Consider the following 144,179-nt stretch of genomic DNA (forward strand, 5'->3'; position numbering starts at 1 on the left):
AATTTTTCGGCATTTAGCCTTCTTCACAGTCCAACTCTCACATCCATACATGACTACTGGAAAAGCCATAGCCTTGACTAGACAGACCTTTGTTGGCAAAGTAATGTCTCTGCTTTTGAATATGCTATCTAGATTGGTCATAACTTTTCTTCCAACGAGTAAGTGTCTTTTAATTTCATGGCTGCAGTTACCATCTGCAGTGATTTTGGAGCCCCCAAAAAATAAAGTCTGACACTGTTTCCACTGTTTTCCCATCTATTTCCCATGAAGTGATGGACACAATTAATTACATTTGTGAAATCTATGCATAAGCTCCTTACACATAAATTTTCCTCAGTAAAAAATAGAATGATCTATGTTGGTGTATTTTGCTTGCAGTATGAGATAGATAATTTTACACTGGTCATATTTTATTGTTTTTAAGAGAAAGACATAAATCATATACCTATTTTTCTAGCTCAGTCAAATGGACTGGAATGTGTGGCAATTTTGTCACCAAGTAGCAACCCATTACCATTGGAAGAATGAGATTTACAAGTAAAATTGCAATACAAAATTGGAAACAAATGTGCTGAGTTTGATACCAATGTAGAATTTTATCTATGAAGAATATCTAAGATTTGAAATACCTCTCACCACTCTCAACATCCCTAACAAACTGAGAAAAAGATAAAATAGGCCAAAATGTTGGCCTTCCATGACTACCTTGTTGGACACAGCTTAAATAAGAGTCCAGTGGAGTGACTCCCAGGCCAAGCCTGCAAGAGCACAACTGGGGAAGGGTTTAAGTCTGCAGAGCAAAAACTCACTTGTTTTCTGTCTTACACTAGATTGAAATGGAAATGGAAGAAGAGACAAAATCCCATTGTTTATATCTTTTGGTAGATTAGCTCAGTTGGATGGGAAAAATGCATAACAATGGCTTTTACTCATCAACCAAATTGGCTACCCTTGTGAGAGTAACAGCAAGGGGTGAAGGAAGAGGAAAGTAGTGTTTAGGGAATATTAAAATCAGAAGTGTGAAGGAGGGTCATTACCTATTTAACAGAGTCTGAAGACATATACAGAAAATAAGAGAAATCAGAACATGAACTGTAGGCATCATAGGCCTCAGTCCTGGATCCAATGTAACATAGATCACTCTTATCAGAATTTGGTGGTTCATAAATTCATCAAAACAATTCTTTGCAGATGTAGACAGATTTTTTAATGTTGTTACAATATGAAAACATCAACATGAAAAATAAAATTATAAAGCACATCCATCAGGTATTGTTTATTACAAGGGTATTTGTCAACCCCTATATATTATTTCCCAAACAATGTTAAAATAACACAAGTGGCTACCTCTGGCTGAAAATAAAGGCAAATACAAGATCAGGAGACTTTGGTAAGTCTGATAGGATTATTAGTACTTGGAGATAGGGAAGAGTAGAGATAAAAATCAGCCACGGAAAGGAGGACCGGAAAGCCTCCTTGCAGGTATAACATGGGGCTAATGAAACCCCAGGGTTTTCTGGTGTCTGTCTATACTTGCCAATGGCTTCTCATTTCACTCAGGGTAAAACCCAGACCCTGCTAAAGTCCTACACAGTTCTATGTGATAAACCTCCCATAGAACCTCAGTCATCATCTATAACTACCTACACTTTTGCTTAGTCCATTTGAGATGCACTTTTCTCTTTGTTATTCCACAGGCACAACACATAGGATCTCATCTCAGTGTTTTTCAGTTCAGTTCAATTCAGTCACTCAGTCATGTCTGACTCTTTGTGACCCCATGAACCGCAGCACACCAGACCTTCTTGTCCATCACCAACTCCCAGAGTCTACCCAAACCCATGTCCATCAAGTTGGTGATGCCAACTAACCATCTCATCCTCTGTCATCCCCTTCTTCTCCTGCCTTCAATCTTTCCCAGCATCAGGGTCTTTTCAAATGAGTCAGCTCTTCACATCAAGTGGCCAAAGTATTGGAGCTTCAGCTTCAGCATCAGTCCTTTCAAATAATATTCAGGACTGATCTTTAGGATGGACTGGTTGGATCTTCTTGCAGTCCAAGTAACTCTCAAAAGTCTTCTCCAAGACCACAATTCAAAAGCATCAGTTCTTCTTTGCTCAGCTTTCTTTAGAGTCTAACTCTCACATCCATACATGACCATTGGAAAAACCATAGCTTTGACTAGACAGATATTTGTTGACAAGGTAATGTCTCTGCTTTTTAATATGCTGTCTAGTTTGGTCCTAACTTTCCTTCCAAGGAGTAAGCGTCTTTTAATTTCATGGCTGCAGTCACCATCTGCAGTGATTTTGGAGCCCAGAAAAATAAAGTCAGCCACTGTTTCCACTGTTTCCCCATCCATTTGCCATGAAGTGATGGGACTGGATGCCATGATCTTAGTTTTCTGAATATTGAGCTTTAAGCCAATTTTTTTTCACTTTGCTCTTTCACTTTCATCAAGAGTTTCTTTAGTTCTTTACTTTCTGCCAAAAGGGTTGTGTTATCTGCATATCTGAGATTATTGATATTTCTCCTGGCAATCTTGATTCCAGCTTGTGCTTCATCCAGCCCAGCATTTCTAATGATGTACTCTGCATATAAGTTAAAAAAGCACAGTGACAATATACAGCCTTGACATACTCCTTTTCCTATTTGGAACCAGTTTATTGTTCCATGTCCATTTCTAATTTTTGTTTCATGACCTGCATACAGGTTTCTCAAGAGGCAGATCAGTTGGTCTGGTATTCCCATCTCTTGAAGAATTTTCCACAGTTTATTGTGATCCAAACAATCAAAGGCTTTGGCATAGTCAATAAAGCAGAATCAGATTGTTTAGCTTATACTTTTATTTCCTTCAAGAGTTTTAAAAATGCTACTTTGTCTCAGTTATGACTATTCAATAATTAACTCTTCTGGACCCCTCCTTTGCTTTTCGTTTTCCATGGTCCTTTTCACTTACCACTGTATAATATGAATGCTTATTATGTTAAAGTTTGATCCCCCTGACTGGAATATAAGTCTATGAGAGAGGGTATTTTTGTCTCTGTTAGTCCCTGCTGTAGATGATGAATGAATGAGAAGCCTTACAAAAGATGACTAAAGCAAAGAACTTTCAAGATTTCCTGATGTTGCAAGATATCCATCTCTTTCTGCCACAGTCTGCTCTCCTCGTGACACAGGCTCCAGACAGATGAGCAGCAAGGAATTATCCTTAAGTGCAACCTAGCTGTTAGGTGTTTGCCCAGAATAAAATTCCGAAGGTCTTCCTGCTAAGCTGTCTCTCTGATCCTGTCTCTCTGGTCCCTGGCCTTATACCTCAAGCCTCTACCTCAGATTCTGGTCCCTTCATGTTGATGAGTGCTTTGGGCTTTGTTGAACTTCTTGCCTTTTCATCCAAGTCTCTGTATTACATTCTTGCTCACTCTCCATTCAGGATCACTTCTGTCATCCTGGCCAAAGGAGAGGAAATAGCTGCCTGCTTCACTTTTACATTATTAAAATATGCAGCACTCAGGATAGTAACTTGCTGCCTATAATTTGTTTATATAGCTATGGCTGCAATTTAAAAAATTTGAGATATAACATGCAAAGTGTAAGAAAGAGAGGTTTTTTGTTTTCTTGTTTGTTTTTCTTCATTTCAATCATATTATTTCCTCTGTTCTTCAGTCCATTTTCCTCTAGTCTTTATTGAGTTATTTTATTTTCTGCTTGCCTTGGGGTGTGTCTTCTAGACTATATCTTAGGGTCCTATTTCTCCTGCCTGGCCTCTGTGCATGCTAAATTTCAGAAGAGAGTGTGAAGTGCAGGCATCTAAAACACATCATCTTCCAACAAGGGCCATGGTGGATACTAAGGGGTGAATACTGCACAGAGCAAAAAAGAACAGAAAAGGAAAAAAAAGATATAAACATTTCATCATATTGAGGTTTTAATTCTGAGAATAAGAAAGATTTATTTTTAAGTCTTAGCATCGTCATTTTGCTAGTGGTGACTTGAGAGAAAGTTTTGTTTCTGCAGTTTTCATCTGGGGCTGATAAAACCTGTCTATACTGAATAAGGCTGACAGACTCTAAGGTTCCTCTGCTGCTGTGTGGTGATCCCAGCAAATGGAGGTTAACACTTTTGTGTAGGACTCTCCCACGAGTGTGAATAGGACCAGTGACTGGCTTCTAATCAATAGAATTTGGCAAAGGTGATGAATGTCACTCCCCTCGTTCTGTTACATTGAATAAATCTCCATCTTGCTGACAGACCTGCTCTAGAGATGTTGCATGCTTTGCCGCAATGAAGTACAGTGACATGTTGGGAAAGCTAACCCCTACTAGGAGGTGCAACAGCCTCCAGGAACTTAGGCAGCCTCTAAGAACTGAGAATGATCCTGGATTTCAAATCAATCAGAATCTGGGGCACTTGATCCTCCAGCTACAAAGAAATAAATTCTGCCAAAAATCCAAGTGGACTTGAAAGCAGATTGTTTCTCAGTCAAGCCACCAGATAAGAGCCCCAACTCACCTTTACTGTAGCTTTAAGTTCAGTTCAGTTCAGTTGCTCAGTCGAGTTCGACTCTTTGTGACACCATCGACTGCAGCACGCCAGGCTTCCCTGTCTATCACCAACTCCCAGAGCTTGCTCAAATTCTTGTCCAGTGATGCCATCAAGCCATCTCATCCTCTGTCATCCCCTTCTCCTCCTGCCTTCAATCTTTTCCAGGATCAGCGCCTTTTCCAGTGAGTCAGTTCTTCACATCAGGTGGACAAAGTATTGGAGTTTCAGCTTCAGCATCAGTCCTTCCAATTCAGGATTGGTTTCCTTTAGGATGGACTGAAAGACCCCAGTGTTTTTAATTTTTATTGGAATATGGTTGATTTACAACATTGTGCTGCTTTCTGCTGTACAGCAAAGTGTACCAGTCATAAATATACACACACACACACACACATACACACACACATATCTACTCTTTTTTAGAGCTTCCTAGGTAACTCAAGAGGTAAAGAATCTACTTGCCAATGAAGGAGCCACAAGAGACTCAGTTTTAACCCCTGGGTGGGAAAGATCCCCTGGAGGAGAAAATAACAACCCATTCCAGCATTATTGCTGGGATAAACCCATGGGACAGAGGAACCTGGTGTGCTGCAGTCCATGGATTGGCAAAAGAGTCAGACGTGACTAAATGACTAAACAATAATGAAATTTCAAAATAGCAGTTTACAATCAATATAAACTTATTACATTCACTCCTACCAAGATGTGTTATTATTTCTGTGCTCTGTATATTTTAAAAAAATATTGGTGATGAATTTATTTATGTAATACACCATTCTCTCAGTTCAGTTTGGTTCAGTTCAGCCACTGAGTCGTGTCTAACTCTTTGCAGCCACATGGCCTGCAGCACGCCAGGATTCCCTGTCCATCACCAACTAACAGAGCTAACTCAAACTCATGTCCATCAGGTCAGTGATGCCATCCAACCATCTCATCCTCTGTCATCCCTTTCTCCTTCCACCATCAATCTTTCCCAGCAACAATGTCTTTTCCAGTGAGTCAGTTCTTTGCATAAGGTGGCCAAAGTATTGGAGTTTCAGCTTGAGCATCAGTCCTCCCAATGAATATTCAGGACTAATTTCCTTTCGGATGGACTGGTTGGATCTCCTTGCATTCCAAGGGACTCTCAAGAGTCCTTCAACATCACAGTTCAAAAGCAGCAATTAGTCTGCACTCAACTTTCTTTATAGCCCAACTCTCACATCCATTGGAGAAGGTAATGGCACCCCACTCCAGTACTCTTGCCTGGAAAATCCCATGGATAGAGGAGCCTGGTAGGCTGCAGTCCATGGGGTCACTAAGAGTTGGACATGATTGAGCAACTTCACTTTCAATTTTCTCTTCCATGCATTGGAGAAGGAAATGGCAACCCACTCCAGTATTCTTGCCTGGAGAATCCTAGGGACGGGGGAGCCTGGTGGGTGGCCGTCTATGGGGTAGCGCAGAGTCGGACACAACTGAAGTGACTTAGCAGCAGGAGCAGCAGCTCACAACCATACATGACTACTGGGAAAGCCATAGATTTGACTAGATGGACCTTTCTTGGCAAAGTATGTCTCTACTTTTTAGTATACTGTCTAGGTTGGTCATAACTCTCTTCCAAAGGGAATGTGTGTTTTACTTTGATGGCTGCAGTCACCATCTGCAGTGATTTTGGAGCCCCCAAAATAAAGTCTGTCACTGTTTCCATTGTTTCCCCATCTATTTGCCATGAAGTGATGGGACCAGATACCATGATCTTAGTTTTCTGAATGTTGAGTTTTAACCAATTTTTTCACTCTTCTCTTTCACTTTCATCAAGAGGCCCTTTAGTTCTTCTTCGCTTTCTGCTATAAGGGTGGTGTCACGTGCATATCTGAGGTTATTTATATTTCTCCCTGTAATCTTGATTCAAGCTTGTGCTTCATCCAGCCCAGCTTTTCTCATGATGTATACTGCATATAAGCTAAATACACAAGGAGACGATATATAGCCTTGATGTACTCCTTTCCTAATTTGGAACCAGTCTGTTGTTCTATGTCCAGTTCTAACTGTAGCTTATTGAGTTGTATAGAGATTTCTATGGAGGTCAGTCAAGTGGTCTGGTATTCCCACCTCTTTAAGAATTTTCCACAGTTTGTTGTGATCCACACAGTCAAAGGCTTTGGTGTAGTCAATAAAACAGAAGTAGATGTTTTTCTGAAATTCTCTTGTCTTTTGATGATTCAGAGGATGTTGGCAATTTGATCTCTGGTTCCTCTGCCTTTTCTAAATCCACCTTGAACATCTGAAGTTCATGGTTCATGTACTGTTGAAGCCTGGCTTGGAGAATTTTGAGCATTACTTTACTTGCATGTGAGAGGAGTATATTGTGTGGTAGTTTGAACATTATTTGGGATTGTCTTTCTTTGGGATTGGAATGAAAACGGACCTTTTCTAGTCCTGTGGCTGCTGCTGAGTTTTTTAAATTTGCTGGCATATTGAGTGTAACACTTTCACAGCATCATCTTTTAGAACCTGAAATAGCTCAACTGGACTTCCATCACCTCCACTAGTTTTGTTCATAGTGACGGTTCCTAAGGCCCTTTGTTGACTATGATGCCCATTCCATTTCTTCTAAGGGATTCTTGCCCGCAATAATAGATATAACGGTCATCTGAGTTAAATTCACCCATTCCAGTCCATTTTAGTTCACTGATTCCTCAAATGTCCATGTTCACTCTTGCCATTTCTTTTCTGACCACTTCCAATTTACAATATTCTCTAGTGTAAGATATTTTAATCAGAACTGTTTCTAATGGGAAGAAATAAAGACAGCATAAGGTTCCTGAATTTATTGAAGTATAAAAAAATTGTTAATAGCAAATAAATGTTTGCAAACTGTGTTAAAGGCATAGAAAAATAATGTGCAATTTTATGATTATAATTCTAGGTAGAAATCCAAAATCAAGTTTCCATAATATAAGTCACATAGTCATGTTTTTAAAATAAGAAGTATTGGGTAATGCCTCTATTGGATGACATGTACTGCTGATATAGAGGTAAATAAGACACATTAATATCTTTTATCAAACATTTCATAACTGGAGGAAAAGTGTTATATAGCCCAAATGTATTTTAGTCATTCCTGATAAAAATTAATGTTGAACTCAGTAGCTACATCCTTCAACTATTAAAATGAGAAAATTTTAAAAGAACTTTTTACATCACTTCTTAAAACGTAACATTGAGCAGACATAGCTCTTTTTAGTAAAGAAAGAAAATATTGACAAATATAATTGTCATAGTGAAATCTATACTTATTCTCATCAGAAAATTGAATTTCATTTCTTTCAATTAGTGAAATTTTCAACGATTGTCCTAAAGGGTTGAAAGGTTTTCTTTCATAGTTTCAGTTAGAATTCCGGTTAGAATATTTGTTGTAGAAAATAAATATTGATTCACTTAAACTTGCAAATTATGTCACAGGAGATTGACAAGATTGAAATACACATTTTTTTTTTCTGCTCTGAGAATGAGGAAGGAACCACCAGAAAATAATTAGAAGAGCCAGAGATGGTTTTGTTTTGGAGAATAGGCATCAGTTGAAAATCAGAAAAGGGATGGAAGAAATAAAGCCACCTGAATGCAAAAGAGTAGGAGATTTGCATCTCCAAAATCACACAGGCTCAGTTCTTATAATAAATCCCCCCCATTTCTTTCTCCGTATATGTGCATATCTTCTAATGGTCCTATTTCTCTGGAAAACCTTGATGTAACAACTCTCTCTTATCCATGAATATTTATCCATTCTGAATAATAATTTTTCCAGGAACAAAAAAAAGGAACTGGATCAACTGACTTTAAATTCCTTTGTAACCAGAATTTCTGTGAGTTACAATTTAAGGTCATTTTTTCAAAGATATGACAGCTTGAATGAGCTGCATTCTATTTCCATTGTTGATCACTTATGATATAATTTTTAGTAAGTGCTAAGAGGAAATAGTTGTAATTATGTACTAAGTAATAACCATGTAAACACAGTCTGTTTATAAAGAAATAGGTTTTAAGTCCATATTTTACTAGCAAAATTGTTGGAGAGAAAAAAATCTAGAAGTACAGATTTGTCCTCCCAAATGACCACTTTTTTTTTTTAATGAACTGGCTGAAACACCTAATACTTTGTTAACATTTTAGTAGAGCTATTGCTTTGCTTGAAATTATATTTATTTTCAATGGTTAGTCCATCTTTGCAATGTTATTTTGCCTTTAAAAGCTAATGATCTATGCAGAATTCACATACATATATCATCAAAAGCATTTACATAAAGACACAAAATAATTTATTTTCTTGATAATCCAACCATGTTGGCAACTATGTTTTATAAACAGATGGCACTATGATAAATTATCCAGTGCATAGAAATTATGGTATGAATCTGGAAACTGCACAGACGCTTATAATGAGACATTCATGATCACATACCACTTGCACATTCAGAGAATGACAAAGCCTTCTGTTGTAAAGACATTTACACGGTGAGGTTTCCTTTAGTAATGTTTAGGGATGCTGCTTTCCTTTAAGGGTGATGTATTACCTAGGAAATAAATTTACTTATATTTACTTAAGGCAAAATATTTCTAAGAAAAATTTGAATTGGAAAGATCAAGTTAATACAATTTCATATAAAGATTTGAAAATAATCTGGACTTAAAGGTTTTTGCAAAGCTAGGTTTCCAGATCTCAATAAGATTTTAAATTTCAACCTCAAATCTCTCCAAGCTGTCAGGAGAAAATCTTCATCTGAATATATAAAAATAATATAAAGTAAAAAAAAAATGCTGATATCTAGATATAAAAATTGTACTGCTATGTTAATTCTCCTTGAAATACAGGCTACAGAGCAGCAGATAAAATGGACCATTCAGGAAAAATATTTTCTTACAAAAGCACAAAGCTAATCAGCTTGAGTTGCAAAGGAATTTAAGATGATATGAATATGAAACTAGTGATTTGAAATGTTGAGCAATGATTTCCAAGGAAGGCAGATAAATCACTCCCCTTAACTGGAAAATCCCATGGAGAGAGGAGCCTGGTGAGCTACAGTCCATGCATGGGGTCACAAAAGAGTGAGACATGACTGAAGTGACTAAACAACAACAAAAAAGAGAGAGATCAATTTTTCCCTGTATTTTCTTAATTTTACTCTGTGGACTCTTTACTTTTTATTTTAATGTTGAGGTGCTGTGACAGCTATAACAAAACAAGGGAACTATCAAGAAACACCCAAGTCAACAGTTTTCAAAATATGAATTAGGGATCTCTGAATTTCTATGAAATCTTTTAGCGGATCAGTAAAGTCAAGTCTTCATAACACAGATACCTCGTTTGTATTTTTCACACTCATTATCTCATGAGCACGCAGTGGAGTTTTCCAGAGGCTACATTACATGTGATATCACAATGGATTGAATGTGCAAGCAGTTATGAGAATTTAACTGTTTGCTATTGACAGATATTAAATTTTTTTATGTTAATGTCCCTCTTCTGACTAAAATTGTTTTGTGATTTCAAAAATCAAGTTATTTTGCTTAAAAATGTATTTAACTTAACATGTAGTAGATTACTATTTTGGGCTTCCCTGGTGGCTCAGTTGGTAAAGAATCTGCCTGCAGTACAGGAGACCCAGTTTCGATCCTTGGGTCAGGAAGATCCCCTGGAGAAAGAAATGGCAACCCATTCCAGTATTGTTGCTTGGAAAATCCTATGGACAGAGAAGCCTGGTGGGCTACAGTCCATGGGGTCACAAGAGTCGGGCATGGCTTAGTGAGTAAACCACAACCACAGATCACTATTTTAAGTAAATTAAAAAAAAAATTCTGCTCTAAGTTCTAACACTGTAAATATTAATATGTGTAGCTCATTAAAAAGCTATTTGAACCTTCAATAATCTTTAAGTGTATAAAGAATTCAACATTTCTAAACTTTAAGATGTTCTGCCATAAATTCAGGCTTCCCTGGTAGTTCAGATGGTAACCAATAGCTGGGATTATTGCCACTTTCCATATAAATATAAAAACCTAAGCTGATCAGAATGCCCTGATATGTACATCTCCCTCTTCTGTTAACCTATTCAATTAAAATAAAGATTTTTTTTTCATATTAAAATCACTGTGCTAAGTACCAGGGTTGAAATTACCAGTAAACCCCTATGTCTATCACGGAAAGATGCAGTGTTCTAGATTACCATATTCTTACAACTGTGAGGGAGATATTTGCTTGGGAAATTGCACCCTATATCTGATATGGAGCTCTGTTCACTAAATACTGCTTTTGCATTTTATGCTAGTTATTATGCCTTAGTTATTCTTTATCTGCAATTACAGCACTGAATTAAGTTACCTGCTTCCTATACCTAATGTGGTGGTGTCCCTTTTTTACACAAGGCTCAGAGTTTACCTGGGCTATGCACATTGCCTCAAAAGTTTTTCAGTTTACATGATAAGAATATAAAAAATAATATTCTTGCAATGTCCTTACAGTGTTCTGAGAGTCTATTTTAATGTCAAAGCACTTGATTGGTTAAAGTAAGGCTTAGTCAAGAGAATAAAATATCATGGAAAAGCAAATGTTTAAGGCACCTATAGCAAAACATAAGCTTATGTCATAATAAGGATTAGATGATAGAGTCACTTGACCCAAGGAAGATGTAGTTCATCTGACAAAGAATGGGATTTAGAAGAAGATACTGAAAACTGCAGTCAGAAGTGAGATTTATGGAGGCCATGCAAGGAGAAGCAAACACAGCATCACAAGTCTGGCCAGTCTGGGTCATGTTATCACAGAGCTATGTGGGATCCAGACCAATACATGAGTCTCATCAGTTCCCAAGTGAGCATGTGCCTCATCTGTGCTGGGCTAAGGAGTCTTGTAGGTTATGCATCTCATCATTTCTAGTAAGGGTCTTCATCAACAATTTCCTACAGGTTGCTTATGAATAGTCACACAGAAGTGATTCTCGTCAGTGCTACAAGATTTTGCAGATCTCCAATCAAAAGGGTTAATGTGGGTGCTCCAGGTTTTACATCAAAACCTCTTGTAAACCTTTTGAATAACATCAGAGAATTTACAAAATTATAATTATACACAAGACATAGACCATAGCTGCTGGGCTATAAAGGTATAAATCAGACAGACCTATTACTCATGAGGATTTATATCCATACCACAGAGTCAATACCAATCTTTGGGGAAAAAGAAAAAAAGAGAATTCTAGTCATTTGAACCCAAAGTCATAACTGACCCTTTAGGGGAAAAAAATATACCAAGAAAGAAAGCTTTTTCAAGAAAATAAAAAGTGAAAAATACAGAAAATAACCTCTAAAGCTTCCTTCTTGGATTTTAAACTTTCAAAATATGGAAACTCTTTTCAAGTACAGAATATGAATCTCCACAGGAAAATCCTAAATGTTATAGCCAAGAGAATATTTGAAGAGGTTAGAATTTGTAGAAAAAGACTCATCTGTATATCTAGGACAGAAAGAATATGTGTAGCTGGTAATGTGAACACTAAGCCACTTTGAAGATGTTGTGAGCAGGCAGAAAAGAGTCTTGTCATTATTAGGGGGTGAGGATGCCTGCATCCCTCTTGAATTAGATGCAGCTGTGATTCCACTGGAGAATGATGCACAACTGCTCAAAGAAAGCCTTGCCTATGCTAGTGGCAAAGCTACCAATGGAGGACACGAACATTCTTGGACCCACTGCAGACCTTCTGAATTGAAAACTCTGGGTGCAGAGATTTAACAAGCTCCTCTGATGATTCTGATGCAGTTATTTTGAGAATCACTATTCCAGGTTGAAGAAGGAAATGGCAACCCACGCTAGTATTCTTGCCTGGAAAATCCCATGGACAGAGGAGCCTGGTAGGCTACAGTCCATGGGTTCACAAAGACTTGGACACGACTGATCAACTGAGCACTTTCTGGGTTAAGGGGCTTCCTAGGTGGTGCTGAAGAAGTGATGTGTTAGTTGCTCAGTCTCAACCCACCTGCCAATGCAGAAGACATAAGAGACTCGGGTTCTAGCCGAAGGTTGGGAAGATCCATGGGAAGAGAGCGTAGCAATCCACTCCAGTATTCTTGCTTGGAGAATCCCCGCAGAGAGAAGGCCTGGCCACAGGGTCACAAAGAGTTAGACACGACTAAAATGACATAGCACACAAGCATTCTAGCATGCAAACCTTAAGATGTAGTATCCTCTACTATTCAATTTCTGGAGATATGGCACGTCATAGAAAAATCAAGTTTGAGAGTATTTGGCTTTCAACTCTAGGACAAAATGGCATCCTTGCCTAAGAGTAAGTGTCTTTTTCAGGAAACAGTGGTGTACTTGGATAGAATGAAATTAAGGTAATATTTTCCAGATGAAAGTAATGGAATTCTATTTCTAGTAATCTCAGCTGTATGCTGGTTTCCACACCCATTAAAATAATGACATACATTGTATCAGAGGAAGTTCAAATATAGCCTAAATATTTATTGATCAATTTTGAGTTTCAAATTAGATAATCTTTTAATCTAATGAACATAATTGACTTTGGTATTCCTTTTCCTTCACATTTTAGAAGCTTCTTTTCAAATATCAAGATAAAATGAGAAGTCTAAGCACAACTTTTTGCCAAAGCCAAATGTAGGGTGAATATAGTATATAAATGACATACGGACAGTTTTCTGTGACTTAGAAAAGACATAAACATGTGAGTATTGGCTGTAACATAAATATAGAGAATAGAAGACTTGTTAAGATATTGATTAAGGCCTCAATAGGGCTTCCCCATTGGCTCAGCGGTAAAGAATCCATCTGCCATGCAAGAGACACGGGACATGCGATTCAATCCCTGGGTTGGAAAGAACCCCTGGAGGAGGGCATGGCCACCCACTTAGGTATTCTTGCCTGGGAGGATTCCATGGGCTGAGGAGCCTGGCAGGTTATAGTTCACTGGGTCACAAAGAGTCGTACATGACTGAGGTGACTGAGCACACATCCAGGGCTCTGATAACGGACAACAGCCACTCCACCACCACTTAGGATGGGGGAAGAGAAAACAATTGCAAGACAGGACAAAGACCAAACTGAAAGAAAAGACTTGCTCTCTGCGGCACATTATCATCATGGAAGAGGAGAAGTAGCAGTTGGACATTCATAGACATTTCTAGTCAGAAGAAGAGCTGGAGATGGTGCACAGGGATCTAACTGAGAGCTTGCCTGAAACAGGCATGAGCTACAGAGGGTCTTCTTCACTACTAGAGTGTGTGGCCAGGCTGAGGATCTGAGATCTGTAAGGGACCCCAAGTTGGAATAAGGGAACAGAAGAATCCAGGAATCTCATGATCTCAGTCAGTCATCATGAATGACGACCACGCTGATAGTCTAAAACCAGGATGGACCCGGTGTTCCTGACAGGATCCGTTCAGGAGTGACTGCCAGGGCAGTGTTTAGTGAGGACAAGAAGATGCTTATGGGTGATGCCTTCCGCAGAGATTAGAAAACTTCACTTTGAACCAAAAGATCAAACTGGAAAGTCGTGATGAGACCATTTGAAGCACAAAGCAGCTCTGACAATGTGTTCAAACTTTATATTGATAGAATATTTAAGTAAAAGGAACTATTGTCAACCAGAAGAAATCAAATTTAATAAACAAATGCAGAGGCCAGTACTCTATCTCTACCATCAGCAGGTATGTGTGTTCCAAGAGGCAATGAGGTCAGCTATAGATAACCAAGTTATATTGTCAGAGTCAAAATACATATCCATCTTCATTGCAGGAGACCCAGGTTCAATTTCTGGGTTAGGAAGTTCCCTTGGAGAAGGGATCAGCTACCCACTCCAGTATTCTTGGGCTTACCTGGTGGCTTAGATGGTAAAGAAACTGCTTGCAATTAGGGAGACCTGGATTTGATCCCTGGATTGGGAAGATCCCCTAGAAGAGGGCACAACAACCCCCTCCAGCATTCTTGCCTGGAGAATCCCCATGGACAGAGGAGTCTGGGGACAATAGTCCATGGGGTTGCAAGGAATCACACAGGATTGAACAACTAAACACAAAATATATAGCCAAACACAGAAGGAGTCAGAATCCATGGGCTTCTCTTTTCCTGAAATCTCAGATCTTCCAAGCGAAGCTGCCTCTCACAGCAAGTAAGGCACTTTTGCAACATCTTAGATAAGTAGGTCAATTTTGTGTCCAAAGAGACGTTATACTGGCATTTAAGTAAATGCAGACTATCTGAAACAACAGTTACAGGCAATCTATGTGTATATAAAAGCAGCAATAAACTGCATTTGTTGAAGTAAGATTTTCACTATCTGACTAGCATCTCTTCAGATAAATTTGAGAGGAAGGCTACAGCAGTCAAGTAGTTTCCCAGGAAAAATTTTGAAAAATCAGTATGACTTATTTATCAAAACTAAGCTGAGTAACCTGGTTGTGTGTTTTTCAAATAGTGGCATCTACTTCCAAGGCCAATGCAGCATGTAGCCAAGGTCTGAGTGCAAACAGGTCCAGATATGCTACATAAAATTACGCCAAATGAGATAATAAATGCCTTCTATAAAAACAAACTTACTCATAAAAAGCATTCTTTGTTAACAGATAACTCATGCTGACAGCTTGTGAATTCCAGAATTCTTCAGGCAGTTTTTCTATTGGCAATTATTTCGGGCCTGAGTTTAAAATATTCACTGATTATCACAAAAAAGGTGGCTAAGGATGCATTTTAAAAAGAGAGTTTGGATAATTTTGGATTTGCAATGGCAGACAATAGAGAGCCTTAATATGTTATATGTTATCTTTCTAGATGTATAGACCAATGAAAAGGATAAAGCACCAAAGAAAAGATCCCGGCAAACCATGCATGGTTATATAATTAAGATTACAGCCTTAACCAACAAAGACAAACTTCCAAATTGCACACATTTTTAAAATGCAGCCATAAATCTATTTAAAGTGCTTCTTCATTCAGGCCTGCAAACATAGCATTGTCTTTGTCAATTTGTCTGTAGCCTGTTCTGGTAGGTGACATTGTTCTTGAGCACTAATCAATTGATGTCTCCGTGCCATCTGGCATTCTGTTGCTAAGCACAGCAGCAACACTGTAAAGTGAAGTGTGAGTGGCAAGAAGCAGGGTTTGTGTTCATCACAATGTCACCGTCCAGACTATACAGTCAATAAATCCTTCACATACCGGTCTTATCCTAATGGTGAAGAAATGCCTTGGCAATGCATGGGAGAAAATAGGATGAAAAATAATCACTCCAATGAGACTTTGAAGATCTTGCTTTGTTTACAGAGTGACCTCGTAAAAAAAAGGATACTGTTCTTTACTTGGATGGGATATATATGTCATTACATAAAATGACATTACTGAAAACTCTGAGCTCATATTTGTTCTTTCTCACCTAGATATATGTGCAACATTTCTTATGGACTCAATTTCATCTCTCAGCGGAGCCCTCCATAACTTTTCTTCAAATTTCTGAGCATAAAAGGCAGCACTATTAATAATTATGCAGAAAAAGCAAGCTGATACCAAGAGTGTCCCAGGCAAAGTACAAGTCTGCAATTTGAGAAAGCTGTTCCATTAAATATTGTAAGATTCAAGAAAAAAAAAATATGTTCTCAAAATACTGCTAATAGTTTACTTTCAAAATATCACAGATAATTGGCTATAGTTAAGCTTGGATGTGGTGAAATTGTACACAATTTTCCTTGATGCAAGAACAGTAAGGTGTTGATTTCAATTATAATCACTAAAACATATGAACTATAAACATGATGTACAGCCCAGTAAGTCTCTATTACTGTGTTTCATAGTTACCAAACTCAGCATAATCCGATGTGGGAATGTGTGTGATTAGTTCAAGTTACATCTCCCTGAATATGACATTCCAGATTTTCTATTCCTTAGACAAAAGATATATGCCTAACTTTCAAATAAATCACTCCATTGGCTATATCTGGCTGGAAAACAACTGGTTGAGAAAATACCATGGGGAAAGGTACTGGCAAATCCCTGTAGGAGGTAACCATCAATAATCGATGAATGGCTTCAAAGGTTATTCCCAAATATGCAAAACATTTCTTCTTTTTAAAGCAGTGTACTTTCTCATTATAACAATGAAACTTTTAGAGTAACAGGCACACTGTACATTTAAAATTTTTTTTGAGAAAAAACAGTTTAAGTATTTTGTACATTTATACATTTAATTATACATTCAAACAACTACCAAATTTTTATAAAGTATATAATAATAATACTATGTGCCAAGGAATTTACAAAGCACTGGCAATACAAACATATACAAATGACTATGCATTTTAGAAACAAATGTAGGAGGAGAGTGACACAAGAAAATTAACATGGAAAGAACAAGAGTAAGGTATTTACTCTAAAAGCACTCCCTCTCTTTTTTCTATGACCACTTACCTTGGCTTATTCAGATGAGTTTAACTGAAGTAATCACTGAGTAAAATAGTCACTTTAAAATTACTATTTGAGTGATATAGGTCAAAAGAAAGAGGAATAGGAAGAGGACTAATCATCCATCCTTCTATACACATTGTCACTTCAAAAGTAATAGATTCTTGGTGTACGGCCAACCTTCCTCATGACTGTTGTGACTGCCCATAAATGTACTTATGTTTCCTTTTGTAGTTTGATATTGTTTTTGAAAATCCTCTACCGATAGACTATGATAACAGAGGTTGGGGCATTTCTTATTTCTCTAAGACCAAGTAAGAAGATCCAGACTCTGATCACTGTTGGTGATACAATGCTATTGTGCTTTGGGGAACAAAGAATGAGTAAAACAGAAATCAAAATGTTTTCTGGTTATTCATATTTATAAAATATAAAATAGAGCTATGCCATGATATAATTCATTATGTGATTTTTCCATATATTTCTTTGTGATTTTTCCCTAAATTTAATGAAATACACAAAGCAGGAATATATAGTCTCTCTTGAAAGTTCTTACTGTCTTTACTGCATCCACCTGATACAGTACTTACAGTACACTGATATGGCTTACGAAAGCTTATCAGTTCAGTTCAGTTGCTCAGTTGTGTCCAACTCTTTGCAACCCCATGGGCTGCATCATACCAGGCTTCCCTGTCCATCACCAACTCCTGGAGCATGGCCAGACTCATGTCCATTGAGTTGGTGATGCCATCCAACCATCTCATCCTCTGGTATAAAAGATTATACATCCATAATTTTAACAATTATATAAAAATAATTTAGATGTGTGTATATATTTGTAAAAGAATACTCTGTAAAGGCTACAAACATGTCCTTTCAAGTCATGTTTCGACTTGTGTCATGTTGATTGTTTCAACAGAGTCAGAAATTTGACATTAGAATAATTATACAGAGAACTAAAGTGCTGTCTGATGGATTTGAGGAGAATGTCAAAGGTAGAACCATTACTTGGAGGAAACAAATTATTTTAGTAAAAGCTTTCAACTGGCTAGAAAAACAACATTCTCTATACTTAGGCATATACTCTGAATAAAATTCCTTTGTATGATAAAATCATTCTGTGAATGTGATCACCATATATGAACAGACCGAAAAGCAATATTAAGATACAGATTGTACTGATGTAGCAAGATTTATTACTAGTTGCCTGATTATATTTAGTAACTGTCGTAATGCAATGGCAATCCAGTGCTTTGCTAATTAGTCAGACAATTTGGCACTACATTCATTGAAAAACAGAGGTGAATGTCGAAAAACAGAGGTGAATCTTAGCAGTCCAGAGATTTTGCCTTCTGGCTTTTGATTTTATTTCTCTGTAAATACAAGATGAATTTTGGCATTTGCAAAGTCATCCTAGAGAAATAAGTTTCAAATAAAAAGCAGAAAAGGAGGTATCATAGAAGACGGAAGATTTTCAGACAAAATACAAGACTGAGGAGAGATTACCTTGGAGATGAAGGCAAGACCACTCTGAGGAAGATGCCACTCATCTCTCTTTTTTAACTCATGTTGCAGAGGTCTCAGATGGCTCCAAAATGTGCTACTAGAATGATCAAAATTGTTTAATAAAAAGCTTATTTTTATTTAAGCATGTTACCTGCAAATTAGGAAGCTTTTCAAGCTATAGAAATAGAGAAAGAGAGCAAAGTGTCACAATTTCCAATGTCAGAGATACCACACCATAACTATTTTACATACTATATAAATTTCTCTTTTTTTGCCTGTCTAAAGTCCAGCTCTGCATAATCTTGTAGCTAGTGTTTCTCTTATTCTACACACACATACATTTGCTCCAGGATCATTAAAAAAATCAATGTTAGTCTCTACTAACAATTTGAAGATTCTCAGGAGGGATTTACACTTCACAAATATCTGCCTTCCTAAAAGTCTTTCCTATGTGCATAACTCCCCCACTGTTCTACTCTTTAGGGCGACTTCCCAAATCACTCCCTTTTCTTTACCTTTCATCTGCCTCTCATCTTATTTAACCAACCTCAACATAAATCTCTTTGCTCCAGCGTCTTCAAACTACAACTTGTCTTTTTTTTAATTGCCCTTAACTTGTTTTTCATAAAGTTTATATTTTTTCAATATTTCAGTATCACATGGCTGGCTTTGCCTCTTCCCAATATTCTAAAACAATAGCACAAAATAAAGTCTCTTGTTAGATCACCTTAAAATGAAGTGCAAAGTGAAAATTTTGATTGCTATTTATTTAAATTTGACTTTATATATAAATATAAATATGATGATAGGAATAGTACACTTGCACTATTGAAAACTGGAAAATAGAGCAATGAAACGTTTAGAAATATCACATACATTCACTAGGCAGTAATAACCACCATTAATATTCTAACGTTTACCCTTCCAAATCTTTCTCTCTGTGTATATTTGTGTGTACACACACCACAATGGAATCGATTTTTTCATAGTATACTACTACCTACTTCTTTTAATCAAGAACTTTTACCACAGTTATTCTCATCTAATCTAATAGCCAGAATTATTTAGATTTCCAAAACTGACCCCCCAAATATCATTTCTGATATTCAAACCCATTCCTAGCCTGAACTATGCTCTCTGCATCTGATAATGTCCCTTATATGCAGTCCAGTCTTACATAGAAACTTTCTTTATTATTTTGTTGAAATAACCAGGATAGACTGTCCCACTTTCAGAAGTTCCTGGATTATTTAGTACAATATAATTAATTTTGCTCATTTATTTTGTTTATTTCATACAAACTTTGCCAGATCTTCAAGCTTAATGATAAAAAATGCAATCCAATTAAAAAAAAATTTTAGATGGATTAGGTCCTGTTTTGTTCCCAATATTCCTTAAATTTGACCCTCTGCTTAGGTCATGAAATTATAAATGTAGTATATGTGATTTCTAAGTAATATCAAATATGTAGTTCTCCATCAATCATATACTTAATAATTTTAATACCAGTTGTTAATTCTTGGCTGACCCAATTTCACCAGTTTGTTAAATCTTTGTTTCTAACATATTATTTCTTTTACATATATTTGTTGTCCTTCTCTAAATTGGATTCATCCCTCAATAGCGGGGCTATTTAGTTTGTATTATGTTTATCATACTGCTGATTGAATTCACTCGTATCTGCAGCAGGTGAATTTCCATATATCTTAAAGGAGTATTCAAAGATAAAGGAGCATTATGCCTGCAAATAACACAGAAATAACTCAGGAAAAATAATAGTCAATATATACGCATACATATGTATTTCACATAAAGAAAGAGAGCATGATATTGAAAATATGTCAAAATAGTAGCATGCAGTGAATCTGGGGGCTTTCCAGGTGGCTTTAGTGGTAAAGAACCTGCCTGCCAATTCAGCAGATGTAAGAGACAAGGATTAGATCCTACAGTCAGGAAGATCCCCTGGAGGAAAGTGAAAGTGAAGTCGCTCAGTCGTGTCCGACTCTTTGCGACCTGTGGACTGTAGCCCACCAGGCTGCTCTGTCCATGGGATTCTCCAGGCAAGAGTACTGGAGTGGGTTGTCATTTCCTTCTCCAGGGGATCTTCCCGACCCAGGGATCGAACCCAGGTCTCCCTCATTGCAGGCAGACACTTTAACCTCTGAGCCACCAGGGAAGCCCCTAAGGGCATGGCAATTCACTCCAGTATCCTTTCCTGGAGAATCCCAAGGACGCAGGAGCATGGCAGGCTATGGTTCATAAGGTCACAGGGTGTTGGACGTGATTAAACCGACTTAGTACGCATGCATGTGAATCTGGGTAAATGTATATGAGAGTTCTTTACAGTGTTTTGAAATTATGTCTAAATTAAAATAGTATATTTCAGGAAACCGATAAACACATGGCTGATCACAGTAACAGCAAAATAGTTAAATATAAAGTTATAGTTTATCAAGTGAAATGGAGAAACAGGAAAATACATAATCATTTATCTTTTAAGCATAAAGCAGATATATTAGATTGCCAGTGGTAATATAAATTGATAACATTTTTGTAGACATAGTTGGTGATATGTGTCTTAGCTATAAAAGTCCATGTACCTTTTGAAAATTCTGATTTAATTATTCCATGAAAAATAAGAAATGTATAAAAATATCTACATTTGTTATGCCTATTTTTATGTTACTATTCCCATGATAAGTTTAAAGAAATCTAACTTTACAAGAACAAAAAAAAGGAGTTAGGTAAATTATAGTACATTGTAAAAACAGTACACAGGCAATGAAATTAAGGTGAAGAGTATTTATTTGATAGACTTTCAAATAGTATTTCAAATAGATATATTTCAAATAGTATTTATTTGAAAGTAGTATACAATTATTTGAAAGTATTATATGCAATATTGCATTTGATGCTTTTCCAAATTAGCTAAAGTAAACGGTGTAATTACATACAAGTGGATAGTCCATTCTGAAGGAGATCAGCCCTGGGATTTCTTTGGAAGGAATGATGCTAAAGCTGAAACTCCAGTACTCTGGCCACCTCATGCGAAGAGTTGACTCACTGGAAAAGACTGATGCTGGGAGGGACTGGGGGCAGGAGAAGAAGGGGACGACAGAGGATGAGATGGCTGGATGGCATCATTGACTCGATGGACGCGAGTCTGAGTGAACTCCGGGAGTTGGTGATGTACAGGGAGGCCTGGCGTGCTGCGATTCATGGGGTTGCAAAGAGTCGGACACAACTGAGCGACTGAACTAAACTGAACTAAACTGAGATAGAAAAAAGATAAATCATAAATATGAGACGATAACAATTTTCTAAGGAGTCAGGACCCCGGCCTCTGTCACTTGGTGTGGTCTTTGAACTTCCTGAGTCTGTCTCACATAAGAGGCTAGTTTAAAAATCTGAACCCAGGATTTTTAAAGAGCACCAAAATTGATCCAGTGACATGCTAATGTACATTTTTTTTTTTGTCTGAGCATAGAACCAAGATTAATCAAGGGCTTGGTAAGACTAAATTTAGGCCTATACAATAAATAAGATTATAAGCCAAGAAAGGTACTGCTTCTCTCTCTTTTCATGTTAAAAAAAATTAATTTTTCCTTTCTTTGCTCAAGCCCTATGTAATTTAGTTTTAGAGCTTATTCTTTACTTTGATCCTTTTTGTTTGCAAATTCCATGAAATTGGGCTTGGTATTTCCTCAGAAGCTGTGGCTTATTATTGATCTTAATTATCTTCTAAGAGTCTAGCCTTCTAGACTGTAATCAAATTGTTGGGAGCTTATAAGCCTCTTTCCATAACATTTTACACAAACTACCTGTATCCTGGTCTAAATAGCATAGAGCTAGTTCAGACTTCCCATTATTCACGCTCCCTTAATTCCAAGAGATCTTTGCTTTATCATGCAGGATAAAACAGGAATTGCCTGCAGGCACTTCCAATATTAGGTGTCACCAAACTCAAAGAATTATTTTGTTTGTAGGACGGGAAACTTTTAAAATCTGTCAAGAAATTTACCTTTAAATACCTCACCTTATCACATCCAGAGATGAATATCTAGTCTCCTAACTTCAGAGACTTGTTCAGATTTATTCCTATCAAGAATATTTCTCCTTTTGCCAGAATTGTTGAAAGGCTATTCTTAGTCAACAGTCTATTGAGGACCTCAGAAAATTCCAAAAACAAAATGAAACAAAAAACAAACAAAAAAATTCTAACTACATTCTACTAATTATGTTCACTTATTCCGCTTCTGGGAAAATAGATTAAGAAAATGAACAAAAGTTGCAAAAATGCCAACTGTGAGTGTTTACATTTAAAAAAATTAGATAATACTTTCATTACCTGTATGACGTTTGGTAAGTTACTAAAACACTTTCTGACTAAATTTCTTTAACCAAAAAATAGGGATAATAATAGTACTTACTTAAAAGGTGGTTTTGAGTTTTGGATGACTTAATATATTCAAAGTCCTTAGAACAATGTCCGCAAGTAGTCGTGCTTGCAAATTATTTTATCATCATAAAAAAAACAAATGGTGTAAGAAATTGTAGTACAATCATTGATAATGTATCACTAAGCCATTAAAACATTTTAATAAAAATTAATAACATGAAATAAATTTTTAAAATAAGGAAAATTTTAATAACTTAATTGAGTATTGTTTTATATATGTCTGATTATAACTATGTAAATAGTTTTTTTTAAAAAAGTAGAAACACTTCAATTCAGTCGATCAGTGGTGTCCGACTCTGCGATCCCATGAATCACAGCACGCCAGGCCTCCCTGTCTGTCACCAACTCCCGGAGTTCACTCAGACTCATGTCCATCAAGTCAGTGATGCCATCCAGCCATCTCATCCTCTGTCGTCCCCTTCTTCTCCTGCCTCCAATCCCTCCCAGCATCAGAGTCTTTTCCAATGAGTCAACTCGTCGCATGAGGTGGCCAAAGTACTGGAGTTTCAGCTTTAGCATCATTCCTTCCAAAGAAATCCCAGGGCTGATCTCCTTCAGAATGGACTGGTTGGATCTCCTTGCAGTCCAAGGGATTCTCAAGAGTCTTCTCCAACACCACAGTTCAAAAGCATCAATTCTTCGGTGCTCAGCTTTCTTCACAGTCCAGCTCTCACATCCATACATGACCACTGGAAAAATCATAGCCTTGACTAGACAGACCTTTGTTGGCAAAGTAATGTCTTTGCATTTCAATATGCTATCTAGGTTGGTCATAACTTTTCTTCCAGGGAGTAAGCTTCTTTTAATTTCATGGCAGCCATCTGCAGTGATTTTGGAGCCCCCAAAAATCAAGTCTGACATTGTTTCCATTGTTTCCCCATCTATTTCCCAAGAAGTGATGGGACCAGATGCCATAATCTTCATTTTCTGAATGTTGAGCTTTAAGCCAACTTTTTCACTCTCCACTTTCACTTTCATCAAGAGGCTTTTGGTTCCTCTTCACTTTCTGCCATAAGAGTGGTGTCATCTGCATATCTGACGTTATTGAGACTTCTCCCGGCAATCTTAATACCAGCTTGTGCTTCTTCCAGCCCAGTATTTCTCATGATGTACTCTGCATATAAGTTAAATAAGCAGGGTAACAATATACAGCCTTGACGTACTCCTTTTCCTGTTTGGAACCAGTCTGTTGTTCCCTGTCCAGTTCTAACTGTTGCTTCCTGACCTGCATATAGGTTTCTCAAGAGGCAGGTTAGGTGGTCTGGTATTCTCATCTCTTGAGGAATTTTCCACAGTTTATTGTGATCCACACAGTCAAAGGCTTTGGCATAGTCAAGAAAGCAGAAATAGATGGTTGTTTTTTTTTTTTTTCCTAGAACTCTCTTGCTTTTTCAATGATCAAGCAGATGTTGGCAATTTGATCTCTGGTTTCTCTGCCTTTTCTAAAACCAGCTAGAACATCTGGAAGTTCATGGTTCACTTATTGCTGAAGCCTGGCTTGGAGAATTTCGAGCATTACTTTACTAGCATGTGAGATGAGTGCAATTGTGTGGTAGTTTGAACATTTTTTGGCATTGCCTTTCTTTGGGATTGGAATGAAAACAGACCTTTTCCAGTCCTGTGGCCACTGCTGAGTTTTCCAAATTTGCTGGCATATTCCGTGCAGTACTTTCACAGCATCATCTTTCAGGATTTGAAATAGCTCAACTGGAATTCCATCACCTCCACCAGCTTTTTTTGTAGTGATGCTTCCTAAGGCCCACTTGACTTCACAATCCAGGATGTCTGGCTCTAGGTTAGTGATCACACCATCATGATTATCTTGGTCATGAAGATCTTTTTTGTACAGTTCTTCCATGTATTCTTGCCACCTCTTCTTAATATCTTCTGCTTCTGTTAGGTCCATACCATTCCTGTCCTTTATTGTGGCCGTCTTTGCATGAAATGTTCCCTTGGTATCTGTAATTTTCTTGAAGAGATCTCTAGTCTTTCTCTTTCTGTTGTTTTCCTCTATTTCTTTGCACTGATAGCTGAAGAAGACTTTCTTATCTCTTCTTGCTATTCTTTGGAACTCTGCATTCAGATGCTTCTGTCTTTCCTTTTCTCCTTTGCTTTTTGCTTCTCTTCTTTTCACAGCTATTTGTAAGGCCTCCTCAGACAGCCATTTTGCTTTTTTCATTTCTTTTCCATGGGGATGGTCTTGTTCCTAGTCTCCTGTAAAATGTCACGAACCTCATTCCATAGTTCATCAGGAACTCTGTCTATCAGATCTAGTCCCTTAAAACTATTTCTCACTTCCACTGTATAATCATAAGGGATTTGATTTAGGTCATACCTGAATGGTCTAGTGGTTTTCCCTACTTTCTTCAATTTCAGTCTGAATTTGGTAATAAGGCATTCATGATCTCAGCCACAGTCAGGTCCTGGTCTTGTTTTTATTGACTGTATAGAGCTTTTCCATCTTTGGCTGCAAAGAATATAATCAATCTGATTTTGGAGTTGACCATCTGGTGATGTCCATGTGTAGAGTCTTTTCTTGTATTGTTGGAAGGAAAGACTCCACACATGGACATCACCCCATGGACAGTATGGAAAAAAGTAGAATGGAATACATCAAATGACTTTTTCCATCTCTGTGATACATAAACAGTTGGGTATTTTTTGGTAACCCATATTTTTTTAGAGAAGGCATTGTTCTTTTAAAAAAGAAACTATTAATAAAAGATCAGGGCATTTTCATAGCATGAGTATATCTAATGATGGTATAATGTGGTATTACTATTTCCCACACTATGTTAAATCTCCTTCAGAGCTGCTATGTAGAAAACAAGCAGATCAGTGGTAATTAAGTAACAATAAAATCTTAAAAGTAAAAAGTCTGTGTGATAGACTAACTGAAAATGTTCAGTTAAGACCATAATGTTTGCCTTGCCAGACCTTCAGCGTACATGGTTGCAAACTCTGAGTGGTATTAGCACCATTTCAACACTCTGGTGGTATTTGAGCAGCATTACTTAGGAGGCAGTCTCAACATTTAATAGTATGATCATGAACCCTCAAGGGTTCTGTCAGGTAACAGAACAACCCTTGCCAAATAACCTTGAAACAAAATTCATTTTGTGTGACCAAGTCCTCTTGCTGTATAAGTGTGAAAAAATATTGGCATCGCAGAAGTAAAGTAGCTGCTATATGTTGAGCCACAAATGAATAAAACCTCCAATAAGACAGGAAAAAGAAATGCACTGAAATAATGCGTTAAATAGGATGACATGTCTGAGGAATGCTGAGGGTAAATGAAATAAAAAGAGAAAAAATTGCCAGATTTTGTTATCAGTTGACATTGCTAGTCAGCCAGTTTAAACATGTGTTAAAGATATAAGGATAAAAGATTTTTTTTGTTTACTTTCCTGTTTAAAGATGAAAATGAAATACAGTAATATCTGATATATTTTCATTGTGATGTGTTGATATTACATGCAGAATGTTCTCCTTTATTTGCTAACATCAAAAATATCACTCAATAATTGCAGGAAAATAAGATCAACCACATGCTAACCCTGAACAATGCAGTGCAGCTGTGTTGGAGAGAAGAAATTTGGCATTTCAATGAAAAAAAAGGCACATATATTAAACTAATGAACTCTGTTCCACAGGGATTACTAGAATGACTATATTTTAAACAAAAATGCCATCACCGCACTATTCTCTGCGTTGTCAGTGTACTGTTTTTGAAAAAAAATCTTTATTCCTTTAGATAAACCATTTACTCTGTCACTTTTGTGTTACTAGATTGTCATTACATAAACTATATTCTAAATACAATATAAATCATTGTATTTATTGTGACTGTGAAATTCGTTGTCTAAAAAATACCTCCTAAGGAGCAAATTTACCAGAAAAGACTATTTAAAAAGGCCAAATTGGTTAGTAATGGAAACAGTTGACATGGAATGACATCAGAAAAATCTAGGTTAAAATTCTGATGCCAATTCCTACTAGTGGTAAAAAATATATATAGCCAAGTTTCTGATATTTAAAAGCCTTAGTGTCTCATCTGAAATGCAATTAGTAATATTTAACTTGTACATTTGTTGAAATAAAATAAAACAAGTTATGAAAGCTGTCAATTATAATGACTGATACAAGACAATATTAATAACAGATGACAGTTCTTGCATTTGCATATTTGAAATCTTAAACATTATGTTTTAAAAACAAAAAATAGGCTTATCCACAATTACATGCCTACTGGTTAGTCCATGACAAGCCTCATAGCGAGATATTTAAAAGTGAAAGTGCTCTTTTGTGGGAGATAAAGAATATAATTACATTGAGAAGTCAGGCATTAAATGGTTCATAAAAAAATTTTTTTATGTATTTTTTCATTTGCCCGAAAAGCCAAGTCAGGGAAGATAAGGTTGAAAGATGCATATACATCCTTGAGAATTCACACAGTTTCAGCTGACATGTGTGTTTTTCTATAAAGTATAGTGATGAATGTTCACTGTATTTCATTTTCCCTGTTTCAAGCAGAAAATTTGTGGCTTCTTATAACACTTGGGTGCCTGCAGGGTCCCCAATTAGGAAATTATTAAAGCTGAGATCTGTATGATTTACATGGATGTTGGGGTTTAGGGGCTGGAAGGACATACATATTGAAGGAGGAAACAGACAGACTAGGCTCCATCTTGAAAGCAGGAGTCCATCTTGGGCCGGACTGTGGACTTTGAGCTCTATGCCCAGTATCTATGGAAACGACGTACCAACTGAAAAACCAGGCCCCCTGGATGGAACCCCAGGGCTCGTAGCTAGACTCTCTGTTGCCTAAAAGAATAATCTAATTATCTGTGTAACTGAGTAGAATCATAAATTCTATTATGCTTATTGGGGTATGATCACAGGCCTGTTGATAATCGTCCACTGTTAACTACCTAGGCTTAAGGCATATGAATCATGGGTTAACTTTGATTGTATCTTTCTTTTCCTTTGTTCAGACTAGTTTCAGGGAATTTGAGGAGGTGGGTATGGGCACGTACACTTAGGGTATATAAAGTTCAGAAAAACTGGTCAGGGTGCTTGGCTAAGAGGAAACTCTGCTTTGGGCCCGCCGATGTAATAAACTGCACTCCACTATCTGCATTGTCCTTCTGAGTGAATTTGTTTCCCGGAATGTGCGGCTACAACAATATCACATTCATTCACTGATAAAACTAGTCTTTTGATTTTTATAGTTTTATCTATAGAATAATTAGTTTCCTATTTAATTTTTTACACTCCTTTATAACTTATATGTGAAGAAGGAAATGGCAACCAACCCCAGAACTCTTGCCTAGAGTATCCCATAGACAGAGGGGCTTGGCAGCCTACAGTCCATGGGGTGGCAAAAGTGAGTAGGACCCAACTGAGGGACTAAACAACAATAATAACATAGCTACGTTCTTGACACAGATTGAAGGTACAATTTCAACAACATTTCTTTAAAGCAACATATATATATTTAAATCAGAATCAGCATGAGAAAAATGTAGATTCCATAAAGGAGAATAAAACCTTAAAAGTTGTGGTAGTGTTTAAAAAAAAATGAAAACAAACGATTAAAAAAAAAAAAACCCTGTGTATTTTCTGTTCAATTTCAGCATCTGCTCTGTAGCTTTCTTTTTCTTCACTCTAGATGAGTGCCTGCAATCGTAAAACACGACTCCGGTAATACTTTTGTAAATGAATCACTACAGCATTCATACAATTAGCCTCTGAACAGATGTCAGAAAGTAAAGATCGGCCGCTTCTAGATCAAGTTGCCGCTGCCAACTCTCGCGAGCTTTGTCAGTAACTGTTGATTGTAATGTCAGTGCAGTCCAATTTACAGGCTGGAGAAGCAGCTGCATACTGCATTTCCCTGAAGTGTTATATGATTTCCACTCCTTGCAAACTTTATCATCTTTGTTGCAGTGAGTCGGGTAAGTTGCTCTGAATTTACGTCTTCCTATAGAGATGGAAGTTACCCTGAAGCTCATTCTGTAGGAGGAATGCGATCCCTTCACGTGTTTGTTGTGCCCCTTTGGTGCTCTGTGGGAGGCAGTCATTGGAAATGGGACAGATGAAGGGAGCAGCCACATACATCAAATCTTCTGATTATTCAGGGAACACAGACTGAGTTCATTTAACTGCTTACGGAAATAATGAATTTGTTCAACTTTGTATAAAGGACCGTGGCAGTTAATAGTATCACTGTAATGTATGTTCCTAATGCACCCTCTAAGGGAAAACATTTTATGCTGTGTTTTACATTTAAATGCTCTGTTTGGTGAATGTCGCCTTAAAAGAGTAACAGAAGTGTTTCTTGACCAATCTTACTCTATTTTTCTTTTCTTTTCACTATTTTTCTTTCTATTTTTCTGAAATGAATAGTTCTCTTATTGTCTGGTTTTACAGAGTACTTAACATTTTGCTATTTGAAACTTTAACAAAATCAATTTGCAAAGGAAAGGTCTAAGTTTGTTTTGTATAAAAGGAAAGATCTATTTCTTGATTTGATTTACAAACTTTTGTCTAGTTTGCCCTGTTTATTCTTTTTTAATATGTGTATTTATAGAAAAGTCTTTTACATTTGTTATTTTTATTATTATAGAAATAATAGCAAATGCACACTTTCTGCTCATCCTACAATTTTTTAAATCTACCTTTATTTTGATATCAATTCTTATTTCACCAGAGGATTAAGCATTGAGTTTTTATAAAACCATATGAATGATTAAAGGTGAACTGAAATGTGAACAAAATTATTTCACTATTTATGATTTCTATTTGTAATTAAAAAAAAACAAACTTGTCCCTTCCAACTTTTTATGAATATATTGCATGATAATAAACTCAGGAGTTACTGTTACTAGTCTGTATAATGCCTTCCATAATATGAGCTATCTCATAGCTATGATAAATATAATTATATGTCACTTATGTAGTTATTAAGGGTAAGCATGAGGTTTTAAAGAATGATTTTTACTTTAAATGACAACCTTTAGAATTCTCTGTGTGTTTGAAATGGAGTGGTCTTTTGGATGCAAATTATATTTCAAATTGAATTTTCAAAGTTCTGTTTTGTTCTTCTAGACATATTATTGTCCTTAGTTTTTTAATTATAAGAAAATATTTGGTGGAACTCCAAATGAAAATCTAAATATATTTATTTGAAACAAAAATTTGTAATATATAGTGGAACTATACATAACATTGTTCTGTAATTTCCAAGTCTCCTGTTAGCATATTTTCAGATTAAAAAAACAAACAAAAAAGAAAGCTAAAAAAAGAAAATATAGGGATCTACTCTATATTTCAGCTTTTAAAATATAAGCAAATGATATCTTATTTACAGATTTAATTTCTGCTTTGATTTATTCCTTGGTAACAATGAATAATGCATGCTTAAATTATATGTTGTCTTCATTTTAACGCTTTCTTGCCCAAATCTGCTCATTCTTATCAAAATTTAACTGTTCCAAATGAAGAATTATAAATGAATAGATGTCAACCTAAGAACAGATTGAACTTTGCAAGAAGACCCAAGATATCTAATATTAAATGTTTAAATTATTCACACAATAAAAAGTTTGTAAAATTTTTCCCTCATTGAGGAAAGTCATAGATCTGTGTTTCATACCTAATATAGTGTCTTCTATCTATACATCCTTTTAGTGTCTGTTGGGTATCTGAAGGATCCCTGGAAGACAATGGCGTAGTTTATAAACAGACTTCCTCAATTTCCCGCTTCACTTAGCCTACAACAAAACAAGCTTTTTAGGTTTGATATAAAGGCTCAGTTGTTTTAATTGGACTATCTACATTTTAGTGGCCCTTGTTCTAGACCATATTATCTAGATGGCTCTTTTCTTACCATTTTAACAGTCTTTATTTTTATATAGAAGTATATATTCTACTAAAACTTTTTTTAAATGACAAGAAAATTACATTCAGTGGAAACTATTAACAGGTTTTGCTTGACCATCCTTTAATAAGTCCTTGACTGCCCAATTATTTAGAAAATTTGGTTGATATCCAATTATGACAAATATATAGCAAATAAACAGCTTTTTGTACCAATAATTTTATTATACTCATACCTTATACCATTGCATACTTTTAAAACTAGTCAAGGAATTTTGATACTACTTTCAAAATTGAATTAAAAATACAAAAAGAAGAAAATAAATTTTTACATTTTTAATTTTGAAAGTTTTTTTTTTTAATTGAGAATAATTTCCCAAATTGCCAGTAGATTTTGATATCCTGGAGCATTTGATAATCTTGGAACACTATAGTATTCATTATTTTCCAGGTTTGTCTCCTTCCCCACTCCCATCAACTTTCTTTTGCAATTCCAAACAAAACTTCTGCCTTTAATCAAGTATTAAATATTATTACAATAAATTAGTTGATCTAAACTGAGTATTTCTAAATTCATTTACTCAGGTGTCCGTGGTATGAAAATTTACCCCATTCTTTGTGATAAACATGCTATGTATTCTCAGAATTTAAATTGTTTAATGTACCAGTAGTCAATTTGCAACAGAATTTATAGGATGAAATAAATGAAATTTTATTGAATACTTTAATTATTAACAAACACTTAGAGATACAGAGCAATAACATTTTTTAATCTCTTTTGTCTACTTTTTGATTGCTTAATCTTGTGATAATGTATATTAAACACATAAACATCTCTCAATGGTAAAACTACAGTGCAGCATTTAGGCTAGAGAATACTAGATTATGAAAAAAAAATTATTCTTACTTAAATAAAGGACTTCAGTGGCTCAGCAGTAAAGAATCCTCCTGCAATGCAGGAGACCCAGAGTTCAATCCCTGGGTTGGGAAGATCCCCTGGAGGATGGCATGGCAACCCACTCTAGTATTCTTGCCTGGAGAACCCCATGGACTGAGGAGCCTGGCAGGCTACAATTCATAGAGTCACAAAGAGTTCGACATGACTGAAGTGACTTAGCATGCATGTAAATAAATATAAACATATTAGCCTACACTAATAATAAGTATGCAAATAGAAGCATATGTTCATGTTAAAACCTAGATTTAATAATATAGTGTTTAAAATGTACTCCAACAGGTTAACACCAAGGTGAATTAGAATTATATTGCCATTCTTGCTGCAAACACAGACTTATATGATTGAATGTTACTAATTACATTATTTACAATTACAAGGTGTAAGTACTTATATTACTAATACCAAGGTGATGACTCATAGATATCACTGTTGAAAAAGAAAGATTATTATTCATGTAAATCATATTATATAACATTAAGTTCTACTTAGCACAAAATATAAATAAAAGCATACAAGTACTTATATAAATCAATTAAGTGACCTGGAATGTTATAACAACCTTTTAGATGTTATAGCAGCCTTTCATAATACATGCAATGAAAATTATTATATTTATTAATTACATACAAAAACAAAATATGTTGGTAGTAATTTTATATTCACTATGGAATAAAATTAATAAACAACAGAATGAAAGTTTGAAAACTATCAGAAACCAAAAATTATCCGGATTTGTTATATGGTTTATATAAACCAAACAAAAAGAATACAATCTTTATTAGACTCAGTAGAGATTGATTGAGCTAGGCCAAATGCCTACCTCCGATTTAGAAGAAATGTCTTAGGATTTATCAGAAGGGGGAAAAATAAAATTGTAGTATGTGTTAGCAGTATCTCTAAAACTCCTAACTCTCTGAAATATAAAATTTTATTAGAGTCAAATTTGCTACTGCTGCTGATATTTAGTCACTAAGTTGTGTCCAACTCTTTGTGACCCAATGGACTGTAGCCTCCCAGGTTCCTCTGTCCATGGAATTTCACAGGTGAGAATATTGGAGTAGATTGCCATTTCCTGCTACGGGGGATATTCTTGACCCGGGGATCGAACCAGGGCTCCTGAATTGGCAGGCAAATCCTTTACCACTGAGCCATCAGGGAAGCCTCAAGTGTCAAGTTTACAGGCATCTTTATATTACCATGTTGTTGCTGCTGCTGCTGCTAAGTCGCTTCAGTCATATCTGACTCTGTGTGACCCCATAGATGGAGCCCACCAGGCTTCCCCATCCCTAGGATTCTCCAGGCAAAAACACTGGAGTGGGTTGCCATTTCCTTCTCCAATGCATGAAAGTGAAAAGTGAAAGTGAAGTCACTCAGTTGTGTCCAACTCTTAGCGACCCCATGGACCGTAGCCTACCAAGCTCCTCTGTCCATGGGATTTTCCAGGCAAGAGTATATAGCATGACATTATATTTATTATTTTTATTTTAAAAATATATTTAATTTGACTATAATATCTAAATTTCATAATAGTATATATACAGTGTTAAAATATTGTATACTTTGATAGTATATTTTATTGGTAATAACACAGAGTCATTTATTTCAAAATTGAGAGCATAAAAAATCTCATGGCTTGATTTCTTAAAGCCTTACTATTATAGCAATCATTATGTATAAATATGTATATATATATGCATAAACATGCAGATATAAGTAGAATTAGAGATAAATATATATAAATATAGACATAGCCATAATCATAGACAGAGACAGAGATAGTAGTAGAAATGGATATACATCTATAAGTACTGTACACTGAACAAAATAGTGTATACAATGGATTAGTTTATTCATATATTTTGGGGGATCAAAAAATACTTGTTGGTTACTAACTGTCCTGTGAGCAGTGGTGAATGAGGCTCATTAACTATGAGGATCATAGATCTAAGACAGTTATCTTAATAGGTAGTGCCTAAATCACTGCCTTCTAAGACATTCTAAAATTTAAGAAAAAAAATAAAAAATCTAATACAAATTCTCAGTGCTCACAGGATTAGTTTCTTGGACACATAGTTTGGATTTATTATTACACTCTCAAAACATAATGAAGAAAACATTTTGTACATGTATAGAACTTTGCTATTGTTTTACGGATGAGAATAAGTGTTTGTATTTGCCAATTTTAATCAGATTTTCTTTTTTTTCTCAGTTGTATAAAGATATTAATTCTTTCAGATGATATCTGCATTACATTTTTCTATCCTTTGTCACTTAGAGTTTCAGAATGTGATTTAAATTTTTTATTGAAAAGAAACTCAACTGTGCATTATGAATTTTTAATAAAACTTTGATTTCTCCGAATGTTCTTTTCATATTATTAAATAAATATTATTTCATGAAATGTCAAATAGTGATGATTTGGTAGGTATTAAAGATTACTGGTGCTTCCCCTGCTTTTCCCAGTAATTCCTCAATTTTAATCCTCTGATTTCACTGTCCACTACCAAAATATAAGCAAATCTGACCATGCTAACACATTTAACCTCCCTAGTTGCATATGCTTTAATAAATTAACAGATTAAGACATGTATTGAGTCATCTCTAAGTGTAAAATTTCTTCTAAATTGATTTCTTCATCCACACAGTACATTATCAGTCAGTCTCTTCACTGACAATATAATTTAGGTTAAAAAATCCTTCATGGTTATTCGGTTCCAGAGGACTGGTATACATACAATCTTCTCTATCTAATTTTTCTGGTAGACCTTTATAGTGGTAGCAGATTTGTCTGTTTTCACAATTTGTAGGATTAATGGCAGCTATTGTATTTATTTTTTTACTTAACATTTTATGAATTGCTTGTCCAAATTATCTTCTGACCTTAAACTATGCTTATAATTGTACAGAGGAAAAAACCACTAAGGCAAAAAGGACCCCAGATGGGACTGTGGAAACAGAAAAAGACAGTAATAGAAGTCTGAAGATCCTTAGAGTTTCTTAACCTACTTCACAGCTCTGTCAAGAGCCAGTCAGCCATGATTAGAACTGTATATATTCCAGAGAATATGTGAGTTTGTATTTCTTCCTCTAACCAAGGTAGAAATTTAATCTACTATATCTGTCATAAATAGACTGCCACTAAATGCCTGGGTAAAGTCATACACACACACACACACACACACACACACACATGCCTTGGACAAATTTTCTCCTTAAAATACTAAATCTCTCTTTCTTACAGAGGTTTGTAAATGAATCTCTTCAAATTGAAATCATTTCTTTTTCCTTTTCCATTTCACTCATTTCTTTCTTAAATTGAAAACTGAAGTATGTCCAACAATTTTCTTTTGTTTGTAGCAGCAAGAGATTAATTAGTTTTCATAATTTACAGGATTAATAAGAACTGCTAAATTTTAGTTAATTATCATCAATAAAATATAACATTAGATGCATGGAGCTGTTGAAACTTCCTGCTTACCTTTCTTGCAGAAACCAATATGCAGAGCCGGAGTACAGTCATATACCTCAGATTTGTCTTATGGTTCCTTCTGCTCTGGGTACTCTTTGAGAAGTCACACACTGAAGAAGACATCATAATTACCACCAAGAATGGAAAAGTCAGGGGGATGCGCTTGCCAGTACTTGGTGGCACAGTAACAGCCTTTCTTGGAATCCCATATGCACAGCCACCTCTTGGTAGACTACGATTCAAAAAGCCACAATCCTTGACCAAATGGCCTGATATTTGGAATGCCACAAAATATGCAAATTCTTGTTATCAGAACACAGATCAAAGTTTTCCAGGCTTCCTTGGATCAGAGATGTGGAACCCAAACACTGACCTCAGTGAAGACTGTTTATATCTGAATGTATGGATTCCAACACCTAAACCAAAAAATGCTACTGTAATGATATGGATCTATGGTGGTAGTTTTCAGACTGGAACATCATCTTTGCATGTTTATGATGGCAAGTTTCTGGCACGGGTTGAAAGAGTTATTGTGGTTTCAATGAACTATAGAGTAGGTGCCCTTGGATTCTTAGCTTTACCAGGAAATCCTGAGGCACCAGGGAATGTGGGTCTATTTGATCAACAGTTGGCTCTTCAGTGGGTCCAAAAAAACATAGCAGCCTTTGGTGGAAATCCTAAAAGTGTAACTCTCTTTGGAGAAAGTGCAGGAGCAGCTTCAGTTAGCCTTCATTTACTTTCTCCTAAAAGCCACCCGTTGTTTACCAGAGCTATTCTGCAAAGTGGATCTTCTAATGCTCCTTGGGCAGTGACATCTCTTTATGAAGCTAGGAACAGAACATTGACTTTAGCTAAATTTATTGGTTGCTCTAGAGAGAATGACACTGAGATAATCAAATGTCTTCGAAATAAAGAGCCCCAGGAGATTCTTCTTCATGAAGTGTTTGTTGTCCCCTATGGTACGCTCTTATCAGTAAATTTTGGTCCCACTGTGGATGGCGATTTTCTCACTGACATGCCAGACACACTACTCCAACTTGGACAGTTCAAAAAAACCCAGATCTTGGTGGGTGTTAATAAAGATGAAGGGACAGCATTTTTAGTATATGGTGCTCCTGGTTTCAGCAAAGATAACAACAGTATTATAACTAGAAAGGAATTTCAAGAAGGTTTAAAAATATTTTTTCCAGGAGTGAGTGAGTTTGGAAAGGAATCGATCCTTTTCCACTACATGGACTGGTTAGATGATCAGAGAGCTGAAAATTACCGAGAGGCCTTGGATGATGTTGTTGGCGATTATAATATCATATGTCCTGCTTTGGAGTTCACCAAAAAGTTCTCAGATATGGGAAACAATGCATTCTTCTACTATTTTGAGCACCGATCCTCCAAACTCCCTTGGCCAGAATGGATGGGAGTGATGCATGGTTATGAGATCGAATTTGTCTTTGGTTTACCGCTGGAAAGAAGAGTTAATTACACAAAAGCTGAGGAAATTTTTAGTAGATCCATTATGAAACGCTGGGCAAATTTTGCAAAATATGGGTAAGTGCCAATTTTTGTAATTGTTCTTGTTTGTTTTGTTTTGCTTAGCTTTGCATGGTTCCCTGTGTAGACTTCATTCAAGGTACAGAAACATTTTGATTATTTGTTCTCTTCACACTTTAAGCTGGTTTTGTTTTTCATTATGTAGTACATTTCAGTTCCTTGCATCTGAGTGCTTAAAAGAAATAATCAAAGAACTTTTATGAAAAATATTTTCTGATTTCATTTCCATAGCAGCATAAAGTACTTTAACAACATTCGCCAAAGTTTGTATGGAACTAGATGTCCACCTTGCGAACAAGATATCCACCTTGTCAAGTATTTTTCAGCGTAAAGGTTCACAGCGTTCACATGTTTAAGAAGGAGCAGGAATATCTCTCTTTTGCTTGTGCTCTTAAGCAGTGGCACACTGTTACCTGATGTACAAAGAAAGACATACCATCACAGGAAAATCAAAGGGCAGGATGGTGTTAGGGTTGGCCCTCACATTATTCAAAATACAGAATTTGACATTTTATCAATTTTTTTTTATTCCTTAATATGTTTGTTCAGAGGTTTTAGGTAACCTTTGTTGAACAAGAGTTGCAAGGCTCATCTTGTTTAGCTAAGCGGTTTTATACTTGAGTAGTCACAAGGGTGACATTACATAATAAGAGATGCTACAAAAGAACATATTTTCCCTCATATGTTACAAATATTGTGATATTATCTCTTCAATAGTCAGAGAAAAATGCTCTTTTAATATCAATATATTTTCTATTTTTAAATACTTCATGTGTATAAAAAATAAGGATTCTGTAATAGTGTGTAACCTCAAATTGAATTTTATACACTGAAACAGTTTGTATCAGTGAGTTTAACCAAAGAAATAAAAATTGGGGCACCTCTTTTTTGAAACATGCTTACAGAAACTCACAAATTGATTGATGCATTAATCCAATCTGTCATCCTATCTTTATAATCAAAAAGAATTTTGGGAGTGATTTTCTTTCTGATTTTCTTTTCCATCCTCCATTTAGAATTCATTATGTTGATGCTTCATGTTATTATTGGTATTTTTCTACAAAGTACCTGTATTTTATAATTCCTCTCAAAATGTTTTGACACTTATTCACTGTATATAAGGCTAAAACTCTTCCATCTGGCATTAAGATGCTTCTGTAACCTTGCTACAACCCGTTCTCCTCAGTAGCTGTTTCCTTGGTAGAGGAGATATCTCATGAATATCAAAGATTTCAAGTTTAACTACACCTTAGAGCCTGTTCTTGCTGTGTGCCCTGTTTAGAAAATTTACCTCTCTCCTTTGTAATGATACAAGTCCTACTATTGGGTTAAGTTTTGACCAATTACATGTTACATACAGAGTATCTTTAATTCTAAAAGTAGTAATTGCTTCAGACCTGTTTTACACTCTCAGAGAAACCATTGACAGTCATGTAAATTAGACTAAGAACTAACTTCTTGAAAGAGAAGTTATGGTTTTATTGTATACTTATTGAAGTACTGACATTGGTGTATGTTCCACTTAAATATTTAGATTCAGTAAGAACAAGTTAAACGTTTTTTTTTTTTTAAGATATGTAAGCTATTATCTGTAGCTGTACAATATGTTACACCTTCTCAACATCAGCCTAAATTTCTGCTTAACAAGGAACATCTTATTTCTAGAGCTGCTTTAGAATTATGTATATTTCATTCTGTTCTCTCCCTCAAGGCTTTAATCCACATTGAATCACTTGAGTATGTTTTTAATTCTGTCTGACAATTCTAGAAATTATAAATATTTTAAGGGGACTATTAAGGGAATTTAAGGGAAACATCAATATTTCTTCAAATTATTGATGCCTATAATTTTTAAAAGACTTTATATCTTACATGTTTAAATCATCAAGAAATATATATTTTCTTATTTCACAATGGAGAACACTGAGAACCAGGTGAAGTAATGGTCATATCTATGGAAAATGAGTGTAACAGGTCAAAGAAGAGAATATTTGATACTTAATAGAATAAAAGATTGTATAATCCTAATTTACTTATATGATTAGCATATTTTAATAGGAAATAAATGAATGTTGACAAATTTTGATTATAATAGTAAATTCATATGAACAAGATTAAAACCATAAAGATTAAAGTAAACTTTTTAATGTAGTTCAGCTGTAGATACCACTCAGCAAGATACCATTTTAACCAGTGAGTTTCTTTATAGTCCATGCTTGCACAGTTAGACAGAGATAATAATATATCATATGTGTTGAGATTTGACTTGATGGCAAACATAATGTTAATCTCCTGGTGTGCACTATATTTTTTCAAAGTATACCTATGTAATAAATACAGAAGCTTAGAATGATTAAATAAACTCCATGATAACAAATTTGGTTTAAGTGTCAGGTTTGGAAATTCACTCACATTCATTTGCCCGCAAACATGATGTTTGATGTTCTCTTCCCAGGGAGATGCTCCCCCTTGGTTTGCCTCCACTCCCAGTACCAAGGACATTTAGCAATATCTGGAATTATTTTTGAGTATCACTTCTGGAACTGGTGTGGGCTGCTAGCTATATAGAGGCCAGGGATGCTGCCAAACTTCTTACAATGCTCAGGATAGTCCCCCAGCAACAAATTATTCATTCCAAGTGTCGGTAATGCCTAGATTGGGAAACATCAGATTTTTACTCCCATATAACCCCAAAATCACACATAAAGAAAGTAAAAGGTAGAAATAAGAATTGTAATTATCATTCAGGAAAGTGAATTTTCAAGTACATGGTTCATAAAATGTTTTAATGAATTTTTCTCCTTAAAGAATGTTTAGTATACATTATATTTCTTATTAGGACTAAGTTCAAAATAATTTTGAAATTTTCTTTGTGATATTTTATTTTCCCAATGGGTTGTTTAGTAGTCTTTTATTTAACTTTTAGCTATTTGGATAATTTCTAGATAGTTTGTTGTGGCTTTTTAATTTAATTCAGTTCTAGTTAGAGACTCTACTCAAGATTTTCCGGTTTGAAATATACTGAGAATTATTTTATGACCCAGAATATGATTCATATGGGTGATTACTTTATGTGCTCTCGAAAAGAATGCATGTTCTTTTGGTATGATATGTTCTGTAAATTAATTAGTCCATGGTTTCTCAGGTGTTCTAATATTTTTGTCTACTTATTTTAAATACTGCGAGAAGGGTATTAACATCTTTCACTATAATTGTGATTCTGTTTATTTCTCCACTTAATTCTACTAATTTTCCTTTTACTATTTTAAATTTGTATTATTAATTCTGTGCACATTTAGGATTATGTATTCCTGATTAGTTGACTTTTATCATTTTGAAATGTCTCTGTCCTGAAATTGTCTTTGCCTAATATTAAGATAGATACATCAAGTTTCTCATAATATGTTTGCACAATATATTTTGTTCCATCCTTTTACTCTAGCTCACCTAATTAAAAAAAAAAAAAAAAAAGAGAAAGAAACCTTTCTTAGATTTAGCATGATTAACCCAATTGGCATTTAGTATAATTATCAATGTGTTTTGTTTAAATCTACCATCTTGCTATTTTTAATCCATCCTTCTTATTGCTCCTTTGCAACTCTTTCTTCTTTAATGTTTACGCTATTGTATTTTTTTTTTTTTATGGATGTTTAGTTTGTCTTTATGGAGAAGGCAATGGCAACCCACTCCAATACTCTTGCCTGGAAAATCCCATGGACGGAGAAGGCTGATGGGCTGCGGTCCATGGGGTCACTACGAGTCGGGCACGACTGAGGTACTTCACTTTCACTTTTCACTTTCCTGCACTGGGGAAGGAAATGGCAATCCACTCCAGTGTTCCTGCCTGGAGAATCCCAGGGACGGAGGAGCCTGGTGGGCTTCCGTCTATGGGGTCGCACAGAGTCGGACATGACTGAAGCAACTTAGCAGCAGCAGCAGCAGCAGCTGTTTGTCTTTAATTTTTTCCCCAGTGTTTGTTTTAACACTAAAATTGTTTCACTTATAACTATCTACTTAAAGTTAATACTGACCTACTTTGCTGACATTTCCCACTTTCTGAACAATTCATGCTTCCTATTTTCCATTTCACTCTTAACTACTTCACAACTGTAAGAAATTAACAATAAAGTTTCATGTACTCTCCTCATTTTTATATTTCCCTATGTTTATGCAACGTATAATATAAAATATCTCTTAAAATTGTATTTGTTTTTTACAAGTTATATTAATGTAAATTCATAAAATAAAAAGCAGAGTCTTTTATGTTTACTTGTGTCTTTAGTGGGGTTTCCCTGGTGGCTTAGATGGTAAAGAATCTACCTGCAGTTTAGAAGACCTTTATTCCATCACTTGGTTGGGGAGATTTGGAGAATGAAATGGCAGTCCACTCCAGGATTCTTGCCTGGAAATTTCCACGGGCATATACCATTTCCAGTATTCTTGATCCTTCCTATGGATTCTAATTGTCATCTGGAATTGTTTTCCTTTGTGCTAAAAAACATCCTTTAGAATTTCTCATTGGCAGTTTGAATAGTTACAGATCCTCTCAGCATTTTTTTTTTAATCTGGAGATACCTTTATTTTCCTTCAATTGAATGATTTTTTTTTTAAAGATAGATTTCTGGTTTAATATTTTTTTTCTTTTTCTTTCATCAGTTTAAAGATATGTTCCATTATCTTCTTGTCTCTTCAGTTCTGATGTAAAGTGAACTTTTATTTGTATGATTGTCTTCTCTATACAATGTAAAAAATTTTTTTCCTCTGGTTGATTTCAAAATTTCCTCTTTATCTTTGGTTTCAATTGTTTATCCATGGTATTTCCAAGAATGATTTCTTTGTCTAGGGATTTTGTCTTATTTTGTTTTTGTCTGATGTTTGCTAAGCTTTTTCTCAGTAATTTTTAATATCACATTTGAGAAAATTTGTATCAGTATTCCATCAAATATTATTTATGCCCCATTCTTACTCTCATCTCCTTCTGGAACTCCAACTATACATGCACTAGATTATAAATTTTGTCCCACAGGTTACTAAGCTTCTGTTGTCTTTTCTGCACATTTCCAAATTAGATACATTTTAAAATTTTCTCTACAAGCTCAATGACTTTTTCTATTATCTCCAATCTGTGATTGAAGGTAACCAATGAATTTTTTATTTCACTTATTTTAGTTTTCAGATTTAATTTTTTCAGTAGTTTCATTATTTTGCTGAGTTCCTTCCTGTTTTCTATTTAGATATTATTCTTTAAGTTCCTGAACATATTTAAAATAGCTGCTTTAAGTTGTTCATTCAATATCTAGTTGATAGGTTCATGTACTGTTTTCCTATTTTTTTGCATGTCTAGAAATTTTTACATTTGTACTAGACTTTGTGGATGATATAACAGAAATTCTATATTATTTTAGCCTTCTCTGAAGAATATATGCTTCCACTGAATGATGGTTGTTTGCTTTTAATTTTACCGAACAGTTCAATTAAGGGATGTGTATATACTTCAATTTGTCTGAAGCATGTGTAGACTTGGTTTTATATTTTGAGTGAATCCATGAAAGGTCCAAAATATTTTATAGACCCTTTAAGTTGACAGAACTTAAACTAATGTTTGTTTTCACTGAGGATGTTACAGTTACCTGTTTTGTGTCTATTAGAGTGGAGATAGTGCTTCCAATGTGGTGCAGTGGTAAAGAATACACCTGCCAGTGCAGGAGATGCGAGATCCGCAAGTTCAATCTCCTGGGTCAGGAAGATCCCCTGGAATAAGAAACGGCAACCCATTCCAGTCTCGTTGCCTGGAGAATCCCATAGACAGAGGAGCCTGGCAGGATGCAGTCCATGGGGTCGCAAAGAGCCAGGCATGGCTGAGTACACACACACACCATGGTAGAGATAGACTGGGTCTCCTTACTCTGAAGTTATGGCCTTCCACTCAGCTGGCCTGCATATTAACGAGATGAAAGCAAAGTGTTGACAACATTATACTAGTTATTCACTCTTCAGCTGTCCCATCTCTTCTGCTCTCAGCCATGCAGTCTTTTCTCTCTATTCCCAGCCTCTCATGTTCTTGCTCTGAATCTATTCAGCCCAGGCCTCAGCCAAAGATGTTTAGGGAGACCTGTCCTAAAAATTCTAGCTACTTCAATACCCCAGCATTCTTATTTCTGTTTTTTCGCCTCAGTGAGGCTACTGTACTTTGCTTAGGTTCAAGCTCCCTACATCTTGGACAGCCAATTATCTTCATGTGAGTAACCACAGTAAACACGGCCTCACCTTGAAGTTCCTCTTCTCTCAAATAACATAGACTTATGTTGCCTGTTATCCAGTTCCTGAAACTCGTCATTTTATTTTTTTGCCTTTGGTCCAGTATATACTTGTTTATGGTGGGACAGTTAATCCAGTTTCAATTATTCCATCATGGATGACAATGAAAGCCCAACCCCATTTGTATTTCAAGAGAATCTTAACCTTTATGTATTTCATTCAGGTCCATGAAATTCATTTTTCCAGTTACTTTAAAAACACTTGTCAATTTCCAAGATATAGGTTAAGAAAAACTTTTAAAATTTCATTTCTTTGCAAAAATAAAGAAAATGTTATCCTGTGAAAGCACTAAATAGTATTTGAATTTGGTATCTTTAGTTGAATGGTTTGAAATTCCTTATAAAATGTATACAAACTTAAGCCTTAGCTAGTTGGAATTACTGTCTATATGCATTTTGCTTGCTTTTGCTTTTCCCTCAATCCCATCTCTAAAAATGAATTTAAATCTAGATCCAAATAGCAGGCATGTGCATCACACCCAGTATCCTATAATAGGAGACATTAAAATGTCAATATAACATATATATATCCATCAGTTATTCATCTAGTCAATACCTTGATGACCAATAGATTAGATTAACCAGCACTTAATGATGTATCTTCAGCACTACCTCAGTGATACAGGAAATTGGGGAAATCAAACTTGATTTGTCAAACAGACCAGAACAGCTAAAGGAGGAATATAAGCCAAAATACAATTAGTCGTATAATGTCAGATAGAGGATCGTTATTTCTCCTGCTGCTGCTAAGTCGCTTCAGTCGTATTCCTGGACCCCTCCAACTGCCTCCTGCTGCTGCAGAGCAGCATTTGTTTACTGTGTTCTCTCTGGGTGCTATTTTCAGAATTCCTCCAGGGCACAGCCTCAAGTAGAGCTATTCACAGTGCAGTTACATAGCCTTCCCCATCATAAGTGATAGCCCTGATGTGTCCAGTGTTAATCTTACTAGGGATCCTTTGTGTATAACCTAAGTCAAGTTACTTAACATCCCTTACTATGTTTTCCTATCTGAAAAAATGAGGTTATAAATATACCTCCCTTATTGACACGTTGAAATAAACCTTATCATTGACAGGAAACTGCATTCCTCTATTTCATTAAAAAAATTCTGTTTTTCCCCTACCAAGCATAAACTACTTCAATCTATTCTTATCTAAGTTTAAACTTGACTTCCTCCCCTAAATGTACAATTGTTTAACTTCCTGGCTTAGCATTAGTCAAGTTTTCAAACAAATAAAGGTAAACTACAAAATTGAGGCAATTAAGTTTCTTCTGTCTCTTTGGTGAGAATTTGTTTATTCAGGATCCTCTAAATTGGTTAATGTTTCCTAATACTTTTTTTCCAGAAATAAATGGTATGACACAAATACTTTTTGTCCTATTTTGATGTCATGAAACCAAAAAGTTATTTAGCAAAGTATTTTTAGTAATCTCACAGCAGTATACTGATGTTATCCTCATGTGTCTTATTTATTTACTATTTATTCCCTTCAACTTTTTTACATAGGAATGAAAATATATTACTAAACTTTCAGTCCCCTGGTTTACTGATCTGTATAAAATAAATATGAACAGTGCGTGACATTTGTCCTGGAAAGCAGGTGAGATTAAATGAATGCTGAGTCATAATTTCTTAGTGCATAAGATTATTTTGAATAATTGTCAGAATTTAAAATAGGCTTGCCTCTGTGTATTAAATTGTAATTACAACCATCAGAAATTTACAGATTTGCCAAGTTTCTAAAATAATGAACTTTATAGCTATATCCCAGATATATATAAGATGGGTATTACACATGTACTTCCATATCTTCCTTATACTAGTAGGAATATGCTTATTTTCTAATATTTATATAAAGTTGATTTAATAATATTTAGTTTTTAATAGGTGTATTTCTCTTGTTTTTACATATATATGACACAAGAAATAAAGTAATTGAAACAACACTTCAATTCCAGTTAGTTTTTAAACAAATCTGTTTTCTTTGTATGTTCTCTTTCTCATCTCCTGGAATCATTTTATATTTTTATAAAGGTAATAGGAAAACTGAAGAAAAGTTAAAAAGAAAATGTTAGTGGAGAACTGGTGCCCCTTTATTCTAATTCTCTGTATAGAGATTTAGCATATATCTGTTCTCATTTGATAGAGTTCATATCCTGTCACCAAGAAATTAATTTTAAAATTACACTTGAGTTTATTTTTATTATATTTTTCAACTTGAAATAAATATTCTAGAACTTAATTACAATATACCTCTTGTGAAGCGATTTCTTAAATATACTAAAAGGGTAGCAGTTGAAGATAGTTTTAAAGTGGACAGTACAATTAAACTGACAAGGTATGAAATACATTTATGCTATTATTAGAATGAAAATTTGTTGAAATGATGACATTATCTAACATTTTCTGATGAGAAGAATATGGTCCATAGAAGAATAGTGAATTGGAGCTAATAGGTGACAGAACAAAGATTAACTGTGACTCAAGACTATTAACTTTCATTTCCTTCTATTATCCATTCACCAGGCTGCCTTCACCATGAATTATTGAAAGCAGTCATTAAACAGGCTTACAAAATGCATTTGGTTACAAAGTTATAATTTTAACATGTTAGCATGCTGATACTTGCCTGGATAATGTTACAGAGGTAAGGACAGAGAATAAACTAAAATTAAACATCATGACATGCACAGACAAGTTTAAGTTTGTGAAAGACTCATCTGGCCATCTAGTCCAATTATTATCAGGCTTGTAATTAGATTTTTTGACAGATAATAGTTCATGTGGCTTCCAGAGTGAGAGAAAAAGTCCTTGCCCTCCAGTTCTATAATTATTTGTGATGCCTTATCATAATTAACTTAACTGAAACATTTTGAAGACTTTACAAAGAGGTCAGGGTTCAGATCCTTTGGGATTTATTTTATTGTTATCATGAACGCATCAATGTTGTGTCACTTCAAATACTTTTCTCCCCCTTAGGAATTAGTTGAGGAATTAGTTGGGAATAAAACAATAAATGTTGTCTGCAATATTCCTAAAAATACCTTAGTTTAACAAATATATATGTAGGTGAAATATATATACATATATATGCATTAGGTGAAGGTCACTCAGTCATGTCTGACTCTTTGTGACCCATGGACTGTGTATTCCATGTAATTCTCCAAGCCAGAATACTGAAGTGGGTAGCCTTTCCCTTCTCCAGGTGATCTTCCCAATCCAGGGATCAAACCCAGGTCTGCCACATTGCAGGCAAATTCTTTACCAGCTGAGCCACAAGGGAAGCCCATTTTTGCGTTAGTGTAACCTATTTGAAAAGGAAGAATTATGTCGCATGACAACTTAAAATGTACATAAGATGACGTGTAAACTGTTCAGAGTGCAGTCATATTTTGCCATCAGTGACAGTGGAATGAAAAGGAGAAACCAGAATCCCCAAAGAGCTACTACATCTACAAAAATGTTTGACTAAGTGTTTTGAAGTACTGTAGTATTTTAAGGGAGCTCATTAAAACATGGAAAATCATATTTATGTTATAGGATCAATTTACTTAGAAATAGATGAATGTGATTTGTTCTCTGAGTTTGCCCAAAATTTTTGTGTATTTGTAAAAATTATAATATTCAATCTGCCTGTAAATCTTAAATTCAATCTGAAATTAGAATCATTTTTTAAAAGTCAAAATCATATTTTCAGGAATGTACATATAAATGCAGTACTTCAAAGGATGTGTCAGATAGAAAATAACAACTTCAAAAAAAACAAAATGTGGCTTTAAATATTTTGTTGTTTAAAATACTATATTTTTCTGACTGTTCCAAAATCAGAAATTATTAAAATGTGTTTGGTTAGACTGATAAGTTCCAAGAAATTATTCTTGGTGCAGTTTTTCTCCCAAGTCATTAACACTCAAGATCAGAGTTAACAAGCATAACTCCACTCTCTTAAATTTTCAGCATGTTAATAGCTCTCTTGGACACCTTCACATTAACACGATAAATACTATTAACCTGATGAGATAATCTGTAGTTTTTTTATACATGAAATGTTAATATTAACTTTTCCACAGACCTCTGTTATATAAAAGCAATTTAATCTTTATCTTATGCAAATTAAATTTAATTACTTTTGATGTATCATTCTTTATGAATTGATACATAATAATATCTGTCTTATGACTAGATTTAAAAATACTAGTTATGAATTATATTTTTATCTGATAAACCATTATAAAACAATAATACAATTATATCAAAAGTGTTAGAATTTCATATTTTTCTTAAAAACCATAATGCCAAACATGCTTTTGCTGGTTTTGTGTTTATGGAAATAGGAAAAATTACACATTTTATGAAACTCCTTATAATAAAAGTTTGCATCTTTTATAGACCTACTAATCACAAGTTAATATTGTTTGTTTAGATAAGTCATTATGTTGATTGGTTTATTCATTCTTCCGCTTAGTCATTCAACAAATATTAACATATCTGAAAGCTTATATGAACCAAGTATTACTTAGGTAATACGAATACAGTAGTCATCAAAATATACCCAAGGAAAGAAAGAAAGGAAAAGCAAAACATTGGAGAGGAAAAAAAAAAAAATCCCAGAGAAAGTTTCTACCTTCAGGGGCCATACAAATAACTTTAACTAGTTTGGAGACTTTGGTAACTACCAATGCATCCAGGAAAGCCCAGGTGGTGCAGTGGTAAAGAATGCATATGCCAATGCAGGAAATGCAAGAGAAGTGGCCTGGGTCAGAAAGATTCCCTGAAGAGGGAAATGGCAACCCAGTCCAGTATTTTTGCCCAGAAAATCCACGGAGAGGGGAGCCTGATGGGTCCATGGAGTTGCAAAGAGTCAGACATAACTGAGCTCCATTCACACACTTATGTTTGATGACCCCTTTATACCTCTTTGTTATTCATAGAAATCTTTGACTCCTTATAGTTAAAATATGAATCTATTAAACACAGATCATAAAGATGAAAATGATAAAGACATGAAGCTAAAAGAAACTCCATTTTAAAAAGTCAGAATGTGAGAAGGAACTACCTAATTCTACAAATTGATTGTTGGAATCAAAGAATCCCTAAGTTCCCTGAAGGAATAATAAGAAAATAAAATTATCAAGCTTATTTAGAGATATACATTTCATTTTAGATTAAAAAAAAAAGCAAAAACCGTGTACCTTAATGAGCTAGCAAGAATTAAACTGACCATCGTGAAAGCAGAAGAAAAATGGCTTCATTTCTCAAATCTGAACAGCTATCTCAATCTCTCTTTTGAGTGCATCATTGATGATTTCAAATGCACATAGAAAAAAAATAATAGAAGGACAAATATATAATAAAATTTTATATTGACCAGAGTTCTGAAAAAATATTAAGCATAATTAGGGACCTAGAGCCTGACGTGAATGGAATGTGATGATATTTGTAGGATTGCCATGAAAAGTCTCTCACAAAGTTATATTAGAGTGAAATGACAGAGTTAATCATGTGGATTTCCAGGAGGAAAATGTGATGTCAGTATCTTGGGAATAAATTTTCTCCAGAGAAAAAGCAGCAAGGACATGCCCTAAGACTGAAATATTTAGGATGTTGCAATTCCCAGGTGGCTCAGTAATGCATCTACTGGTCCAATGCAGGAGATGCCAGAGACACAGGTTCAGTCTCTGGGTTGGGAAGATTCCCTGGAGCAGGAAATGGCAACCCCTCCATATTCTTGCCTAGAAAATTTCACAGACAAAGGAGCCTGGTGGGCTACAGTCCGTGGGGTCACAAAGAGACATGGCTGAGTGACTGAACACAGACACAAGCTAACATAGAAAAAGCTGGAAAGCAAGTCTATGTGAAGGTAAGTGGTGAAAGGCAAAGTCCTAGAAGTACAGAGGGTCAAGATATATAAGATTTGGTGCTTAGACTGATTTTCTGGAATCTACTCTGAATGAAATGATAAGCCATGGGACATTTGGGGCAATTGAGTGGCATAAGTTGACTGAAACTTTATAAGCATCTCTCTGACTGGTAGATAAATAAGGGTGAAACAGGGAGAGGAGCTAGGGGAGTCCTATTAGAACAACCCAGGTGATGTCTTGAATTGAGTATAACTGGGAAGGACTGTCAGGACATATTTTGAAAGATCTGATAGGATTTGCTGACTGGATGTGCATATGAGAGAACAAGTGGAGAAGAGGATGAACCAAGGTTTTCAATCTGAGTCACTAGAAGAACAGAGCTGCTGTTTTGTGAGATAGGGATGACTGTGTAGGATAGTGGTTGAGATTGTGTGATCAAAAGTGCTGATTTAAACATTTTAAATTTAAGGTGCCTATTCTGTAGACACCTGGAGCAAAAAAAAAAAAAAAAAAAAGCTATTCTGACACTGAAGTCTGAAATTCAAGGGAACAGTAGAAGTTAGAGATCTAAACTTTGTACATAATAGCATTAAAATGATATTTAGAGCTGCCAAATTATATCATTTATGGAGGCAGATATCTGAGCTCTTCAGAGATTTGGAGGAAAAGAGTAACCATCAGAGGGAATGAGTAGCCAATGAGTCAGACAGACAACTAGGAGAACAAGATATCTCCCAAGACCAATAAAGAAAGAATTTCAAGGAGGGTATAGATATCCGCATCAAACATAGGATAAGTATAAGGGAAACTATATGAAACTGTATATATAGGCTTGTGGGTTTGGAATTATGGAGGTTATTGGTGAGTGACAAAGATACCTGATGTTTTGATGAAAACATAGAAACTAAAATCTTAGTGGAAAGCCGAAAAACAATGAGAGGAAAATGATTAGAAATTGAAACTTGATTCATCTTTTTTAAGAACTTTACTCTTAAGGGGAACTGAATCTGGGGATATGAGAATAAGAGCAAACAGGAGGGTTTTTGATTGTTTTTGTTTTTTTTGTGGTAAATATTGCAACATGTTTGTGTGTTGATGGAATGGTATAGTGATTAATGTGACTAATTTTGTTTTATGTCAGCATCATAACCATCTACCTAATTTTACTCTTTTATTTATTTTCTTCTGAGAAAACAATGCAGTTAAATACAATGCATACCCTTTGGATAGAAATCAGGCTGTCAGTAACTTGGATTTTGCAGAACACAAATTAAGGGACTCAAGAGATGGGAAGCAAAGTAAAAATAAAACCACAACCCAAATATTCTGAACATCCAGAAAAAAAGGCTGTCATTAAATACTTCTTTGATATTTATTCCACAGAAAAGATTGGATTTCATTCTTTAGAACCTATGGACTTATAATGTGCCCTAAATTCTGGAAGAATTATTTCTTCATCTTCTAAGATGAGAGACAAATCAAAAGCAGCAGATTTCTGAGAGCTAAGGCAGGAAGCAAGCAACTTTACAACAAAACTAAGAGGTCACAGACTAAGTCAGACCAACAGCTGTAAGGGTGGGGAGCCTATAACCTCTGGTATGTAAGTGCCTGTAACTAGTGACAAAATATTAGCCTTTAGACCAAAAAAAAAAAAAATGTGTAATGCTTTCATTAATGTGTCCTTTAACATTCAGGGAAGAATTATACAATATCTATTAGGAAAATTTTCTTTGTCAAAATTAATGTGGTTACAATAAAAGTAACTGAGCCCCTAAGGAATATGCCTCATATAGGACCTATACATAATAATAACTTAGCCTACTGTTATAGTCTGGATATTCTTAAGAAGGTACTGACCAAGTAGTTATTTGGATTAATAAATTTAAGTATATTGTAATATTCATGTTAATAACATTAGTTAATTTATTAACTGCTAATGATAAGGACAGAGACAAGGGATGAAGAAAGTTATTAAATAGTTAATATCACTAGGGTACTATAAATAGAAAATATATGAGACCCCTAAAATTTAATGATTACTCAAGAAAGTGCATTTGCTTAACCACAAAACCAAGCAAGCATGCTTAGCAAAAAAAGCCATTCAACAAAAGCATGAGACATGCCCCCAGACAATAAAACAAGGTGGCATGAGACCCACATTCTGCCCAGGGAGCTCAGTTCAGTTCAGTTTAGTCACTCAGTTGTGTCCGACGCTTTGAGACCCCATGGACTGCAGCACGCCAGGATTCCCTGTCCATCACCAACTCCCGGAGTTTACTTAAACTTATGTCCATTGAGTTGGTGATGCCATCCAACATCTCTGTCATGCCCTTCTCCTCCCACCTTCAATTTTTCCCAGCATCAGGGCCTTTTCAAATGAGTCAGTTCTTTGCATCAGGGCACCAAAGTATTAAGTTTCAGCTTCAGCATCAGTTCTTCCAATAAATATTCAGGATTAATTTTCTTTAGGATGGACTGGTTGGATCTCCTTGCAGTCCAAGGGACTCTCAAGAGTCTTCTCCAACACCACAGTTCAAAAGCATCAATTCTTCAGCACACAATTTTCTTTGAGTCCAACTCTCACATCCATACATGACCACTGGAAAAACCATAGCCTTGACTAGATGGACCTTTGTAGGCAAAGTAATGTTTCTGCTATTTAATATGCCATCTAGGTAGGTCATAACTTTTCTTCCAAGGAGCAAATGTCTTTTAATTTCATGGCTGCAGTCACTATCTGCAGTGATTTTGAAGACACCAAAAATAAAGTCTGTCACTGTTTCCATTGTTTCCCCATCTATTTGCCATGAACTGATGGGACCAGATGCCATGATCTTAGTTTTCTGAACATTGAGTTTTAAGCAAACTTTTTCACTCTCCTCTTTCACTTTCATCAAGAGGCTTTTTAGTTCTTCTTTGCTTTCTGCCATAAGGGTGGTGTCATCTGCATATCTGAGGTTATTGATATTTCTCCTGGCAATCTTGATTCCAGCTTGTGCTTCATCCAGTCTGGCATTTCTCATGATGTACTCTGCATATAAGTAAAATAAGCAGGGTGACAATATACAGCCTTGACATACTCCTTTCCCTATTTGGAACCAGTCTGTTGTTCTAACTCCAGTCTAAGTGTTGCTTCCTGAACTGCATACAGATTGCTCAAGAGGAAGGTCAGGTGGTCTGGTATTCTCATCTCTTGAAGAATTTTCCAGTTTGTTGTGATTCACACAGTCAAAGGCTTTGGCATAGTCATAAACCAGAAATAGACGTTTTTCTGGAATGCTCTTTTTTTGTTGTTGATCTGACAGATGTTGGCAGTTTGATCTCTGGTTCCTCTGCCTTTTCTAAATCCAGCTTGAACATCTGGAAATTTCTGTTTCATATATTGCTGAAGCCTGGCTTGGAGAATTTTGAGCATTACTTTACTAGCATGTGAGATGAATGCAATTATGCAGTAGGTTTAGCATTCTTTGGCATTACCTTTCTTTGGGATTGAAATGAAAACTGGCCTTTTCCAATCCTGTGGCCACTGCTGAGTTTTCCAGATTTGCTGACAAATTGAGTGCAGCACTTTCACAGCATGATCTTTTAGATATTGAAATAGTCCAACTGCAATTCCATCACCTCCTCTAGCTTTGTTCGTAGTGATGCTTCGTAAGGCCCACTCGCATTCACCTATGCTCTAGGTGAGTGATTATATCATCGTGGTTATCTAGGTCATGAAGATTTTTTGTGTACTTCTTCTGTGTTCTTGCCACCTCTTCTTGATATCTTCTTTCTGTTAGGTCCTACTGTTTCTGTCCTTTATTGTGCCTATCTTTGCATGAAATGTTCTCTTGGTATCTCTAATTTTCTTGAAGAGATCTCTAGTCCTTCCATTCTATTGTTTTCCACTATTTCTTTGCATTGATCACTGAGGAAGGCTTTCTTATCTTTCCTTGATATTCTTTGGAACTCTGCATTCAAATGGGTATATCTTTCCTTTTCTCCTTTGCCTTTTGCTTCTGTTCTTTTCTTAGCTATTTGTAAGGCCTTGTCAGGCAACCATTTTGCCTTTTTCCATTTCTCTTTCTTGGGAATGGTCTTGATCCCTCCCTCCTGTACAATGTCACGAACCTCTGTCCATAGTTCTTCAGGCGCTCTGTCTATCAGATATAATTCCTTGAATTTATTTCTCACTTCCACTGTATAATCATAAGGGATTTGATTTAGGTCATACCTGGATGGTCTAGTGGTTTTCCCTACTTTCTCAATTTAAGTCTGAATTTGGCAGTAAGGAGTTCATGATCTGAGCCATAGTCAGCTCACATCCTTGTTTTTGCTGACTGTGTAGTGTTTCTCCATCTTTGACTGCAATGAATATAATCAATCTGATTTCAGTGTTGAGCATCTGGTGATGTCCATGTGTAGCATCTTATAGTGTGTTGTTGGAAGAGGGTGTTGGCTATGACCAATGTATTCTCTTGGCAAATCTCTATTAGCTTTTGTCCTGCTTTTTGTTGTACTCCAAGGGCAAATTTGCCTGTTACTCCAGGTTTCTCTTGGCTTCCTACTTTTGCATTTCAGTCCCCTATAATGAAAAGGACATCTTCTTTGGGTGTTAGTTCTAGAAGGTCTTGTAGATCTTCATAGAACTATTAAACTTCCTCTTCTTCAGCATTACTTATCAGGGCATAGACTTGGATTACTGTGTTATTGAATGGTTTGCCTTGGAAATGAACAGAGACCATTCTGTTGTTTTTGAGATTGCATCCAAGTACTGCATTTTGGACTCTTTTATTTACTATGTTGGCTACTCCATTTCTTCTAAGGGATTCTTGCCCACAATAGCAGATATAACGGTTATCTGAGTTAAATTCACCCATTCCAGTCCATTTTAGTTTGCTGATTCCTAAAATTACCTCAGTGAACTCAGTAAGTTAATAATCCACAAAAAAAAAGCACAAGAAATCCATAATTTATAAACTTAGCTTGACCATGCAGAAACAGGAAAACTCTCCTGCTCATCCCGGAGAAGTAACTGATGATGGAAACATGACATCTACTTAAGAAAGACAAACAAGTTCTTCTCCCCCCACCTTTCTTTTCCTTTGATTTTTTAAAACTTTTGCCCTCTAATTTCCGTGATATGGCATTTCTTGTCCACTTACTTATAAGCTTCACAAACATCCTATTCTAATAAATCACTTCTTATCTATCACTAGGCTCTTACTGAATTCTTCTCTGCGTTGAGACCTAAAGGACTATGGTGCTGGAGCTCTTCAGAACCCCCGAAATGACAAACTGTTTCACTGATTCCTGTCTGTTCTCTGCATGGGACTTCACTTTCAGTGGGACAGACAGCTTCCTAAGAAAGTATGATCATCATCAACAGGTGGTGACAAGGATACTGAGAGTATTTAAAGAACTTAAGCTGCTCAAAATTCCACAGGTATTAGTTAAAACCAGAGCTCTAGTTTGAGCCCTGTGGTCTGATGGAAGAACCCAGGTCTATCTTTTCCACAGTTTGCTTCTTTTGTATTCGAATTTTTATGGATCAGTGGGAAAGGGAAAGAGCAAATAACTGAATCTTTTCTGCCCTTAGTTTCCTTATCTTTGATATGGGAGTGCTGATAACTATCTCCTAGTTGTCATGGAAATCTGAGACACTATACGTAAAAAGTCTAACATATTTCTAGATACACAGTGCAAGTAGGGAAATGGCAACCCACTCCAGTACTCTTGCCTGGAAAATCCCATGGACGGAGAAGCCTGATATGCTACAGTCCATGGGGTCGCAAAGAGTTGCACACAACTGAGTGACTTCACTTCACTTTAGTGCAAGTAGGATTAATGGATAAGAAACAGGATACTCAGTTAAGTTAGTACATATTGTTTAGGTCAGCTAAACAAGAAATTTTTTTTTTAATATAAGATTTCTCATAAATCCACATGGGGCATACTTATACTAAAATAAAGTGATTACTTGTTTAACTAAAATTCACAATTAATTTGGTGTTCTGTTTTGTTTAGTTTTGTTTGTGCTGAATCTGGTAATCCTAACAAGAAGTCAGATAGCTTACAAAGAATGTGAAGTAACCCTAAGGAGCAAAGTTTGGTAAAGCTAAGAAAGGTGTCAGAAATTCAGTGAAAGTTCTGAAGCCAAATCTAGCCTCTGTTTCCTGACACCAAATTGATTCTCAGAGACAGAGTTTTGGGTCAAGCAGAAAAGAATAGCTTTATTGCTTTGTCAGGCAAAGGGGGACACAGTAGGCTTTAGCCCTCAAAACTGTGTATTCTAACCTGGAGGGGTAGTGAGACGTTTTATAGTAATGGTTCAAAGAGGGTATTATCTGTTTGTGGACATTCTTCTAGTTGGTTGGTGGTGAGGCAAGTGGAGGTTAGCATCATCAACTTCCTGGTTCTGACAGGTCTGGGGACTACATCCTAGTGGGCAACATCCTTTAACTTCTCCCAGCTAGGGGGATTTCAGCATCTGCAAAACAACTCAAGGATATTACTATGTGTATCCCTTGTAGGGGAACCAGGACCCTGCCCCAAGACTGCTATATTGTTTCTTTGACTGTTCCTATTTTGTTTCCACATCCCCTCCCTTCAGTTCAGTTCAGTTCAGTCCCTCAGTCTGTCCAACTCTTTGCGACCCCATGAATGGCAGCATGCCAGGGCTCCCTGTCCATTACCAACTCCCGGAGTTCACTCAGACTCATGTCCATTGAGTCAGTGATGCCATCCAGCCATCTCATCCTCTGTCCCCTTCTCCTGCTGCCCCCAATCCCTCCCAGCATCAGAGTCTTTTCTAATGAGTCAACTCTTCACATGAGGTGGGCAAAGTACTGGAGCTTCAGCTTTAGCATCATTCCTTCCAAAGAAACCCCAGGGTTGATCTCCTTCAGAATGGACTGGTTGGATCTCCTTGCAGTCCAAGGGACTCTCAAGAGTCTTCTCCAACACCACAGTTCAAAAGTATCAATTCTTTGGCACTCAGCCTTCTTCACAGTGCAACTCTCACATCCATACATGACCACAGGAAAAACCATAGCCTTGACTAGACGGACCTTTGTTGGCAAAGTAATGTCTCTGCTTTTCAATATGCTATCTAGGTTAGTCAAAACTTTTCTTCCAAGGAGTAAGCATCTTTTAATTTCATGGCTGCAGTCACCATCTGCAGTGATTTTGGAGCCCCCCAAAATAAAGTCTGACACTGTTTCCACTGTTTCCCCATCTATTTCCCATGAAGTGATGGGACCAGATGCCATGATCTTCGTTTTCTGAATGTTGAGCTTTAAGCCAACTTTTTCACTCTCCACTTTCACTTTCATCAAGAGGCTTGTTAGTTCCTCTTCACTTTCTGCCATAAGGGTGGTGTCATCTGTATATCTGAGGTGATTGATATTTCTCCCGGCAGGCAATCTTGATTCCAGCTTGTGTTTCTTCCAGCCCAGTGTTTCTCCTTTCAATAGTTAGCAACTGTTTCAACCTGCTCATTGGAACTCAGGGAAGGCCATGGAGGAGGCTGAATGAAGTTTATTTCCTATAACCAAGAAATGGCAGGAAACAAAAAGGCTTTTGTGCCCAGCAGCCCCACAGGGCATTTTACTTGGTATCAGGGCCACAGGTTGGTAAAAAGATGAACAGAATAAAAAAACAGATACTGAATTCTGTTGTGAAAATTCATTCTCACAACTGGATCAGACCAGCAGGATTAGGGAATTTGGGCTCTGAAGCGACTCACTTTCTGTCCTGGTTGTATTTCTCAAGGTTGGCTCTGAGGTAAGAGAGGCCTCAGTCTGCATGTTTAGAGTTTACATTATAAGTGAGCTGAGGAAAGTAAAGATCAACATCAGAAAGGAAAAATTTGGTCTAAATATTAACTTTATAATAGAAGCAAGACTTTTTTTCCCCCCTTAACCTAAATCTCTAAAGCTCTGAATATGCATTTACTTGTGTTTATTTCATTGTTTATTTTTGGAGTTTTGTTTTGTTTTCTTTTCTACGTGAAGAAAAGATAAACTCTGGGAAATGAATGTTTTGTAAATATATTCATAAAGACTTTTGAATAGTATTGATGAACCCTGTAATATAGAATGAGGGGGAAATGGCATAAACTAGAAAATATGTTATCTGTAGGTTCTTCAAACTAATTCTATTTATAACACTAGATTGCAATCTCAAATTTCATTTTTATTACCTCCAGGAATTATTTACAGTGCTCTATATACTCATAAATTTGTGTTATCAGAAAATAAACTACTCAGACCTTGTAATATAAGAGTTTTTCTTACAAAGTAGTCATTGTGGAAGTTAAAGAAACCTAATAATTATAAAAAATAATTAAAATTCAAGGGTGTAGAAGTCCAAATCTTATTTCCTCCATCAAGTTGGGAGTAAAGATAGTCTACTAGTTATTCAGGCTTCTACTATGTATAATGTAAGTAGATTTTTTTGATCTCTACCTAAATTATAGAGCCATACTGGATGATTTATCCCTTTCCCTTATTACATTCTTTTTCTACCATTAGTACAATGGAGATGATTATTTATATGTGCCTGCATGCTCAGTAACTCAGTTGTGTCTGACTCTTTGTGACACCATAGACAGTAGCCCACCAGGTTACTTGGTCCATGGGATTTTTCTGGGCAGGAATACAGGAGTGGGTTGCCATTTCCTCCTCCAGGGGTTCCTCCAAACCCAGAAATTGAGCCTGTGTCTCCTGCATTGGTAGGCGGATTCTTTACCACTGAGCCAACTGGGAAGCCTTATTTATATGCAATGGCTAAGCAACTTTAAAATGAGAAAAGTTGACTTCTAAATATGAAGTTGAACCTCATCTTTGCAGTTGCCTTTTCTTATGTGGAAACTTTTACAGAAATTTTGCTTAAAAGATGTTTATATTCATTTTTTGTCAAATGACAAAAATAAAACAATTACTAATGAGTTTGGTGTTCAAGGGGAAATAATATATAGACTATATGTAGATTCAAGGGAAAATAATCTATAGACTGGGGGAGTACAGTGCCTTACAAGCAGTGAAGCCTTCTTTCCAAGGGATGTTTAGACAAGAGCAAGTTTTATAGACTCTAGAAGCGGTAAGGAGGGGACAGAACATGGCTGACTGAGGTTACATATGAACTTACTTAGAAAGATCAAGGATCAAGAAAATAAATATGGAGCCCAGAACTGACTTGATGTTTGGGGATTACCTAGCTGGATGTACAGTTGACACTTGAACAATGCTGGGCTTACTGGGATTCAACTTCCTGTGAAATTGAAAATCCAGTATAATTTATAGGTATCCTCTGTATACATGGTCTACAGCCTTGGGTTCAAATAATGGAGGATCTTATAGTATTATAGTATTCATCATTAGGAAAAATTATTCCTATAAGTGGAGCTGTGCATTTCAAACCCATGTTGTTTAAAGGTCTAAGAAATCTTTGAACAAGTATATTACAGTATATTTTTGTCTCTTCAAACAGATTATTGATGAAATTGTGTATTCCAGAGTTAGTACCAAAGTATTAAGAATGTATAAAGACTAAAAATATTTACTCATATATATTTGTTTGTTCCTGATAGAATGATGTGGTCCTTTATCTGTTCTTGAAAGTCTCTTTTCATAGAATCTTCAGGATCCACCTTGCAGATATTTTGATCTCTTGAACTGAGCTTCAATTAAAAAAAATCTCTAGAGGATAACAGTTGAGAATAAGGGAAAAGAAAGAAAGAAAGAAAAATAGGAAACTTAAATTTATCCAGTTTCTATCTTTGGACTAATGTGTTCACATATATTAACACATTTAATTTAATTCTCGTAACAAATTCATTTAGAAGGTATTATCTCGCTTAGTTAGATGAAGAGAGAGGGTGAATTAAAGTAGGCAAAATCAAATGCTAGATATGGTATGAAGTGGGCTTCTGACAAAAATTATTTCTGAAACCAAAGCCATTTTTTCCCACCTGGTCACATGGCCAACTTGCCACTCTATATTTTACTATGTTTACTATTATTTTTTAATCCCTACTGCCTATAGTGTCCAGTACTTATAGTTTTGTGTTTAAGCTGAAATTTCATGCACTAGGAAGATAACAATGGTTATTCATGTATCCTACTATATTGTTGAGGGAATAAGAAATCTAAGTTACCAGATTAAATTGTCTTTATTTCAAATTTAGAAATTAAATTTTTAATACTGAAAAGAGTAACAGAATTTTTGAAGAGCAAATCAAAATGATTTCTTTTGTGATTTGAGTTTTGTGTTTCTTGGCAGATGCAGATAATTTATTTAACCCCAGAAATTACCATTGGTTTTTCATTTTATTTTAAACCTCTCTTGTTTTTAAAATAATTTTATTACTTTTCAGTTTATCCTTTATTCATGAATTCCCTCTCCACATTTACACTCCTCTATTTACACACACATGGGGCATTTGTTCATGAATATATAGGTGTTGTTGCTGGCCAAAAACGTGGCTTTCTCTGCTCACTGAAATCGAATAAAAATTATGGAGACAGAGTATGGAGGAAATAGAAACGTGGCTTTAATTCTCAGTCTGCAGAGAGGGGAGTATAGTAGGCTCATGCCTCAATAACTGTGCCTGCCCTCAATCCCCCATGAGGAGTCTAGGGATTTATATAAGATAAGGGCTCACAGTCAGGAGTCTATGAGGAAAAAAGGTGTTAGGATCTTGATTTCTTCCTCCTGATTGTTTCAAAGACAGTTATAGGCTGGCATCAGTAACCCAGTAATTGAGTCTGGCAGTCCAATGGCTCTGAGGCCTTCTTTCTGATATGTAAAAAGAAGAACTATAAGGGGAAGAGTGTTGTAAGGATAAACACCAGGTAAAGGATATATTTTGCATAGAGTCAAAGGAAAATAGATGCAAAGTGTAGTTCCTATAGAGTTAGGGGGCAGAAAAAGCAAACTTAGTTACAGACCCTTTAAAAAAAAAAAGAAAGCTAGGAATGTTCAGGTCTGCTCACTCTTCTCGGGCGGGGGGAGGGGGGGAGGGGGGAAACAACTTTTTTTTCTCCCTATCAATGCAACAGTGTGTCTTCACTTTTCTCTCAGACTCATGTCCTTTGATATTAAAAAAGAAGAAGAATTAAACCTCCACTGGCATGAGCAGAATAATTTTTGATGTCAGTTCTTCTGTGAGGTTTGTAACTGCCTCTTAAATGGAGAGATCTAAATCCCTCCTCTTTAGATTCTTTAGAATTTGAGTCTTTGAGCCAGATTGTTTCATTTCTCAGTGGTTATATTATACTAGTTAAATTCAACATTGCTGCTGTTTTCATGTTTGTGCTAAGTTGCTTCAGTCCTGTCTGGCTCTTTGCAACCCCATGGATGGTAGCCCAACAGGCGCCTCTGTCTGTGGGATTCTCCAGGCATGAATACTGACGTGAGTTGCCATTTTCTTACTCCAGGGGATCTTCCCGACACAGGGATTGAACCTGTGTCTCTTATGTCTCCTGCACTGGGAGGCGAGTTCTTTACCACTATTGCCACTTTGGAAGCTTTATTGGCCCACACTGGGCTTAAATTCAAAGTGTTTTCAAGGCTGCATCCCTTCTGGAGGCCCCAAGGAAGAATCAGTTTCTTGCCTTTTCCAGATTCCAAAAGCCACACTCATTTCTTGGCCTGTGGGCCTCAGTCTATCTTCAAAGCCAGCAACATTGGGTTGAGTCTTTTTTAAAATGCCATCTCTGCAGTTCCCCACAGCCAGGATTTTGTTGTGGTTCAGTCACTAAGTCCCGCCTAACTCTTTGTGACCTCATGGACTGTACCCAGTTAGGTTCCTCTCTGTCCATGGAATTCTCTAGGAAACAATACTGGAGTGGGTTGCCATGCCCTCCTCCAGGGCATCTTCCCAACCCAGCGACTGAACCTGTTTCCTTCAATAGCAGGCAGGTTCTTTGCCACTAGTATCATTCATGGATGATATCAAAAATTAAACATTTATTGTAATTACTTTGGCTATCTATCAGTTGTGTTCAGTTCAGGTCACTCAGCTGTGTCCAACTCTTTGCTGCCCCCTGGACTGCAGCACACCAGGCCTCCCTGTCCATCACTAACTCCCTGAATTTTTTCAAACTCATGTGCATTGAGTCTGTGAAGCCACGCAACTATCTCATCCTCTGTCATCCCCTTCCCCTCCCGCCTTCAATCTTTCCCAGCATCAGGGTCTTTTCAAATTAGTCAGTTCTTTGCATCAGGGTGCCAAAGTATTAGAGTTTCAGCTTCAGCATCAGTCCTCCAAATGAATATTTAGAACTGATTTCCTTTAGAATGGACTGGTTGGATCTCCTTGCAGTCCAAGGGACTCTCAAGAGTTTTCTCCAACACCACAGTTCAAAAGTGTCAATTCGTCAGCACTCAGTTTTCTTTATAGTCCAACTCTCACATCCATACATGACATTGAAAATCCATAAATTTGATTAGAGGGCTTTTGTTGGCAAAGTAATGTCTCTGCTTTTTAATATGCTCTTTAGGTTGGTCATAAATTTTCTTCAAGGGGCAAATGTCTTTTAATTTCATGGCTGCAGTCACCATCTGCAGTGATTTTGGAGACACCAAAAATAAAGTCTGTCACAGTTTCCATTGTTTTCCCATCTATTTGCCATGAAGTGATGGGACCAGATGCCATGATCTTAGTTTTCTGAATGTTGAGCTTTAAGCCACTTTTTTCACTCTCTTCTTTCACTTTCATCAAGAGGCTCTTTAGTTCTTCTTTGCTTTCTGCCATAAGGGTGATGTCATCTGCATATCTGAGGTTATTGATATTTCTCCTGGCAGTCTTGATTCCAGCTTGTGCTTCTTCCAGTCCAGTGTTTCTCATGATGTACTCTGCCTATAAATTAAATAAGCAGGGTGACAATATACAGCCTTGACTTACTTCTTTCCCTATTTGGAACCAGTCAGTTGTTCCATGTCCAGTTCTTACTGTTGCTTCCTGACCTGCATTCAGATTTCTCAAGAGACAGGTGAGGTGGTCTGGTATTTCCATCTCTTAAAGAATTTTCCATGGTTTGTTGTGATTCACACAGTTAAAAGCTTTGGCGTACCCATAAAGCAGAAGTAGATATTTTTCTGGAGCTCTCTTGTTTTTTTTTGATGATCCAGCAGATGTTGGCAGGTTGAGCTTTGGTTCCTCGGCCTTTTCTAAATCCAGCTTGATCATCTGGAAATTCATGGTTCATGTACTCTTGAAGGCTGGCTTGGAGAATTTTGAGCATTACTTTATTAGCATGTGAGATGAGTACAATTATGCAGTAGTTTGAACATTGTTTGGCATTGCCTTTCTTAGGAATTGGAATGAAAAATGACCTTTTCCAGTACTACAGCTTATTTTTATCATTGCTTTGAAATAAATTTCAGTCAATTTATCTTATAATTCTTGAGTAAAATGTAAAACAAAAAATGCAGGTAATTCAACTGGTGTTTTAGTCAGAGGTTTAATATTAATCATGAATCAGTTGTCTGCTTGTCCAGAAGTTTCCCTCAGTCTTACGTTGATCTTGCCACAGGTTGCCCTTTGAGATGAAAGCACCACACAAGTTCTTCATTTAATGTTATACTGAAGAACAAAAAATTTGAAAGAGATAACAGCTTACATCAAAATCTGCTAAGAAAGCCAATGTCTAATAACTTGTTATTAATTTCAAGTGGAGAAACTTGATTCTCCTAATGGCCACCAAAACAGAGCTGATGAACATAATGCATTATTATTCCCAATGGCATTGTGACTAGTCCTGTTTGTCCTAGAATCACAGCCCAGCTTCTAAGCCATAAACTGGTAATAAAGTAATACCCCAAGGGCAAAATGGGAACAAATGTTATGAAGTGATAAAGCTATGCAAATATTCAGTGAATCCCTTAAAATACAACATTAGCCCACAAACGAAGAAGTATATATCCTGGAAAACCCACACTCTTCCACGAAAAACTATAGTGTATATCAAGATATTTTGATATGATTTTTCCAGTAATCAAGTACAGATATGAGAACTGGACCATAATGAAGGCTGAGCACTGAAGAATTGATGCTTTTGAATTGTGGGGCTGGAGAAGGCTCTTGAGAATCTCTTGGACTTCAAGGAGATCAAATCAGTCAATCCTAAAGAAAATTAACCCTGAATATTCATTGAAAGGACTGATTCCGAAGCTGAATCTTCAGTACTCTGGCCACCTGATGCAAACAATTGACTCATTTGAAAAGACCCTGATGCTGGGAAAGATTGAGGGCAGGATTAGAAGCTAGTGATAGAGGATAAGATGGTTTGAGGCATCACCAACTCAATAGGCATGAGTTTGCACAAACTCTGGGAGATAGTGAAGGACAGGGAAGCCTGGCATACTGAAGTCTATGGGGTTGCAAAGAGTTGGATATGAGTGACTGAACAAACAACAGCAAAGATATCTGGCATGGGCATAATCTTCCTAGTAGAGACAATATGGAAAAATTTCATAAACATTTTGCCTATGAATTTGAACTTGCTGCTAGAAAATCACAAATTGAACATAAAAAAATTATCTATAGCTCATATTGATTATAAGAATAAATAAAAAACCTAATTCTTTCCTCTGAGTTTTATTGAGGAAAAATTGACATATATCACTATATAAATTTAAGATGTACAGATTGATGGTTTTATTTATATATTTTGTGAAATTTTTACCACAATAGATTTAGTCAACTTCCATCATCTCACATAGATGCAATAAAAAGAAAAGAAAATATCTCCTTGTAATGAGAAATCTTGGGATCTATTCCCTTAACTTTCCTATGTATAATATCATACAGCAGTTGTAATGTTTTACTAATATATCTTATAACTAGAAATTTGTTCCTTTTAACCACTTTGCTCCAATTCTCCCTCCCCATTCTTTGCCTCTGATAACCACAAATCTGATCTCTTTTTATCTGAGTTCGGTATGTTTTTGTTTTTGGATTCCAAGTATAAGTGACCTCATACAGCATTTTTCTTTCTCTAACTTATTTTGCATAATGCCTTCAAGGTCCATCCATATCATTGCGTATAGTAAGATTTTCTCTTATTTTATGACTGACTGATATCTTATTGTGTATATATATATATATGTGTGTGTGTGTGTGTGTATGTGTGTGTGTGTGTGTGTCTGTATATACATATACATATACATATACATATACATATACATATATGTGATGGTGGTGGTTTAGTTGCTAAACCATGTTTGACTCATAACCCCATGGCAAAGTAGCCCACAGGCTCCTCTGTCAGTGAGATTTCCCAGGCAAGAATACTGGAGTGGGTTGCCATTTCCTTCTCCAGGGGATCTTCCTGACCCAGGGATCTAACCTGTGTCTCCTGCATTGCAGGCAGATTCTTCTACCTACTGAGTTGCCAGTGAAGCCCGTGTGTGTGTGTGTGTGTGTGTGTGTGTGTGTATGTGTGTATATATGCATACACACATATGTATATATACTTCTTTATCCATATATCCATTAATGGATATATGTTTTTAAAAATTTAGTTAGCAAGAATACAGCCTACCTAAAACTCATTATTGTTGTATCCAAAATAAATCTCAATTTCTACAGTTAGTGTGAAAGTACAGAATGAATTTAAATCACCTAATACAATGTCTATCATAGAGTAAGCATGACTAATAATGGACGTTTATAATATTACTAATAATCATAAACATTAAAAATCGTCTTAAGAATGTCCAGTACTATTGACCATTATAAAATGCTAAACAAATGGGAGTATTTCCAATAAATGATGTTAACACAATTCTTATCTAGACAACACCTTTTTTTTTTTTAAAGTTTGACAGTGAAGAAATTTAATTAAGGTCCATGCTCTACTAAACATGCTAAAGTCAGATTTTCCTGTAATAAGTTTAATCATAAAAGCCATACCAGTTCTCTCAGGTAATTTATGTATATTTTTAATTATGTGCTTTACATTGGCAGATACTGCAAATATGAAAATATGTTACTCTTAGATTATAAAAATGCAGTTATATACATGAAATTAGTTAGAGGGTAATTTATTTAACACATAATTGTCTTAAGGTATCACTGATAAACTTATGCTAAATGTGAGCAATGGATTTAAACAGTTATGCATTTGCAATTGTATAGATATATACAAAATGACAAGTGACATATTTTAATATACCTTGAATGTCAAAAAAAAGTTTAAAATCTATTCATTCATCCTCATTTCTTATTGAAGAAGTGAAAGTTTAATCACTCAGTCATGTCCAACTCTTTTCAACTCCGTGAACTGTAGCCCACCAGGCTCCTCTTGTCCATGGAATTCTCCAGGCAAGAATACTGGAGCAGGTTACCATTCCCTTCTCCAAGGTATCTTCCCAACCCAGAGGTCAAAACCAGGCCTTCTGAATTGCAGATAGACTTTTTACTGCCTGAGCCACCAGGGAAGCCCAAATTCTTATTATATAACAATAAACTAAAAGTACCATGTATCTAAGTTGTTATGTCATGCAAGAGTCCTACAAACCTTCAAATTTGATGATAGTTTGATATCTTGACATAAAAGTTGAAAAATTCTCATGAAAATTTTAAATTGAAACCACATGGTAATTGGTTAAGGAATTTTTAACCTGGGCTTCAATACTTTAATTGATTGACAATTTTATCCATCCAACCTCCAGAATAGTCCACAGAAAAATAAAGGATAAACATTTTTATAATACAGAAAAATGAAAGTTCTTAACAGATTTGTCTTCTAAAAGCTAAATACTAAATAATATTATGGACACCCATGTATCATAATAACAAATGATTTCATATCAACTTGAGAAAACTTGTAAATTATCTATTATTTAATATTAAAGGTAAAAATAGTCTTTAACTTTCTTGGTGATGAAATAATAAATAATACATGTAAAGTCAAGAGGAATAAATAACTTTAATTCACCTCTCCATAATTGATGATAATTTTCTTTTTTTCCTACATTTTACTTTCTTAAGCACAGATAAGTTTACAGTCAAGATTTTTCTGTAGTATACATGTCTGTTTTGTAGATATAAATGGTATTTTGGAAGAATATTCATAGCAGTCTAAGTGCTTTCAAAATGGCCTTCTTGAGTTGTAGCAGAAATAAACTACAATATTGTCATAGTCTTTGAAATTAATTATTATGTTTATAAAATAAGAAAAAAGGATATTTGTTTAAAATAGAATATATTTCCTAATGACAATCTTGTCATAATGGATTGATTACATAGCATTTGTTCACCAAATATCACTGGTCTATTAGAAATTCAACATACCAAAAATTACTTTAAAAATTACAAATATCTTTCATTGTTTCCTTATACTGTGTGTGACTAGAATAGAGAGATTAGGTATATATTTGATAGTCTAAAATTTTTCTTGAAATCGATTTTTTGTCAGCGTTTATGACTTCTTAAAGGACACCTGACATATCTATCATTCCTTTTCCAATAGTTGGTGTCAGAATACTTAATGTTGTTTAAAATAAGCGGACTATACTACTCGGTAGTCAGTTTTTCTTAATGAAATACAACTCAAAAAAAAAACCCTTAAATCATAAAAATTTTTCTGTGAGTAACATACTTTTAAAAATCTAATCAAATTTCATTTTGATAGAAGTCATTTTTAAAATGAATATCTCAGTGTCTTCTGCAGTGATAACTGATTATTGAAAACAATTTTAGCTATTTTATGAAAATATTATAATGTTTCAGTCAGGGAGAATTTCAACTCTATTTCCTAAGGAAACTTATTGGGCAAATAAGCTTCTAAAAAATATTACTTTGCTTTAAAGGTGGCCTTTATCATGAGAAATTAGAGCAAAAAAATTTTTAAAGGTCTTATATGATGTCAGAAAAGTAGACAAACACTGTAATGCAACTATAATTTACCTTAATCCATAGTATTTTAATTCTGAATTTATTGTTAAAAATTGCTGGAAATTTTTAATAAATTAATGTGAGGAACCTAAAGAAACATTTTAGTTTTACTGTAGTATGTACCTCAAAAAATAAGTAGAAATGAAATTTATATGCTATTTGAGTTTCTGTATCCATTCCACCAACCAAAAATATAGTAATACTTTCTTCAGGAAAATATGATAGATCATAGTTGCTTAAATTTCTGATAATATCTATTCAGAGACATAGGATCATTCTTTATTTATAGTTGTTTCCCAAAGATTATAGTATTCTATCAAGCTATTTTTTCCAACATCTGAATTTTTCAGAATCAACCAACACAACCATGGAAAGCACCCAGTTTGGTCATTAAAATAATCAGTACAATATTTCATGCACTTTGACTACTATTTAGGCAGATTAAAATAAATTACATAAGCATTATGCTAAAGATATGATTATAGCATTATTTCAGCATCTGGTTCTGGTCCCTTTTTGTTGTATCCAATGTTATGAACGTAAGTGATGATTATAAAAAAATCAAATGCTTTATGTTAAATTTTATCTCTTTTCTCTTTTAATATTTTATACTCTCATTCATTGAACAAATATTTATTGAGCAACAGTTACAAACCAGGCAATATGCTAAATACTGTGGAGTCAGTAGGAATATAGTGTAAAAGAAATTGCAGACCTACTAGCAGGAGGTTACCACCTTCTGCTGGAAGACAGCAGCAAATAAGTAATGTACCATAAGGACTATACCATGCTTAACTACAGACTTCTCAGACCAATCCTAGAAACCTTCCTGAAGGAGACAAACAAGCCTTTGGGACAGATAGTGGGTTTTGTTTGTTTGTTTTCCCTTTAAGGCCGTGCTGTATATGATATGTGGACTATCACCAACCAGGGATTGAACTTGTGCCCCTTGCATTGGGAGCACAGAGCCTTAACCACTGGGCTTCCAGGGAAGTCCCTGGGAATGTTAGTTTGTATTTGCAAAGACCCAGAGGTGATAGGGGGCTTCCTTAGTGGCTCAGTGGTAAAGGATCACCTTCAATGCAGGAGACACAGGTTTGATCCTGGGTGAAGAAGATACCCTGGAGAAGGAATGGCAGCCCACTCCAGTATTCTTGTCTGGGAAATCACATAGACAGAGGAGTCTAGCAGGCTACAGAGTCCATGGGCTCGCAAACTGTCAGACGCGACTGAGCGACTAAACAAGTGACAGAGTGAGAGAAAATAAGAAAGTGAGAGGGTAACAGGCAGGAAGGCCAGGCGTCTCCAAGTGGAGGAAATAGGCTGCAAGTGTCAGGCGTTGTTTTGTCTCTCCCTTAAGGGGCAGGAGGAAACAAACTCTCTATGGAAATGTTTTTTTCTGAAGCTATGTTCATGAAACTATATATTTGCTTTGGAATTGGCCTTTCTTTGAAATGGTTCCACTTAACTTTTTTTTTTTTTTTTCTTTTTCTCAAACCTTGGGCTGATAATAACTCAACAAACCCGTATTCATATCAATTGTTTCATGGGTGGGGGATGACACACCTCATGCCATCCTATCTCAAAAATGCTTATTGTGGGAGAAGGGCCTGGTGAAATGCCTTCAGCCTTGAGGTGTCTCTCTTATCTGATTAATAGCTTTCTAACAGACATAAAACAGCTTGCTATAACTAGGAAAACCAGGGAGCACTCTCTGTCCCCCTTCTGATGTCTCTGTCAGAAGCATCTCTGTCACTGTTCTTACTTAAATAAGACTGCTACACAAAAGCTCTTCAGTGATCAAGCCTGGTCCCTGATTCTGAAGCTAAATCTTCTTTGGAGATCATGAATTCAACATCATTCACAGTAAGCTATCAAAAGGAGGTACAGAAAGATATGACTTTAGAGAGGTATGGAGGAACCAGGTTATACTTTTGCAAATTCCACCAGTTATGGATTATATTCTAAAATTACCATGTAGAAATATTTTGTTTGTTTAAATCAGGAAATAATGCTTATCGACTTTGAATTTTAGTAAGATCATTTTGTCTGCAGAGGAGAGAATGACCTAATAAGCCAGAAAGGTGAAAGGGAGAATAATTTGGAAACATGTCACAATCACTTGGAGCAGAGGCAGCATAATAATGGTCTCAATTACCAGGGTTTCATTGGAAATGAAAGACTAGGTAGAAGATGTCTTTGAGGGCTTCAGTGGACATCAGTCAAATTGTCTGGTGATTACTTAGGTATGGAGAGAGAAGTAAAGTAAATCAAGGAATGTTACCTGGTTTTCTGACTTGACTAACCAGGGTCTTTTACTGAATTTGATGCATGTGGAGGACAGGGTTAGATTGATAAGTTCAGTCATTTGTATGCTGAATTAGTGCTCAGGACACATCTATGGGGATATGTTGAGCAGGTACTTGGATATAAACGATAATTTAATTAATCAAACTGGATGTGATCACTAAGATATTTTATGTAGGATGAGAAGCCTATTAGGTGTAGGACCTGACAATCTCCAATGTTAGGAAGAAAAGGTAAAGTGAAGTGAAGTGAAGTGAAGTCGCTCAGTCGTGTCCAACTCTTTGCGACCCCAGGGACTGTAGCCTACTAGGCTCCTCCATCCATGGGATTCTCCAGGCAAGAGTACTGGAGTGGGTTGCCATTTCCTTCTCCAGGGGATCTTCCTGACCCAGGGATTGAACCTGGGTCTCCAGCATTCCAGGCAGATGCTTTAACCTCTGAGCCACCAGGGAAGCCCAAAAAGGTAAAGATGCCTACAATTCAGAGTAAGAAGGAATGACTAGAAAATTAGAAGGAAAAAATAAGAAATTTGTGATGTTTATAAAGGCAATGAAAATTAGTTTTCTAAGAGAAATGTGAACAATTGTTAAGCAGGGGCTAAAAATATGATCTTTATAGTTAATAATTTAGGTCATTGAGGTCATCTGTGCTGTATCTTAGATCTTCCAGAATCATATGAAGATAGAATATCTCCCATCTGCCTATATACATATGACTGTGCAAGCATTGAGTTAAATATTCAAAACACATGACAAGCCATATTATGTCACTAAGAAATGTAACCCTGTGTTTAATAATCTCTTTGAAAATATATTTTTGTTCCTTTAGTAATCTATACTGACAAATATACTATTCATATTACTGTTTTACCCAAACCTTCAAACCCCATCAACTGTTCTTTTTGGGATTCCAAAAGTCACTACCGTTTCAACTTCTTGAATGAATATTTCCTTAACTCTGGCTTTGAATGATGTCTGGCTGATTCTAAAGATTCTATTTCACATTCAGTCTGTTCAACCGATGTCAGTTTTTATTTCACTGTTCTTGTACCAAAGTTGTATTTATATCCACCTGACTAGAGGTTACCATTTTTAAAACTTTACTTCTCCCTCCTCTCTCACAATATTTCAATTTACTTGAAGCAGATTCTGTCAGACTATATTGCACTATGCTCTTCACTCCCCGTTTTTGCTTTCTCATCCTGTTAAATTCTGGTGAATTCTATTCATTCACTGGAGATTTTTAGCATCTAGCTTAATTTCCTTCTGTCCACCGTAAATCATACAGGCATATTTAATCATTTTAGTGTTCATATTAATAACCTATCTGACATTTTGACTCCTTTATCTCAATGTTTCTCATTATCAAGAATTAAAACTTTATGTCTAAATCTATAATTGTGGGCTTCTCTGGTGGCTCAGTGGTAAAGAATCTGCCTGCAATGCAGGAGACATGGGTTTGATCCCTTGGTCAGGAAGATCCCCTGGAGAAGGGAATGACAACTCACTCCGATATTCTTGACTGGGAAATATCATGTACAGAGGAGTCTTGTGGGCTACAGTTCATGGGGTCTCAAAGAGTAGAACACGACCAAGCAACTAACACTTTCACTTTCATCTCATCTCTAAACGTTAATGTTTCAAAACTCAGCTCTTGGACATGTCTTTTCTCTACATATTCATTCCATAGATGATACCACCCAGTTTCGTACCCCCCATCTACATGTGGATGGCTTTAAAAGTTATATCTGCAGCCCAGGTCTTTGCCTGAACCCCTGGACATAATGTACCTATCCACTTAAATATATAGTATCACAAAATTTTTATAGCCATAGTTTTCTTTTAATATTTCCTTCCAAGGTTTTCCCATTTCAGCTAAAAAGCACAGCAATGGGAAAACCTTGCGCCTCAAGGAAAAGTAGCCCTCACTCACTCCAACTAGAGAAAGCCTATATATAGCAACAAGGACCCACCACAGTCAAAAAATAAAAATAAAGAAAGAAATCTTTTTTTAAAAAGTGTAGCCAATCAGAATTCTCATCAAGAGTACACACTGCTTACAATTGCTAATGTCCATTACATATCTTTTAATCTAATATAGTCTTAAATAGAGTCTGGCCAGTGTCTGTTGATCACTCCTCATGTCCAATTCTTTGTTACCACCTGGACTGTGGCCCACCAATCTATTCTGTCTATGGGATTTCCCAGGCAAGAATACTGGAGTGGGTTACCATTCCCTTATCCTGGAGATCTTCCCAACCCAGGGATTGAACCCAGGTCTACTTCTTTGCAGGCCGATACTCTAATGTCTGAGCTATGAGGAATAGCAGTCTGGCCATTAGGTGATTTAAAAATCATTATTAAATTTATTAGGTATGACATTGTTTTGGATAAATAGAAACAATGTCTTTCTTGAGAAGAGGAGGTGCATCTTGAATTGATTAGGTAAAGAATGTGATGCCTCTACTATAGCATAAAACAAACAAATAAATAGAAAGAGTTAGAAAATACTCATAAATTAACCAGTCTTGGCTACTTGTTCAAACCAACATCATCCCATAGCTGTGAAAAGAAGGGAAGCGAAAAGCAAAGGAGAAAAGGAAAGATATACCCATTTGAATGCAGAGTTCCAAAGAATAGCAAGGAGACATAAGAAAGACTTCCTCAGCGATCAATGCAAAGAAATAGAGGAAAACAATAGAATGGGAAAGACTAGAGATCTCTTCAAGAAAATTAGAGATACCAAGGGAACATTTTCATGCAAATATGGGCTCAATAAAGGACAGAAATTGTAGAGACCTAACAGAAGCAGAAGATATTAAGAAGAGGTGGCAAGATTACACGAAGAACTGTACAAAAAAAGAGCTTCATGATCCAGATAATCACGATGGAGTGATCACTCACCTAGAGCAAGACATCCTGGAATGTGAAGTCAAGTGGGTCTTAAAAAGCATCACTACGAACAAAGCTAGTGGAGGTGACGGAATTCCAGTTGAGCTATTTCAAATCCTGAAAGATGACACTGTGAAAGTGCTGCACTCAATATGCTAGCAAATTTGGGAAACTCAGCAGTGGCCACAGGACTGGAAAAAGCCAGTTTTCATTACAATTCCAAAGAAAGGCAATGCCAAAGAACGCTCAAAGTACCGCACAATTGCACTCATTTCACATGCTAGTAAAGTAATGCTTAAAATTCTCCAAGCCAGGCTTCAGCAATATGTGAACTGTGCACTTCCAGATGTTCAAGCTGGTTTTAGAGAAGGCAGAGGAACCAGAGATCAAATTGCCAACATCCGCTGGATCATGGAAAAAGCAAGAGGTCCAGAAAAATATTTCTGCTTTATTGACCATGCCAAAGCCTTTGACTCTGTGGATCACAATAAACTGTGGAAAATTCTGAAAGAGATGGGAATACCAGACCACCTGATCTGCCTCTTGAAAAACCCATATGCAGGTCAGGAAGCAACATTTAGAACTGGACATGGAACAACAGACTGATTCCAAATAGGAAAAGGAGTATGTCAAGGCTGTATATTGTCACCCTGCTTATTTAACTTCTATGCAGAGTACATCATGAAAAATGCTGGGCTGGAAGAAGCACAAGCTGGAATCAAGATTGCCGGGAGAAATATCAATAACCTCAGATATGCAGATGACCACCCTTATGGAAGAAAGTGAAGAAGAACTAATGAGCCTGTTAATGAAAGTGAAAGAAGAGAGTGAAAAAGTTGGCTTAAAGCTGAGCATTCAGAAAACTAAGATCATGGCATACGGTCCCATCACTTCATAGGAAATAGATGGGGAAACAGTGGACACAGTGGCTGACTTTATTTTTCTGGGCTCCAAAATCACTGCAGATGGTGACTGAAGACATGAAATTAAAAGATGCTTGCTCCTTGGAAGAAAAGTTATGACCAACCTAGCTGCTGCTGCTGCTGCCTAGTCGAGTCAGTTGTGTCCGACTCTGTGCGATCCCATAGACTGTGGCCCACCAGGCTCCCCTGTCCCTGGGATTATCCGAGACAAGAACACTGGAGTGGGTTGCCATTTCCTTTTGAATGCATGAAAGTGAAAGTGAAGTCATTCATCCGCGTCCGACCCTTCGCAACCCCATGAACTGCAGCCTACCAAGCTCCTCCGTCCTTGGGATTTTCCAGGCAAGAGTACTGGAGTGCGGTGCCATTGCCTTCTCCATGACCAACCTAGACAGCATATTAAAAAGCAGAGACATTACTTTGCCAACAATGGTCCGTCTAGTCAAGGCTATGGTTACCAGTGGTCATGTATGGATGTGAGAGTTGGACTATAAAGAAGACTGAGCGCCAAATAATTGATGCTATTGAACTGTGGTGTTGGAGAAGACTCTTGAGAGTCCCTTGGACTGCAAGAAGATCCAACCAGTCCATCCTAAAGGAGATCAGTCCTGGGTGTTCATTTGTAGGTCTGATATTGAAGCTGAAACCCCAGTCCTTTGGCCACCTGATGTGAAGAGCTGACTCATTTGAAAAGACCCTGATGCTGGGAAAGATTGAGAGCAGGAGGAGAAGGGGACAACAGAGGATGAGATGGTTGGATGGCATCACCAACTCGATGGACGTGGATTTTGGTGGACTCTGGGAGTTGGTGATGGACAGGGAGGCCTGGAGTGCTGCAGTTCATGGGGTTGCAAAGAGTCAGACATGACTGAGCGACTGAAATGAACTGAACTGAACATGTATTTTTGCACTAGTCTCCTGTCTGGTATCTATTTTCTGTGTTTGTTCAACTCCTATCTGTTCTCAATGTAGCAGCCAAAAGAAGCTGTTAAGTTTGTTAGGACATGTTAAGTCTTTTGACCAAAGTCCTTCATTTATTTTCATCTTACTCAGAGTAAAATGAAGTATTTTACAATGGTTTATAGGCCCCTTGATAATCTCTTCTCCGACTTCTTCTCCCCTGCCTTTACCACCTCCATTCCACATCAGCCACACTGGTTTCCCTTCTGTTTTGAACTTCCTGGGCGAACTCCCATGCTAGCTATAGTCAGAACATTTGCATGGAGTTTCCTTTAGTGGTCTATTTGTCTCCTTCTCTAGACAAGCATGTGAATATAGCTTTCATTTTCTTCAGTTCAATCCAAAATCACCTTCTCAATAGAGACTTTGCTGGTCACCTTACCACATTTTCAGCTTTCTGCATACTAAATATCTCCTTCTTGATTTCTTTTGTCCCCCTAGTTTGTCCTATTTAACTGGTTGATCTTATATACCCTTTCTTTCTTTCTCTCACCAAAATACTAGCTCCAGAAGAAAAAGGCGTTTTATTTATTTTGTTCAGAACCATATAATCCAGTACCCAGAACATAACTTACACACATAATAAGCAATAAATAATTGCTCAATAAGTGAATAATTGAGTAATTAAGTGGATTCTTTTTATCTTCCCTATATTTACAGCTTTCCAGAGCTTTAACTCTCTTCCCTCCTCTTTTCCTATGTGCTTCCCTAAGTAAGATTATCTTATTTCTATGATGTTAAACATCATATATACACTCTTGTGACTTTTCTTTATATCTCTGTAAATATCTCCTATATTTACAAAAGTTACTTAAAACCAAAACCTTTGCTTACTAGGAATTCTTACATCTTCCATTCCATATCAGCAAATTCTACAAGCTCAACCTTCAAAATATATCAGAAGCTAACTCAGATAATACTGTTCTCAGTTAAAAACCTAATCTATGTCAGGAGTGTGACTGAGTTTCCTACAATAGCCAGCCTCCCTGGTTCCTCCACTGTCTCTCTGTTGTTTATTCTCCTCAGTGTGGTTGAAGTTATCTTTCTAAGATGTAAGCTAAATTTTATCACCACCTAGACAATAACTCTCCAGTGACTTCTTACTTTGTATAGAATAAGATCCAAATTTCTTATCATTGTCTAAAATAGCCTGTATGACATGTTCTTTGTCTACCTTGGTTAAAATTTTCTCCCTGCTCACTATACTCATCAATGCAGTCTCCTTGATACAATTTATTGAAAATGTATGGATAACCAGTCTCTGAGAAGTTGAAGAATTCCGTATAAGTTTAACCCATTTTAGTAGTAGATTCCGGTCACAAAACATGTGGTTACAAATCAAATATGTGTCCCCTTGGATTGCAATGTGACACTGGGACCAGGTTGAGGACATCCACTGAATTAGATAAAACAATAAGTGTGCACTTTTGTGGAGGTTAAACATAGTGTGGCCTCACTGAGTTGAAAGGAGAGGTAGAATGCTAAATATAGGTTTATACACAGTGGCTGAGATTTCATCATGAGGGTCAAGCAAAGTGCTGTGGACGAAGAATGTGGAGAGAGGCAGGTGAGTTCACTACATACAGGAACAATTAAAACTGAGAGTGGGTAAATTTGTTAAAGAAGTGAATAGAGGCAGAAAGGAAACTTAAGCTTGGGACTATGAACCTTATAAAAGGCTATACCTGGGGAACCCAGAATCTGAATGGCAATTTGATTTTTCACTTATTACAAACCTTTGAGTAGCAAGGTCTTATCTGCCTTTGGAATATTGAGTCACAATGATAGCGCTTTTAATGATAGAGAATAGGACATCCATCTTCATCAAAGTTTCTAGATAGGCACATGCAATTTTTAACAGTCCTGCAAATAGGTCTGGCATGATTCCAGATGGATGTGTCTCCTAATTACCACCATTTCCTTCTACTCTTATTTCACTTTCCATTGAGAATCGCTGATTTATGGTATAAAAAGCAGAAATACATTAAATTATTTTTTAAACTACATCAATAAGGAAAGGTTAAAAATATAACAGAAAATGATGGTAGTAGCTAAAGAGACACAGAGTAAAAAAATAAATATATGCTTAAATTAAAAGCTATATCATGGATAATAGTCATCATTGCACAGATAATGTAAATTAATGGTATGTGAGTGTCTAAAAGAATGTACCTTCCAAAAAAGAGTTGTGATGACAATATTTAAAAGTACAAATACATTTAAAAGATGCAGTGCTTTTATTTTAATTACTTTTCAATTCTGAACATATTGAAATAAATGATGCTGAAAATCTAAACACATACTTTAGTATGAACTTATTTTACTTTCACTAAAAATTTTTATAGAGGCCTTTTTTTTTTTTAGGCCTCTAACAAACAATGATGCATCAGAAATAGCCTGCCCTTTAGACAAACACATAGTTGAATTTTGAAAACTATGTTTACCACAGAGTTGCCAAGGTAATTAATTCTGTGTCTCTGTTTCCTGAATAAAATCTATCTCACATCTTTATTGGCAAATCGTGTCCAATAATTTGGGATCCTACCGTGAGAAGTTGCAAACAGCAGCCAGAATGACTCCAGTGGTTACAGGATAGTGTGGGTTTTGCCTTCGTCACTGCTGGCATCTTCCTCTTCATCATCATAGATTCAATTCATTAAATATTTGATTCAGATTCAAGCATTTCTGTGAAATTATGTATAAATATTTCATATTTAATTTACAACTACTCTATGTAAGATGCATTAATATCCCTATATTACAAATCAACTAACAATTGGAGAATTTAGGCAAATTGCTCAAGATCATGGGCTTCCCAGATAGCGCTTCTAGTAAAGACTCTGCCTGCCGAAGCAGGGGACATAAGAGACCCAGGTTAGATCCCTGGGTCCTAAAGACCCCTAGAGAAAGGAATGGTAACCCATTCCAGCATTCTTGCCTTGTCTTCCATGGACAGAGGAGCCTGGTGGGCTACAGTCCTAGGGTTGCAAAGAGTCAGACAGTGAAGTCACTTATCATTCATGCATGCTCATGAACCACACAACCAGTAACCTTTTAAACAAATATTTTTCCACCTCATTTTATGATATTAAAATTGTCTTTAAATTATGACACCTGCAATAACACTTTAATACTAGTATCAAAGCAAAAACAAAAAACACCTTTGAAACATAAGATTATATTGTTGGCAGAAATATTTATCTTCTTTAAAAATCTGCCATTTTCTATGCAGAAAATAAACATTTATCTCACCTCTCAGATTAAGGATATTTTAATAACTTTAATTTCAAAAATAATATTTATATAATATTATATATATTTCACAATTATATTTCCGGTTTCATTGTTCTATAGTCATGTAAATTGTTGACAATATGTCTCATCATAACAAGATAAAGATATCTGTAGCTCTAATCATAATACAGAATACAATTTAATAGGAAAGGTATTTTTAATCTTTCATTACCTTAATATTTTTGCATAAAATTCATGAAATAGTGTCCAAGGAAACCTGTACTAAATTAACAAATTATTACATCATATTTTCTTAGTAAAATAATTATCTTTGTAGTTTTTGTCCATCTGCCCCGGACATAAGTAGAATCTTGTGACTGACTTAACTGTAATTCTCAAGTCATTCGGAAGTCATATGCATCACTGTCACTGAGAAGAGTCCAGAAGATATTGCCTGGGCTGTATTTAGCATCCATGAGAATTGCACAATCCATTGCTTCTCATGTTTCTCTTTCTAAGTAAAAGCCAGAAAGCTATAGCCAAGAACCAGTGCTGGAAGGAAGGTTCGCTTTCATTACCCTTCCTCAGTTTGTCTCACTTCTCCTTTCCATGGCTCAGTAGCCAGTTCTTAATTATCGTATGCTCTTTAAATTCATTTGGCCATACTGCTTATCTTTTCTTCATAGTAAATATAAGTACCTGAATTTTTATTTTATTTTAGTACCTGAATTTTTAATAATGTTACTTTACTTCTAGTCCATCTTCATTAAATTGATCAATCTCTGTGATCAGGGACTTTATCAGTCTTGTCACTGCTATATCCATTGTCCATGGAGTTCGTGTTGCACACTGGGCAAAAAAATTCAGTAAGTGAATGACAAACAACTTCCTGAAAAAAAATAGGTTTGATATTTTATTGTGGATTAAGGAAAATTCAACAGAATATTGACTATCATATGACACATCTCCAGATAAGAAAACCTTATTTATTGTCTCATGAAGGAAGAGATTTTCTTTAGTCTAGAGGACAAAAAGAAGTGTTTGAGTGAGGAGATGAATGTATCTGGCTTCAAGTAAAACAAAATGTGTCAAATTGTCATAAAGAGAATTTGGATATATTCTTTGTGGACATAAACCTGGGAATCTTTGGGTAAAACTCATAGATATGTCAATTTAGCTTAACATTAAAAAAAAAAAAACAGCAAACTACTCTTTGATAAAAAGTGAAAAATAGCTGCAGTGCCTGGAATTCTGGAAGGGCTTTAATACAAATATGTTTTATCAAGTAGAGTTAATAATGAATAAAGTTGTCAGGATTTAGAATGAACTTGTCCAAAATCTGACACACACCTCATGATGTAAAATGAACAAACAAGCAGAAGACCTTTAAGCAGATATTTTATGCAGAATGAAACACTGAATAGGAGATGAAACAACATTACCTCAAGGAAATTTCAACTTTATATTTAAATATCATAATATTTATCTCTGAGTAAAAAAGTTAAAATTATTTAACTAATAGAAAAGCTAGGAAAAGTATCCAGAAAAGAGCCAAAACAATTTAAGAATAGAAAATCTTTGATTATATAATATGTCCAACTTCATGCCAATAAAATACAAGGCTTTCAAGAGAAATAATTGAGATAAGGATAACATAAAGAGCTTTCCTCATGGCTCAGATGGCTCAGGTTCGATCCTGGGTCAGGAAGATACCCTGGAGAAAGGAATGGCTACCCTCTCCAGTATTCTTGCCTAGAGAATTCCATAATCAGAGGAGCCTGTTGAGCTGCAGTCCATGGTGTCACAAAGAATCAGATACAACTGAAGTGACTTAGTATGCATGCTTGCATGGGACATCCTAAAAGTTTTAAATAATTTAAAATTATGAAAATGATTATTTTAATTTACTAATTATTAGTCAATTAATATGATAGAAGAAATATTAAAATAGCATTTTTATATGGTAGATAGCAAACATATATATTTAATATCAGTTGGATCAAAGGATTTTACCAATTAGTTAGATTATAAAAAATTGATCTTAAATATGATTATTTTATTTATATAACCATGTTAATAATTAGAAATTCAGTATGCTTTGGTGCTCAGTTTGAAAAATTCATTAATCATGATTTGAGTCTATTGTGTATATATGTGTATTGCAATAAAGCTTCCTTAAAATATTTATTTCTTCAAAAATAATGTCACTGCTATCACTGTAGCTTAACTTGGCATATTTTTTCCTTCATCTTACTTTCCTTGGAATCAATGTCCTGTAAATAAAATCAAATATACATGGATATTTTAATTTTAGTTTGCAATGTATTATTCATCATATTACCTAAATTATTTCTGTGTGTTTTTGTGCTTTGTATTCAAAATTACATTGGATTTTGGTACAATCAATCTAATGGTTTACTTACTTAAGCAAGCCCTCTGGTAGGAAAAATCTTCAGCAAGCAGCTTTTATTGAGCACAGACTGTGCTAGGCTACAAGAATGAACAAAACAGGCATGTTTATCTACTCTCATGGAGTTTTCCAGCCTAATGGAGTTGATAATTCAAACAAAGGAAACTCAAGTAAATGGTGATACAATGAAAAATGTTTGAATTCAAGAAGAAGTATTTTATATACTCACACTCTCTCATAAATTAAAAAAAATGCAATTAAGTTTTTATGTAATTTTCTTAGAGCATTTGATTTCCCAAGTCCCTTCTAATGTTCAAGTGTTCCCTTAAAATCAACCTATTTTACGAATTGCATAGCTACTACAAAACTCAGTTTCCAGGACTTTTTCTTGGCATTTCCTAGGCTTATTCTTGAAACTGTGAGCTTGCTGCCATCAACTTTATGGCACAGATTAGAGCAAACCGACATGAAGAACAAAAATGGTAAAATTTGGAATACTCAAAAGAGAAGCCAATGTGTTTCAAGTTTGGGGTTATTTTCTCATCCATGATTAATACTAAGTCTGAACTCATTAAAAGAAATGCTCTGTTGACACTATGTAAAATTGCATTTGAACTTAATACAGACTATTGCCCTATAGCCCTTCTGGGGTTAATATGATTGCTTCCAAATGATAGCAGTTGCTCTGATGTCACTGAAAGACAGATATAGGTACAAACACAGTGCATTTTCACATTAGAAATTAGGCAGATTATCTGAATGCATCTGCAAAGCTAATAAAGAAAAGAAAGAAGGCAGGAGGAAAGGAGGAAGAGAAGGAGAGAGGGAAGAAAGAAGGAAGGAGGGAGGGAAGGAAGGGAGAGAGGAAACAGTTCTGCTTCTCTTTAAATCAGTCTAGTATTCAGTCCAGTTCATTTTTCTAGAGAGCTGGAGGAGGCTAAACATTGGCTGGTGTTTCTCTGTAACTCTCTAGGTAATTAAGTCAACCCTTCTGTCCAAACAATGTAGAGGAAAGAAGAAAGAAGAATCCTCCAAACCATGAAAGCTTTGTTCATCCATCATATCAACCACCTAGTGAGAATCTTAGAGATCTTTTGTCTGGCAACCTTTTTCCCTTTCAACTGATAAACAACCGAAGCTGTGCTGTGCAACCAAATTGCTAAATGCAAACTGTGTTCTGGGAATCAATTTGTTTTCATGATTCTATCCAAGTACTTTCGTCAAGCATTTAGGAGACTGGGTTAAGTACAAAAACCTCTCTTAAATACTAATTACAATCTAAATGTTCCTATAAAATAATAGAAAATGTGCTTTAAAATGGGCAATTGACTTTTAGTTATATATTTAGAGAGGAAAAAAAAAAAAGAAACCATGTCTCAGCAAAGGTGAAAATGAGTTGGAACATACAGATTTGGATTAAGAGGAGTAGCATGTTTATGTGTTTTTAAGATATTTTGAACTCTTTATTTTCTCCTTCAATATGATCAAGTTCAACAACACTGATTGAAAATCTGTGGCAATTTCTTTATTCAGTTCAGTTCAGTCACTCAATTGTGTCTGACTCTTCGCAACCCCATTAATTGCAGTACGCCAGGCCTCCCTGTCCATCACCAACTCCAGGAGTTCACCCAAACTCATGTCCATAGAGTCGGTGATGCCATCCAGCCACCTCATCTTCTGTCGTCCCCTTCTCCTCCTGCTCCCAATCTTTCCCAGCATCAGGGTCTTTTCCAATGAGTCAGCTCTTTGCATGAGGTGGCCAAAGTATTGAAGTTTCAGCTTTAGCATCAGTCCTTCCAAAGAATACCCAGGACTGATCTCCTTTAGAATGGACTGGTTGGATCTCCTTGCAGTCCAAGGGACTCTCAAGAGTCTTCTCCAAGACCACAGTTCAAAAGCATCAGTTCTTCTGTGTTCAGCTTTCTTTAGAGTCCAACTCTCACATCCATACATGACCACAGGAAAAACCATAGCCTTGACTAGATAGACCTTTGTTGGCAAAGTAATGTCTCTGCTTTTGAATATGCTGTCTAGGTTGGTCATAACTTTTCTTCCAAGGAGTAAGTGTCTTTTAATTTCATGGCTGCAATCACCATCTGCAGTGATTTGGGAGCCCCCCAAAATAAAGTCTGACACTGTTTCCACTGTTTCCCCATCTATTTCTTTATTAAGTGCTAGTAAAAAATAAAAATGAAGAGATGAGACAAGGTTCTGACAGTCAAGAAGTCTTACCTTTTATGAAATGTTAAGCTTTTAGACAATGTTTTTTCCTTACTTCCCAGGCATCCATTTCATAGTGCCTATCTATTTATATTATATAATAATTGGCCTCTGCTTATTGCTAGAGCTGAAACCTCATCCCATATTCTGAATGCCTCCAGTTACTACAGTTACTAATTATTTTTAAAGTTAGAAGATGATGTGCAGCTAAATATATCTCATCTTCCTAATGGCATTTATTTAACTGAAATGTAATTTGCTCCTTTTTATTAGTGCTGACTGAAAATAAATCTTCCTCTTTTATTCCTTCCCCAGAAAATTTAGATCATTGGTGTGTTTTGCCTTTTGATCAAATTAGGTAGCAGGATTATTTAATTTATATATTTCTATGGAACTCTTCTCTTTAGTTCCTTCTTTTATCTTGCCTTCTCTTTTCTCTTCTCTTTCTCTCATAAAAATTTTGAATTCTTATTTCTCTGTGAAGTTGAGAATATATCCCAATCCACTAGTTAAGAATAATGAGATAATAAAAATTTAAGAACCAACTTGACCATGGATCCTGTTTACATAGTATATTTAGATGGAAGAAATAATTTTTGGAGAATTTCTGAATTATTGCAAACTTTTACAGTGTACTAGTACAGTTCTGCCACCCTGGGTACCCATATTCCTGCCTTGAAAAACAAACCTGTCGAAGTAAGGAGGAAACTTAAATTCATGAAGCTAGGGAATGGTTCTTCAGTAATTACTTCTTTCATTTCCACAGTTTTCATTGAAAATGTCAGGAGATGGGGGAAACAAGTACCAAAAGTGAACTAGATTAAGACATTTGTGTTAAAATATAATCTAAATTGCAAGTGATCCACTTATAAAAAATTCTGTTTGCCCAAGTAAATTGTTATAAACTCTATATTGCTTTAGTAACATTTTTTTCCCCTTATTACCTCCAGGGAGAGAACAGTACAGTCATAGCAATCTTTCTGATAATGTACAGGGCATCTGGATGGAAGAAATAAGACTTGAAAAAGAGTTGAGATTCAGTCTGTGAACAGGCTTAAGAGTAACTCATACACATTGTGACCTTCCATTAGCTCATGTAGGACTTTGAATTGAAATGTGTTATTGCTTTAGGCACTTGAAGAATCAATGTATATTTTCATGTTTTTATTCTTAAAAGAGTAATGTTTACCATACATTTTTATTCATCTTAACCCAAGAGAATAAAGTGAATTTCTCTTTTCATATAGTACTGTGAAAACTATTTAATAGCTCATATTGAATTAATTCAAAATACATCCAAAGTAATGAAGGTTATTCACTTAGTTCTCATTTCAATAAGCATTTATTGAGCATATACTTTTTGCTCAGAATTATTTCAGGTACTGAGCATACAAAAATAAATAAGATATGATTTATTTCAGAGCTCAATATATCGTTATTATGTAATTTGGCAGTGTTACAGTGAATTGCAATAATATGCTACTATATATATTTTAATCTTGATGTAAATGATATTTGCTCAGTTGTTTTTGGCTTCCTTAATATTTGGGCTTTCCAAGTGGCTCAGCAGTAAAGAATCTGCCTGCAGGACAGGAGACCTGGGTTCCATCCATGGGTCAGGAAGATCCCCTGGAGAAGAACGTGGCAACTTGCCTGGAGAATCCCACGGACAGAGGAGCCTGATGGGCTACAGTCCATAGGGTTGCAAAGAGTCAGACACGACTGAAGAGACTTCGCATACACACACGTACATCCTAAATATTTAAGTTGTGTAACACACACACACACACATATGTATGCTGCTGCTGCTGCTAAGTCGCTTCAGTCGTGTCCGACTCGGTACGACCCCATAGACGGCAGCCCACTAGGCTCCTCTGTCCCTGGGATTCTCCAGACAAGAACACTGGAGTGGGCTGCCATTGCCATCTCCAATATATATATATATATATATATGTATATATACATGTTATATACAGTAATCAGGAGCCAGATTAACCAGAATGTGTATATTTGCATGTATATTTTTGAAGAAAACTTGTTTACATTATTTCATTCATCATTGAAGCTTCGTCACGGAAGCTTGTAGAAAATCATGAGATTCAGGATAAGAAGTTTTATAAAACTAATTAACTTAGGCTCTAACCTTATAAATTAAAATGCAATCAGTATCCTTGAATTACTGGAATGCATTTATGAATTAATAGTTGTTTTAATAGAATTCAGTGGTTATTAGACTAATTTTATTTGGTTATATAAATGTTATAATTTATTTAATTTAAGAAAGCCACCTTTGGGTGAGTTTTAAAATTGTTCAGATTTTCAAACATCTAATTAAACACAATTCGTACTGCAATCTGATCAATTTTACAAATACTACAGTCACAGAAATTCTTCTGGAAGGAATAAAAAAACTACTTCAAAATATATTTGATGCCTATTTTTTATCCTAAGAAGTTTACCATATGCAAAATGATATGGAGAATATGACCTTGCAATAAACAAGATGGTATTTACCCTTTTCTGTTTATTATGCTTTTCTGTTTCACCCGTGTCTCCATATTTACTTAAAATAATAGATTCTATTAGGAATACACATTTCTTTTTATATGCTTAAATATGAAGAGTAAATTTGTTTACTATATGAAAATTGCTTTGTCTGTTCTTTGTATAAATCTGTCAGTATAATAGAAGCAACACGTGAAATGTTTCAAGTACTGCTCCCACTACTAATCATGATACTCACAGAATGTCTCCTTTTTTTGAGCTCAATTTTGCTCAATTGCTTCCTGATTTTTTTTCTAAGGGTACTAAATCTGAACATCTCACTTTTAAAATATGGATCCTTTAGGCACAGGCTATATGCTATATTATCAATTGTTTTTATTAAATGCTGAATTGCTATGGTAAAAAAAAAAGAATAATGTACATGAAAGGGACATGTAAAAACTGTTGTATGGTGTCTTACAGCCATAGTGAAAATTTATTTGATGCAGAGTTTCACATTATTTAGCTTAGCATGTAGGACACTCAGCTGGTGTCAAAGACTTGCTTATTGTTGTGAAAGGGTGGGGCAGTCTTGTAGGACTGAGTCCTTTTCTGTTGGATCTGATGCTCTGTCCAGGTAGTGTCAGAACTGAATTAAATTGTAGAACACTCAGCTGGTGTCAGACTAGCTTATTGTATTGAAAAAAGTGTTCACACAGTTAATGTCTAAAAGGATCAGTGGTGAAGTGTTCTGTGTGATAGAAAAGGAGACTAACAGGAAAGAAATATACAGTAAGGCAAAGCTGTGTTTTTCCCCCTGCATAGGAAGGGAAAAATCTGACATTCTTCCTAAAGACCTGGGAAGAGTTGAACTCATGTTATTTTCCTCCAAGTATGCTCTTCTGGATGAATTATAAGCTGGAATTAAGATAGGCATGAGAAACATCAACTATCTCAGATATGCAGATGATATCACTCTAATGGCAGAAAGCGAAGAGGTACCAAAGACCCTCTTGATAAGGGCGAAGGAGGAGGGTGAAAGGGCCAGCAAAAGACTAAATATTAAAAAACGAAGATCATGGAATCCCAGCCCCATTACTGCATGGCAAATAAAAGGGGAAAAGGTGGAAGTAGTGACAGATTTCTTCTTGGGCTCCCAAATCACTGTGGACGGTGATTGCAGCCATGAAATCAGAAGACAATTCCTTCTTGGCAAGAAAGCGATGACAAACCTGTTTGAAAGCAGAGACGTTACTCTTCTGACAAAGGTCTATATAGTCAAGGCTATGGTCTTCCCAGTGGTCATGTACGGTTGTGAGAGGTGGACTGTAAAGAAGGCAAAATGCCAAAGAATTGATGCCTTTAGACTGTGGTGCTAGAGAAGACTCTTAAAAGTTCCTTGATCAGCAAGGAGATCAAACCAGTCTATCTTAAGGGAGATCAACCCTGAATATTCCCTGGAAGGACTGATGCTGATGCTGAAGCTGAAGCTTAAGCTCAAGTACTTCTGGTCAGCTTATGTGAACAGGCGACTCATTGGTAAAGTCCCTGATGCTGGGAAAGACTGAGAGCAGAAGGAGAAGAGGGTGTCAGAGGATGAGATGGCTGGATGGCATCACCAATGCAATGAACATGAACTTGGGAAAGCTTCAGGAGTTGGTGAGAGGCAGGGAGGCCTGGTGTTCTACAGTCCAAGGGGTCACAGTCTGACACAACTTGGTGACTGAACATCAACAGCAACAACATGCTTTTCTTATAGGATTTCCTATTTGAATGATGGCAGCTCTGTTAATCCTCCCAATTTCTCAGGCCAAAATTCTTGGAGTCATCTTTGACTGTTCTCATTTCTCTCCACTTCTAATTCATGGCCAGTTATAAGGACTCACCCTTCAAAATATTTGCAAGCTCTGAGCACTTCTCTCAATTTCTGCTGCTACTTCTGTGGTTCACACAGCCATCATCTCTCACATAAATTATTCCTGTGGTCTCCTAACTGATCTCCCCGCTTTTACCTGTGGATTCTCTGCAGTCAGTTTTCAGAGATAATCTTTTCTTGTCCTTTATTTGTGCAAACCTTCCAATTGCTTCTTCTCTCTCTCAGAGCAGAGGTAAAAAGTTTATAAGGTTCTACAGGTAAATAAATAATATCACCTTCTACTCCTTCCTCCCTGACTGGCTTCACTTCAGTCACACCCTCCTATATAGGTTCTTGGAAAACTCCAGGCACACACCTGTCTCACTGGCCTTTGCTTTCTGCTTTTGTTAAAATACTCTTCACTCAAATCAATTGCATGGCTCACTCTTCAGTTCAGTTCAGTTCACTTCAGTTCAGTTCATTTCAGTCGCTCAGTCGTGTCCGACTCTTTGTGACCCCATGAATCGCAGCATGCCAGGCCTCCCTGTCCATCACCAGCTCCCGGAGTTCACTCAAACTCAGGTCCATCAAGTCGGTGATGTCATCCAGCCATCTCATCCTCTGTCATCCCCTTCCCCTCCTGCCCCCAATCCCTCCAAGCATCAGAGTCTTTTCCAATGAGTCAACTCTTCGCATGAGGTGGCCAAAGTACTGGAGTTTCAGCTTTAGCATCATTCCTTCCAAAGAAATCCCGGGGTTGATCTCCTTCAGAATGGACTGGTTGGATCTCCTTACAGTCTAAGGGACTCTCAATAGTCTTATCCAACACCACAGTTCAAAAGCATCAGTTCTTCGGTGCTCACATTTCTTCACAGTCCAACTCTCACATCCATACATGACCACTGGAAAAACCATAGCCTTGACTAGATGGACCTTTGTTGGCAAAGTAATGTCTCTTATCTTTTGTCAACTCTTCACTTAAGTTTCTTTTCAAATATTGCAGAGTTTCCCTACCCAGAAACTTCCAAAGTCAAGGTTAAGGCACAGCCCTTCAGACTGTCAACTTGTCCCAAGATTTAGATCTAACTTGAGAGTTCAAAGTCCACATGCATTCCCTCAGATTTGGTAATTCACTAAAATGACTTACTGGACTTAGAAAAATGCCAAAGATCACAATTTTCAGTTTTAATTTAGCAAAGGTCTTCCCTGGTGGCTCAGACGATAAAGAAAATCTGCCTGCAATGTGGAATACCTGGGTTATGAAGATCCCCTATAGAAGGATATGGCAGCTCACTCTAGTATTCTTTTCTGGAGAATTCCATGGACAGAGGAGACTGGTGAGCTATAATCCATGGAGTCAGAGTTAGACACAACTGAGTGACTAACACACACACAATATAGCAAGAACACAGCTCAGAACCAAAGGAAAAGATACAGAGAGCAAGATCTACAACTAACAAGCTTCCAAACAGAAATCTTCAACATCCTCAGAGACGCTTCATCTTCATGGCATCAACTGTGGTAATGCGCACATGGAGAACTGCCAACCCAGAAAGCGCACCTGACCTTGAGGTTTAGTTTTATTTGGGTTGCATTATAAAGTCATGGCACAGTCAATTATTGGCCAAGTGGTTCGACTCAATATTTAGGCCCCTCCTCTTCCTGGAGCTCAAGGTTGATATCAGTTGGCTCAAAGTCCCAACCCTCTAATCACTGAAATGGCAACCCACTCCAGGATTCTTGCCTGGAGAATCCCAGGGACAGAGGAGCCTAGTGGGCTGCCATCTATGGCATCGCACAGAGTCAGACACGACTGAAGGGACTTAGTAGCAGCAGCAGCAGTTTTTCAGGGGTGGTCAGTTCCTTCCCTAAGATTATCAGTGTGTGCAGCCCCACCCTGAGTCATTGCATTAGCAAAAGCCATCATGTGCACAACATGAATCACCCTGTTAGTATAAACTATCAGGTATGGTGCAAAATTCCAAGACTTAGAGGTTATCTCACAAGGAAATTTGGACAGTATCTTTCAAATTCATTGTTATATACTCCCTATTCTCTGCCCTCCACACATACAAACATACTTAACATACTCATGATTTCCTATCATCCCTACTTTCCATTTCTAGGAGCTATTACTATTCAACATACTATATATTTCTCTATTATTGTTATCATTATTGTCTATCTTTCTCAAGAATGAAAACTGTATGAGGTAGGAATTTTTTTCTGTTTTTGTTGTTGTTGAATCTTCTGTGATTCAAACAAGTTTGACAAAGTATGCTCTCAATTGATAATTATTTAATGAAAGAATAGGTTTAATCTCTAAATTCAGGTTCTTTTATAACCCTTCTATTCTTTAAATTAAAATATAGTTTTATTTAAGCATGACATGACAGAATATAAACCCATGAATGTTTGCATATAAGAAATTATCCACTATATACTATATCCTTGTGGCCTGCTTATGATTGTGGAATATTTCAGGTGGCCTTTCAGTTTACAACTAGTAATAATGACTTCATTTTACTAGATTACAAAAAACACTAAAATATATTCATTTTAAGATAACTGTATAGCGCAGGGAACTCTGCTCAGTGTTGTGTGGCAGCCTGGATGGATTTGATGGAGAATGAATACATGAATATATATGGCTGAGTCCATTCAGTGTTCACCTGAAACTATCACAACATTGTTAATTGGTTACGCTTCAATATAAAATAAAATGCTTAAAAAGGAACTATATATCTTAGTTAGAAATAACCATCTCTGAATTCTTAAAGGAATCTCAATTCCTGTGTTAGCACTGGGTAAGCAATATTGGAATTTGTATTCCTAAGAAAATTTGATACATGAAGTTGAGTATATCCTAGTTCTTCATACCAGGCACCCTGAGTCAATTAATTTATTTTTAAAGATTCTATTCATAAAATGAATAGAAAATGTTCAAATACCAATGACAAGCAAGCAGTTTTCTGTAATACAATTGTTCAAACGTATTCTGCATTTTTGGTTAAATAAACCATGTCTTAAAATTTTTCAATCTTACATTAGAGGAAAGGTGCAATGAATGATCTTTAGACTACTTTTGTATAACACAAATTAGAAAAAAAAAAACCAACCTGATAACATAAAGAGAAGAGATTTCTTTATATGATGGAGAGTGTTGCATATTTTCACTTTGAGGTCTTTATTTTGTAACAGGAATATAAAATATTTTTTTAAAAATGGCAAAGTCAGATGTTTACATTTATTTTATAATTTTGAAATTAAAATTAGCTAGTGTTTCAGAGGGTTTCCCAGGTGGCTCAGTGGTAAAAACATCTGCCTGCCAATGCAGGAGATGCAAGAAATATGAATTCAGTCCCTGGGTTGGAAAGATGGAGGAGGAAATGGCAACCCACTTCATTATTCTTGCTGGGAAAATTCCTTGGACAGAGGAGTCTGGTGTGCTACAGGTCATGGGTAGCAAAGTAGCTGAGGGACTGAACATGCACAACACAGTGTTTCAGAATTTTGTGTCTGGAAAATATATTGCATTTTAAAAAGTTTTTAATTTATACAAATAAGAAGAGAATTGTTTATCTCATTAAGTTTTAGTCTTTGGAGGTTTTTTTCAAATTATAGAATAAAATGTTTCATCACTTCAATAGCTATTTCAATCACTTTTTGAAAACAATATCTGCATCCATAGGCAAAGGAATTTTATTATCTCTGAACTACAATTTGGAATGTCATGAGGTATTTCATAGGACAAAGTTTGTTAAATTAACACTGGCAGTGCCATTAGTGCTTCGCTCTTGAACTCAAGTAAAAGTCAGCTCTGTTTAAGTCACCATTTGCAGAAGCCAGAAATGAATGTGCAGTTAAAATGGTGCCATAAGTTAATTAGAATAGAATTAGAAGGAAAGTAGGCTATTTAGGAACATAAGAATTGCTGTACCGAATCAGACCAGTGGTTCTCCTGGTTTAATATCCAGCCTCCAGCAGCTGTACTTGTTAGTTTCTAAAGCTTTAAAATAAAAGAAAAAAACTACATAATTCACCTAGACAAGTGTGCCATCTGTGATCTGGAGAAATTTTCTTCCTGACCTCTTTCAAATAATACCCTAAAGCAAGAGGGTTCAATCCTGTTATGATATTGGTTTAGCTTGAATAGCTCTGGTTTTTAATAATTCTTATTAAATCATCCAGTTCCTACATAAAATCAACCAGTTCATCACGAAACTATTTATCTCTATAGCTCTTGACTCATGGTTGAATATGTCTGCATCTGTGATAAAATAGGAACTTATGGTACTTATTCAACACAAGTTCCTGATGGCAAAATCTGCCTCTGATAACCATGCTGATGAATCCCTGCTTTCCTTTCCAAATTCTAGGGGTTCACAGGCTTTTGGCAAGAAAAAAAATGTATGTTCTATCAGTACTCCCAAGTTTCTGTCAATAATATATAGAAGGTATGTTTTTAATGATGAAGAATTTTGTGTGGTATACTTTCAGAAAAGTTCAGCTGGAGATTTTCTTATATGGTTGTGCTTAAGTTAGAAAGCGATGAATTGCATTTGACTGTCACTTTAATCTTTTTTTTTTTTTATACAAATCTCAGTGACTACTTTCTAGGTTTCTTGGTTATTCTAGATACCACCTCTAGGTTAGTAATTCTAAACTATTATGTTTACAGTAAACCATCTGGCCAAGAATCCTTCAAGGATTGTAAATGCCTACAAACTAAAGTCTAAACCATTTTCCTAGATTGTCAAATCTTATTGCTATAACACTAATATCCTAAAGCTATAATTCTAATAGAATCTCCTCTTAGAGTCCAAGAAAACAACTTTTTTTTTTCATTGCTATTTGAACTAGGAGGAACACAATTTTTTACCTATTTTATTTCAGCTCCCTTTCTTTAGTTTTCCAAAATTTTCTTCCTGGTTTACTTTCTTATTTTTTTTCTCCTTACTTCATGTAAAATTGCATTTCTTCAGGTAATTCCCTCTTCTGACAAGTCATGTTTATGCTTGATTTAGGCTACCATATATTGTTGGTTCTTTGTTTTCATATGGATACATACGTTTTCCATATGTATTTGTATTTCTAAAGCCTAGAGCAGTGTCAGACTCATAAAAGTAGCATACAAATATATTAAAGGGAAATCTTTAGAATTACCAGTAACTATCCAGAGAGTCACTTCCAGAATGTTTATTATTTACTTTTCTGTTTGTGTGACCTAGGCAATAATATATTATTGAATCCTACAAGGTGTAAATGAATCAAAAATTATAAATTTCTGAAAAATTGAGTCAAGCACTATTGATTTAAAAATCACGATTGAAAATATGGGAAGCATCAGCATGAAAACAGTATCTGAAGGTTCTGAATTGGTTTTGACACCTGATATTAGGAAATGAAGCAATTCCAGGCAAAAGTAATAGCTAGGCAAAGACAGGAGGTGAAATAGAGAAAGAAATCACTAAGAAAGGGTCCCTAACTTGTGTTGGCTGGCCTGCAGAGAGAATACCTGAAAGTAAGCTTGGAAATGTGGGTGGCATGTTCACTAATATTTATCTGATCTCACAGGGGGATTATTGAAGGATTTTTAAGCAGTGAACAAATTTATATGAATGAAAGAACAACTTAAAAGTTAGACCTAGAGTAATACGGTTATTACATACTTAGGAAATAAGCAATCAGTCCCAAACTTAGATATACATGTTCAAGTGTAAAAAAAGTATTAACATTTTAAAATAGAATATATTTTTCTTCCTATATGTTAAGCAGAAATATGTGTAAAAGTTTCTTCTTTAAATTTTAATTCCTACAATTTTAACTAACATAGTGCTTCAAGGTACTGAAAACATTCAACTAGTTCTTTAATGCTTGACATTATCAAGCAAATTCACATTTTCTGACTTTTTAGAAGCTCTTATTGATTTCTGAGAACATTATGTATGTGTGTGTATACACACACACACACACACATACACACATATATATTAATCTATCAGTGACTTCAATAGAACTATCTCTATTTTTTTTAGAAATCCGAATGGGACCCAGAACAATAGTACAAGATGGCCTGTCTTCAAAAGCAATGAACAAAAGTATTTCACCTTAAATACGGAGTCACCAAAAGTAAATACCAAACTACGTGCTCAACAATGCCGATTCTGGACACTATTTTTTCCCAAAGTTTTGGAAATTACAGGTATGTGTTACTTTTTTGGTTCTGTTAGTATTTGGTTAAATAATTAGTTGTGGGCTATGTAAAAGAGGAAAAAGTTACACAATCTAGGGCAGAGTGATAATGTTCATCTGCAACTTTACATTAATTGATTCCACTGTGTACATTATTTAAAGAAAGTAAAACCAGACATTTCTCTAGAAGAAAATGAAACCTAATACTGGAACTAAGGGTGATCTTGTTATTCAGCAAATTTTTGTGGAATTATTTAATAGAAATTGATAAAAGTAAATATATAAAATAAACAACTTATAAAGCTGAAAAATTGAACTGATATAAAACTAAATACAATTGATAATCCAAAAAAGGCAAAAACAAATTTAGTGATACATTGACTGATTTTTAAGGGGGGAAAATCTCGAGCATTTATATATTTAAAAACATTATCCAAATATTTCTAAATATTCTGAGCTTGGAAATATTTAAGACCAGAGACATACATTATATAACATAATAAACAAGTAGTAATTTAGTTAGCTATGCTTCAGAAAGTGATTACTTAGATTTATATAAGGAAACATTAGGAAAATGGTTCAGATAATCTAATTATTTCAAAATTCACTAGTAAAATATTTAACTAAGCTCAAACCATCAACTTGAGTGATTGCATATGCTCTGAGAAAAATGACATACATATACAATTCATTGCCTTTTTTTGTTTGTTTGTTTGTTTTGTGTTTTTAATGCCCAGTTCTTTATAACTGATGTGGCTCCTCAAGTCTATTTTCTATATTTTTCAAATAAAAGTAATTTACTTTCGACAACTGGACATACTGCTAACCAGTTCCTTTAGACTTTACCCTTCTGTTTCTCATAATATTCCATAATTTTCAGGCTATATATTAGATATCACTATATAGTAGTTGTTTTAGTTTCTTCTTTAGAGAGGTTAAGGGTTAGTTTCTGGCAAATAGGGACATTTCAGAGTTGTATTTGATTGTTTAATATGCTTTTTTATTTTCTCAGACATTACTCACCAAAATTATAATTACAGACTCCACCTGTTTGGGAAGCACTACTTATAGACCAGTGCTCTGTGTACTCCCAAATGTTCTGTGACACAATATACATCAGAGATAGGCTTCTGCATCCCTTGGCAGAGCTACAGTGCTGCCCTTGTGTCCTCTGGGTGTGAATAGCAATGAGGTAACATGCATAATCTGCCAGGAGACTAGAAGAGGTACCATTTAACATATCACAGATTATATATTCTCAATCTTTACTTAAAATATCAGTATTTTGAAATGGTAGGATCATAATTTGAAGCAAAATAAGCTGAGAGTAAGGGAAATTTTTAAACGACTAATTTATTATAAAATCAACTTAGTCATTCAGGTTCAAGCACATGTGGTGTATTGCAGTGTGCGTGAGTGTGTGCTAAGTCGTTTCAGTTGTGTCCAACTCTTTGCAACCCTATGGACTGTAGCCTGCCAAGTTCCTCTGTCCGTGGGATTCTCCAGGCAAGAATACTGGAGTGGGTTGCCATGTCCTCCTTCAGGGGATCTTCCCAACCTACGTATCAGACCTGTGTCTCTTAAATCTCCAGCTTCCATTGGCTGGTGGGCTCTTTACCACTAGTGCCACCTGGAAAACCCCTACTGTAGTGTATTTGTGGATAAATTAAAATTTTAATATCAGCAAACTTTGAAGATGTACTTCAAAATCTCTATCTCTAAATACCCAACTTCTATAAAGCAGTTGAATAAACCAATTCCTATGTTTTTGGCTAAATGCTGCTCTTTCCTACACAGGGCTGAACGACTTCCTAATGTAAAGAACACTGAGCTGTATGGAAATACATATCTCACTCTGGGATACTTCCAATATGTCTTGAAAACAGATTTTATATTTATTTATTTTTTCATATAATCACCCAAAAGGAGTTTTATGAAATATATTTAATAAATTTTAAAGTAAATGTATGACATAATTCTTATAATGTCAACAATGTAGTAATAATAATATTTATACTTAAATAAACATAATTAGTTTAAAATGTCATGTCTTGAAAAGCTTTAACAAAAAAAAATAAATAAATAAAATGTCATGTCTTTGGGTTTCATAAGCAAATAATGTAGAGGGATTTAAATATTAAGAAGATATGTTCTTATTATACTTTATATTTTTCTAGTCATAAAAATTTAAACATTTTACTTTTCAGTATTCTGAAAATTGGGTTCTTCAGATGACCTGGGCTGAAGATTTTATGGAAATATTCCTTTTGGTTTTTTAAAAGCAAGTAAACTTCACAAGCAAGGGAAAATTTCAAAAAAAAAAATACTGAACAAGACTTCTTTTTTTTTAAATTTATTTATTTTTTTAGTTTTTTATTTTTTAAATTTTAAAATCTTTAATTCTTACATGCGTTCCCAAACATGAACCCCCCTCCCACCTCCCTCCCCGCAACGTCTCTCTGGGTCATCCCCATGCACCAGCCCCAAGCATGCTGCACCCTGCGTCAGACATAGACTGGCGATTCAATTCTTACATGATAGTATACATGTTAGAATTCCCATTCTCCCAAATCATCCCACCCTCTCCCTCTCCCTCTGAGTCCAAAAGTCCGTTATACACATCTGTGTCTTTTTTCCTGTCTTGCATACAGGGTCGTCATTGCCATCTTCCTAAATTCCATATATATGTGTTAGTATACTGTATTGGTGTTTTTCTTTCTGGCTTACTTCACTCTGTATAATCGGCTCCAGTTTCATCCATCTCATCAGAACTGATTCAAATGAATTCTTTTTAACGGCTGAGTAATACTCCATTGTGTATATGTACCACTGCTTTCTTATCCATTCATCTGCTGATGGACATCTAGGTTGTTTCCATGTCCTGGCTATTATAAACAGTGCTGCGATGAACATTGGGGTACATGTGTCTCTTTCAGTTCTGGTTTCCTCTGTGTGTATGCCCAGCAGTGGGATTGCTGGGCCATAAGGTAGTTCTATTTGCAATTTTTTAAGGAATCTCCACACTGTTCTCCATAGAGGCTGTACTAGTTTGCATTCCCACCAACAGTGTAGGAGGGTTCCCTTTTCTCCACACCCTCTCCAGCATTTATTGCTTGTAGATTTTTGGATCGCAGCCATTCTGACTGGTGTGAAGTGGTACCTCATTGTGGTTTTGATTTGCATTTCTCTAATAATGAGTGATGTTGAGCATCTTTTCATGAACAAGACTTCTTAAAAGGAGAAATGTTTATTTCACTCACAATGGAAGTACAATAAGCATAAGTACCTTCTGAGCAGGTATTTATATCTGAGTAGTAAATATGCTCAAAAAATGATCCTTAAGATTTGTTCAACACACAAATTCTAACACTTAACTTCAGACTATATTTCAGCACACACCTATGCTCTTATTGCAAGTACCTACAAGAAATAAAATACACTATTTGTTTCAACTGTTAACAAATTCAGATTATTTTGCTAAGAATATAACTACAATATACCATAATCACAAGAAACGGAAGTAGGGAAATGACCCATTCAATGTTGATGAAATATCAATATTATTCATTAAAATTGAGGAAACAAATTCATATATAGAGAAAAAATTGACCTTCGCATCTTCTCAGATTAAAAAAAAATCAGATTCATTTATTCCTCCTTTTGCCTTTGAATAAATCATGAAATACTGCTTGATACAACTAAAAAAAATTCTAATTGGTAACACTGGAATCTCATATTCTGCTACTGGCTAATTAGCAAGAATGCAAACAAAAATGATATAGTGAAAAGGTAGTTTGAAGGAAAAATATCAAGCATTTTTTCATATTTGACTGTTCCATGCCTTGTTAAAAGCAAAACAAAGTAAGTTCAGTTCAGTCCAGTCTCTGAGTTGTGTCTAACTCTTCGTGACCCTGAGAACCACATCATGCCAGGCCTCCCTGTCCATCACCAACTCCAGAGTCTACCCAAACCCATGCCCATCAAGTTGGTGATGCCATCCAACCAGCTCATCTTCTGTCGTCCCCTTCTGCTCCTGCCCTCAATCTTTGCCAGCATCAGGGTCTTTTCAAATGAGTCAGCTCTTCACATCAAATGGCCAAAAGTTTCGAGTTTCAGCCTCAGCATCAGTCCTTCCAATGAACACTCAGGACTCATCTCCTTTAGGATGGACTGGTTGGATCTCCTTGCAGTCCAAGGGACTCTCAAGAGTCTTCTCCAACACCACAGTTCAAAAGCATCAATTCTTCAGCACTCAGCTTTCTTCACAGTCCAACTCTCACACCCATACACGACCACTGAAAAAAAACATAGCCTTGACTAAATGCACCTTTGCTGGCAAAACAACACCTCTGCTTTTTAATATGCTGTCTAGGTTGGTCAAAACTTCCCTTCCAAGGAGCAAGCGTCTTTTAATTTCATGGCTGCAGTCACCATCTGCAGTGATTTTGGAGCCCAGAAAAATAAAGTCAGCCACTGGTTTCCACTGTTTCCCCATCTATTTGCCATGAAGTGATGGGACCAGATGCCATGATCTTAGTTTTCTGAATGCTCAGCTTTAAGCCAACTTTTTCACTCTCCTCTTTCACTTTCATCAACAGGCTCTTTAGTTCCTCTTCGCTTTCTGCCATAAGGATGGTGTTATCTGCATATCTGAGGTTATTGTTACTTCTCCCGGCAATCTTGATTCCAGTATGTGCTTCCTCCAGCCCAGCATTTCTCATGATGTACTCTGCATATAAGTTAAATAAGCAGGGTGACAATATACAGCCTTGACATACTCCTTTTCCTAATTGGAACTACTCTGTTGTTTCATGTCCAGTTCTAAATGTTGCTTCCTGACCTGCATATAGGTTTCTCAAGAGGTAGGTCAGGTGGTCTGGTATTCCCATCTCTTTCAGAATTTTCCACAGTTTACTGTGATCCACACAGTCAAAAGGCTTTGCATTTTCAATAAAGCAGAAATAGATGTTTTCCTGGAACGCTCTTGCTTTTTTGATGATTCAGCAGATGTTGGCAATTTAATCTCTGGTTTCTCTGCCTTATCTAAAACCAGCTTGAATGTCTGGAAGTTCACAGTTCACGTATTGCTGAAGCCTGGCTTGGAAAATTTTGAGCATTACTTTACTAGCATGTGAAATGAGTGCAATTGAACAGTAGTTTGAGCATTCTTTGGCATTGCCTTTCTTTGGGATTGGAATGAAAACTGCCCTTTTCCAGTCCTGTGGCCACTGCTGAGTTTTCCAAATTTGCTGGCATATTGAGTGCCACACTTTCACAGCGTCATCTTTCAGGATTTAAAATAACTCAACTGGAATTCCATCACCTCCACTAGCTTTGTTCGTAGTGATACTTTCCAAGATCCACTTGACTTCACATTCTAGGATGTCTGATTTTAGATGAGTGATCACACCATAATGATTATCTGGGTCATGAAGATCTTTTTTGTACAGTTCTCTGTGTATTCTTGCCACCTCTTCTTAATATCTTCTGCTTCTGTTAGGTCTCTACCATTTCTGTCCTTTATTGAGCCCATCTTTGCATGAATTGTTCCTTTGGTATCTCTAATTTTCTTGAAGAGATCTCTAGTCTTTCCCATTCTATTGTTTTCCTCTATTTCTTTGCATTGTTTGCTGAGGAAGTCTTTCTTATCTCTCCATGCTATTCTTTGGAACTCTGCATTCAGATGGGTATATCTTTCCTTTTCTCTTTTGCTTTTCACATCTTTTCTTTTCACAGCTATTTGTAAGGCCTCCTCAGACAGTCATTTTGCTTTTTTTGCATTTCTTTTTCTTAAGGATGATCTTGATTCCTGTCTCCTGTATAATTTTACGTACCTCCATCCACAGTTCATCAGGCACTCTGTCTCTCAGATCTAGACCCTTAAATCTATTTCTCACTTCCACTGTGTAATCATAAGGGATTTGATTCATGTCATACCTGAATGGTCTAGTGGGTTTCTTCACTTTCTTCAATTTCACTCTTGAATATGGCAATAAGGAGTTCATGATCCAAGCCACAGTCAACTCCTGGTCTTGTTTTTGCTGTCTGTATAGAGCTTCTCCATCTTTCTGCAAAGAATATAATCAATCTGATTTCTGTGTTGACCATCTGGTGATGTCCATGTGTAGAGTCTCCTCTTAAGACTTCGAGTTATTTGATGATCAAAGTAACTGTTCTATTTATTTCACTGTAAAAGCATAAGAAGTCTTCACACAACCCAGCCTGAGTCATCATGAAACTGAAAATTGCTCAATGTGTCCGACACTTAGCGACTCCATAAACTATAAAATCCACATGGAATTCTCCAGGCCAGAATAGCCTTTCCAACCCATGGATTGAACCCCAGTCTCCCTCATTGCAGATAGATTCTTTACCAGCTGAGCCACCAGGGTGTCCAAGAATACCAAGAGTGGGTACCTATCCCTTCTCCAGTAGATCTTCCTGACGAGTTTATTGTAGTTCACTCTATCTCACCACACACCTCAAACTATAACAGGGAAATTACTAAGTTTATGATTTACTCCATAAAGAATTATGAATTCTTTTGCAATTTTACTAACTTATTGAAAAACTGAAAGATAAGCAAGTAAAGGGAACAGAAAGATATTTTTATGATCTCTTAAAGCACAGGAAATATGTTATTTTTTATTGTAATGTTCAGTATCATTCAGTATCAATATAATTAATGTCTTCTACCTTCATCTGGGTTAAAAATAACAGTAACTTCTCTTATGTTCTGCCCTAACTCCTCAGACTTGGCTAGTTAGACTTAGCTCACCCTTCTTTAACTGACAAGACAAAAAATAGTTTAATTATTATCCTTGTTTCTATAGGGACGACTGCTGACTTTCCCCCAAATGAAACATAATGTGGGCAAAACAAAAATCATAAAAATCCTGAAAAAGTTGTATAAGTGTGTTTTTAAATTACTGGTATTAATCTAGTTCTACACTGATTCAATAAAGAGCAAAGTTAGGAATGAATTTTTGTAACAAAGGCAGTAAGTTCATTTCCAGAGCTCCCCAAAGATGCATATAGTTTAATTTCAAAATGTACACACCATCTCAATTATCCCTCATGGCAACACTGCAAAATAGGGATTACCAACTCCATTTACAGTTGGAAAATTAATTTGAAAAGTTAATTTATTTTATACTAATATCATAATTGGTCAAGTTGGAATTTCAACACATGTCACTCCAAAGCCTATATTGATGTTCTTTTTGTTATTTCACAGTGCAGTACCCTGGTAACTACAAAACAGATAGAACTACATCACAATGATGATGATAAATCTATAGCCACTTAAGTACAAACATTCCAGTTTGGGAGGAAAAATAAGGAGGGGAGGAGAAAAAAGTTCTAATTTTCATTACAATTTATAACATAGGACTAAGGTGTGTGTTTTTTTTTTAATTGTCTTTTCATTAGAGTGTATTCGGTTCCTTTAAATTCTGTTAGAAAATAATTAAATGTTTTGTACTGTATTGTCTCAATCAATATTCAGTAATTCTAAAGGGAAAATGTAATCAGATTTATAGAGCATTTTGACATTAGAAAGTAAACTTTTAGTAAGTAAATTGTATAGATATTTGATTATGACACAAGAAGAAATAAATTTATGTTTATATGAATCAATGGATTTTATATAATTCCCTGAAGAAAATCAGATATAAGACCTTTTCTATAAATATTAAAACTCATCATCTAAATGCTAAATTACCAGTCATTTATTTGTTATACCAAAAGTTTTGTCATTTCTAAACCAGTCATTTATTTGTTATAGAAAAATTTTGTCGTTTCTAACCTTATTTTGTGTAAATAATTTTAAAACAGCATTTAATTATCATAAAAAAGAACAGAAGAGTGAATCATTTGGTAGGATATTTAATATCTTTCTTCCACATTTACTGTTTTTTGATTCTTTAGAAAAGTTCTTTTTAGAAAAGTTCTTTTATTCATGAAAAATTATAGCCATTGACCTTTTCAAAGGCATTTTACATAAAAAATAGGATATTTTTGTCCTATAAACTCAAATATAAACTCACAAATATTTGTCCAATGTCCAAGCACTGTGAACATTTCAAACCTAAATATATCTTAAATTACAGGGGATCTCATAATGGCATTAAATATTTTGATTTTCATTTAACAAAAAGCAAATCACTGAATGTGCACCATTGTTAATAATATGAAGACATTTTTATGTATACATTATAATATAGTATGAAATCACATGAACATTCTTCTCCTAATTAACACCTTACAAAGTTATAATTCATTTCAAAAAATTCCTAACTCAAAAATAAATAAAAATTGTCAGTTTTTATTTTCACAATAGGTGAAATAACTTAAAGCTTTGTTTTTAATTTAATGACTGTAGCTCATCATCCTAAAGACTTAAAAAGTAACAGAACTACACAGATATAAAATACCTATAGATTTAAATAAACCATCTTCTAGCTTTATTCAGTTCAGTTCAGTCGCTCAGTCATGTCCGACTCTTTGTGACCCCATGGACTGCAGTACGCCAGGTTTCTCTGTCCATCACCAACAGCTAGAGCTTGCTCAAACTCATGTCCATCGAGTCAGTGATGCCATCCAACCATCTCATCCTCTGTCATCCCCTTCTCCTCCTGCCTTCAGTCTTTCCAAGTATCAGTGTCTTTTCCAATGAGTCAGTTCTTCATTTCAGGTGCCCAAAGTATTGGAGTTTCAGCTTCAGCATCAGTCCTTCCAATGAACATTCAGGACTGATTTCCTTTAGGATGGACTGGTTGGATATCTTTGCAGTTCAAGGGACTCTCAAGGGTCTTCTAAAACACCACAGTTCAAAAACATCAATTCTTTTGCACTCGGCTTTCTGTATAGTCCAGTTCTCGCATCCATACATGACTATTGGAAAACCATAGCTTTGACTGGATGGACCTATGACAGCAAAATAATATTTTCTGTTTTTAATATGCTGTCTGGGTTGGTCACAGCTTTTTTTCTAAGGAGTAAGCATCTTTTCCTTTCATGGCTACAGTCACCATCTGCAGTGATTTTGGAGCCCAAGAAAATAAAGTCTGTAACTCTTTGCATTGTTTCTCCATCTATTTGCCATAGATCCAGATGCCATGATCTTAGTTTTTTGAATGTTGAGTTTTAAGCCAGCTTCTTTATTCCCCTCTTTCACTTTCATCAAGAGGCTCTTTAGTCACTCTTCACTTCTGCTATAAGGGTAGTGTCATCTGCATATCTGAGGTTATTGATATTTCTCCTGGTAGTCTTGATTCCAGCTAGTGCTTCTTCCAGCCAGGCATTTCTCATGATATGCATATAAATTAAATAAGCAGGTTGACAATATTCAGTCTTGACATACTCCTTTCCCTATTTGGAACCAGTCTGTTGTTCCATGTCCAGTTCTAACTGTTGCCTCTTGATTTGCATACAGATTTCTCAGGAGGCAAATCAGGTGGGCTGGTATTCCCATCTCTTTAAGAATTTTCCGCAGTTTGCTGTGATCCACACAGTCAAAGGCTTTAGTATAGTCAATAAAGCAGAAGCTGATGTTTTTCTGGAACTCTCTTGCTTTTTCAATGATTCAACAGATGTGGGCAATTTGATATTGGTTCCTCTGCCTTTTCTAAATCCAGCTTGAACATCTGGAATATCACAGTTCACATACAGTTGAAGCCTGACTTGGAGAATTTTGAGCATTACTTTGGTAGCGTGTGAGAAGAGTGCAATTGTGCAATAGTTTGAACATTCTTTGGCATTGCCTTTCTTTGGGATTGGAATGAAACCTGACCTTTTCTAGTCCTGTGACTACTGCTGAGCTTTCCAATTTGCTGGCATATTTAGTGCAGCCATTTCATAGCATCATCTTTTAGGATTTGAAATAGCTCAACTGGAATTCCATCACCTTCACTAGCTTTGCTTGTAATGATGCTTCTTCCTAAAGCCCACTTGACTTCACATTCCAGGATGTCTGGCTCTAGGTGAGTGACCACACCATCGTGGTTATCTAGGTCATGAAGATATTTTTTATATAGTTCTGTGTATTCTTGCAATCTTTCTTAATATGTTCTGCTTCTGTTAGGTCCATACTGTTTCTGTCTTTTTTATGTGCCTATCTTTGCATGAGATGTTCTATTGGTATCTCTTATTGTCTTCAAAAGATTTCTAGTCTTTCTCATTCTTTTGTTTTCCTCTATTTCTTTGCATTGATCACTGAGGAAGGCTTTCTTGTCTCTCCTTGCTATTCTTTGGAACTCTGCATTCAAATGGGTGTACCTAACCTTTTCTCTTTTGCTTTTCACTTCTCTTCTTTTCTCACCTATTTATAAGCCCTCCTTAGACAAATATTTTGCCTTTTGCATTTCTTTTTCTTGGGGATGGTCTTGATCACTGCCTCCTATACAATGTCATGAACCTCTGTCCATAGTTCTTCAGGCACTCTGTCTATCAGATCTAATCCCTTGGATCTTTTTGTCACTTCCACTGCATAATCATAAGGTATTTGATTTAAGTCATACTTGAATGGCTTAGTGGTTTCCCCTACTTTCTTCAATTTAAGTCTTAATTTGGTAATAGAAGTTCATAGTCTAAGCCCCAGTCAGCTCACAGTCTTGTTTTTGTAGATTATATGGAGCTTCTCCATTTATGGCTACAAAGAAAATAATCAGTCTGATTTTGGTATTGACTGTCCAGTGATGTCCATTTGTAGAATGTTCTCTTGTGTTATTGGAAGAGATTGTTTGCTATGACCAGTGCTATCTCCTGACAAAACCTCCTAAAAACTTAAAACATGAGAGTACTACAAATATATTAAATACTCATAGATTTGAATAAACTATCTTCTGGCTTTATTACATCTATTTATATTAGGAACTTAAATACTTGATTTTAAAAGCTTGTAATTTAAGAGCTTATATTGTTTACAATCTTTATTCTTTAATATAATACACTTTTCAAATGATTCAAGATTTCAAGTTTTTTGTATTACATAAATCCTTTTTGGTTCATTGTCTCATATTATTTCTGGTAGAAACACTCCTCTCCCCTGACAAATACATACACTTTGCAAACTACTGGAAAACAGAGATTTTCTTGGTCATCTTTCTAATTTTCAAAGCAGTAAATAAACTTCCATATTACACTATTTTTAATAAACTCTTCAATGATTAGGCTTTGTGTGTAATGAAAATATATTGATACAAAAAGAATGTAAAATCTATGTAGAATACCAACTACAAAATTCTCCTAAAGCATTAATAATAAATATTTATATATAAATATTTTCATCAGAAATAATAATCTGCTATATAATTATATATGTAAAATAGATGCATTAAGTGAGATTTTTGCTATGCTTAGGGGAGTCTAGAAAATAATATTTATGTATCTTCTCAGAAACTAAAGAAAAAATATGTAACGTAACTTGACATAATATACAAACTCATGTGTGTTGCATTTTATGTTGAATACATCTTGTAAGTATATATTATTTTCATTTTCATATAGTACATTTACAATTTTATTACAGTTTTTTCATGTAGTGAAGGAAGTTGATAATAAATAATGAATTAAAAGATCACTGTGCAGTGTACTAGGAGAAAATGGTATCTGCAATCAAAATTATTTTTTAATTAACATAAACAGAAATTGAAATGTAGATTAACACAACTCACTTCATGTTTTACAGGAAATATTGATGAAGTAGAACGAGAATGGAAAGCAGGATTCCATCGCTGGAACAATTACATGATGGATTGGAAAAATCAATTTAACGATTACACTAGCAAGAAAGAAAGCTGTGCAGGTCTCTAATCAATAGATTTACCTTTTACAGAACGTTCGTTTTCCTGTAGATCAAGGCAAAACTATCATTGGCTCTCTTACACTCCTGGTAAGAAAGCTATTATGTATAAAACAAAAATGTCAAAAGGATAAAATTGATTCCTCTCTTCTTTCACTTAGTATTGTACCTAGCATTTCAAAACCCAAATGGCTAGAACAAGTTTAATTAAAGTTCACATTATAAAGTATGACAATTAATTATATGCATATTAAAACAATTTGCAGCTTCAAACTCTTTCTTTCCTGAATAACTTTAAGAAATTATTTCCTTAAAACGTATCTCAGTTCTGTTTCCTATCTCCAATTTATTTTTATTACCACTGATAAAAGATATTTTTAAAAAGTGGGTGGGAGGTCTTGAAACATTACATACTGTGATTTACAATATTATTTCCTTTTAACTAATTTATGTGTTTAATGTTAATATGGTATATTAAAACAAACAAAGTAATTGGCTTCTTTGGTTTTTCTTTTATATGAAGGCAAGAGAATTTATTTAAGAGAATCTTAAAATAAGAAGCATGGTCAGTTGGAATCACCTAATTATAGAAACAAAATGTCGCAACCAAAAGACAAAATGTAAAAAAATATAATTACATATATTTCGAATTTTTTAAAGATGTATATGCTTATAGTCCTCAAATTATACTCCTGTTCTTTCAACTTTTTTCTTTCTCACATCCTCACTCCTCAACTCTCCCAAACATGTCCACATGTAAATTCCTGTAATTCAAAAATTATGTACTATCTGAAATATCCCTTGACTGGACCCAGATATATCAGGATTTTAGTAAAGAAATTGTTCAATTTCAAAAAAGAAATGATTATATATTTCAGATAAATCATATTGTTTTAATAATTTTCAAAATTACAAATTTGCACTTACTAACTTTCATGACAAGGGAACACATCTCATGAATAAATTCATTGTCTTTCATTAAAAGGAAGATGTCAGGGGATTTCAAATCCCAGGAAAGAGCAGCACTGTTTTTGTTTTGTTTTGCTGTTTTTGTCTTAAATGGCCATTATCTCTTTTTTTCTTTTTTCTTATCTCTTTTTTTCTTTTTTCTTTACAATTTTATTTTTTTTTTCAGGCTGTTCTGGGTCTTCGTTGTTGTGCAGGCTTTCCTCTAGTTGTGGCATATGGGGGCTACTCTTCTTTGCAGTGCACAGGCCTCTCATTGTCATGGCTTCTCCTGTGGAACACAGGCTCTAGGCCACATGCACTTCAATAGTTGTGGCACATGGGCTCAGTAGTTGTGGTTCCCAGGCTCTGGAGCACAGGCTCAGTAGTCGTGGTACACAGGCTTAGTTGCTCTTAGGCATGTGAGTTATTCCTGGATCAGGCCCGTATCTGCTGGATTGACGGGTGGATTCTTTACCACTGAACTACCAAGGAAGCCCAGGGCAGTATTGTTGATTATGCTAATTAAGAAGTGAAAACTAGTACTCAGTATAAAGTGAGTCTATCAGTCTGTAGACTGTCAGCAGAAGCAAATCTCATTATTCATTGGTCATAAGTATCTCTAGTTAGATCCAATGAATATAGATCTGCAGTCCTGACTCAGTGTGTCACTCAAAGATCATGGTATTTATCAACTTCAGCTGATCAAAAAGAGTTGTTATACATGCCAAGTTAATTCGTTTCAGTGGTGATATAAATGGACATTTTATTTTACATTTCTTCCCTCATCTTGAGATGAATAAAAAAGCCACACATAAGATAGCCAAATATCCTGGTTTTCCATTATATAACCACCATCTTGGTTTCAGGTGCTATTCTCCTAGGATCTATTATGTTTTTCTGAATCAGTTGAGTGTCATTTTGATGTAGAACCCTCTTATTTATGAAATAACTAAATGATGCCTGTTCAACAGCATTGAGGACCTTTAAAAGTTCTCTTGATGAGAGTAATAATGAATAAAACATAACTGATGTTTATAGAATACCTGTAAATTTTCTTATATGACTAGTCACAGTCATAAGAAAAGATACCATGGTCCACTTTGTCCTACCTTGGACAACCAACTGCTTCATTCTTGAATTTTAGCTAGAATATCACTTGACTTATTCAGAAACTTTTATCCATGAGTTTAGTTTGCCTTGCTCTGTCTTTTACCTGATGCAAAATCTCATCATTAGAGTCACCAACTGATGAGATAATAAAGCAGCAGGAGTGAAAGAATGATTTGAGAAGTGAATGTTAACACAAATAACCATGCACACACCACATAAAACTCCGCCCACAAAAGACTGGCTTATTTTCCCGACATAACCCATTTTCTTAGCCTAGTTTAATTCTTTATGGTTACCCTGAAAGGTGAAAAAAATCCAAGTTTCTATGGCAATTAACTGCCAGTGCCTTGATGTTATCAGATCCATCTCTAGATTCCCAGCTGGGAACTGTTTGCCAAGTACCATCACTGGGTGGATGCTTGCTGACTGAGTGAATGGATGGAAGGATGAGACACAGCTGAGCTTAGTTCCATTGTGTAGCAGGAAAATTACATTGTGAGTCCTCTGAGACCCAGGAAGAAACATGACAAAAGTAGAAGAAAATGATTCAGGGAGGTGTGTGTAGGAGGAAACCCTTCACTGAATTTATCCAAATAAACTATCCTATGTATGCAGGTCAAGAAGCATCAGTTAGAACTGGACATGGAACAACAGACAGGTTCCAAATAGGAAAAGGAGTACGTCAAGGCTGTATATTGTCATCCTGCTTATTTAACTTATATGCAGAGTACATCGTGAGAAACGTTGGGCTGGAGGAAGCACAAGCTGAAATCAAGATTGCTGGGAGAAATATCAATAACCTCAGAGATGCGGATGACACCACCCTTATGGCAGAAAATGAAGAGGAACTAAAGAGCCTCTTGATGAAAGTGAAAGAGGAGAGTGAAAAAATTGGCTTAAAGCTCAACATTCAGAAAACGAAGATCATGGTGTCTGGTCCCATCACTTCATGGGAAATAGATGGGGAAACAGTGGAAACAGTGGCTGACTATTTTTCTGGGCTCTAAAATCACTGCAGATGGTGATTGCAGCCATGAAATTAAAAGACGCTTACTCCTTGGAAGAAAAGTTATGACCAACCTAGACAGCATATTAAAAAGCAGAGACACTACTTTGTCAACAAAAGTCCCTCTAGTCAAAGCTATGCTTTATCCAGTGGTTATGTATGGATGTGAAAGTTGGACTGTGAAGAAAGCTGATTGCCGAAGAATTGATGCTTTTGAACTGTGGTGTTGGAGAAGACTCTTGAGAGTCCCTTGGACTGCAAGGAGATCCAACCAGTCCATCCTAAAGGAGATCAGTCCTGGGTGTTCATTGGAAGGACTGATGCTGAGGCTGAAACTCGAATCCTTTGGCCACCTGATGTGAAGAGCTGACTCATTTGAAAAGAGCCTGATGCTGGGAAAGATTGAGGGCAGGAGAAGGGGACGACAGAGGATGAGATAGTTGGTTGGCATCACTGACTCAATGGACATGGGTTTGGGTGGACTCCAGGAGTTGGTGATGGACAGAGAGGCCTGGCGTGCTGTGTGGTTCATGGGGTCGCAAGGAGTCAGACACGACTGAGTGACTGAACAGGACTGATGTACTTGAGTTTTAGCACAGAAGAGGTGATGAGATAGAATTGTGGATATGTATAGTAGGTAATTTCACATTGATATTTGGATATTTAATTAAATGATTCTCAAATTTCAACCTTGACTACATTTGAGAATCTTGGAGTGGAATCTCCTCATCAGTATTTTTAAGTTTCTCAGGTGATTCTGATTTCAGCAAGTTGGGGGGGGGGGGGGCGCGGCAATATTCATACTGTTTTAGTACTCACAAGCAGATAACTATAAAACTTGCAATTTAACATGAGAAAGAAATGTATTTATTATTGATATCTGAGGACCTAATTGTTTTCCTCTGAACAAGGAACTATAGCAGATATTACTGAATGCATAAAATAAATTTGGCACACACAGTTTTTTCAATGACCTCCACACCAGAAAGGTATCCTTTCAAGATGTCTATTTTTATTATAAATATATACTCTGAGAGGATGTCTGAAAAATAAGAAAGAGTACATGAGATACATAGAATATTTTACAGTTCGTTAACTGCAGTTATTACTGAAGATCATCCTTTTGTTTGAGCTAACCCAAAATTTGCTTCCATTTCCCTGGTGGCTCAAATGGGTGAAGAATCTGCCTGCAATGCAGGAGACCCAGGTTCAGTTCCTGGGTTGGGAAGATCCCCTGGAGAAGGGAATGGGGACCCATTCTAGTATTCTTACCTGAAGAATTCCATAGATAGAGGAGTTTGGCAGGATACAGTCTGTGTCATCGCAAAGTCTGACATGACTGAGTGACTAACACGATACACACAATTTGTTACTTGACACTAAGTAATAATAACAATTCAGATGCAAGATGACTAATCAGACTTTTAATTTCTGTTTCCCATCGTACTTTACATTTTAAAAGTATTGACTGTTTTTCGAACTCTCAAAAATATGGACAAGTAGTCATTCTTGCCAGGTTCAGAAAGAGATGCTACTAGGATTAATTACATAATGATTATTAAACTAAGTAGGTGAATATAAAGACTTGCTTTTCTCCTTAGAAGCATTTGTAGAAGTCTTTTGCTTGAGGCAATTACTATATTACCTTGCTTTTCTGAGTTAGACATTCTAGTTAGTTTTGATTTCCTTCAATGGTTAGGGAGAAAAAGCAGGAGCAGAGGGGATTTATCAAAGAAGTCTCTGGATAATAAACTATAAAAATGTATTTAACAGTGTTAAACACCTTTCTAAAATACTTGAAGTAAATATATCAAGAGAATAATCTAAAAATAAGAGAGAGAGAATGATCTATCAATCTATCTATTATCTATCTATCATCTATTAAGGATAACCGCTCCCAATTTTAGTCAAAGAGGGATAAAAGCCAGACGAATGTTACTAGTATACCTAATACAACCTGGAATATAAATTCAAAATCATTGCCTTGACCAAGGATAGCCTTACTGTTCCCCTCAGCTTGACAAAGTTTTAGACAAATTTCCTCCTGGCTGTGGGCCTCTGACTTCCAGTTTCTTAGAGAATTTGCTTCAGAAATCTTGCATTGTAAATTCTTTCTCTCTACCTTTGAAATGTATATGAATCTCTCAGCCTCTTGTCAGTTTTACTACCCATGAAATCTCTTTCTCAAGGACCTGGGAACTATTACTTTGAAACTAAACATTAAGAGAGATAGTGCCTCCATCACTCAGTCTCAATGGGAAGACAGGAGCCTAACTTCTTTGGGAGCCAATTACCAAACACTGATGGCTTAATCCCAGAAGAAAACATTGCAAACTCAAGAATAACTCTATGTGCTCAACATATCCCTTAGGGCAATCCTCCCCCAAAGTCTTCCAGTACTTTTCTACTAGCTCACCTCAACATGAAAAAACCTTCACATCTTTTATTTCAGAGAAGTTGAGTTCAGTCTCTTTCCCCATTTGCAACTATTGTTATTGATGTTCAGTTGCTCAGTCAAGTCTGAGTCTTTGCAACACCATGGACTGCAGCAGGCCAGTCTTCCCTATCCATCACCATATCCTGAAGTTTGCTCAACTCATATCCATTGAGTGGATGATACCATCCAACCATTTCATCCTCTGTTGCCCCCTTTTCCTACCTTCAATCATTCCCAGCATCAGGGTCTTTCCAATGGTTCATCTTTTTGCATCAGGTAGCCAAAGTGTTGATGCTTCAGCTTCAGCATCAGTCCTTCCAATGAACATTCAGGACTGATTTCCTTTAGGATGGACTGGTTGGATCTCCTTGCAGTTCAAGGGACTCTCAAGAGTCTTCTCCAACACCACAGTTTAAAAGCATCAGTTCTTCACTGCTCAGCTTCCTGTATAGTCTGACTCTCACATCTATACATGAATACTGGAAAAACCATTACTTTGCCTATACATATCTTTGCTGACAAAATGATGCCTCTGCTTTTTAATATGCCGTCTAGGTTAGTCATAACTTTTCTTCCAAGGAACAATTGTCTTTTAATTTCAAGGCAGCAGTCATTGTCCACAGTGATTTTGAAGCTCAAGAAAATTAAATCTGTCACTGTATCCATTCTTTCCTCATCTGTTTGTCATGAAGTGATGGGACAAGATATTGGTGAACTTTATTTTGTGAATGTTGAGTTTTAGGCCAGCTTTCCCACTCTCCTCTTTGACCTTCATCAAGAAGCTCTTTAGTTCCTCTTTGCTTTCTGCCATAATGGTGGTGTTATCTACATATCTGAGGTTATTGATATTTCTCCCAGCAATCTTAATTCCCCAATGGCAAAAACCTTGAATGAAGTTTTTATTGACTGTTAAACTTTGTTCAGTGCAGTATTTACTTTCACAGCCTAAATCAAAATTCAACACTTCTTTAAGTGCCTAGGGCACATTCATATCTATATTAATATTCTACTACCAGATTAGAAAATACAAGTATTTTCTTGCAGCAGATATTCTTCAGAAAGGGTGATTCCGTAATGAAGAGGGGAGTAAAATTTGAATTTATGAGGTTTTGACTATCTACTTTTTAGTAAATTTTTTCTGATGTCTTTTAGACTTTAGTCACATATGATAATTTTCATTCTCATGTTAATCTTGATATTTTGGCATTTTTTGTTTTTAGCATTTCTCAATGTTTCATGATAGATCATTTTTTCTCCTTGACATCAAATTTAAGTTTTCTTGGTTATATTCATCTCCTCATAGAATGGCTGAGGGCAAATGGATTCACTCGTTTTGCATGTGGGCTTTCTTTTATCTTCTTTCCTCTCATCTTATTTGTCTCTTCCATGAATGCAGAAAACAGATACAGATTCTTGTGTTGTGGTCTAGGAATCACAGGTGGCATAAAGGACGGTGTATATATTTTTAATGCAAATTTTCATTATACTGTTAGGCCTTTGGGATGAAAAGTAATATTTTCCAAGAAAAAAAAAATATCATGAAGAATAACAAACTTCAAGACTCATACTTGCAAGGACCCCTTTGAAGACATGGTGTGTAATTTTATTTTTGCTGAAGACAGTTTCCAGGAATACAGGAGTTTCAGGAAGAGCAAACCTAGTTTAGTTTCAGTTTTTCACTGCATCAATGGAAATGAGTCTTTAGTCTATAGCCTCAGGCACAAAACAACATTTTTAGTCCAAGAGGACTCTGCCTCCCTCCACTGCCTTTAAAGACATTCCACCAATTTTCTTTAGTTGAAATGTGCTATCATTGTTTTACAACATTGTAATATGCTAATTTTGAAGTTCCTATCTTTGTGCAAGGTAATAAGTGAGTAAAAACTCAAATGCTAACATCTGCTGTGGCATTTCAATTTTAAACCAAATGTGTGTATAATATTCTCTTTGGTAAGTGAATTAACATTTTCACATAACCATGAAAGATAACATTTTAATAATCTCCCTTGGAGTTTTCTCTTTGAAGTCATGTGCAAAATATTAAGTGAGAAGAAGAACAGAACACTAGTTCTTTCTTATAAGATTATTGAAGTTTTCAAAGACAGAGAGTGAATACCATGTCCTTCCTCTCAGCTCACCTGGAGTTACAGTCAGTTGTGAGAGGCAGCAATTTACTTAGAGTAGATTGAAGTCTACAAAAAAATGCCTTGAATTCCAGAGCATCCATGGTTCTTGATCAATGGTTGACACTGCTGTACAGCATTCTACATATGAACGCATATTTTTCAATGCCTGAAAAAAACTTTTTCTAGGATGTCTTTCAATCATCTTTTCAATCTCTTTTTGACCATCACTATCCCTCAGAAGAACAAATATTTCAACTATTATATGCTAATGTCTTAATAAAAAATATTTTATTTATCATATTACATTATCACTCCAAGACATGTCAATTTCAGTAAAGTAAGTCTGTCTTGGATCCCATTTAAAGAAATGGAGTAATAGAATATTTGAGGACATCGTCCCATTGAAGTTCAGGCAAAGGGAACAAATGAGAAGGTCCTATGGAGATCTCCTCACGTACTGTGTTTAGGGAACAGGTAAGAGGCCTAAACTGCTGAAAGAAATAAGGGAGGGTGATAGGAAATGAGGTGGGAACTGGTGAGAAAGGCAGATGACAAGTCATCAGAGGGCATTGAGCAGACTGAGTAACACAATCATGATCATGCATTTTTTTTTTAGAAGGAGCACTCTCATTCTTTGCAGGCTAAACTATAAAAAGGCAAGAGTGGGCATAAAGGAAGCTGTTTAACTATCCAGATAAGAGAAAAGAATGGCTTGTAGTTAGTTAGTAGCTACTGAGAAGTAAAAGGTATTATATTTATAATATTTGTAAGCAGTAGCCAACAAGATTCACCAAAAGACAGAGAGGAGTAAACAATAAATATAAGATTTTCTGTTTAAGTAACTGGTAGGGTGAATCTATCATATTCTGAGACTGGGAAAGTTGTAGGTCTTACAGGTCTAAATAGAGAAACAACAGTTCATTTCAGGGCATGCTGGCTTTCAGATGCTTATGAAGTATCTAAGAAAGAAAAAGAGAAAACACTTTGTTGAAGGAGAGTAGAAGGGAGATGTCTAAGTTAGAGATATGAGTAAAGTTGTTTCTAGCATAAAGATGGTATATAAAGCCATGGAACTCAAGATTACCTAGAAATTGAGTGTAAATATGAACTGAGTCAAGTCAGCACTCCAGCACTGAGACTTAACTTGATGTTCAAATCTGTCAGTTTTATAAAGTTCTCTGCTTATTACCAGACCTTTCCCTATCCTTAAGTTTCTAACCTTGATTCATCTCCCATTCACCTGTTGTTCAACAAATTTTTTTCTTCAGGAGAAGTAAACCAAGACTTTTTATAGATGAGAAAATCTCTTATTCAAAAATAAAAGAATATTTGGTTGAATTTATAATATCACCATTTAAATATATTTTCCTCAACTCCATAGAATTCTCTACAAAATGAAAATCTGCGAGCAACTAGATTCTTATTTTAATGCTTATAATCTGTATCTTCTGTTTGTGTATTTTGCAAGACTTGCATGTGCATGCAAACATACATCTAATTCATAAGCTAAATAATGGACCCCACACATGACAGCCGCTTCCTAATTCCTGGAATTCGTAAAGGTGGCCTTATATTTCATAAAATAATTTTGTAGAAGTGATCAAGTTGAAGGCCTTGAGAGAGGCAGATAATGTTGTATTAGCTAGGTGATCAATAAATGCAATCACATGTATTCTTACAAGAGAGACGCAGAGGGAGACTTGACACACAGAAGAGAAGGCAATGTAACCACAGAGGCAGAGTTCTGAGGGACACAGTCGCAAGCCACAGGATGCCAGCAGCCGCCAGAAGTAGAAGAGACAAAGAACAAATTCTTCCTTGGCACCTATGGAGGAAAGTGTGGCTCTGCCTACTACTTGGTTTTGACACAATGAAACCAATATCAAATTTCTAACCTCCAGAACTTGGAAAAAATTACTTTCCATAGTTTAAACCATCAAGTTTGTGTTAGTGTATTATGGCAGCCATAAGAAACTAATACATGAGATTAAATTTCACCAAGATGAACCTAAATATTGTTTATCTAACATAACTTTCCCTAGATTTTCAAAGATATTTTCAAGCTGCAAGGTAATATGTATCCTAATTTGGTGAAAGTTCTTATGTGTATCTCTTTGTTATTTCTGGTCTGGCTGCTTCGTTCTCACCACCTGTAGTCCTACTATATACAAGTGATATTACCTGAATCTGTCTCACTTTAGCTTCATTTTAATTTTACTTATTCTTTTCCTTAGAAATTCTATAATTTGGGAAAACTTCCAAGTGTTTGCTCCTCCTCCAAGATTTGTCTTCTATAACTGATCCATTATTTTTATTACCACAATTATTATTATTAAATGTTACAATTTTTTTGCATCTCATATATTTTTACTTATGTAAACTTTTTCTCTCATCATCCATTGTTATGATTTCATAAGTGTAAAAATTCCTTTAATCTTTCAAAAATAATTTTTATATATTCAAAAATTTTCTAAAAATTTCCTTTAGTTTTGCACTAGCAGAATTTCAAAAGCAGTATAGATTTAGATATAGTTATTCCTTTCAAATGAGTCATCTTTTCATAGGTCTAATATAGTACCATGTGATATAAATGTTGAAATAAATTTTGACAGAAGTAGGTGGGGATTCCTGGTCAAGTCCTACAGATACAGGCAAAGGAAAAGGAGGCTTTATATTTAATATTATTTTTATTTATCGGTGAGGAAATCCAATATCTGGCACCATCTAAGAGGTAATTCTAGTGGAGGGCCGTGCCACAGAAGGGATAGTTCTTGGGTTCTACTCCAAGATAAGTGTGATAGTAACTTAGCAGTGTCCTATTTTTTCACTTTTCTTGTTGGCTTTATTTCATATTTGTTTCAGCTTTGCTTGGTAATGGGAAATACCAGAATTCACCTTCAGAGGTCCTTTTAGTCTTTGTCTGGCTCAGTTGTCAGTAATAGAAATATGATTAATTAAAATGTTAAGAGCCTAAATTCTGCTGATCTGTATTTTTAAAGTTTTCAAGATCCTAAAAGTTTAAAGGTGTATAGTGTGTATTAGTCACGCTCAGTCATGTCCAACTCTTTGTGACCACATGAACTGTAGCTTGCCAGGCTCCTCTATGCATGGGATTCTCCAGCCAAGAATACTGGAGAGGGCAGCTATTCGCTTCTCCAGGGGATCTTCCCAAAGCAGGGAATGAATCTAGATCTCCCAAATTGCTGGCAGAGATTCTTTACCATTTGAGCCATCAGGAAAGCCCATAAAAGGGTATAGGCTGGAATTATGAGTGACATCTGTGCAGAAATTCATATGGTAGAAAAAGAAGAAGAAGAAGAAAAAAAACTTTATCCTTAAAATCTGTCGGTAAATCAGTATGTCAGAAATCTTTCATTAGAAACTCAAAGAGATATATTACCCAAGAACAAGTAACTGCTATAGTGATATCAACTGATAATCACAATATTGGGTATTAATTGTTCTGTACAAAAGACAACTGAAAATGTATCAAATAATAGTCATAAGAACTATAAAATTATTTTTACTGGATCAGAGTACTACAGTTTTCTTTTTGAGTAGCACTTCCACCAATAATTTTATTTGCTTGTAATAGAAGCTCAAAAACTGTCAGATATACCTTCTATAATATTCAGCAGCATTTGAAGACTCCTTTCACTTTTCACTGAGATATTTTCAATTAAGAGTCAAGAGGCATTGTGCTGCTAACTCAAAGTTGGAATAAATCAACTCAGGACTCAGGTATAGTAAATTCACCAAATGCTTCTTCCTTTTCTTGCTTTAATGTAGCACTCAAGATGAGCAAGTAGGGACCACTAAGCTAAGAGATTTTAGGTGGCATAATTAAATGTATTTTAAATATAATAATATTTGTCAATAATGAATGAAGGAAATAATGACCTAATTCGGCAAAAAAAAAAAATTCATGGAACAGATAATAATTGTAAGCAAATATATTACCATTAAATTAAAAAAAAAACAAGTAATTATAGAATCAATAATTCAAAGCACAGATAAAAGAATTCAGGAAAGAAATGGTAGGTAACAGAGATACAATACAGGAGTTAGCAAAGGACAAAACAGAAGGAGGAAAAAAATAAACTCTCAGGTATGCTGCTTACACTAAGAACATCATAAAAGAGAATGATACTGTTTGAGAAGACACTGATGATATGACACGATTGAAAAATAAATAAGATAAAATAAAAGCAGGGGTAAAAGAATAGACGAGATTCCAAAAGGATATACAACACAATCAGCTTGCTAACAGTAAAAACTGAAATAGGAGATCAAAACAGAATTGATGATGTAACTCAGAATGTTAAATACAAGTTTTCATCTGTAAATTGAAAAAAGGCAATATTTCTCAGGGTAGAAAATATGTTAGAGTAGTACAAAATCTTTTATCCAAGACTTTAAAAAAATTCTTTGTTAGAATGATACATAAATGTCCACTAATAGGGAGGTGTTAAAGCTAATTTGGTTTATTCAGAAGATACAATACCGTGTAGCCATTGGATGAGGTAACTAACTCCTTATGAGTTGATATAGAAAGATCGCCATGATTTTTTTCCACCAAATTTGAAAGAAAATAATGTGAATAATATTAAAGATGAGTTATGATTTCTATTTAAAAATATTATGTTTTGTATCTGTGCTTTAATGTATGTAGATGCTCTCTGAAAACACATTTTAAAACTATAGCAGTGAATACCTCTGGGGAAGGAACTAGATGACCTGTGATAGAAACGTCAGACTAAGAGTTATTGCTCATGTTCTGTCTTTAAGTGCCTTTTATACTCTGTAGCATGGGCATATATTACCTAATCAAAACAAATAATAACATGTAATTGTAAAAAGGCAGGGAAACCTGTTTAATTATTGGCAAAGAAAAATTATACAATAAGAACAATAAGAACTGAATACCCATACTATTGTTTTCGACAGGCATTGTTCTACAATACAATAGATGATGCTAAATAATTCCATCCAATGTGAATACTTTCGACTAAGTAGAATGGTATTTTGCTGCCAGTTCATCCTGGAAGATCCATGAAAGCAGTGCTATTCAAAATTATACGTTTGGCAAAGAGATTTACTAATGTCCTCCAATGTCTATGGATAACTGAGAACATCTGCCCTCAACATTTCCAGGCCAAAATGGCTCTCCCATCATCCGTGGTATGGAACTCTGGGATCTCAACCAAAGCATTGATTCTTTTACAGGAAAAAAAAAAAAAAAAAGTCAATAGAACTCTTTAAATGAAAATACAATTTACAGTTCTTAATTTCCACAATTAACTGTTAAAATGAGTACTTACTGTATGCTTCAATCAGTATCAAATGTATCTATTAATATAGCCTGGGTTTTTTGAACAGATGAAATGGATATGTGGACTTGCCCCATACCCAGGCCATTTTGTCTTCTTATATGATAAAGGAGAATAAGTCCTTAGATTTGAGTATCAGCCACACCCACATAAAATTTCCTTGGATCTTCATATTACCCATACACATTCCCTTTGTCTCTTTGTCTGTTGATAAGATACAAGAGGAGGTTAACAAAGGCATAAAGTCATAATTCCATGCCCAGGTAGGTTCTTTGTCATATATCATGTCTGTTTTCTGATCAAGATAAAGGTGATTTTCCTTAGACTGCTCACCATACTGGTTTCTGTAGTTTCTGAAAAAAGCAATTATGACACTTACATATAAAATACTATAGTTGACAATTTTTTGCTACATAGCAAAAGTTTCTCAAGTAAAGAAAGCAGTGCATTAATTTGCATTCTGTTGCAAGTTCCTTATGTATATTTCCAACTACTCAGAAGGTGTTATTTGAGAACGGTGATAGCATATGCCTGGGATATGGTCACAAATGGTTCCCCAAGTCCATGTTGTAAATCTGAGATGAAAATGACAAGAATGAGAACATTACATAGATGTCTGAGGAAGAGCATTCTATATTAGTGCAAAGACCCCAAGGTGAAAATAAGCTTTGTGTGTTTGAGGAAAAGACTAGAATTTAGAAAGAATAGCATGAGCCATAGGAGATAAATTATAAGAGCTCTAGGATTTTTCATTTTATTATAAATTCAATAGAGAGTTATTAGAAGGTTAATAAGTGAAGGAATGACATGATCCAATTTAGAAACTGAAAGGTCACCCTGACGTGTCTGTGGCAAAGATTCTTAGGATAGGTGGTCCAAGCAAAGCAGGGAGACCAATAAGGAAGGTATTAAAATAGTGTAGATAAAGGCTTGAAAGGTTTGAATTTGGAATATGGAGGAGGTGGAATATGCTTTGAAAGTGAAATCATCAGAGCTTTTTAATGTATTGAGTATTGGGTATGAAGGAAAGAAAGACTTGAGAGTGACTCCAAAATTTTTGTTTTGATTAACTCAGTGTGTTGTGGTGCAGTGAGGTGGGGCAGCTGAGATCAGGAAACTCAGAAAGAGGAACAAGTTCATTAGTTGAAGGTGTAAATCAAATGTTCCCTCAAATAAGACACACAATTCACATTGCCTATGCTTAGTAAATCCCATACTCCTTAGGAAAAATTATTAGATCTTCATTTAAAATTTTTTTTCTTTTCATTTTTTAAATTAGGGGAAGGTATGATAACATATTTACAGAAGACTTAAAAAAAAGAACAAAGTTACATATAGTTCCATTATATATTACAAATATTTTAAAGTATATAAGTTAAGATTTTTCATTGGAGTTTCAATATCAAACTCTCAAAAATTAATAACATAAATAGAAAAGTAGAAGGATATAGTAGACCTGAAAAGCACTATGAACCAATTCAACATAATTAAGCTTCATACAATTTTCACACAACAGTAGAATATAAATTCCATTTAAGTTCCCATAGACTGTAAACTAGGAGACTCTGAAACATATCCAGGAATTACATTAGAAATCAATATCGAAAGATATTTGAAAATAACCCACATATTTTCAAACTCAATGTGACATTTACCAAGAGAGATCCTTGATTTAGCTTTTTAAAGCCTCAATAAAGTTAAAAGACTGAAAAAACACAGAGTGTGATTGCAGAGAAGAAAGCATTTAAATGAAAAATTAATATCAAAATGAGAGGTCAACATCAAACATATTTTAAAAACCCCATGTATTTGGAAATTAAATGTCCACTTTTAAATGAGGGGAGGATATAAGAAGCCATAACAAGGAAAATGAGAAAATACTTGTAGCAGAGCTTCATTTTTGATCCAAGACAATCTCTCCAGCCACATCTGTAGTTGATCCTAACAAACATAGGTAAATTTCACTTTCCAAAACAAACCTACTGTTTCATATTTCTTTGTCCAAACTACCTATATCCAGATACTTTCCTAATGAAGTACTCCACATCCTATAAATCTCAAGTATATATCAATTTCTTTCTATTGTTTTCCTTGATCCTCATCAGGCACACTGCCTCCCCCCGAGTACTATCACTTCATTTTATTTGGACCTTTTAGGAGAAGGGATCACATTGACATTTCCATCAACTCTACTATGAGTTACTCAATGATGAATCTATCTCTAATTCATTGTAAGATTCCTGGAAACTTGCCCAGTACATAAATTCTCACTCCAGACAAATTTTCTTACACACTTAATGCTGAAAAATAGCTCACAATATTTCAGACCCACCCACATATCTAACTCTAGTATTCTTGGACTTCCGTGGTGGCTCAGACGGTAAAGCATCTGCCTTCAATGTGGGAGAACTGAGTTCAATCCCTGGGTTGGGAAGATCCCCTGGAGGAGGGCATGGCAACCCACTCCAGTATTCTTGCCTGGAGAATCTCCATGGACAGAGGGACCTGGTGGGCTACTGTTCATGATATCTCAAATAGTCAGACACGACTGAGTAACTAAGCACAGCACATATCTAAATAGCAATCCCTCTCTCTGCATACCTCTTTAAGTATGTATGTATCTTTGGAACATCAAAGGTTTATTTTAAAAACTAATAGCAGATATAAGATCTCTTTTTTTATTAAAGAAAACCTCATCTTAAACAGTTTTATTATTATTGCAGAAACATTCTATTCTGTACTAGGAAGAAAAATATTATTTTCAAGTTTCTCAATTCCTACTCCTTTGTTGGTAGCAAATATTACATGAAGGAACACATTATTTTCATATTAAATTTGTGCATTTGTAATTAAACCAAAATGGTTTTCTTGCAAGTCACAGATTTGGGTCAAGAATCTGACAGTGATTCAGGGGCTGAGAGGCAATGAAAGCAGTGAGTCTGGCTCAACTTTGGGCCCCAGTGCAGAAAAGGATGAGTGCCAGCTGAATGAGTATGTGCTTTCCCTCTGCTTCTTTTCACAACTGTGGGGCACAGCCAAAAATCTGTAGATTGCTGGCAGGCAAGCAGAGCCAATCCAAGCACCTGTGTTGCAAAAATCAGCAATTGTGTGATTGCCATTACCAATCCATCTGTGAGGATGGTTATTTGCCACATTTCAGTTGACTCATATGAGGTGAGCTGGAAGGGAACTTCCATTAGATATGGAGGACAGAAAAATTAATAGATCATTTATTCTTCTTGATTGAAAATATATAGTGAACATTGATGGAAAGTGAGAATTATACAAATGATTGGAAGAGATTAGTAATGGCTATTTCGTGGCAAATGGAAAAACTTCAATTTGAAAGGCAAACATATTGTATCATTTGAGGAACAAAGCTTTTACTTTATGTATTATGTACCTCATATCACACACCTGGTGGCTCAGATAGTAAAGAATCAGCCTGCAATGCAGGAGACCTGTGTTCAATCCCTGGGTCAGGAAGATCCCCTGGAGAAGGGAATGGCAGCCCACTCCAGTATTCTTGCCTGGAGAGTTCCATGGACAGAGGAGCCTGGCAGGCCCCAGTCCATGGGGTCACAAGAGAGTGGAATACGACTGAGCGACTAATACAGACACACAAATGAGGACTTCTCCGGTAGCTCCGTGGCAAAGAATCATCCTGCCAGTGCAGGAGATGGGTGTTCCATCCCTTGATCAGGAAGATCTCCGAGGGGAGGAAATGACAAGTCACTCCAGTATTCTTGCCTGGGAATTCTCGTGGACAGAGGAGCCTGGCATGCTATAGTCCATGGGGTCTTAAAAGAGCATGACATGACTTAGTGACTAAACAACAACAACAAAAACACACAGATGAAGTATCAGAGTCATAGTCCAGTATAGAGGTAAAAGAATGATGTCTTCCCAAAGAATCTAATACATTTAGTGAAGTTCATTATCTTAGATTCTTAAATAACAAAATCTCAATGGCTGAGACTCAAAAAATTCAGACTTGGTGATAGTAGATCTTGTCTAAGCTGAAGTTGTGCTGCATTATGGGAACAGTCTTACTAAAAATATCAATAATGGAAAAATATTGAAACCTCTTTTAAGTACAGACATGTTTAGCATATTTTGGTCTATGAATATGTGAATAATATGCAAATTTAAAGTTACATACTAATATCAATTCATACTTATATACACTGTGCATGTGATGTGCACTGGATGAAGTGCTACAAGAATCTTATTTTGCTTCTCTTGAAGCTGTTAAAGTTCTGTAACTGGGGCTCAGAGTAGTTACCTGTCTTAACCATTCAACAAAATAACCTGTTTAATATTCTCTAAAATAGTTTTACTTCCTTCATATTATTTTGTGGCACAATTCATAGTGGTGCCTATTACACAGTACTTGATAAACATCTCAGTCCTTAATCTATTGAGACAGTACAATCCGATAATACTGTATTATAAAGTACATGTAGAAGACTGTACTAGCTGAGAAAATCAATAGAACATAAAATATCCATGGGATAGGTCAATGAGAAATCCGAAGGATAAAAACAATATTTGTCATGATAAGATTCAGATGGGAAATGATAAATTCGAATTTTAAGAAGCAGGGTTTCTGGCCAAATCTGTTAGATGACAAAGATAATACGTGCTTCCCATCTATTTGCTTTACTCACTCTCACTTTTAAAAGGGCATTTATTAAAGCAAATTCTAAAGAACACACACCAAGTATCTCTGAGTAGTAAGAATATAGATAATTTATATTTTCAGATTTTGTTCTTTTGTATTTAAAAATGGATAGCTATTCATTATGAAATTGAAAACTTCAAGGAAATGTTTGAGGTGACCAATTGTAATCAGTGATCAAGGTGCACATTGAACTTAGAAGTTGAAAGGTGAATGAATTTAAAGCAATGTAAAATACTATCTGAAGTACACTAGGAATAGAGATTCTTCTAGACTCTCAAGTGCATAGAAATACTAACTGAGAATGCATGCTTAATGTGAGCAAGTTCTGTTTGATTTGGTTTTTATTTTTTCCCAATATTTCATTGGGATAATTTCTAAGACCAAAATAAGTTGAAAGAATTTTTCTGTTAAAATGCATATATGTACTATATCAGTGCAGAAATTAATATTTCACTCTATTTGTTTTATCACATATCTGTTTGTCTATATCCATCTACATATCCCTCTAACCATTGATTCATGTATACTATTTTTTGATGCATTTCAAGCAAAGTTACAGACACAGTACAGCCTCACAAAAACTTTAATATGCACATTATTAATCAGAGTTCAATATTTATTTACAATGCATTTTTGTTATTGTTGTTGAGGTATATATTTATATACAGTTGAATTCATAAACCCTCATATTCTTTCAATTTTGACAAATGTATCTAGTTATTAATTTTAAAAGGATGTGGGCTCATATTAAGCTCTTCTCCTTCTTGTTATTTTCTCAATATCTTCCCAGATTGGTGGGTTGAGGGTAATAAATGAAAATCGTTGTTTTTATGGATGAGGGAATTTTTTAGATAAATGGTATTTTGTCAACTTGGCCCTATTACATTTTCTGGTTTGACTAGTGAATATTTGTCATATTGGAACAGTGAAATCACTTCCTCTGGACACAGTAGCAGGACCCATTGTGGTTAGACTAGGAGAAGTACTTACTGACACCAGCTAACAACAAACAGCTCTTTAATGAGGCATCCAAACGTTTAATCTTTATGACAGCATCTATCACAAGGATTCTAAAACGAAAGCTAATAGTAGCCTTTTTCAGCCTGAGAAGAGGTTGTTTCAGCAGCAAGACTGAACCAGGAAACAGTCCAAGTGACTAATGACAAAAAAGCTCTAATGACAGTCATTTTGGTGGTTCCAGTTCTTTTTCTAAGGTTTGGACACATGAGGCCCTTGTGACCTGTAAGTTACCCTTATGTTCTATTCTGCTAATATTTTTTTTTTCTTTTTGACTGAACAATTCCCAACAAGCTTGTTATTTGCCAGTAAGAGTTATAATTATCATATTAACTCTAGGTAGACAATTTTGATCAGGAAACTCCTTCCACATTGCAGTTATATGACAATTTATTAAATGTGGAGCTCAATATTTCTAACTATAACCTTACATGTAATTAATACTGAATTTATTGCCTCCTTAATAAATGACATGATAGAATGACGAGTTTCTTTTAAAACAAGGAATTCCTTCTTGTACCCTTAGAAGTAGCTGAGAGAGCAAAAGGATTGAGAAGTATTAATGAACCATCTCATCTTCATTTAAATTACTATCCGTTTTATCTTCTCCACCCCATTTCTATAAAACATTAATAAGGCTGTATGTCTGAGCTCTTATGTCATTGTAACTAAGTGTAGCTTTTGGACACACCAAGAGATTGACTCCAAATATGGTATTTTCTTGCTGCAAGTAATGTGCATATGAGAGGCAATAACTCATCTCTGTAAGCTCTAATTTCATAATAATTTATTCCAAGGCCTTGGCAGCTAATGTTTCAGTCACTATTAATAGAAAACTGTGCAAGTAGTGTAGGTGGTACTTTCAGTTTAGTGGTGCTGTAGTTAATTTCTTTAATTTATAAAGTATTTATAAATCTCATTTTTGCAAAGCTGCTGAAACTGTGTAGGCAGAAACCAGTTATCTCCTTATCTCACAGCCTTCCAAACTGTATCTTCTGTAGCCTACATAATCACTTGCACTCCTCTCACTAAATCTGTGTGACCCCCATCTGTTACTTTGTATCTTGTGAAGTAGCTAATTATTTGCATGGCTTATGACTAAGAATTGTTTTGTCATTTCAATTACTCTACAGCAGGATTTTTTTTTTTTTTTTTTTACAGAGGGTATGGTACAGTTTCAGATTTGTTGTTGTCGTTGTTGATGTTTAGTCACTAAATCGCGTACAACTCTTTGTGACCTCAAGGACTGTAGCCTTCCAGGCTTCTCTGTCCATGGGATTTTCCAGGCAAGATACTGGAGCAGGTTGCCATCCCCTTCTCCAGGGGATCTTCCCAACCCAGAGATCGAACAGCATTGGCAGGCAAATTCCTTACAGCTGAGCCATCAGGGAAGACAATTCAGATTCCTGAGCTCTATATCAGCCCAGTTAAAAATTTCTATTTCATCTTCATGAATTTGCCTCAGTTATATTTGGAAATCCCTGTACCCTCAAAGCCTCCTTTACATGACACTAGTATCATATCAGTTTTATCACCCTCAGTGTTTGTATGGTATGTCTTTTCTCATCTTTTTACCTTTCCATGTTATAATAAAACTTCATTTCTGCTTTCTAACATTTGAATTTCATATCATTGTTTCACTTATATTTTCTTCTTTTGATCCAGTTACAGTGGAAAACCCATTCCTAGCTTGAGGGCCATACAAAAATAAGCAGTGTGCCAAATTTAGCATCACCTGGCATTCCTTGCTCTACAATACAGAATAAACTTAATCCTGTCTACAATGCTGGATTCAATATTCAGAGTTCATTTCTATTTGCTCATTTGGTATTTACTGATTTCCCAATTCAAATTGGGAAAAGTGCTGCAAAGTTGCAAAGATAAATAAATAACACAAGTGAAAGTGAAAGCTCAGTTGTGTGGAACTGTTTGTGACCCCATGGACTATATAGCCTGCCAGGCTTCTCTGTCCATGGAATTCTCCAGGGCAGAATACAGGATTGGGTAGCTGTTCCCTTCTCCAGGGTATCTTCCCAATCCAGTAATCAAACCAGGGTCTCCTGCATTGCAGGCAGATTCTTCACCAGTTTAGCTATGAGGGAAGCCCCCAAAATAACTCAAGCAGGACTCTATATATGTATTATTTCCAAAAGGAGAAATAATGCATTTAAATGTGTAGAAAATCCAATATTAAATGTGGTAAGTGAAAAAGGGGTATTATGGAAAATACTGGGAACTGATTTGAGGTTTTTTGACAAAGAATTTGCATGAAGTAAAAACCACAGGTGTATAGTTTGAGAAGTCTGACAAATGTGTACTCCTGTGAAACCACCATCCTAGTCAAGAAAAAAGGTATCTTATTACCCTGAGAAAATATAATTTGCCCCTTTACAATCAAACATTCACCAAGATCAACCATTACTGAGATTTGCCTCAAATTAAATTAGTGTTTTGCATATGTAAATAAAATTCTAATGTATGTCCAATAATAATGATGGATTTGTCTAGTTCTCTCTTTAGCTCTAACAGTTATTACTTACGATTTGTTGAGCTCTGTTATTAGGTACAAGCAATTTAATATTTTTAGATCCTTTTGTTAAATTGATTCTCTTATAATTATAAATATTCATTATACCTGGAAATACCCTGTGTCCTGACATCTACTTTATCTGATAAAATATGATCATGTCAGTTTTATTTTACTGTGCTTACATAGTATATCTTTTCTGATGTTTTCACTTTCAACTTTCCTATGTTAAAAATTCATCTCATGTATACTGCATATGAAGTCTTCCCAGGTGGCTCAGTGGTAAAGAATCTGCCTGCCAATGCAGGAGACCTGCTTTCAATCCTTGGTTTGGGAACATCCCCTGAAGCAGAAAATGGCAATCCACTCCAGTATTCTTGCCTGGAAAATTCCATAGACAGAAGAAACTGGCAGGCTACAGTTCCTAGGGTCATAAACAGTTAGACATGACTGAGAACGCAGACACACATACTGTATATAGACAGAATTTTCCTTATTTATCCAATTTGACAATCTTTGACTCTTAATAAGAGCACTAGATACAGTTTTATTTAGTATAATTAGTGATATTTGGGGGTTCAATTGTACCTTTTTATTATTTGTCCTATTTTTTGTCATCTGTCCTTTGTCCACTGTTTAGCCATCACTGCCTTTTTTTGTTTGTTTTGGTTTTTAGGATCCCTTTAGTTTGCTGCTTTTCATTTCACTTTTTTTTTCATTTTGAAGGGTCATTGAAGTATCATTTACTAAATTCTGTGAGGAAAGTTGCCTCTGGAAGGTTGTGCCTAGGAATCACTGAGAAACAACAGTCCCATGTAGAGTAAACAGAGTGGTTGAGCCAGGCAGACTTCACAGGCCGATGTGTCTTCTTTCTTTCCCCCAACCCAATCCAACCTAAGAGAAGACTGAGTCGCCAGAAGGTTTGGAAGGAACCAGTTTAACCCATGATAAAGCAACTGACTGGGGCCTTGGAGGTAGAAGATACAGAGCACAGGCTCCCCCAGACCAGGATTCAGGTAGGTGATCCCCAGGGGAGTCCACTCTAAGGACTGAGGCTGGCCCTCAGTACCTATTTGTAGATGGTTAGTGGGTCTCAGTTGTTCCAAATACTGAAAAGTGATGTGTGAACAATGACCTTGGGTGTTCTCTTCAGCTGTCTTCTAGACTGGGACCTTGTACTCCCTTCCAGTTTCACAAAGAACTTGTAGAATGTGGAAGGAAAGAGAGAGAGTCCCAATCACAGCAGCTCTCACCCCTTAAGGAAAAATCTAGTGAGGGCCTGCTGAAGCTGAAGCTCCAAAACTTTGGCCACCTGATGTGAAGAGCCAATTCACTGGAAAAGACCCTGATGCTGGGAAAGATTGAGGGCAAAAGGAGAAGGGGGTGACAGAGGATGAGAGGGTTGGATACCATCAATGAACTCAATGAACTTGAGTTTGAGCAAACTCCAGGAGATAGTGAAGGACAGGAATGTCTGGTGTGTTGCAATCCACAGTGTTGCAAAGAGTCAGACACGGCTTAGCAGCTGAACAACAACAACAAGGGCCTGGATGAACACTTTTTTTTGAAAAATCTTGAGTGAGGTAAGTTGCAGTTCCTATTGCTGTGGATTATCCAGACTCTTATCTGAGAAACCAGAGGTGAATAATGATTTTGGGAAGCCAGCCAGGTCCAATAAGAAGACACTTTTGGTGAAATTTAGCACACCAAGGTAGTTTCTCCAGACCTGGGATCAGAATGCATATCGAAGGGAAAGACCATTCTGCTGGTGCCAGTTCTCTAGCAGAGGTTGTTGGTTTGGATTTCCTCCCATCCCCATGGTTACCAAGATCCGGATGGGCTATTCACAGTGTGGTGAATAGAGAACTGATTCACCTTCTAGGAGAACTGAGTGCCGGCTAGTTGGGGTGAGTGGTCACTTGGTGGATCTTCTGCCAGCAGTCCATGCTGAGGTCTACATCTCACAAACAGGGTGCAGGATCAAAAAACAAAGACTGCATGCAGTCTTGAGCTTAATACTACCCCTGTGATCAGAGTGGTCTCAGTTTCATAGCCTCATCTAGCTGACACTCAGGAGGATATTCCATTTTTAAAAGTGTTTTTACACTTTTGTCCAAGGCTTGGATTGTTTTACGTGTCCTGTCCTTTCCTTCTCATCTCACATCCCCCTTTCTGTTATTGATGTACCATGTCCAAACATAAACATCTGTTACATTTATCGTATGGCCGATGAAGAGGGAAGGTAGAGGCATATTTCTTCTTTCTCCCTCTAAAAGGATAGGAAGTTTCTCCCAAACCCATGTATACTGTGATTGAAAATATGCAATTGGGGGATAAAGTCTATGGGTGAGGTTATTCTTTTGCTCCATTCTTGACAAGTCTTTTCTTCTCTTGTCTCGCCTCGGAAATGGAGGGCATCATGTGTTTCAGGATACAGAATGTTCTCCTGGCTGACTGGGGATACCACTGTCAGGACTCATGGGATGACTGACCCTGTGGAGAGCCTGGCCTGGACTGGGGCGCATGAGCATAAGAGGAAACCTCAGGTTTAGCCACTGAATGACCCTGTCAGCTCCCTTCTCTTTCCATGGGGAAAAGGATCATTAGGACAAGAACTCTCACATGTGTCCTCAGGCACAGACTTGGTGTGGCCTGTGATTCTCAGATCTGGAATATCTCATTCCTACTTGAAATAGTCCTACTCTGGAATATCTCTTCCTACTTGTCATGGGTTATGTCTCCAAAGAGAGAAACAGTCTTATAATCATGATTTTCCACACATCCCAGAAAACATCTCTTCTTCTAGCTGTCAGGAAAGATCTGGCCTCCTAACAGAAAACATGAGGTTTTTATTTGCAAACTCTCCAGATCTGCTACACGTTTTTTGTCTTAACTTTTCTTCATTAGTAGTATACAAAGAATTCTGTGTGTTCCTTGGGGCTGCAGCTTCTATCAATAGAGGACACATTCACATCTCATTTAGAATTTCATTAAAAATACCCCTTTTCTTCAGGAGTTTCATTTCTGCAATGTAGCTCATACAATCAATTAAATCTTGGATTAGGGCCTCACCCAGGTGACTTGAATATTCTGTTTGTATAAAGCTGTGGTACATATACACAATGGAGTATTACTCAGCCGTTAAAAAGAATTCATTTGAATCAGTTCTGATGAGATGGATGAAACTGGAACCGATTATACAGAGTGAAGTAAGCCAGAAAGAAAAACACCAATACAGTATACTAACACATATATATGGAATTTAGGAAGATGGCAATGATGACCCTGTATGCAAGACAGGGAAAGAGACACAGATGTGTATAATGGACTTTTGGACTCAGAGGGAGAGGGAGAGGGTGGGATGATTTGGGAGAATGACATTCTAACATGTATACTATCATGTGAATTGAATCGCCAGTCTATGTCTGACGCAGGATGCAGCATGCTTGGGGCTGGTGCATGGGGATGACCCAGAAAGATGTTCTGGGGAGGGAGGTGGGAGGGGGGTTCATGTTTGGGAATGCATGTAAGAATTAAAGATTTTAAAATTTAAAAAATAAAAAACTAAAAATTAAAAAAAAAAAAAAAAGAATTACCTATCTTTGTATGCCACCAAGCCATTTCCTGGAAACACATAATCGTATCTTTTTAACCACATCATTTTATCAAAAGTCAACCCACCTATTACTCAGATTTTGATCTTCTGCCTTTATTTGTGTAGAATGTCATTTATTTCTTTCATAGTTTCCTGGCAAGAGGCCAGCAAGTTCAAGGAGGCAGAAGATCGGGCCAGGAACCCTCAAGCCCCTAGCTTCCATCTCTCCTTCCTTACTTTCTGTTAAATTAATGAAAATATAGTAATAGGTTGTTTTTACTATTCCACTCTACCTCCTATGTAGAATTTTGTGTTTCACTGTTTCAGTTAGTTTTCTACTGGTTAATTTAGAGATGACAATATGCTCCCTTAACTTTTCGTCTCCCTGGAATTGATATCTAATTAATTCACACAAAGCAAGAATTATTTTTAGTCTCATTTTCTTCTGTTGGATCCACTTCCTGTGATGACCCTTGCAACTCTGCTCTGTTATTCCCTGATCCCTTAAGTTTTGTTTTCCTGAAAGTTTCTTTATTTTACCTTCTTTTTTGAAGAATATCTTCACTGTATATAGCATTCCAGGCAAATGTACTTTATTTTTTTAAGCACTTTAAAGATATCATTTCATCACTATCTCTCTTCCACTAGCTGTCCTGTTCATCTTCTACTGTATACATTGCTTGTTCTCTTTCTCTCCCTTTTTTCTCTTTTTCTACCTCCCTTCTTCCTTTCTTACTGGATGATTTTGAGATATTTGCTTTATATGTCATTAGTAGTATTTTCACCTGGCTGAGACCTGGTGTAGTTTTTATTGTATTTATCCTTCTTGGGATTTCTTTCTTCTTGGCTCTGTGGACTGATGTCTTTAAAAGCTTAAACATTTTATTTGGGGTTAATATTTTTCCTTTCCCATTTTTGCTTCTCCTCCTGGGACACCAATTACATGAATAGTAGGTTCCCTGCATACAAACAGTTCTGTTCCAAGAGGACGTTCGTAAGTCCAATTTGTTGGTTAAGTCAAACAAAATTAGTCTAGGTACCCCACTATTGGCTATAGCATTGCACTGTAATAGGGTTTGTAATACTTTTCACACAAATAATACACAAAAATAAACATAAAAAATAAAGAAAGCATTTTTAATCTTACGCTATGGTACCTTGAAAAGCATAGAAGTATATTACAAGAGCTGGCATCCAGTGAATAGGCAAGAAGAGCTACTGACTGGAAGAGGGAGAGGTGGTGTGCTAACGTAGAGCTGAAGGATTCTCAGCAATAAGAAATGGAGGACAATCTGCAGTTTCACTTATGCCTGACACTGATGGCACAGGTTCCGGTTCCTTGCTGGAAAAAGATGCATGCTCACAACTTCAAGAAGGTTCATATGTTGAGGTTTGTATCTAGACTGTTTGTTATTATCACCACCTAAGTCTCTATGGCTCTATTTTTTTAAGCTTTCCTTTTTATATCTGTGCTTCAGATTAGATTAGTTTCTATTTACTGCTCTTCAAGTACATATTCTTTCTCTATATTGTCATTATTCCCCTCCAATAATTTTATTTCAAATATTGTATCTTTTTAGTTCTAAGATTTATATTTGGTACTTTTAAGAGAGATTTCAATCAGTTCTGAAACTCCTTATCTCTTTAACATTCTATTCATCTTTGGCTATAAATTATTTAACATATCTCCAACAGTAATTTTGATGTATTTGGCTGCTAATTCAAACAAATGTACCATCTGAGTCTTTTCTATCCACTTGCTTTCTACTTTGATTATAAATTTAATTTTCTTGCCTCTTCATATGTCAAAAAAGTTTTAACTCTGTGTAAAACACTATTGACATAGTGAAGAAAATCTTGATTTTGTTACCTTCATCAGAGGAGTACTGAATTTTCTCTACCTGGCAGTTACATTATTGGTGAATCTCTTTATCTTGTGAAGGCTCTTGTTTTAGGCTTTATTAGGATGAATCTATGGGCTTCCCAGGTAGTACTAGTGGTAAAGAACCCACCAGCCAATGCAATAGACATAAGAGACACAGCTTGATCCCTGGGTCTGGAAGATCCCCTGGAAGAGGGCATGACAACTTACTCCAGCATTCTTGACTGGAGAATCCCATGAAGAGAGGAACCTTGCAGGCTACAGTCCACAGGGTTGCAAAGAATTGGATGTGAAAAGTGACATAGCATGCACACATGCAGGGTGAATCTACATTTACTCAGTTTTTCCTATACAAATGTAGCTCCATATTTTGAGAGAGACTTTTACTCCTAAAACATTGGCCCATCTCTACTTCACTAGAATTCTTAAATTGTTTGATATATGAGCTGTTCAGACACTTTAAAAATTTTGATATACATTCATCATTTTTTAAATTTATTATTTTTTTAATTTTTTTTGTGCATAGAAATACATTTATTAATATATACAAGTAGCTTCCTTTTTTAAACTTTATTATTAATTTGAATATAAATTCCTTATTAGTATAATTACATACAAATTTGATTTATGGTGTGTATATATAGGTAAACTGCTTTTGATAATAGCAGTGGTTAAGAAATTAGAAAAGCATAATAAACAAAGCTAAACCAAATTATTACAGATTGTGACTACTGTAACAGGGTATAGGAAACTGGTTTCTAAAATGTTTTGAAATTTATACTTTACCTATTTAAATTTGAAAAGTTAAATTCAATGTCTACTTTGTCAAAATGTCACAAGTTACTTATCAGAATTAGAAATACTAGGACCTGGTAGTCAATGGCTTATATTACTCAAGTGGCTTATACTACTTTGATGTGACTGCCACCTTGTCCATGCTCCAAGTACAGTTCTAATGATGATTTTTAACAATGTTTCTTCTTCCTTAAATTCCTAAATCATCTAAACACTTTTTTATTTAGGCAGGTTTCTTTAATGAAACAACAATTTTCTTTTATTTTTTTTTTAGTTAATAGATTTTACTTCATTTAATAGATTCAAAATATTATCATTTCAACATATACTGCTGGGCATACACACCGAGGAAACCAGAATGGAAAGAGACACATGTACCCCAATGTTCATCGCAGCACTGTTTATAATAGCCAGGACATGGAAACAACCTAGATGTCCATCAGCAGATGAATGGATAAGAAAGCAGTGGTACATATACACAATGGAGTATTACTCAGCCATAAAAAAGAATTCATTTGAATCAGTTCTGATGAGATGGATGAAACTGGAGCCGATTATACAGAGTGCAGTAAGCCAGAAAGAAAAACACCAATACAGTATACTAACACATATATATGGAATTTAGGAAGATGGCAATGACGACCCTGTATGCAAGACAGGAAAAAAGACACAGATGTGTATAACCGACTTTTGGACTCAGAGGGAGAGGGAGAGGGTGGGATGATTTGGGAGAATGGCATTCTAACATGTATACTATCATGTAAGAATTGAATCGCCAGTCTATGTCTGACGCAGGATACAGCATGCTTGGGGCTGGTGCATGGGGATGACCCAGAGAGATGTTATGGGGAGGGAGGTGGGAGGGGGGTTCACGTTTGGGAACGCATGTAAGAATTAAAGATTTTAAAATTTTAAAAATAAAAAACTAAAAAAAAATAATAATCAATATTTTAAAGTATCAATATGATACTTTAAACCATTCAGTCTTAAAGTTGTATTTTTTAGACAGCTTATCTCATTTCACACTAGCCACACTTTAAGAACTCAATAACCACACCTGGCTATTGGCTATGATATCAGACAGGATGACTGTATAACATCTGATATCTTTAGTTTTTTTTTTTTTTTTTGTCTTTTCATTTTACTTTCTAGTGTAACAAGAATTTCCAGGCTCATCTCTTCCTTTCCCTGTACCACAGCTATAATCAGTCAATGGGAAATTGGAATTCAGCCATAAGGATCTTTGTTTCATTTCAGTTACTAATAGTATTTTAAAACAAAGATCTGGATATACTTGTATTTATGCATCGTTCTTTCTGGGCCCTTTTCAGGGAAAGAAATAGAAAAAAAAATTCATGAATTTGAGGGTATTTCTACTTCTGGCCATAGAGCACTGCTCCTAGAATGACTTGCTGCTATAAACAACTAAACAACCGTATATACCTCAACAGGTTCCAGACATTAGGAAACAGTTGGAATAGGACTGTGATTCTTGAGAGAAGGAACACAAGTAAGTCAGACTTATGCTTGATATACATTACTTTCTCAAGTTAGTCTTCTGGGTTATGGTGCAGGGAAAGAGAAATCAAACAAAGCTGAGTAACCTCAACCAGCTGAAGAGCCAGAGTCAGGTGGAAGGAGGTAGAGAAGGACCAATGTGTTGGAAAAAAGACTGGGGAGAAGACAGTGCAGACACAGGTTCAGATAACTATAATGAGGTCTTCTTGAATACTTACCTTATTATTTATCTGTACATGAATAGGGAAGCATTCCATGAAGCGCTTGGGGTAACACCACTCTAAACAAATCCTAGAGCTCAAAAATACCAAAAGCAGAAATACCAAGTCAAATACTTTACGAGGCCTTAGAGATAGTTCACAACTTTAGAAGTTGAGCCAAATCAACTATAGACTAAAGATTTCTCTGAACTTGCCTTCACAAGTCTTAATAGCCATCCCCAAAGGATCAAATTTCTTTTAAGTAGCTTACCTACATGCTAGAGAAACCTCCAAGCTTATTAAAGAAATAAAATATATTCACCCAACATAAATATCATAATTTCTAAAATTCAATACAAAATTACTACATATGCAAACAAGCAGGGAAAATAAGATCTATAACCAGCAGGAAAATGAATCAAAAGAAAGAGATGCAGAAATGGCAAAGATGATATTGTATTAAAATAGCTAATGTATATGTCCTGAATGCTCAGAATAAAACAAAACTATGAACATGAGGAGGAGAGAACTAGAAGATAGCAAAAAAAAGAGCAAAACTTTTAAAAACAAGATGGTAAAATTTTAGAGTTGCTAAACAATATTTGAAATAAACAGTACACTGGATGATATGAACAGCAGATTAGATGCCACAGAAGAAAGATCAGTGCACTTGAAAACACAGTAATAGAATGGAGCACAAAGGGAATCAGACCTGAAGGTGGAAGAAAAAATATTTGAAGAAATAATAATCAAGAAATATTCTAATTTGAATTCTAACTGTGAATTTAAAGATAGAAAGAGTTAAATAAACTCTATCAGCATAAATATAAAGCAAAGCACATCAGAGTCATATTTTGAAAACCACTGAAAATTTGTTTTAAATTTTAAAATTCAGTATTAATAAGGATTTAGTGAAAACCTTTAAGTGTGAATGAACTACGTTGAATCTTTACTAGATCAGTTTGCTTGCCAGAAAATAAAATAAGGGTCCAGAGTGTAGACAGTAATTACCAGACCAAAAGATAAGAAGTAAGTGCTAAAATAAAGAAATGATGATGTAACAGTTAATAAGGAGTTACTGACCAATATTTGTCTTCCCTAAGGCAATATCTGTTTTCTTCACTCTATTTTTTAAATTAATGGATCTTTAATGCTTTCACATTTTCTTTGTTAGTTTAGATTTGTGAGGAACTAGAAATGAGAAAATTCCATGAACATCTATGATTTAATGAAGTACTATTTTAACATGTCATTTAGCAAGTCATTTAGCGTTCCACAGTGGTAAAGGCAAAGAAATAGAGGAAAAAATAGAAAGGGAAAGACCACAGATCTCTTCAAGAAAATTATAGATACCAAGGGAAAATTCCATGCAAACATGGGCACAATAAAGAACAGAAATGGTATGGACCTATGAGAAACAGAAGATATTAAGAAGAGGTGGCAACAATACACAGAAGAACTATACAAAAAAGATCTCCATGACCCAGATAATACGATGGTGTGATCACTCACCTAGAGCCAGACATCCTGAAATGCAAAGCCAAGTGAGCCTTAGAAAGCATCACTATGAACAAAGCTAGTGGAGGTGATGGAATACCAGTTGAGCTATTTCAAATCCTAAAACATGATGTTGTCAAAGTGTTGTACTCAATATGCCAGCAAATTTGGAAAATTCAGCAGTGGCCACAGGATTAGAAAATGGCAGTTTTCATTCCAATCCCAAAGAAAGGCAAAGCCAAAGAATGTTCACACTACCACACAATTGCAAACATCTCACATGCTAGTAAAGTAATGCTCAAAATTCTCCAACTAGGGCTTCAACAGCACGTGGACTGTGAACTTCCAGACATTCAGCTGGATTTAGAAAAGGTAGAAGAGCCAGAGATCAAATTGCCAACATCCAATGGATCATCAAAAGAGCAAGAGTTCCAGAAAAACATCTACATCTGCTTTATTAACTATGCCAAAGCCTTTGAGTGTATGAATCACAAAAAAACTGTGGAAAATTCTTAAAGAGATGGGAATACCATCTGGAAGAAACATAAGCTGAAATCAAGATTGCTGGGAGAAATATCAATAACCTCAGATATGCAGATGACACCACCCTTATGGCAGAAAGTGAAGAGGAGCTAAAAAGCCCCGATGAAAGTGAAAGAGGAGAGCAAAAAAGTTGGCTTAAAGCTCAACATTCAGAAAACGAAGATCATGGCATCTGGGCCCATTACTCCATGACAGATAGATGGGGAAACAGTGGAAACAGTGTCAGACTTTATTTTTCTGGGCTCCAGAATCACTGCAGATGGTGATTGCAGCCATGAAATTAAAAGACGCTTACTCCTTGGAAGAAAAGTTATGACCAAGCTGGATAGCGTATTCAAAAGCAGAGACATTATTTTGCCAACTAAAGTCCGTCTAGTCAAGGCTATGGTTTTTCCTGTGGTCATGTATGGATGTGAGAGTTGGACTGTGAAGAAGGCTGAGTGCCGAAGAATTGATGCTTTTGAACTGTAGTGTTGGAGAAGACTCTTGAGAGTCCCTTGGACTGCAAGGAGATCCAACCAGTCCATTCTGAAGGAGATCAACCCTGGGATTTCTTTGGAGGGAATGATGCTAAAGCTGAAACTCCAGTACTTTGGCCACCTCATGGGAAGAGTTGACTCATTGGAAAAGACTCTGATGCTGGGAAGGACTAGGGGCAGGAGGAGAAGGGGATGACCTAGGATGAGATGGCTGTATGGCATCACTGACTTAAGTCTGAGTGAACTCCGGGATATGGTGATGGACAGGGATCACTGGCATGCTGTGATTCATGGGGTCGCAAAGAGTTGGACATGACTGAGCAACTGAACTGAACTGAACTGAACTGACCTGCCTCCTGAGAAATCTGTATGCAGGTCAAGAAGCAACAGTTAGAACTGGACATGGAACAACAGACTGGTTCCAAATAGGGAAAGGAGTACGTCAAGGCTGAATATTGTCACCATGCTTATTTAACTCATATGCAGAGTACATCATGTGAAATGCCAGGCTGGATGAAGCAGAAGCTGTAATCAAGATTGGTGGGAGAAATCAATAACCTCAGATATGCAGATGACACCACCTTTATGGTAGAAAGTGAAGAAGAAATAAAGAGCCTCTTGATGAAAGTGAAAGAGGAGAGTGAAAAAGTTGGCTTAAAACTCAACATACACAAAATTAAGATCACGGCTCTGGTCCCATCACTTCATGGCAAATAGATGGGGAAACAATGGAAACAGTGACAGACTTTATTTTGGGGCCTCCAAAATCACTGCACATGGTTACTGTATCCATGAAATTAAGACGCTTGCTCCTTGAAAGAAAATTTCTGACCAACCTAGACAGCATGTTAAATAGCAGAGACATTACTTTACCACCTAAGTCCATCTAGTCAAAGCTATAGTTTTTCCAGTAGTCATGTATCAATATGAGAGTTAGACTATAAAGAAAGCTGAGTGCCAGAGAATTGATGCTTTTGAACTGTGATGTTGGAAAAGAGTCTTGAGAGTCCCTGGGTCTGCAAGGAGATCCAACCAGTCCATCCTAAAGAAAATCAATTTTGAATATTCATTGGGAGGACTGATGCTGAAGCTGAAACTCCAGTATTTTGGCCACCTAATGTGAAGAACTGACTCATTTGAAAATACCCTGATGCTGAGAATGATTGAAGGCAGGAGGAGAATGGGATGCCAGAGGATGAGATGGTTGGGTGACATCACCGATTCAATGGATATGAGTTTGAATAAGCTCTGGGAGTTGGTGATGGACAGGGAAGCCTGGTGTGCTGCATTCTATGGGGTCACAAATAGTCGGGCATGACAGAGCGACTGAACTGAACTGAACTATTTTTAGCATCTCCTGGAGTTGCTGCAAAATTAACAATGCCACATATATGAAATAGAGTCTTGCTCTTTGAATTTTCTCCTTGAGCAATATTGATTTTAAAAATTATATCAATTACACAGTGGCATTTAATGAGTTGAGACTTTTCCAATGATATTAACCCTCTAAAATCACGTATACAAAAGACGAGTTTTCTAAATACATTTTAAGTTTTCTTTACAGCACAATACTTTTTAAAAAAATCTGAATAAGTATGCCCTCCACTACCTATTCTCCTACCCATCCATTGATCTATTTACATTTTTTTGAGAAAGCTACATTGATTATAATACCTATTTACTGTGCAATAGTGGAAACTATTCCAAATTAACTAAGACCACATAAACATGAATATTTCACTCAACAGTAGTCTAATAGTAATCAAAAATCTCATTTATATTATGTTTTATGAACATATTTATTCATATCATTTCATTAGAATTTCACAACCGTGTCAGGGGGAGAAAACCGACATGACTCCCATTTTCAGTATGGCAAATATAACTTACAAGGAAAAGAGATTTCCCTAAGGCTCAAGTGGCCAGTACTGGACTTGAAATCAGCTATTTTGCTTGGTCTTCCAGTGTTTTTTTTTTTTTAATATGACAGAAATGTCTTTGGAAATAGCTGCAAACTTGAATACTGACTATATATTGATTATACATTCACTAAAAGTACAAATAGTATTATACTTATATCATTAAATTAAATATACAATTAAATTTAAGTACATGTATTGGTTTCTCTATGTGAATAAATCTCTTAACATTGAAGTGTTGTCACAAGAACTAAGGAACCACAATAGTAATGAACACTGATTTAGATAGTAAATTAGATTTCTATTGGTACATAATCAGTTGAAAATATAGCAGCTTATAATTACATTCTTTTATTATCTCCCAGTTTTGGTAGGTCAAAAATCTGGCAAGACATAGGTGAAATCTCAGTTCAATGTATTACAAGCCAAGATCAATGTTTCAACAGGATTACAATTCAATCTAGGGCTTGGGGTCCTTTTTCATGATTACTAACTATTGGCAGAATTTATTCCTTCTCATGTTTACCATGTGTTTCCCCCCATCTTCAAGGCAACAATAGTAGGTTGAACTTTTCACCTTCTTCAAATCTCTCTGATTTATCTTTATCCACATCCCTCTGACTTCCTTTTCTGCTTTTAAGAGCTCATGTGATTGCTTTCTGCCTACCTGGATAATCCCAGATAATCTTTCTATCTTAAAGTCAACTGTAACCTTAATTATAGCTCCAATGTCTTTTCTCCATGTGATGTAACATGTTCATTGACATAACACCAGGGGCAAAGGTCATGGGGACAAAATTCTGCCTAACATAGAGATACTTCCTGAGAAGAAAGAGCTATCAAATAAATTTCTGTTTGTGAATATATGGCTTTATCTATTCAAATTTAAGCCTTAAATGTTAAAAAGCTAATTGAGATCAAAATTCATTCAAAAAGTATTTATTTGGTGCTTAATAGCACAGTCAAGGAAATATATATTTAACACTTGGTATTGAACAGTACTGGGGCTCTTCAGTAGCATATTGGGCACCTAATGACCTGGGGAGTCCCTCTTTCGGTATCCTATCATTTTGCCTTTTCATACTGTTCATGGGGTTCTCAAGGCAAGAATACTGAAGTGTCTTGCCATTCCCTTCTCCAGTGTACCACATTCTGTCAGACCTCTCCACCATGACCCGCCCATCTTGGGTTGCTCTGCAGGCATGACTTGGTTTCATTGAGTTAGACAAGGCTGTGGTCCTAGTGTGATTAGACTGACTAGTTTTCTGTGGGTATGGTTTCAGTGCATTTGCCTTCTGATGCCCTCATGCAACACCTACCAACTTCCTTGGGTTTCTCTTACCTTGGGTGTGGGGTATCTTTTCATGGCTGCTCCAGCAAAGCACAGCCACTGCTCCTTACCTTGGATGAGGGGTATCTCCTTACTGCCGCCATTCCTGACCTTCAACGTGGGATAGCTCATCTAGGCCCTTCTGTGCCTGCACAGCAAGAGAAACTCCCCAGGTCATTAGGTGCCCAATATGCTACTGGAGATCACTGGAGAAATAACTCCAGAAAGAATGAAGGGATGGAGCCAAAGCAAAAACAATACCCAGATGTGGATGTGACTGGTGATAGAAGCAAGATCTGATGCTGTAAAGAGCAATATTGCATGGGAACCTGGAATGTCAGGTCCATGAATCAAGGCAAATTGGAAGTGCTCAAACAAGAGATGGCAAGGGTGAACATCGAATTGTAGGAATCAGCAAACTAAAATGGACTGGAATGGGTGAATTTAACTCAGATGACCATTATATCTACTACTGTGGGCAGGAATCCCACAGAAGAAATGGAGTAGGCATCATGGTCAACAAAAGAGTCTGAAATGCAGTACTTGGATGCAATCTCAAAGACGACAGAATGATCTCTGTTCATCTCCAAGGCAAACCATTCAATATTACCGTTATCCAAGTCTATGCCCCAAGCAGTAACGCTGAAGAAACTGAAGTTGAACAGTTTTATGAAGACCTACAAGACCTTTTAGAACTAACACTCAAAAAAGATGTCCTTTTCAATATAGGGGACTGGAATGCAAATGTAGAAAATCAAGAAACACCTGGAGCAACAGGCAAATTTGGCCTTGGAATGTCGAATGAAGCAGGGCAAAACTAATAGACTTTTGCCAAGAAAATGCACTGGTCATAGCAAACACCCTCTTCCAACAACACAAGAGAAGACCCTACACATGGACATCACCAGATGGTCAATATCAAAATCAAATTTATTATATTCTTTGCAGCCAAAAATGGAGAAGCTCTATACAGTCAACCAAAACAAGACCAGGAGCTGACTGTGGCTCAGATCATGAACTCCTTATTGCCAAATTCAGACTTAAATGAAAGAAAGTAGGGAAAACTGCTAGACCATTCAGGTATGACCTAAATCAAATCCCTTATGATTATACAGTGGAAGTGAGAAATAGATTTAAGGGTCTAGATCTGATAGAGTGCCTGATGAACTATGGAATGAGGTTCATGACATTGTACAGGAGACAAGGATCAAGATCATCCCCATGGAAAAGAAATGCAAAAAAGCAAAATGGCTGTCTGGGGAGGCCTTACAAATAGCTGTGAAAAGAAGAGAGGCGAAAAGCAAAGGAGAAAAGGAAAGATATAAGCATCTGAATGCAGAGTTCCAGAGAATAGCAAGAAGAGAGAAGAAAGCCTTCTTCAGCGATCAATGCAAAGAAATAGAGGCAAACAACAGAATGGGAAAGACTAGAGATCTGACAAGTGGACTCCAGGCCCGAGGGAGCTGTGTAGATGCCTCGCATTTGAGAAACTGTCTGGTTATAGTTGATGAACCGCTCTGCGTGGATCTGTACATCTGGAGAATACGGGATCATTTTCTCCTCTCTGCTCTGCTCCGTCGTGGCCTACGGCCTAGACATTTACCAGACCCGTGTCTACTCGTCCAAGCAGTTCGACGTCCTGAAAGACGACTATGACTACGTGCTCATCAGCAGCGTCCTCTTTGGCCTGGTCTTCGCCACCATGATCATGAAGAGGCTGGCGCAGGTCAAACCCCTGAACCGTGCCTGGCGGTAAAGGCCTGAGACCCCCTGCCGGAGAGCAGAGAGCCGAGGGGAGCGAGGGTCGGGCGCCAAGCTCCAGCGGCAGTGTGCCGGGTTTGGGGGGGACACGCGTCAGGTGCTCATCTCAGTTAAGCGCCGTGGGGCGGAGGATGGACTCTCGTGGAGACTGCTCTGGGGATACATCTGCGGAGGAGTCAGCAGAGGCGGACGCAGGCTGGACTCTGTCCGCTGAGACCGCAGAGCATCCTGACGGACTTTCCCCTGGAGTCCCAAGGCTGTCGTCATCCCCTTCTGTGCCTGTCCACGAACGTCGCTGTTTTATAAGACCTCCAGCAGACTTCTCTCTTTCGGGAGGCCTGCTTAAATTGGTGTCGGTTTGCCTGCTGTCTCCCAGGTGTATCTGGAAAGCCTTCTCCTTGCTTCCAAAGTCAGAGGGAACACTTATGATAACTCTACCCTATAGATGTGTTTGCTGTCTTATACTGGGGAGAAAGAAGAGCCACCCTTAGCTGAGGTTTGAGAACCGATCCAGCCTCTCGTGGCTTCTTTCCAAAGTGACTGTGGGTCGCGGAATCTATATTTGTGTCACAGTTTCTCTAAGTAAGCCTCTCGTTTCATCCTCCCATTCGTGAGTGGGGCAGCGGCCTCAGGTTCAGTTTATCGAAAACCACGAGCGCAGTAGTGTTTCCATTTGTTAGTCATCGTCCAGGCTTCTCTCCTAACATGTGTCAGAGCTGAGGCCTTTTCAGTACTACTGAATTGTCCCTTGAAGGGATTTCAAGGGCGGAAGGCAGATCTGCCCGTTTTACAGTCTCTCTTAACCTCTCCTTTCACCTTCAGGCTGACCTGGTAATAACCCAGTTGGAAACAGTTGTCCTTGTTTAAGAATCCTCATTGTTTATGTTTGGTTATGTGTTAATGTGAGGGTTACTATACTTTTAAAATCAGCAGATTTTAAATCTTAGCTCTAAATGAGGGAAGTAAAGGGTAGGGTGGGACATGGGTGTCTTGTGGATGTAGCCTTGTTGACTGGCTGGGCTGCTGTTTCTGCTACAAACTGAAGACAGCCTGAAAATTTTCCCTGTGGGTGGATTTGGGGAATAATGGAGTTTTTCTCTACTGTGAAGAATGAAATGTACAGAGAGCCCTGTCGGGAGAGAGGTATGTTTAAGTGTCTGAATAAAGTGAGTGACGAATGCCAAAAAAAAAAAAAAAAAGACTAGAGATCTCTTCAAGAAAATTAGAGATACCAAGGGAACATTTCATGCAAAGATGGGCTCAATAAAGGATAGGAATGATATGGACCTAACAGAAGCAGAAGATATTAAGAAGAGGTGGCAAGAATACACGGAAGAACTGTACAAAAAGATCTTCACGACCCAGATAATCATGATGATGTGATCACTAGTCTAGAGCCAGACATCCTGGAATGTGAAGTCAAGTGGGCCTTAGAAAGCATCACTACGAACAAAGTGAGTGGAGGTGATGAAATTCCAGTTGAGCTCTTTCAAATCCTGAAAGATGATGCTGTGAAAGTGCTGCACTCAATATGCTAGCAAATTTGGAAAACTCAGCAGTGGCCACAGGACTGGAAGAGATCCGTTTTCACTCCAATGCCAAAGAAAGGCAATGCCAAAGAATGCTCAAGCTACCACGCAATTGCACTCATCTCACATGCTAGTAAAGTAATGCTCAAAATTCCCCAAGCCAGGCTTCAGCAATACATGAACCGTGAACTCCCTGATGTTCAAGCTGGTTTTAGAAAAGGCAGAGGAACCAGAGATCAAATTGCTAACATCCGCTGGATCATGGAAAAAGCAAGAGAGTTCCAGAAAAACATCTATTTCTGCTTTATTGACTATGCCAAAGCCTTTGACTGTGTGGATCACAATCAACTGTGGAAAATTCTGAAAGAGATGGGAATACCAGAGCACCTAACCTGCTTCTTGAGAAATCTGTATGCAGGCCAGGAAGCAACAGTTAGAACTGGACATGGAACAACAGACTGGTTCCAAATAGGAAAGGAGTAAGTCAAGGCTGTATATTGTCACCCTGCTTATATAATTTATATGCAGAGTACATCATGAGAAATACTGGGCTGGAAGAAGCACAAGCTGGAATCAAGATTGCCAGGAGAAATATCAATAACCTTAGATATGCAGATGACACCACCCTTATGGCAGAAAGTGAAGAGGAGCTAAAAAGACTCTTGATGAAAGTGAAAGAGGAGAGCGAAAAAGTTGGCTTAAAGCTCAACATTCAGAAAACGAAGATCATGGCAAATAGATGGGGAAACAGTGGAAACAGTGTCAGACTTTTTTGGGGGGGGGCTCCAAAATCACTGCAGATGGTGACTGCAGCCATGAAATTAAAAGACGCTTACTCCTTGGAAGAAAAGTTATGACCAACCTAGATAGCATATTCAAAAGCAGAGACATTACTTTGCTGACTAAAGTCCATCTAGTCAAGGCTATCTTTTTTCCAGTGGTCATGTATGGATGTGAGAGTTGGACTGTGAAGAAGGCTGAGTGCCAAAGAATTGATGCTTTTGAACTGTGGTGTTGGAGAAGACTCTTGAGATTCCCTTGGACTGCAAGGAGATCCAACCAGTCCATTCTGAAGGAGATCAACCCTGGGATTTCTTTGGAAGGAATGATACTAAAGCTAAAGCTCCAGTACTTTGGCCACCTCATGCAACGAGTTGACTCATTGGAAAAGACTCTGATGCTGGTAGGGATTGGGGGCAGGAGGAGAAGGGGACGACCGAGGATGAGATGGCTGGATGGCATCAAGGACTCGATGGACCTAAGTCTGAGTGAACTCTGGGAGATGGTGATGGACATGGAGGCATGGGGTGCTGTGATTCATGGGGTCACAAAGAGTCGGACATGACTGAGCAACTGAACTGAACTGAACTGGGGCTCTCCACGTGGTGCAGTGGTAAAGAATCTGCCTCTCAGTGCAGAAGACATGGAGAAGTGGGTTTGATCCCTGGGTCAGGAAGATCCTCTGGAGTAGGAAATGGCAACCTACTCCAGTATTCTTGCCTGGAAATTTACAAGGACGGAGGAGTCTGGGGGTCTACAGTCCATAGAGTGGCAAAAGTGCTGGACACATCATAGCAACTGAGCACACACACAAAGAACAGTACAACTAGACAAAGTTCTATCTTCATATCATTCTTTCCATGGTGGGTAACAATATCTGAAAAGTAAATATGCTGAATATACATCTCATAAATAATCATAGAGTAAAAGTTACTCTCTCTCATCCCAAAGAACTCTCCATATATAAAGAGTAATTTCCATACAAATTCCCATGAAAACAAAAAATA

General features: G+C 36.2%; 1 protein-coding gene and 1 non-coding gene across 2 annotated transcripts; one reads left to right on the top strand and one right to left on the bottom strand.

Annotated features, from left to right (window-relative positions):
* Nucleotides 1-28,719: 28,719 nt before the first annotated feature.
* Nucleotides 28,720-104,651, top strand: BCHE (butyrylcholinesterase). The gene is made up of 4 exons (XM_069580375.1): nucleotides 28,720-28,909; nucleotides 35,281-36,805; nucleotides 92,200-92,366; nucleotides 104,046-104,651. The coding sequence occupies exons 1-4, from the start codon at nucleotides 28,795-28,797 to the stop codon at nucleotides 104,168-104,170; spliced, it is 1,932 nt and encodes a 643-aa protein (XP_069436476.1). The 5' UTR covers nucleotides 28,720-28,794; the 3' UTR covers nucleotides 104,171-104,651.
* TRNAS-GGA (transfer RNA serine (anticodon GGA)) lies at nucleotides 69,564-69,636 on the bottom strand. Its single transcript has one exon. It is a non-coding gene; the product is annotated as a tRNA-Ser (tRNA).
* Nucleotides 104,652-144,179: the final 39,528 nt, after the last annotated feature.

Source organism: Ovis canadensis, chromosome 1 (genome assembly GCF_042477335.2).
Source record: "Ovis canadensis isolate MfBH-ARS-UI-01 breed Bighorn chromosome 1, ARS-UI_OviCan_v2, whole genome shotgun sequence".
NCBI lineage: Eukaryota > Metazoa > Chordata > Mammalia > Artiodactyla > Bovidae > Ovis > Ovis canadensis.

Bases quoted from the DNA above. Each gene is read 5' to 3' on its own strand.
- BCHE (XM_069580375.1), top strand. From the start codon at position 28,795: ATGTCAGTGCAGTCCAATTTACAGGCTGGAGAAGCAGCTGCATACTGC. The intron at 36,806-92,199 runs GTAAGTGCCAAT...TATTTTTTTTAG, and splicing joins GCAAATTTTGCAAAATATGG to AAATCCGAATGGGACCCAGA. The intron at 92,367-104,045 runs GTATGTGTTACT...CATGTTTTACAG, and splicing joins CAAAGTTTTGGAAATTACAG to GAAATATTGATGAAGTAGAA.